The following is a 120000-nucleotide window of genomic DNA, read 5'->3' as shown; positions in this document are numbered from 1 at the left end:
CTCAGGTCAAGTCCAGGCACCTATTTCTGCCATCCCCAGAGGTGACTGCAGGAGGGTGACGTGCCTTGGCGCTATTCGACCAGCAGAGGGCTGGACGGGCTCTTAAGCCATGCTTGGGCTGGGCCCTCTGGGCCAGCTCCCTCTCTGGATGAATGGTCAGGCCCCTGTCCAGAGACCAAGTCCGGGCTGGGCCACATGGGCTTGCCGAAGCGCCTAAAGCATTGAAAGGCTGGATCAATGTCATTTCTGAGGAGGTTTTCCTTTTCTTTTCTTTTCTTTTGTTTTTTCTGTGTGTGTGTATCTGTGTGTGTGTTTGTGAGTGTGTGTGTGTGTGTGTGTGTGTGTGTGTGTGTGTGTGTGTGTTTTGGCAGGGTTTTTATTCTTTAAGAAGTTGTGTTATTTTTTTTATTTTTAAAGGAGGGTTTTGGTTTTTTTTAAACCAAGTCAGAAGGTCAAATCTTCAAAGTGCATGCAAGCTGCTCCTACCAGGGGGTCCGGACTGAATGTTTGAGAGCATCTCCAGGAAAGCCTGCGGGGATGGTGCCTCCACATTCTGGAAGTTGTTCTGGACTCTACTGAACAGGATGAAGTGTTTTGCCCACAGCCAGAGGAACCCGAAATGGTTTTCATCGAACAGGATGAAGACTCCAGGGCGGCGCCTGGCGAAGACGAAGGTAGGTAAGATAGCACTAATGGTTTCCACAACATAGAAACACATCCTGCAGGTTCGGGGGGTAATTCTGGTCTCTCGGGGCCACGTCCACAGCCAGAAGAAATATAAAAGGCTGCTCCTCTGAAGCTGCAGCCATGGACACCCCCACGCTGGGCTAGACAGGGCTCTGCCAGCCGTGGCCCTGGCTTTCCTCAGTCCCACGTTCTTGCGGCAACTGCTGCTGCTGCTCCCGGATGACCTGCTTGTCAATCTCCTGGACCACACGGGAGAGCTCTTTGAAGTTGCAGAAGATCTCGCCATCTGGCAGGTGGATGCGGCGCAGGAGGTGGATCTCTAACCTAGTGTTCATGCACTGCCCCGTCATGTGGGTTACCCTGGCGTACTTCCCGCCATTTTGGCTCCAGTAACTTGGCAGCCACCATTTTGTTTTTAAATATCTTTTATTGATTTTTTTTACAGTGTGGAAGGAAGAGGGATAGAGAATTAGAAACCTCGAAGATAGAGAAACCTCAATCAGCTGCCTCCTGCACACCTCCTACTGGGAATATGCCCTAACCCTAACCCTAACCCCTTACCCTAACCCTAACCGTAACCCTAACAAGCCCAGGACATTGTTGGTAAGACAGCCCACTCCACAGTGGGAGGGGTGAGAGAGGCTTTTTTTAGAAACTATATAGGTGGACTGTGCTGGCTGTTTCACGTGCAGGCATGGAGGAGGGCACTCGCCTCTGCGTCTTGGGCTCTTCACGGGGATGTCGGTGTCCTCAGAAGTGCCTTCGCCCAGCTGAAATGGCAGCGGTGGAAGGCAAGCAGTGTCTTCAGGAGTGCCAGGGCCCAGCTGAGAAGGCCACGCCCGAGGGCAAGCCGGCCACAGCAGAAAAGCACCTCGAGGCAGACTCCGCAGCGCGGTGCTGTGCGAGGAGCGGAGGAATCGTGAGCCCCATGCCACCCCCCGCACTGCTCGCTGCAGGACCTGCCTGTGGAGATGCTGGTGGAGATCTTCGCCTCGCTCCCCGGCACCTACCTGGCCAGCCTGGCCCAGACCGGCACCAAATTCCGCCACATCGTGCAGCACATAGACTGCCTCTGGGCCCGGCGCTGCCGAGAGGAATATGGCGTTCCTGAAAACTTGCCGAGCCAGGAGAGGAGGGGTATGTCTTATTGCAAAAGTGTATGCGAAGATGTTCCCATACAGACACATTTTGGGATTGTGGCAGCTAGATCTTCCCTGCCAATATCTGCTAAATGTAGCAATGGATGGCTTGTGCATCACTGGTTGGAGCTGCTGGCCTTCCCTTGGAGATGTGGATGGCCCAATGCAACTCCAGGCCTCGTTTGGAATTCAACCCACGGAGGGGAAATCAGCCACGATGGACTACACAGATGGCAGGTACGTCTACAGTCGCCGAATGCAGATTCAGATTCAGAAGGACAGGTTCCACATCCGGTGGATCCAGAGAGACCTCCAAAAGGATTCACCAATGCGGTGGTTTCGGGGGCCATGGGGCCTGGTGCCTCTTGAGGACTGCTCTCTGCCTTGTCCCTGCCAGACCTACCGCCGCATCTACCTCCCGCCAAGCCGCCCGGACGACCTCATCAGTCTAGGCCTCTTCCAATGTGGATTCTATGACTGCCTCCCAACAATTTCCATGCTCAGCTTCCATGGGAAGTATGCCAGGGTCACGAGCTTTGTGGGATATGTAAGCTGGACGTTAGAGATCCACCTCATGCGCCGCATCCAGCTGCAAGATGGCAAATCTTCCGCAACTACCACGAGCTCTCCCGCGTGGTCCAGGAAGTTGACGAGCAGGTGATCCGGGAGCAGCAGCAGCAGCAGCAGGAAAATGGGACTGAGGAAAGCGAGGGCCATGGCTGGCAGAGCCCTGCCCAGCCCAGCGCCGCAGCATTTTCAGAGGAACAGCCTGTTCCATTTCTTCTGCCTGCGGCCATGTACAAAGGAGACCACATCCAGAACTACCCCGAAACTGCAGGATGTGTTTTATGGCGGGCACATGCTTACCTCACATCACCTCGCCGACCCCGCGTGCTGCCCTGGCCCTACAGTCTTCATCCTGTTCGATGAGAACCACTTCGGGTTCATCGGGCTGGAGGAGAAAGACTTCCTCCTGTTAGGCAGACTCCAGAACACCTTCCAGAATGTGGAGGCACCATCCCAGCAGGCCTTCCTGGAGACGCTTTCCAACATTCAGTAGGGACCCCCTTGTTTGTTTCTGTGGAAAAACAAACAAACCAAAAAAAACCCTCCTTAAAAATAAACCTTAGAAATGACATTAATCCTGCTTTCAAAGTGCAGATGCTTCTGCAAGCCCATATGGCCCGGCCAGGACTTGATCTCTGGGCGGGGGCCTGACCATCAATCCAGAGAGGAGGGGTGGTGGGGGGGCGGTCGGTCGTGGGTGTGGGTTATAGGGAGGGAAGGGTCAAGGTGATGGCCCAGCCCAGGCAGACCCGAAGAGCCCGTACCGCCCTCTGCTGGTCGAGAAGCGCCAATGCAAGCCACCCTCCTGCAGCCAACTCTGGGGAAGGAGGACAGAAGTTGGTTCCTGGACTTGACCTGAGGGGGTTAGGGTCAGGGACAGGCTTAGGGTTAGGGTTAGGGTTAGGGTCAGGGACAGGGACAGGGTCAGGGACAGGGTCAGGGACAGGGTCAGGGTCAGGTTAAGGGTCAGGGTTTAGGGTCAAGGTCAGGATTTAGGCTGACCCAGGTTCAGGGTCAGGGTCAGGGTCAGGGTCAGGGTTTAGGGTTAGGGTCAAGGGTTAGGGTTAGGGTCACGGGTTAGGGTTAGGGTTAGGGTTACTGTTAGGGTTACTGTTAGGGTTATGGACACTGCATACCTCCTAATGGGATTGGGATTGAGATAGGGGTAGGGATAGGGTTAGGGATAGGGATAGGGTCGGGGTCGGGGTCGGGTCAGGGGGTCAGGGGTCAGGGGTCAGGGTCAAGGGTCAAGGGCAAGGGTCAAGGGCAAGGGTCAAGGGTTCGGGTTCGGGTGAGGGTGAGGGTGAGGCTGAGGGTGAGGGTTAGGGTTAGGGTTAGGGTTTAGGGTTAGGGTTAGGGCATATTCCCAGAAGGAGGTTTGCAGAGGGTGGGACGGGCTCTTTGGCCATCTCGGCGACTCCCCCCGCCAGTGTCCTTGCCCTAGGGCCCCGCGGGAGATCTCCCCCCTTACCCTGGGACGCCAGGCCACCTAGGCCTTGCCGCCCCTACCCGGCACCGCCCCGAACCCCCCATCCCACCCAACCCCACCCGCAGAGGATATGGGTATGGTCCGGCGCAAGATTTACACCCTCTCCCCTGGATTTTCTTTCAAGGGCCAGTGGGTGCCCACCGGATGGCGCTGGAACCGCGACGCTTTCCAAGGCACGGGCCCCTCTCTCGGGGCGAACCCATTCCAGGGCGCCCAGCCCTTCACAAAGAAAAGAGAACTCTCCCTGGGGCCCCCGCGGGCTTCTCCGGGGTCGGTCGCGTTACCGCACTGGACACCTCACGGCGCCCATCTCCGCCACTCCGGATTCGGGGATCTGAACCTGACTCCCTTTCAATCGGCTGAGGGCAACGGAGGCCATTGCCGGTCCCCTCGGAACAGCGCTTGCCCATCTCTCAGGACCGACTGACCCATGTTCAACTGCTGTTCACATGGAACCCTTCTCCACTTTGTCCTTCCAAGTTCTCCTTGGAAGAACTGCAGCCGGGTATGGGCCCGCGGCACCGGCGCCATCCATTTTCAGGGCTAGTTGATTCGGCAGGTGAGTTGTTACACACTCCTTAGTGGATTCCGACTTCCATGACCCCCGTTCTGCTGTCGCTATCAACCAACACCTTTTCTGGGGTCTGATGAGCATCGGCATCGGGCGCCTTAACCAGGCATTCGGTTCACCCAGCAGCGCCAGTTCTGCTTACCAAAAGTGGCCCACTAGGCACTCGCATTCCACGACCGGCTCCACGCCAGCGAACCGGGCTTCTTACCCATTGAAAGAAAGTTTGAAACTAGGTTGAGATCGTTTCAGCCCCAAGACCTCTAATCATTCGCTTTACCGGATGGATAAAAGTGCGTCTTTTGTGCATCTGCGAGGGCGCCAGCTACCCCTGGGAAACTGCGGAGGGAACCAGCTACTAATGGTTCCATTGGTCTTTTGCCCCTATACCCAGGTCAGAGGACCGATTTCCCCTATTTGTTCAGTTTTGTTGAGTGATAAAATATATCAATATTCTGAAATTCATGTCTATCTGCCAACCTATTACCTATCTATGGAGCTACCTCTCTATGGAAAAACAGCCGGTGCCGAAAGGTGCGCCAGCACTCCCATCATCTCCTACATTGCATAGCCATAGTACAGAGCAATCGCCATGTCTTTTTCCCTCTCAGTGAAATGCTGACGACTTTTCCCCAATCTGGCAGCATTCTCACGCTCTAGTTGAGCCTTCCTCTTCATGGCCTCTCGTTCTGGTCTCTGCTCATTTGCGATGGGTGTTGACATTACTGGCCCCAGAATCTCAGGTGTTCTCCATAGAATTGGTTGGCGGGTGAAATGCTGGAGTGGATAGTGGTTGTGAGGCCTGGGCGGGGTCCGGGGCTGGCTCACAGCAGACTGAACAGGCTCCCACTTCCGGGAAGCACAAGATGATGTTGTGTAGGGCCCAGGTCTAGAAGCAGGAGGCCAAGGGACACTAGGCCGGGCAGGGTTGTTGAAACCTGGTCCGGCTGAGTTGGCCGACATTGGCTGAGCTGAGCTGCCAGGACCTGCCAAACATACAGGGGTTGACACGGTTGTAGTGACTGCAGCAGGCTTGGCAGGGTTGGTCACCGCAGGCCAACGTGATGCCCGAGATTGTGGCCTGTGAGGCACGGGTCGAGCCGGAGGCTTGTTGTCCATGCGTGGAAAACCCAATGGCACCAACTTGACCTTCCCGGGAGAAGGCAGCTTGTCCTGGGATGGAGGTGGAGACCCTTGGCCAGAACTTCCATCTGGTTTTTGGGGTTGGACTTGACTTTTCACTGAACCTTTGCCCTCACGGGGGCGGGGGCGAGTATCCAGCCATGGTTTGAAAACTGGGCGTGCCTGGGGGCCTTTGGGGTTGCTTGAGTTTACCAGGGCCCTCGAGGAAGATGGGTCAGGTTGCTCACCGCTCCTCTTGCCCAGTGCATAGAACACTTGCGGACCCTCCACCAAGCGCGCACGCAGGCCGCTGCGAGGCCTTTTGAAGGCCTCTTGCGGCAGCTCGGTGGGACTTTTCTTTCTCTTCATCATCTTGGGAAGGGCTAGCTTCTCTTCTGCCACCGTTGGGGTCCAAGCCCAGCCGTTCCGGGGGTTCACAAAGATGTGGACGGACTCGGAAAAGAAGGAGTGACACGGAGACAGCGTGTTCAGTTGATCAGCAGCCAAGCCAGGTTCTAGCCAGGTGCTTCAGCGGCTTCTAGGTCCCGGGACCAGGTCTTGGCGAGATCTCTCCCCTGAAAGCTCCCTTGGAGAACGAGCGCGACGACCACGACCACAAGCCTAGGGCTGACAAAGCTCTGCCAAGAGGCACCCTGCTTTCTTTTATATCCCCAGCGAGTAAAAGTGGGAGGAGCCAGAGAGACCCACCAATCAGCCGCTCCCAGGAATGAAGCGTCACTATTTGGGCAACGCCAACTTTAGGGTGGGGCAGGTGGCACATCTAAAGGAAAGGTTCTCCTGAACGTGGCTGCGATGCCTGGGGTGTTTGACCAGCGCTTCTTGGGCAGGCTCCTCCAACCCCGGACCCCTGAAGAGTGTTAGGGGGTTTTATTTTACTTTATGTTATTTTTTCTTATTTCTGTTCTCATTTCTCTTCATTCATTGAAATTGATTCTATCTCTCGGCGATGACTCATTGCAAACATTGGTCCCATTTGCATTCAAAGAGTGTGGGGGGGGCGGGGTGTGCGGCATGGGGGGGGGGGAGGGGGAGACCGGAGACGCAAACACACCGAACGTAGCGGCCCTTGGAGGTCATGGGAGGCAGAGGATGAGGTGGATATGAATAAAATGTGTATGCTTTTGTATCTTAGCTCTGAGCCCAGGACGCCAGAGGCCACCAGCAGTCAAACAACCCCATCAGAGAGTGGTTGTATAGATGTGTATGGATCTGTCCCTGTTCGTCAATGTTGTTCTCTATATTCCACAAATGAGTGAGATCATGTCGTATTCATTTTTCTCTGACTGGCTAATTTCACTTAGCATAATGCTCTCCAGTTCCATCCATGCTGGCAAGAATTCCTTCTTTTTCATACTTTTTTACCGTAGCGTAGTATTCCATTGTGTAGATGTACCACAGTTGTGTGTGTGCGTGTTTGTGTTTACTGAATTTATGTGAAATGTCCCCCCTCACTCCCCACACCCCTATAGGCATATCCCTGGAGGCATCTTCCTACAGAAAGCAGCTTAGGGTTTGGCCCCTCCTTTGGGGGACCCAGGTGCCAATGGCACCTTGAGGGCTTCCAGTGTGGTGGGAGCAGGGACACCTTGCAGGTTACATTAATCCATTTCTGGAAGAGGAAACTTAGGCTGAGGCAGGTGCAATTAATTTGCATAAAACGGGTCAGTTATCAGGAAGACTGGAAGGTGGAGTTGAAGAAGTTGAGGGCCAGGGCGAGGGTACCCTTCTGAACAGGGTGAAGAGTGGGAGCGTAGGGAGAGAAAGCCGTCTGTCTGCAGTCAAACAGCTTAGCCCTACCGAGGGAGGGCATGACTAGTCCCTGTGTCTGTGGGGCCCTTCAGAGCAGGGTCTGAGTGAGGCGTGGGCTTGTCTGTGTGTTTACGTCTGCAGTCACGCACAGACACTTCTTGATTTGAATGGTCCGTCGGCATCCATGAGTACCCTTCAGCCCCTGCCTTCTCATAGACAGCGGGCCCCCTGCTTGTCCTTCCCCCCTCAGGTCAAGTCCAGGCACCTGTTTCTGCTTTCCCCAGAGATGGCTGAAGGAGGGTGACTTGCATTGGTGCTACTCGACCAGCAGAGGGTGGGATGGGCTCTTAAGCCATGCTTCGGCTGGGCCCTCTGGGCCAGCTCCCTCTCTGGATGAATGGTCAGGCCCCTGTCCAGAGACCAAGTCCGGGCTGGGCCACATGAGCTTGCCAAGGCATAAAGCATTGAAAGGCTGGATCAATGTCATTTCTAAGGAGAGTTTGTGTGTGTGTGTGTGTGTGTGTGTGTGTGTGTATGTATGTGTTTATCTGTGTGAGTGTGTCTGTGTGTGTGTATGTGTGTATCTGTGTGTGTGTGTTTGTGAGTGTGTGTGTGTGTGTGTGTGTGTGTGTGTGTGTGTTTTGGCAGGGTTTTTATTCTTTAAGAAGTTGTGTTATTTTTTTATTTTTAAAGGAGGGTTTTGTTTTTTTTTAAACCAAGTCAGAAGGTCAAATCTTCAAAGTGCATGCAAGCTGCTCCTACCAGGGGGTCCGGACTGAATGTTCGAGAGCATCTCCAGGAAAGCGTGCGGGGTTGGTGCCTCCACATTCTGGAAGGTGTTCTGGACTCTGCTGAACAGGATGAAGTGTTTTGCCCACAGCCACAGGAACCCGAAGTGGTTTTCATCGAACAGGATGAAGACTCCAGGGCGGCGCCTGGCGAAGACGAAGGTAGGTAAGTTAGCACTAATGGTTTCCACAACATAGAAACACATCCTGCAGGTTCGGGGGGTAATTCTGGTCTCTCGGGGCCACGTTCACAGCCAGAAGAAACGTAAAAGGCTGCTCCTCTGAAGCTGCAGCCCTGGACACCCCCACGCTGGGCTAGACAGGGCTCTGCCAGCCATGGCCCTGGCTTTCCTCAGTCCCACGTTCTTGCTGCAGCTGCTGCTGCTGCTCCCGGATGACCTGCTTGTCAATCTCCTGGACCACACGGGAGAGCTCTTTGAAGTTGCAGAAGATCTCGCCATCTGGCAGGTGGATGCGGCGCAGGAGGTGGATCTCTAACCTAGTGTTCATGCACTGCCCTGTGATGTGGGTGACCCTGGCATACTTCCCGCCATTTTGGCTCCAGTAATTTTGCAGCCACCATTTTGTTTTTAAATATCTTTTATTGATTTTTTTTACAGTGTGGAAGGAAGAGGGATGGAGAATTAGAAACCTCAAAGATAGAGAAACCTCAATCAGCTGCCTCCTGCACACCTCCTACTGGGAATATGCCCTAACCATAACCCTAAACCCTAACCCTAACCCTAAACCTATCCCAACCCTAACCCTAACAGTAACCCTAACAAGCCCAGGACATTGTTGGTAAGACAGTCCACTCCACAGTGGGAGGGGTGAGATAGGCTTTTTTTAAAAATGATATAGGTGGACTGTGCTGGCTGTTACACGTGCAGGCATGGAGGAGTGCGCTCGCATCTGCGGCTTGGGCTCTTCGCGGGGATGTCGGTGTCCTCAGAAGCGCCAGATCCCAGCTGAAATGGCAGTGGCGGAAGGCAAGCAGTGTCTTCAGGATACCCAGGGCCCAGCTGAGAAGGCTGCGCCCAAGGGCAGGCCAGCCACAGCAGAAAAGCAACTCAATGCTGACGCCGCAGCGGGGTGCTGTGCGGGAAGTGGAGGAATCTCGAGCCCCATGCCGGCCCCCCCCCCCCCGCACTACTCGCTGCAGACCTGCCTGTGGAGATGCTGGTGGAGATCTTCACCTCGCTCCCCGGCACCTACCTGGCCAGCCTGGCCCAGACCTGCACCAAATTCTGCCACATCGTGCAGCACATAGACTGCCTCTGGGCCCGGCGCTGCCGAGAGGAATATGGCGTTCCTGAAAACTTGCCGAGCCAGGAGAGGAGGGGTATGTCTTATTGCAAAGTGTATGCGAAGATGTTCCCATACAGACACATTTTGGGATTGTGGCGGCTAGATCAGCTAGATCTTCCCTGCCAATATCTGCTGAATGTAGCAATGGATGGCTTGTGCATCACTGGTTGGAGCTGCTGGCCTTCCCTTGGAGATGTGGATGGCCCAATGCAACTCCAGGCCTCGTTCGGAATTCGACCCACGGAGGGGAAATCAGCCAGGATGGACTACACGGATGGCAGGCACGTCTACAGTCGCCGAATGCAGATTCAGATTCAGAAGGACAGGTTCCACATCCAGTGGATCCAGAGAGACCTCCAAAAGGATTCACCAATGCGGTGGCTTCGGGGGCCATGGGGCCTGGTGCCTCTTGAGGACTGCTCTCTGCCTTGTCCCTGCCGGACCTACCGCCGCATCTACCTCCCGCCAAGCCGCCCGGACGACCTCATCAGTCTAGGCCTCTTCCAATGTGGATTCTATGACTGCCGCCCAAAAATTTCCATGCTCAGCTTCCATGGGAAGTATGCCAGGGTCACGAGCGTTGTGGGATATGTAAGCTGGACGTTAGAGATCCACCTCATGCGCCGCATCCAGCTGTGCAATGGCGAGATCTTCCACAACTACCACGAGCTCTCCCGCGTGGTCCAGGAAGTTGATGAGCAGGTGATCCGGGAGCAGCAGCAGCAGGAGCAGCAGCAGCAGCAGGAAAACGGGACTTAGGAAAGCGAGGGCCATGGCTGGCAGAGCCCTGCCCAGTCCAGCGCTGCAGCAGTTTCAGAGGAGCAGCCTGTTCCATTTGTTCTGCCTGTGGCCATGACCAGGAGACCACATCCAGAACTACCCCTGAACCTGCAGGATGTGTTTCTATGGCGTGCACATGCTTACCTCACATCGCCTCACTGACCCTGTGTGCCGCCCTGGCCCTGGAGTCTTCATCCTGTTCGATGAGAACCACTTTGGGTTCATCGGGCTGGAGGGGAAAGACTTCCTCCTGTTAGGCAGACTCCAGAACACCTTCCAGAATGTGGAGGCACCATCCCAGCAGGCCTTCCTGGAGACACTCTCCAACATTCAGTAGGGACCCCCTTGTTTGTTTCTGTGTTAAAAATTAAAAAAAAAAAAACCTCCTTAGAAATGACATTGATCCTGCCTTTCAAAGTGCAGATGCTTCTGCAAGCCCATATGGCCCGGCCAGGACTTGATCTCTGGGCGGGGGCCTGACCATCCTTCCAGAGAGGAGGGTGGGGGGCGGGTGGGGCGGGGGGGGGGTAGGGAGGGGAGCGTTGAGCTGATGGGCCTGAAGAGCTCGTCCCGCCCTCTGCTGGTCGAGAAGCGCCAATGCAAGCCACCCTCCTGCAGCCACCTCTGGGGAAGGCAGACAGAGGCTGGTTCCTGTCCATCATCGTGTTGTAAGAGTCCAGCAGGGCGTCCCACTTCTCGGTGACACTCATCCCGTTGTGAGCGTCCAGCTGGGCGTCCAACTGCTTGGTGTCCCTCTTCGCGCTGTAAGTGTCCACCTGGGTGTACACCTGTTTGGTGCCCCTCAATGAGTTGTCAGCGTCCTGCTGGGCATCCAACTTTTTGGTGTCCCTCATCGCGCTGTAAGCGTCCACCTGGGCAGCGTCCTACTGCTTGGTGCCTCTGTTTGAGTTGTATGCGTCCAGCTGGGGGTCGAACACTTTGGTGTCCCTCATTACACCGTAAGCGTCCAGCTAGGTGTCCAACTTTTTGGTGTCCCTCATCGCGATGTAAGCGTCCAGCTGGGCGTCCAGCTACTTGGTGTCCCTCATCACGTTGTAAGCGTCCAGCTGGGCGTCCAGCTCCTCCGCAGAGATCTGCTGCTTCCAATTGCGGCCGGTGCGCCTGCCTGTAACCCGGCTGCCCCTGTGGGCGCCTCTCCTAGTGCCGCCGCCGAATCCTCCAGATCCTCGGTTTGTAGTCATCCCGCATCTTTTGACACTCTGTACCAGCCTGCGCTGCGTGTCTCTCTGTGAGGTGAGGAGCTGGATGTCGAGGGGGCTGTCATCCAAAGGGACGCCATTGTACTGTTTCATGGCGTTCGGGGCATCTGCCTTCCGCTCAAAGTGCATGTGGGCTGTTCCCAGGCTGCGGTTGTAGTGGACACCAGCCTTCCTCAGAGGCCCAAACTCCACCAACAGCTGCTGGATGTCCGCGTCGGACACCCCGAAGTCCAGGTTGGACAGCAGCAGCTTCCCCCCGGACACCAGGCCGGCGCCCCTGCCCAAGCCCCTGCGGAAGCGGTCGTGTTGCCAATCGTCAGGAAGTTGTCTCTGCTGCTGTAGGGCGCCGGCCGGTTCCTGCCTCGGCCGAGGGCCGCCTGATTCCTGAACGGCCCGGCGGTCTGCGTTCCGCCACTGAGGCCTCCGTGGGAACCGGCCCAGCCTCGGTCCCGGCCCAGGTCCCTGCCCGGCTGCGGCCGCAGCTGTGGCCCTGGCCGTGGCCGTAGCCGCCCCGCTGGCTCCGGTTCAGCCTAATGATGTCGTCCAGAGACATGTTGACTTTGTCGGCCACGGTGGGCCCGGAATCAGCCTCGGATAAAGCCCGTGCGTAAGCACGCCGGTCCTTCACTTCCCGCGTGGCGCCGGAGCTGTTCCTGTGCGGGCACCAGATGTTGGGGTCCCGGCCCAGGGATTCCCAAAGGTGTGGACGGAGTCGGCGAAGAAGGAATGACACGGAGACGGCGCGTTCAGTTGATCGGCAGCCTAGCCAGGTGCTAGCCAGGTGCTTAGCGGCTTCTATGTCCCGGGACCGGGTCTGCGCAGCATCTCTCCCTGAAAGCTCCCTTGGAGAACGAGGACGACGATCGCGACCACAAGCCTAGGGCTGAGAAAGCTCTGCCAAGAGGACCCTGCTTTCTTTTATAGTCCGGGAGCGTGGTGGGAGGAGCCAAACCAGCCGGCCGCCCGCTCCACCAATCAGCCGCCCCCAGGACTGGAAGCGTCACCGCCCCAGGACCAGTAGAGGGCGCCACCGGCCCGCCGAAGCGATTCCCGGAGCTTGGGGAGGACTTGCGGAGCGGCATTGCCGTTTTCTGGGTTGAAGAGGGGACAATACGTATTTACACAGGCTCGGGTGGGCCCGGGACAAGCCACAAGGAAAAAGCCACAGTCAATCTCCGAGACGCGGGTCACAGGGCAGAAATCACCGTGCCGGACATTGTGCTCCGCTGTGTACCTCCGCGGCCACGCAGGCGCACTGGGGGATTTCCCCTGTGGGATGGCATCCGAGAGCACCCCTCTTCTCCCCCCGCTCCCTCCCCCGTCCGCTCACTCTCTGGATGGATGGGCAGACCCCCGCCCAGAGACCAAGTCTGGGCCTGCCCCATTAAATCATAAACCGCAATAAAATATAATAAAATAATAATATAAAATATAAAATAAAACCATAAACTGTAATAAAATATAACTAAATCATAAAATAAAATCATAAACTGCAATATAATAAAATAATAAAATAGTATTTTGTCAGCATTTGCTCCTCAGCCCCGCCCCTGGTCAATCCAATCAGTCTGATCCACTGCAGCGTCTCCGGTTGGGGGTCAGGTTGAGGGCGGGGGGAGGGGCGCTCATGCCCCAGGCAGGACCCGCTCCGCACGCCGTCAGGTGGCATTCACCGAAAAGGTCTCAAGGAAAGGTTCTCCTGAACGTGGCTGCGCCCTGCGCCCGATGCCTGGTATTCAGTCCTCCGGAACCAAAGCGCCCGGCACGACCTCCGCCTCTGTCGCCCCTCATGGCGCCCTAGATCCTGAACAATGGAAGCCACACCAACCGCCCCTGTCCTCCGAGCAGCCAACACGGGCCGTAGAAAACGGGCTTGTAAACCAATTGAAAATCCCTGCTGAGTTAGGAACTAGCCAGTCAGAATAGACTAGACAGTAATGATGAATCCTTTTTTTCCCCCCACAATAAAATTTATTATGAAAACAGGCTGGTGTGGGGATAAGGGGGGGTGGGGGGGGGTTGTGGGTGTGGGTAGGGGTTTTGGGGGTGGGGTTGGGGTGGGGGGGGTCAGATGAGTACATATTGGTTGGGTGGCTCAGGTGAAATAGTGCGGCTTCTTCACATTGATGCCATACTCGCTCAGGGCAGGGGTCAAGTCCTCCATGGTTAGAGTGTACTTGCGGTCCTTGCTCTCGCTTCTGGAGCTGGGAGAGGCTGTGCCCTTCGTTTTGCAGTGCTGTAGGGCGTCGTTGGCAATATCTGAGGATGAATTTCTGGGCAGCTATGGAGACGAGCCGAAGTATGCGAGGGTCTGGAGCCTCGAAGCCCGTGCGGTTCAGGTAATAACGAGTCACTGGATCTGGGATCGTAGGTGTGTAATCCTACAGCTGCTTCCATTTTCTCTTTATGTTCTTGTTTCCTTCCATCAGACTGAAACTCCTTCATAAAGGATTTGCCTATGTGCACCACTTTTGCAAATAAAATGGGATCCCAAGAAAGGTGGGGGCCAAGGTAACAGAACATATTGAAGACATCTGTCCTCAAATCCTCAAAGCTCTCTGCTTGTTTTGGTGCTCTCTTATTTGGCAAAGCATTCACAGGTGAGCCTTGAGCACCTCGAGGAACGCCAACTCTTCGGTAGAGAGGCTCAATAGTTACGTGAATAAGCTTGCAAATAGCAAGAGTTATTAGCTTATGGGAAGCAGCATAGTATGAAGGCATCAGGTCCATCATGTTCTGTGCATGATGCCAATCGCCAATCTTTAATAAGGCTCCTAACAAACCAAGTTTTTGGTTGTCTGGGGGCTTTTCTACTTTCTCCTCCTCCTTTTCCTTTGCCTTCTCTTGCTTATCCACTTTTTCAGAAGACAGTACAGGCACCGTAAGTTTTCTAAGAATTTCCTTAGCTTCCACCATTTCTCCTTTATATTCATCCATAATGCAATTGTCAGCTGGAAGAAGATGTACATAAAGATCATTTAAATCAATAAGATTAACTTGTAGGAGCACTGCTGCAACTCTGTATAAAGACAAAGGAGTCTCTCCATTCTGCTCCTGGTAAAACTTGAATTTGAACCCAAATATATGACAAAGTGTTTGCGGTTCACACATCCTATCTAGTAAAAGAGAAACATGGTAATTAGCCATACCTCCGCTACCCTTCCCATTGGCTAATCAGGGCAATATGCAAATTAACTGCCAGCCAAGATGGCGGCCAGCAGCCAGGCAGCTTGAAGCGAACGTGAGCCTTGCTTCCTTCAGTGACGGCAAGCCAACGTTCCCCGCCTGCTGCTGCCGGCCTCTGAGCTTGCAGTTTGAAACATTATTACAAATATAGAAGCTAAACAAAACCACAGACACCTGCTTTCAGCCAGCCGGGATCTCAGAGCTGGAGTTGAAACAGTGTTTCGATTCTAGAACCCAAACAAACCAGATACCTGCTTTCAGCAGCCGAGGCCTCAGAACTGGAGCCAAGCCTCAGAGCTAAAGCTGGCCCAGAATAAAAAAAGAAAAAGAAAAAAAGGAGCAGTTTGGAGCTTCAGTCATCCGCCAGCCTGAAAACAGCCCTCAGCCCCTCACCCAGACTGGCCAGGCACCCCAGTGGGAACCCCCACCCTGAAGGGGTTGTGACCAGCTGCACACAGCCATCAGCCCCTCACCCAGGCTAGCCAGGCACCCAAGCGGGACCCCCACCCTGATCCAGGACACCCTTCAGGGCAAACCAGCCGGCCCCCACCCGTGCACCAGGCCTCTATCCTATATAGTAAAAGGGTAATATGCCTCCCAGCACCGGGATCAGCAGAGCCGCGAGGCCTCCCGGCACCGGGATCAGCATGACACGGGGCAGCACCCAAACCCCCTGATCACCCTGTGGCTCTGTGTGTGACAGGGTGCGGCGCCCCAACCCCACCCCCCATGGGCCCTGCTCTGTTTGTGATGGGGTAGAGCCATAACCTCCCCATCGGCCCTGCCCTGAGTGTGACAGGGTGCGGTGCCCCAACCCCCTGATCCGCCCTGCTCTGTGTGTGACAGGGGGCGGTGCCCCAACTCCCCTATCGGCCCTACTCTGTGAATGACAGGGGGATCTCCTCAACCCCCTGATTGGCCCTGCTCTGTGCATGACAGGGGGGAGCTCCCCAACCCCCTGATGGGCACTGCTCTGTGCGTGACAGGGGGGACCTCCCCAACCCCCTGATCGACCCTGCTCTGTGCGTGACAGGGTACGGAGCCCCAACCGCCCTGATGGGCCCTGCTCTGTGAGTGACAGGGGGCAGCACCCAAACCCCCTGATTGGCCCTGCTCTGTGTGTGACAGGGGGTGGCGCCGCAACCTCCCCATCGACCCTGCCTTGAGTGTGATAGGGGGCGGTGTCCCAACCCCCCAATCAGCCCTACGCTGAGCGTGACTGAGGGTGGCATCGCAACCTCCCAATCCACCCTGCTCTGTGCATGACAGGGGACAGCGCCCCAACTCCCCAATCAGCCCTGCTCTGAGCCCGACCAGGGGCTGCACCTAGGGATTGGGCCCGCCCTCTGCCACCTGGGAGCAGGCCTAAGCCAGCAGGTCGTTATCTCCCGAGGGGTCCCAGACTGAGAGAGGGCACAGGCCAAGCTGAGGGACCCCCCCCCCCCGAGTGCACAAATTTTTGTTCACCGGGCCTCTAGTATTCATATGCTTCTAATGAAGATATAAAGAAGTCATTATATTCTCGTCTGCATTCAAACACGTCTAAAATGACACCCAAAACCCTATTGGGATCTAGATTAAAGCATCCTATCAAAGATCTGATATTTTCTAAGATTAAGTCACTAGTAATATTTCCCGATAAATCTTGCCCCCATTCAGCAATCAGCTTAGCATAGCCTTCATTCTCTTCTCTTAACAAATTGAACTTTTGCTGCTTATAAAAGAGTTTCATCTTTATTTTAACTGATCTTTGATCGAATTGCCGTGATTGTTTGATAAGTCTTAATAATGTCAATGTTTCTGGATCCAGGTGTTCCTTTAGAATCGTGTCTGAGATGAAATACAAACACGCTAATACAAATTGCATAAAGCAGTCTCTCTTGCTCTTCTCTTCTAAAACGGTTGTCTCAATATCTAACATGCAAAAGACATCAGCAAGACTATCCTCACGAAATTCGCTGTTGTCATTGAAAACATCAGCTGCTTTTCGGGCTTCAATTTTCCTTGAGTGACATGGTGTGATAACTCATAGAGAGCTCACTGGAAATCTCTGTAAGCCGAACTGCTGAGGCTCTTGTTTTCGCTGAGAAGCCAACATAAGTCGAACAGGTCGCCTCTCCCTGATTTCTCCCAGTTCTTTATCCACTCGACCTGGACCGACACTGACGCTGCCTCCATCTTCCCTGACTTAGTGACAGAGGCCCTGGAGTGCCTCAGGTCAGCATGAGGTCAAAGGGAAATACCGCCCATGAAGAATGCCGGGAACTGCGTGTTTGCCTTTCGAGTTTCAGGCCCCAATGATTTCTAAAATAAAATTAAAAAAATAATGAAATAACGTATTATACCAAATATCATTCTATTAAAGTGCTCCCATTCCAGGTATTAAAAATATTGATGTCATCTCATTTAACTAAGAAATCTACTTCTCTACTTAGAGAAGATACCAGCAAGTGCGGTGGTAAATTGAAAATATTTGTAATAAGATAAAGTAGGCACTTTTTTTTGGAGATATTTACTCAAAAAAATAAAAACATATACATTCTAAATTCCATACTCACCAGAGTCTACTATGAATGCTCCCACCTGGGTAAGTTCTGTTGCTATCAGGGTCAGGAGGAACTCTCTTCACTCACCTGGCAGCTCCAACTTCCATCAGTCTGCTCTGGAGAAGTGATGTGAGTCCTCTGCACAGATGAGCCTTTTATAGGACTCCCCTTACTTAGGCCACACCCACTTGCTGATATTGGCTAAAAATCCACAAATGGAAATAACCACCTCCAATGGATGAAAGTCTGATAGGTCATTAGGGTTACAACACTTAGAAAACACTTGGGGGCTGACACACTAACAGAGGGAGAGAGCGATAGAACATCCACAATGAGAGAGAATCACCGATCAGCTGCCTCCTGCACACCCCACACTGGGGATCTTGCTCACAACCCAGGCATGTGCCATTGACCGGAATTGAACCCAGGACGCTTCCCGGTACACAGGCTGATGCTCTATCCACTGAGCAAAACCGGCTAGGGCCATTTTGTTGTTTTTGTTTAAAAAGACAGTGGAAGGGAGAGAGAGAGGGAGAGGGAGAGGATTGTTTTTCCACTTGTTTATTCATATGTCCCTTGCTTTTTAAAAAATATACAACAGTAGCAATGAGGGAATTTGTGGTCTCCTCTCTGGGACCCTGGGCTGTTCTCCGAGGGTACTGGAGAAAAGGAAAGTGACTTGTTACCGTGGCATGTAGTAATCCAAAGACATGTGCTCCTAGAGGAATAGAAAGACAATAGGCTCAGATACCAGTAAGTTCAAAGATGATCTCTCAGGGAAGATACCCAGCCTAGGGAGTGACTATCCACTCACTATACACTGCTTTCTACTTTAAAAAGTCTTTTTTAAGTTCAGAACATCCTGGGTGATCACTTTAGGTGTCTGAGTTTGCAAGGCCAGTCCAGGCCTCCCAGGAGTGGGTCAGGTTAGCATGTGGCCCCTTTTCATCCACAATGCAAAGCTTCTTATGTATTTACACCTTTCATTTTATCCTATTGCATTCCATTTCATTTTATTAACTGATGTCTTCCCCCAATACATTCAATTCCAAAAAAAAAAAAAAAAAAACCAAAAAAAGAAAAAAAAACTGAAAGGAAAAAAAAGATAAAATGATTCCTCCATTGTTGTCCCGGAATACTCGCCTCATTTTGGCTTTCAAAGTCCCCGGGGTTTAGGTTTTAAGGGCTCCGGTCTGCAAAAACTGTTCTGGGCACGTTTTCTTGGTCCTCAGTCACACCCCACCCCCCAAAAAACTTTTCCAGTACCCCTTCCACTGCCAGGCCGCATGCGGGGCCTTCTGGGAAAACCCAGGTGGTGGATGCCCCGGGTAAGGGGTTAGGGGTTAAGGGTTAAGGTCAAGATCAGATCTAGGGTTAGGGTCCGTGTCAGGATCATGGTCAGGGTTAGGGTTAAGTTCAGGTTCAGGGTCAGTGTCAGGGTCAGGGGTAGGGTTAGGTTCACGGTCAGGGTCAGCTCAGGGTCAGGGTTATGGTCAGTGTAAGGGTTAGTGTGGGGGTCAGGATCAGGGTCAGGGTTAGGGTCAGCATCAGGGTCAGTTTCAGGGTTAGTGTTAGGTTTATTGTCAGGGTCAGGTTAGGGTTGTTAGGGTTAGGTTTGGGGTTGTTAGGGTTAGTTTGAGGGTGAGGGTGAGGGTGAGGGTTGAGTTAGGGTGAGGGTGAGGGTGAGGTTTAGTGTAGGCTGAAGGTGAGGGTGAGGGTTACGGTTAGGGTTAGGGTTAGGATTTATCATTGTCAGTATGGCCATAACTAGAATAAGAAAAGAAATGCGTTCTCTATCATGAAGATGTCATGACTGAGCAAGGGACACTCTGGTGACATATTTAAGGGCATATGAAAGGATCAAACTGCTACTGCTGTTACAACATGTAAAAATGATCTTTCCCAGGAAGTTGCTGGGGTCCAGCCCCAGCAGGTCCAGGGGTTCCCATAAGTGTGGACAGAGTTGGCAAAGAATGAATGACACAGAAGCAGCGTTCAGTTGATCAGCATAGTTGGGTTCTCTTTTTATTGTTCTATTATATCTATATTTATCCTATTTGATCCCATAAGCATGCCTCTATAATTACATCATGGTGTGTTTCAGGAAACCTTCTGCAGTTCCTGGTTTCATGTCCATAATCCTGTCTCTATCTAGTTCTGTGGATTTTGATCTTGTTTGGTTACTCTTTGTGTTCCATTATAAGGGCTATTCCAAGGTCACTATTCTACTGCTCTACTGATAAGCTACAAGGAAGTTACTGAAGAATTTTATCCTACCCAGTCAAGGTTATGTCCTCCCAGCCTCGCTGCTTGCCTTCCCTGGGACTTCCCTGTGTCAGTGGGTCTCCAGGGGTATAGGCTTCGGCGCTTCCCCTGGTGGGGTGTATATATGTGACTTTGTTTCTAAGGGTTTTGTGGTTGGCATTTGTGATTTTGCAACTGGAACTCACATGGGTGGCTCTGGCGATGGAGGAGCGAGGTCTGCGCTGTCCTGTACAGGGACTGGAGAAAGCATCGGTGGAATTTTTTTGGGTATGGATTGAGCTGAGTGGTTCTCGAGCTTCCAATAATGCTACATCCAGGGTGTCTCCTTTAGCGCTTATTCGTCGTGGTCGCTTCGTGGCAGGCATTTCTTCAACTTCAGGGCCATCTAACGGCCTCTTACCCAAGAAATTTTCATCATTAATAATTTCCTGTTTTAAACAGGAGTCTTGTCATTAGCACTACCAGTGAAAAATAATATTCAAGTAAAGAATTTTTTATGTAATTAAGGCTTTTACTTACAAGGCATTATTCTGCTACCCCCCCCCTGCCCCCACCCGCCCTTTTTTTTATTTTAATATTGAGAGGCTTTTGGAAATTTTACAGTGCAGTCTTGATAACCTTTCACTTCAATTTCTTGTATAGAAATATGACTGCTTTTGATCCATTGCATGCGAAGCAATTTTGAACTATCAAGAGAAAATTAGTTAATGTTTCAGGAGTAGCTTCCTTCCCGGTACAACAAAGTCTTTATGAATATTCACTTATTTCAATTGGCCAATTTAAATTAACTCGAAATAAGGTTAAATTTTTATTTTTAACTTTACTTGTCCTAGGTTATAGACAGAGTGGTCCTGTTGACCTGTTGAGCCTACAGAGCAGCTTGAGCCCAGGCCTTGACCACATGGGAGCAGAGGAGAGGTCCAAGGGACCCAAATTCTGCCCAATAGGCATCCTGCTTGTCAGGTGGTGGGCGCAGCTTTACCAGAACAGGGGCACAGTGCTTCAGAAGGAGGCTCTGCACGTGGTCAGCTCCAATTCAGTCAACGTTGCTTAGCACAGGGCCATCTAGGACACTTCGGATCTGCTCCCCCTCCTGCCGCGGCCGTGGCAGAATCAGAGTTTTAATCACACCATGTCCCAGCTCCGCCAGGCCTGCAATGCAGCCGTAACGTGTAGTCCATGGAGTCTTCTCATCCACCCAGCTCTTGGTGAAGGTCTTGGTGATCTGGGACTGGAGGTTGTTCATGGTTGTGCTGCTATGCTTGCAGATCTGGGCCACCAGGTGGGCAGCAAAGTCCCAGAGTGCCCAGTGATTGTCCACATCTGGCCTCAGACACAACTGTCTGCTCACGATGCAGGTCATCACAGTTGGAATCGATTCATGCACGTATTTTTCTAGGTACAGTGTAGGGTTCTCTATCAGTGCCTTCACCATGCGCATCAAATAGATGAGCAGGGCCAGGTTGTTCTGCACCACGTTCACACGGACCCCCTCTGAGATGAAGATGCTGAACAGTGGCAGCATCTCATAGAGCCCTGGGTCGGTTGCGATGCTCTGAAGGGCTTCCACTCTCTTGGCTTCACATGGCCCCACACAGGCTTCAGTGATCACATTGTAGTACAGTTGCTGCTCCACAGACAGCTCATGGATACTTAGGGGCTTTAATCAAAAAGTGCCCCCCTCCAGTAGGGGTGGTGCCTTCTTTGCGTTCCCTTTGAAATCAGCTGGAGCAGCCCCTTGACCTTTGCTTTTCAAGTGTCCATCATCCACCTGGCTTGGCTTTGTTGACTTCGGGGGTTCTGTGGCCTCAGCCTTCTGCTGCTCTTTGGGAGCTGGAGGTGGATTCTCTGGGATAGATGGCTGGCAGCCTTCAATGCTCAACCAATGAGCTTTGAGGCAGACGTCCAGGGGCACCCGAGGCAGAGGGGTATTGATGATGTCACTCAGGTCAACAACCTCCTTCTTCTCATAGAGGTAGAGTTCCCGGCCCCCACTGGAGGAGAACCAGAAAGGATAGTTTACTCCTCCCTCTGTGGCATAAACCTTGAGGTGCTTGGAGCTGTGCACAGGCTCAAGGTATTGATAAAGCCAAAGGTGGTTGTTGCTTGTCTCATGGGTCATGTTCAAGCAATGCCCCCATGTACTGACAGGTGTGTAAAATCTAGCTTCCTCGGGGATGTCATTAGAGACAGGTTTTCTTCTTCAGAGTCCTGTGGTGATGGCACAGGGCGTTTTGGCTAGGAAGGAAATCTTCTCCACCAGAACATTAGTGGCACAAGGGCAAGGACTTCATCGTATTGCCCACTGTATCCTCCAAATCTAGAAGCTCTAGCAAATGTGCAGTAGGTAATGGTTGGAAGGTAGGAAGAAAAGACAGAAGGACAGATGGAGTTGGGGGAGGAGGAGGAGGAGGAGGAAGGAACTTTAGAAAAACCAGCTCCTTTTGTAGCTATTCATACAAATGGGAGAGGGGTTGCCTGCCCTGGGGGAACCTATACATAGAATAACCACCTAAGGAACAGTGCTCAGCGCCCAGGCTGCGGGCAAGCTCCTGAACAGCAGGACACACCTCTACTTGGCCCCTGTGCCTGGTCGCCCTGCACTGCTGCTGAGCTGAGGGGTGTTAAATCGCCTTATTGCCCTGAGGTGGCAAGTCTAACTCTAAGGAAAAGGCACTTGAGAGAAAGAACGATGTCAGAGAACCAAGTTCTTCACTTGTGTGACACATGTCAGAGTTAGTTACTGAACTCCCCCCATAGCTGATAATATTTTAAAGGGAAAAACACACACACAACCATGAGATCACTTGGTGGTAATTTTCCTGCACTAGTTCCGTCATTAAAAGAGCCACATGGCCTTTGCACATGCTGACCCACCCTGACTCGTGCTGGTCAGGACCATTTCACAGCTCGGGCCACCGGCTCTGGCTCAAGACAGACCTGGGTTCAGGCTCAGCTCTGACATCTCCTGGGTGACCTGGGCAAGTTTTACAATTTTTAAAATCAATCCCATGTCCTTAATCTGTACAAATGGACAAACCATACCACTTCCTGCACTCAGAGGCTTGTAATGAGAAATGAATAAGATGATTTGATGGAAATACTTAACACAGGGCCTGGCACATAAAGACTGGTCCAAGTCAGTTAGCCCCGGTGCACTAAGGCCTGTGCTAAGGTGGGGGTACAAAGATGGGTAAGACAGTCTCACACAGTTTGTGCTTCATCTGATGACAGACACAGAGTCCACCAGGTAGAACGGTGCAGAGGAAGAGGTGGGCTAATCCCTGTCAAATGCTTCCCCCCATGGTGGGAACACGGGGAAGGACTGCAACAGCGATGTCAGGCTATGCATGCACCCATGTTCCCTAAGTGGATTACAGCGAAGCACTGGGCTCCACCCTGAGGGGCGTGGCAAGTGAAGGGGCCAATAGGCACGCAGCGCATCTGGCTGCGGATCCATAAGTGCCGGGCCCTGCACCCAGCAACTGCTTGCCAGTGGAGGATCATCCATAGCTGCTTACTCTGCCCTGTTGTTCCCCTGAGACCCCGCCCCACCCAAGCTATAGCAGAGGCTTTTGCATATGAATGCCCTGGCCCTTTGCAATCTGAAAATTACCTAACAAACTGCAGCTGGGCCAGACAGACCCAGAACTTCCAAGAGAAGGCCCAAGGCCCCACAGCAGCTTGCATTGCTTCACAGCTGGGCCTCATCTGGGCACCTCCAAACCCCAAACAAGGAAAGGGAATCTGCATATCTTTTAGTAGCTCCTGCTGGGTAGCCTCAGGCAGAAGCTAAATTAGCACCTCCTTAGATCCAAGAGCCAGTGTACCCAGGGGTCAGAGTGGGACCATCCAGATTACAACTCCTCAGATCCATAAGGGACACACTCAGGGGGAAGACTCAGTGAGCACCAAAGTCCCACTGAAGCAAGTCTTGCCCCATAAGGGTGTCTTCAGCACAGAAGTTCTCCCACTGTGGACACAGCTGATTCTCACAGCCAATAGGCCTGGAGGTCAATTCCTCCCAGTGATACCTACAACAATCAAGACTTAACTACAAGACTGTGCACAAAGGTCACAAAGGGGTGTACCAAGAGTGTCCACCTCAGATAATTGGGGAGGCTGAGCCACTGGGCCCTATAGGACATCTAGCACACAAAGCCACTCTACCAACACAGGGAAGCATAAAAAAATGTGGAGACAAAGAAACAGGACACAAATGACAGAAATGGAGGAAAGCAAACTACTGGATATAGAGTTCAAAACCACACTTTTAAGGTTTTTCAAGAACTTTCTAGAAACCGCCGATAAATGTAGTGAGACCCTCAAGAAATCTAGTGAGACCCTCGAGGTTATGATAAAGGACCAACTAGAAATTAAGCATACACTGACTGAAATAGAGGATATTATGCAGAGTTCCAATAGCAGACTAGAGGATCGCAAGAATCAAGTCAAAGATTTGAAATACAAAGAAGCAAAAAACACCCAACTGAAAAAGCAAAATGAAAAAAGAATCCAAAAATACGAAGATAGTGTAAGGAGCCTCTGGGACAGCTTCAAGCACACCAACATCCGAATTATAGGGGTGCCAGAAGGAGAGAGAGAGCAAGATATTGAAAACCTATTTGAAGAAATAATGACAGAAAACTTCCCCTACCTGGTGAAAGAAATAGACTTACAAGTCCAGGAAGCACAGAGAACCCCAAACAAAAGGAACCCAAAGAGGACCACACCAAGACACATCATAATTAAAATGCCAAGAGCCAAAGACAAAGAGAGAATCTTAAAAGCGGCAAGAGAAAGACAGTCAGTTACCTACAAGGGAGTACCCATACGACTGTCAGCGGATTTCTCAACAGAAACTTTGCAGGCCAGAAGGGAGTGGCAAGAAATATTCAAAGTGATGAATAGCATGAACCTACAACCTAGATTACTTTATCCAGCAAAGCTATCATTCAGAATTGAAGGTCAGATAAAGAGCTTCACAGATAAGGAAAAGCTAAAGGAGTTCATCACCACCAAACCAGTATTATATGAAATGCTGAAAGGTACCCTTTAAGAAGAGGAAGAAGAAAAGGTTAAAGATACAAATTATGAACAACAAATACACATCTATCAACAAGTGGACCTGAAAATCAAGTGAATAACCTGATGAACAGAATAAACTGGTGAATATAACAGAATCAAGGGCCTAGAAAGGGAGTGGATTGACTATTCTTGGGGGGGAAAGGGGTGTGGCGGATGCGGGAAGAGACTGGACAATAATCGTGCACCTATGGATGAGGACGGGGGGGGAGGGGGGGTGAGGGCAGAGGGTGGGGTGGGAACCGGGTGGAGGGGAGCTATTGGGGGGGGGGGAGAGGAACAACTTTAATAATCTGAACAATAAAGATTTAATTTTAAAAAAAGAAAGAAACACCATCCAGAACCCCCAAATAATGGAGACATGAACTAATAAATTATCATAGGTGTTGTTCAGTAGAAAACCACACAAGTGAATGGAGGTGGGGGTGAGAAAGTATAAAACAACAACAACAAAAAAAAAACAGGGCGGCCGAAACCGGTTTGGCTCAGTGGATGGAGCGTCGGCCTGCGGACTGAGAGGTCCCAGGTTCGATTCCCGTCAAGGGCATGTACCTGGGTTGCGGGCACATCCCCAGTGGGAGATGTGCATGAGGCAGCTGATCGATGTTTCTCTCTCATCGATGTTTCTAACTCTCTATCTCTCTCCCTTTCTCTCTGTAAAAAATCAATAAAATATATTTTAAAAAAAAAAAAAACAGGGCAGAAAGTAAGAAACCCAAAAAACACAAAACCCCCACCAATAACAACAACAAAACGGGCAGAAGGGAGGAAAAGATTTATTAGATTCTTTTAGAAAATGTCAGGTAATCTTCCCAGAAGGAGCAGTGTGTTGTGGTTGCCTCATATCAACTCAGCTTTCACGATCTTTCCTCACTCGTAGCTCTGAGCAAATTCAAGTTCTGTAGCATTTCAGCTTGGATAACAGGGCAGGAAGAAGGAAAGAAACTTTGGATTGTGGCTAAATACTTTTGAACTTGACAGAAAGTTATCAAATGCATTAATGGTTGTTTTAGTTGGATGAAAAAGAAAATAAAGGATCAAAGATTACTAATAAAAATGGAAAAGTTAGCATTTATGTGATGACAGAATTGTGGTAGAGGATATGTAGATATTACATTAATGTAATTTAGATATCCACCTTTTTCTCCTATTACCTTATCTGTAACCCTGGTCAAGTGGTTCAATGGGCACACAGGTACATGTACACACACACACACACACACACACACACATGCACACACACACACTACATTTTCTAGCTGGTGTCATCTATTTGATCTTTGCTCTCAAAGACAAGAAAATGTATCCTTTGATTTTAAAAACAGCTCTAAAGGAATCCTTACAGCATGCAAAAACTTTGGCCATTGGAGCAAAACATGAACTTAGTCCATCTGATAAAAACATAATTCGGATCCAGGTTTTTGTTTGGGTTTTTTTGGTGTTTTTTTTTTTCTTTTTTGAGTTTTGTATTTCTGTGCCTGGGACACATAAGCTAGCATTTTATAATGAAAGTTAGGAAAGCGTGGTCTGTGGTGATCTGTATGTTTACATCTGTCTCTGTATTTATGTTGTAGATATGGTATATTTCTACAGCTGGATGGTATTGCCAAGACTGAACTATAATTGCAGAATTGGTTTGTAAAGGAACTTACCCAATTGGCTTAAAACAAATGAGCACTTATATGAAACAGAGAGAACAGACATGAACCCAGTCACTTCCTAATGCGTGTGATCTAGCATCAGTCTTCAGTGACTGGAGTAGCTTAAGGTTGTTGGTTTAATTAAAACAGGCATGTCTTTAGAGAGAATGGCTAATCGCTTTGAGGTCTCATGAAGCCTTCAAGAAGTAATTTAAAAGTAATTGTTAAAGACAAATGAGATACGTGGGGTAAGTTTTTAGGGGAAATTTTGTCAGTTTCCAATAAATCTTGGGTCACTTATGACAAAGCCTGATCAGGATGTTACGGTGACAGAAAAAGATTTCACATGAAATTAAGAGATGCATGCTTGGGAGAAGAAGGTATGAGGAATGAAGATACATTTTGTGGAAGGAAAGAGTAATGTTGTCCTGGACTAAAATGATTTTTCTAGAGCAGCGGTTCTCAACCTGTGGGTCACGACCCCTTTGGCAGTCGAACAACCCTTTCACAGGGTTTGCCTAAGACCAACCTGCATATCAGATATTTACATTACGATTCATAATAGTAGCAACATTGCAGTTATGAAGTAGCAACAAAAATAATTTTATGGTTGGGTCACAACATGAGGAACTATATTTAAAGGGCCAGAAGGTTAAGAACTACTGTTCTAGAGTAAGAAAGGAAAAAGAATAAAAGCTGAAAGGCTTATGGAAGTTGATGGAAAAGGAATCTTGAAATCATATGTATGGGTCAGGTTGGCTAGTACTGAAATGGGTTTATTTAAGTGAACTTTCCTTGATTTCTAAAGTACCCTGATACCAAATTGAAATTTGGGGTTTTCTCTGTTAAAAAGGACAAGTTTTCTTGTCCTGATGGTACGCTCTTGGTAAGAGATTACAAAGGCAAAGGAAGGATTTTGTGTTTGGTAAAATTATTTCCTATGTTCTGTATGATCTGTTCTTTGCTTCGGTAACCCAGACTTCTTAATATTGAGTTAAATTTTGCTCCTAATGACTTAACTTTCTATAATTGCTTGTTAAGTCTTTAAATGGATGATTAAACAGATAACTAAAATAAGGAAATCTCTCTTTATGAAAGGGAGAAATGAAACTAATTAGGCCCATGCGATCTGCTAAAATCCTGACGTTTGGAAAGTAGATTTTAATCAAATTGTCCCTTCCCAAGGATAAAGGTGCTCCAGTGATGATTTATATGCATTCCCATTGGGTAGAAGCATTCCAACCTTGAAGGGCTATAGTTGAAAAAATTATTAAAATACTTGCAGAAAGCGTGTTTTCTTGTTGGAAAATCACCATGGAGCTCCACAGTGATCAGGGAACCCACTTTACAAGACAAAGTCTACACCAGGGAGCAAACTCTGGCCAATAATGCAGTGTATCATTCCCAGCCTTCTGGTTTTACAGCACAAACGTGAGGTAGTCAAAACTCAGTTGGTGAAATTTGGTTGAATCTTTTAGTCTGCCTTGGCCTAAAGCTCTTGACTTGGTATTGCTTAACGTAAGATCTACTCCCTTTGGTTAATGTCCATTGTCCCTGTTTAAAATTGTTTTCGGAAGACCTGTGAGGCTAGATCAGGGAATGTATGAGCCTGCCTTAAGACGACCTTCTAGCTTATTGCAAAGGACTTATAAACGCCCTTGAAACGAATTCACAGCTTGTAGAGCAATCTTTACACAGCACACTCCCAGGAAATGAAGACATTGAAAGTCAAGACGCCCAAACTGGAGACAGGTCCATCAGAAGACCTCCCCACAAGGCGTCTCTCCAGGAGAGACCATGCCAGCTATGGCTATCTAATCCCTGCACTACAAAGTTAAAAGGTATTAACTCTGAATTCCTGTTTCTTATTTAAAAAGGCTTCCACACTTCCACATCACTCACCTGATTGAACATCCCAGCCTATAGGCGACCTCAAGATAAAGTCATCCAGAGCAGACAACCACCCGGTCGCTACCCACAGGTTGAGAACCGCTGCTTTAGAGCGATTCCATGTGTTCAATGTATACAAAAAAATATATGGATCCTTTACACTTTAATGTAAGCACTGTTAACAATATTGTACCAGATTCATGAGATTGGGGGTAAATGGTGAAGAAATTGAAGTGTTCCCTTTCCATCTCAGAAAGGATGATGTATTGGAAGGGGAGGGATATTTAAAATGTCTCTCCCAGTGGAGTAACAATTAGGTAAAACCAAGATAACACTGAGATGTATGCTTGTAAATTTGGGAATATTGGGTCTTTAACCTTATAAATTTGAGCTTGCTTAATTGGTGTAATGTGCTACACATTAGTACAATGTTCATTAAGGTTTTGTCGTATTAGGGTCACTCTCCCTCCCCGGAGCACATGTCCTAAGGGACCCATGAGACTTGCAACCAGGGAAGGAATGGGCAGCGGCAGTTTGTCCTGGGCTAATCCCCTGAACCTGTCTCCAAGGCCCTCTTTTCTCTGACTTCTCAGTGAGCCCAAGCAGCCCAGCCTGGGCTCTCTCCTGTTGCTTCTTCTATCCTAATCCCTTCCTCTTTGTTTCACTGTCCCCAGCCTTAATAAATGTACTCTCAAAATTCTTTTTAAATATTTTTTTATTTTATAATAAAAAAGGGAAGGAGGGAGAGGGAGAGATAGAAACATCAATGATGAGAATCATTGAGTGGCTGCCTCCTGCATGCCCCCTACTGGGGATCGAGGCTGCAACCTAGGCATGTGCCCTAACAGGGCACCGAAACACAAACTCCTGGTTCATGGGTCAACACTCAACCACTGTGCCACACCAGTTGGGCAAAAAAAGATTTTGTTCTATTAACCATTACAAAGTTCACAAACAAGTATTTCCATGCAAGGTAAACATTGCATGGAAATCTGAGTATGATTCTGGTACTACTGTGCATTTGAATGGTCCTTCTCAATTTCAACACTAGCTGGCCTTGGTACCACTCAGTTAGACATAATGTGAAATCTGACCAGAACCATTAATAGAATAGCCCACCTGGCCACTACAGCCATTCAAGCTCAAGAGACAACTTAAGATTCCTAAGCTTGAGTAGTCCATAACACCAGGATTGCTTGATTATTTGCTTGCCACCCAGGGAGAAGTTTTTTGGTTTTTTGTGGGGGTTGTTTTGCCACAGCCAATACCACCAGCTGTACCTGGGTAAATAACTCTTCCCACGTAGAATTAGAAAGACCCAAACTTGAAAACGCCTTAAACTTGCAAACTTTCTTCAGGGGTGTTCCAGTCTTGCCTCAAGCACCACTGGCTGGTTAGGATTTAAATTCTCTGATGTTTTTAGCTGACTCCCTACTGGGCTTGGAGATATTATAAAGTCTGGGTTGAAAATTGTTTTATTCGTTATTATTCTAATTTGTTCAACATATTTCATTGTCAGGCTTTTGGTGTTCTGTATAATCAAGTGTTTAAAGTCCCCTACAAAAACTCTAGCAGTGATTGCATGAAGAATGAAAACAATCCATTATGCCATTACATCCCCTCCAAATTGAATAGTAGTGGTGAAAATGGGCATCTTTGTCTTATTCCTGATCTTAGAGGGAAAATGTTCAGCTTTGCACCATTGAGTATGATGTTAGCTGTGGGCTTATCATATACAGTCCTTATGATGTTGTGGTAAGTTCTTCTATACCCACATTATTGAGAACTTTTATTGTAAAAGGATATTGAATTTTTGTCACAAGCCTTTTCTGTATCGAGATATGATTTTTACTCTTGGTTTTGTTGATGTGATGAATCACATTGTTTCACGAATGTTGAACCACCTTTGCATCCATGGTATAGATACCATTTGGTCATGATGTATAAGCCTTTTAATGTATTGGTTTTGATTTGTTAGTATTTTGTTGAGAAGTTTTCCATGTTCATCAGGGATATTGGCCTGTAATACTTTGCTGTAGTATCTTTTTCTGGTTTTGGTATCAGAGTAATGCCGGCCTCAAAGAATATTTGGGAGCTTTCCCTCCTCTTTAACTTTTCGGGATAGTTGGAGAATATGTATTACTTTTTTCAAGGTTTGGTAGAATTCACCTGTGAAGTATTCTGGTCCTGGGCTTTTGTTTATTCAGGTTTTTTTTATTATTATTATTACGTTCAATCTCATTACTAATAATAGGTTTCTTCAGATTTTGTTTCTTCCTGGCTTAGTCTTGGAATGTTGTATACTTCTAGAAATTTGTCCATTTCTTGTAGATTGTCCAATTTCTTGACATAATTATTCATAATTTTTATTTTACGTATGGCAAGTCTACTATATACTGTAATGCAGATACAGAGCTACAAGTTCACAACTATTCATACAAGTATACAAAAGGATACAACCTACAATGGAACCAGCATCCTAAAGCTACCAAGATAAATCCTCCAACTCCCAACACCATATGATCTCCTAATTCTACTAGTTAACAAAAAATGTCCAAGGCCAGCCCAACAGATCCTTATGAACCATATAATACTGAGTCCCAGGTACAAGGAATATTCTGAACACCTAAAATTCCTAGGAGCTTAAAGGGCTTCCCCTTCCTGGACTTGCAGCTGGGTAGCATGGGGACAGCCGATGCCTCTAGTCCTGCCCTGCTCATGCCCAGGGCTGCCTTCATAGTATTCTTTAATGATCTTTTGTATTTCTGTGGTATTTCTCTTATTTCATTTCTGATTCTATTTACTTAGACTCTCTTTTTCCTTGGTGTGAGTCTAGCTAGAGGTTTGTCAATTTTATTTATCCTTTCAAAAAACCAGCTCTTAATTTTCTTGATTTTTTTATAGTTCTTTTTTTTTTTCCTTGTTTGTATTTTATTTCCACTCTGATCTTTATTATTTTCCTCCTCTACTTACTTTGGACTTTATTCTTTTTCTAGTTCCTTTAGGTGTAAAGTTAGATTATATTTGGGATTTTTTTCTACTTCTTGAAGTAGGCCTGCATAGCTATGAACTTTCCTCTTATAATTGCTTTTGTTTCATTCCATAAGTTTGTTTGGTAGCAATTGTTTAATCTCCATATTGTATTTTCCCTGTTTTCTTCCTATAGTTGGTTTCTACTTTCATGCAATTCTGATTGGAATATATACGTGATAAAAATTCAGTCTTCTTGAATTTATTTAGGTTTCTTTTGTGGTCTATCTTGAAAAATGTTCCATGTGCATTTGAGAAAAATGTATAATCCACACTGGTTGGGTAAAATGTCCTAAAAATGCTTATTATATTAATCTATTCTAATGTGGCATTTAAGGCCATTATTTTCTTATTTTTTGCCCAATCTATCCATTGAGGTAAGTGGGGCAGTAAAGTCCCCAACTACTATTGTATTCATTTCTGCCTTTATATCCATTAATATTTGCTTTATAGACTTGGGTGCTCCTATGTTGGGTGTGTAAATATTTAAGATTGTAATATCCTCTTCTTAGATTGACCCCTTTATCATTATGTAATGTCCTTGTCTCATTTTACATTCTTTAAAACCTACTTTGTCTGATATGAGTATTGCTACCCCCAGCTTTCTCTTCATTTCTATTTGTAGGAGTATATTTTTTAATCCATTCAGTTCCAGTTTGTGGGTCTTTCAACCTAAGGTGAGTCTTTTGTAAGCAGCACAGAGATGGGGCTGGGGTCTTGGTGTTTAACACATCCTGCCTCCCTATAACTTTTGATTAGAGAATTTAGTCCATTTACATTTAACATAATTATGGACAGGTATGTACTTACTGCCATTTTGTTCCGTTGATCGCTTTGCTGGTTTCCTTGAATGTTTTGCTGGGGTTCTGTAGCAGTCTATTTTAAATTGATAAGCATTTGAGTTCAAACACATTCTAAAACCACTACATTTTCACTGCCTCCCCACACTTTTTTATATCATACCTTTTTTGTTTGGAGTAACTCCTGATTATTATAGTTAATTTTGCTACTTCTGTCTTTTAATCTTCATACTGGATTTTTGAGTTGCTGATTCACTGTTAATTCTGTATTTGCCTTTATCTGTGATTCCCTCCCCCCCCCCCCCATGTTTCCTTATTTTTGGCATGGCGTTTTCTGCATAAAGACTGCTTAACATTTCATGTTAAGTCTGTTTAGTGGTGAACTTCTTGTTTTTGCTTATCTGGGGAAATCTTTATCTTTCCTTCAATTCTGAATGACAACCTTGCCAGGTATAATATACTAGATTGTAGGTTCCTTTCTTTCAGCACTTTAAATATTTCCTGCCATTCCCTTCTGGCTTGTAAAAGTTCTGCTGAAAAATTAGCTTATTAGTTTTTTGGGGTTTCCTTTTAATGTAACTCAATGCTTTCCCTTTGCTTCCTTCAAGATTGTGTTTTTATATTTAACTTTTGCCATTTAATTACAGTATATTTTGGTGTGGGCCTCTTTGGGTTCATCTTATTTGGAATTCTCTAATGTGGGTGTCTGTTTCCTTCCCTGGTTAGTTTTTGGCCATTATTTCTTAAAATGAACTTTCTGCCCCCCTCTCTCTCCTGGGATCCCTATAATGCTGTCCCATGGGGCTCTCATACTATCCTTATTTTCTTAAATTCTTTTTTTTGTATTATGATTGGGTGATTTTCACTATTCTCCCTGGTTGCTGATTCATTCTTCTATATTAACCAGTCTGTTGTCAGTTCCATCTAGTATGTTTTTCATTTAAGCTATTGTATTCTTCATCTCTGATTGATTCTTTATAATATTTTCTTTATTGAAGTTGTCCCCGAGTTCCTTTATCCTACTCTCAAATTTACGGAGCATCCTTATGACAGTGTCTTTGAATTTTTTATCAAATTATTTTTCTCCATTTCATTCATTTTTCTCTTGTTCTTCCATTTCATTTGATTTTCTGTGTTTGTTTCTTTCTACGAGTTAGATGAAATAGCTATCTCTCCCGGTCTTGAAAAATTGGTCTTGAGTAAAGTGGTGTCTGTGTAGACTGGATGGCTTTGGCAAGTTGGTTGGAGTTAAGGTGGGCATGTGCAGTGCCCGGGAGGCTACCTGGCCAGAAGGAGCAGGTCTGGGTGACCTGTTGTTTTGGCTGTTCACAGCTGCACTTGTGTGTGCTATAGAACCTTGCTGGTTCTACTCTTGATCCTGGTGGAGCTGCCTGGTGTACAAAGGAGCACATCTAGTTGTTTTGATTGACTGCTGCTGGTCTGAGGATACCCGACCATGGGCACCGCATCACTCACTGTTGTGCAAAGCTCACCTTGTGGTTTGATTGACTGCTGCCAGTCTGGGTTGGGGTGCTCTCTGAGCATGTGCTGCAGCATTCTGCCAGCTCCCTCCCACTCTAGTAGGGGCCTCCCTCTATGTGCACAACTCGCTCTGGGGCCCCTCTCTGTGCATTCATAGGCATGTCCCATTGCTTTGATTGATTGACATGGAGGTCTGAGCTGGACTTCCCCCTGGGCGGAGCACAATGATGCCCTGCTGAGTCCCTTTCATTCCAGGTGGGGCTGTCCAGTGGGCTTGCACAGCAGTGGCTGAGCCTCAGTGCCCTGTTGGGCTCAGTGGATCTAACTCTGGATTGGTGTGTAGGGGGCAGGGCTGTGCATGCTTGCTATGCACCCCTTCCTGCTGGAGCTGGTTACAGGAGGGGTGACTGGGGATGCACTACTGTGGTCTAGCAGGTTGGCCAGAGCACTTGGGTAGAGTTCTCACCAATGCTACCCAAGTGTAAGGAGAATGCAAACGATGGTGCTCACCAGCTACTCCGATTCCTGGTGGGTTCCCTGATTCTGAAGAGCTCCTGTAGTTCCCATCTTCTCCAAGTGGCCTCTCTCTCTCTTCTTTGTTGTACAAAAGCTGCTCAGTTCTCTCTTAAAGACAACTACTCAAAATATAGATGTGCATTCAGTGTGTTCATGGGAGAGGCAAGCTCAGTGTCCTCTTGTGCTGCCATCTTGGACCTGCCCAAATTCGGGCTACTTTGGGGAAGTCACTAATCTCAGGCCCCACCATAGAATAGCTCTAGGTATTAGAATATACATATTCCACCATGAGTGAACCCAGGGGACCCATAAAGCCACATGTTGATTTACGAACATAATCTGCGTCCGGGGGGGGGGGGGGGGCTTTGTGTGCAAAAAGGGAGTACCTGGTAAGTTTAACCACCTACAGAAGAGCATCTACTTCTGTGAGGTCAATTAATGTCCAAGGCTAAGTGAAGAAAGAGGAAATGAAAGAACTCAGACTTTCATGCTTTTCTCTCAAAATTATCACACTTACCTACACACACCACACTGACATGGTTCCTCTGTCTCAAAATTATACCATGGGAGAAAAACCAGGTTAGTAAAGGGAATGGCACCTTCCTACATGTAATGAAACACATACAACACCCCCCCACCACACACACATACAAATACCCATCAAGAACATTAAGACACCTTATAGAAAAATAAGAAAAACTTTCCATTTTAGTTGTGATTTGACCTGAATTTATACACCATACTTTACTCCCTTGCCTATGACTCTATCAGAATCGCCAGGCAGAGTTCAACCTTCTTGCTTAAGAAGCCTTTCAGAGGCTGAACCTGCACAACTGCAAAGGGTTCCCACCAGCCCTGCTCCACTGTCACCAGGGCTCAGCTCAGAGACCACGGCCTCGTCCCCACGCCCCGGAGGAAGCCAGCCCCGTCCCCAGTGCCTCACTGCACTGGGTCCTCAGTTGTTCCTGACGATGATGCCGGGAACATCTGGCTGGTGGAAAAGTGGAAGGTGACAGACCAAAGCATGAGGACACGAGATCATGGTTGTTATGGCAGAGCATCATCAGAACAACAAAATGGATAGCCTTGTGCAAGACCATGGATATAAAATGAGTAGCTCTGGGACTCAATAAACAAGTACAGTACTGTATATTTTGGTAAACAAATGGCTGTTCAATGGATAACTATTCTTTTTTCTAATTCAGGGTTGAGAGGTTTCTGTTCAGAGTCTACACATGTTGGTCTGTAAAGCCATGTGGAATCTGAGAAGTCCCCTCCTCTGAGGATTCTCTGGTACGTGGTGGTTCAGTGCTGGGGTAATTCTCATTAACAAAAGAGAAATGGCAGCCAGACCTTAGCCAGGCCCTGGTCTCCCAGGCAGGCCTCAGTTCTTCTTGTCCTTCTGAGGCTGGCTTCTTGTGATCCCCAGGTTGTTCCACACCTCTGTGTACATGAGGGTCCCAATGAAGACAAACAAGGTGCCCAGCCAGTGCCACACAGTGAAAGGGTTCTGGAAGTACAAGATGGAGATGATGAGGCTCACAAACTTACGTAGAGTCACAACGAGTGTGACAGCGAGGGAGGTGCATTCTGTGGTGAGAATCAAGACACCCCAAAGGCACACGTACCTGGAGAGAGAGGGTTAAGGTAGTTTTCTGACTACTGAGAGATCAGCTGGGGAGCACTTTCTGGCATGGCTCTTGGCTCAAATGTTCATATTCTAAGAACCAGAAAACTCGGGGGTTGGCTATGGCGGCCCTGAGGCTCCTTGGTAGAACATTCTGCAGATTCCTGTCCTGCCATTCTAATTGTGGGTCCCAACTCAGACTGCCTAAAACCTCTCATTATTCTTATTCTGGATTCTTCCCACAGTTTACAGTGAAGGTCCCACCCAAGGAATGACAGAGGTTAACACTCTCAGTAAAGGTCATCACACCTACCTCTCGTTGATCTGGTCCCCAGTCCTTCCACCCCTTCTCCAAAAAAGAAATCTGTAAGGCAAATCTATGAGGTGACATGAAAGGAATGAAGTCAATCTCGTCTGTTCCAAAGACTTCACAGTTTTTATAATGGACTTAAGGTCGTTCGAAAGAAGCATTATTTTAGTTTTAATTCACTTGGAATTTCTTTCAGAATTTTGTGGCAGCCTGTGAAATGTCCCAGGTACTGGAAGACTCCAGGTAGAAATCACAGAGCATGCATGTCAAATACTAATTCTCAATCACCCACTGACTTCTGCCCCTGCACCCGAGCACCTCCTTCACAGTGCCCTGTGCCCTGCTGACCGCGGCACCCACTGGCATCTCTTTGGCCCTCCACAGGGAGCTCAGTGGATGGGCCTTTCTCCTCCTACTGCAGGACAGATCAAAGCAGAAATGAAACTCATGTCACTGAGCTGTCAGGGAATAGACAATCCCATGCCAAAGACGACCATGCGGCAGAGGAGTGCGAAGGATACTGAGTGATGACATTCGTGAGGAGGTAGAACCACATGATGGGCATTGCCACACCAACAACCGGAACTTGATATAATTCTGCAAAGATTAAGAGGGGAGATAGTTGTATTCCTTTTAACAGCTAAAGTGTTCATCTTTTTGAACAAACAGAACATAATAGAGATAACGATGTTATTTCCCTTACAATTAGATTTGGACCAAACACCACTTTACTTGCCCTTGATTCCAGGCTATATCAGCCTCAAGAGTCCTTGTATTGCTTTCTTAAAACAAATGAGAATTCACCTTAAGTTTAAAATAAACTTTTTACCATTCACCTAAACAGGACTCCACTTTACAGAGAAAGGCTGTGAATCACAGAGAAGTTCAAATGATATGGTCTTAACAACTCAACACAGAGAAAAGACAACCAGTAACTAAACGCCATTTGGAAATACTGTCAATCCTACTAGTAATCAAATAATTCTAAAATTTACAAATAATATTCTAATCTGGCAAGGTAAAATTGGAATTGGCAGCCATTCAGTTGATGGTAGTATAAATTGATTTTTAAAAAATCAATTTCACAATTCTTATTAAGGGGCCATAAAAGTATTGATACCCATTCTTAGGAAAAACTCTGAATTAATCTAAATGTCCAATGATAGAGCAATGGCTGTGCAAGCAAAGGTGCTTTGACTAGATGAGGCATTTGTATGTACATTCTATTTAAAATATAAGGATTATATATAGTCACACAAAAAACTAAGAATGAAAGTGAAAAAGTATAAATTTTTTTCTACACAAGGGTTACAACGATGTAAGAATTTACGTAAATGGTGTCTGGAAGGAAACTGGTAAAATGAAATTAGCTGATGTGTAGAGTGATGGAAGTTATTAAACTTTTCTTCTTTTTAAATACATTCTTATGGTAGTTTTATATAAGAGGTTTGCACAGTGAACATTTGAGAGGAAACAAAATGCCCATGATTAACAAGAATAAGGACATAATAACCCTCTCAGGGTCGCTTCTTTTATATTGCTAACTTGCTTTTGGAGTTTGAAATACACAGCATAACTTAGGAAATTCCAAAGGTGATGCTGAGTTCTGGTTAGGAAAAGGACATTAATTTTCTTTTGCCAAAAAATTAAAAGCCATCTAGATAAAGAGATAACTGTATGTCTAGACTAGTGAGAAATCCCAATAATCTGGTATTCTATTGTCTTTGAAACACTCAGCAAGTATTGAAATGAAAAGAAAGTTAACAAATATTATTACTATTTAATAACTTTAGAGATCCACTGTATCAATTGCTGAGGAAAGAGACAATCAGTATTACCTAAAACATTTAGATGGATATTCGGCTCTCTTAGAAAAATCAAGGATAATAGGTTCCAGATGCTAAAACTCAAGATGAGAAAAAAATTTAAATTTAACTTAGGGATGATTCTGAAAAAGTTAAAGGCAGATTCTAAAAAATAAAAATGTATAAGTACCCAGCTCTGCAACTTTTGGAAGAAGCATTCTAATAATTAAATCAAAATGAATTTGATAGTGTGTTTACTCAAACAACTCTTTGCTATGCGGGGACTGTCAGAAACTCTGAAAACCATGTGTCAAAAATCAGCTGTATGTCAATCACACCTCAATAAAAAAAACTCAAAAATGGGTAATTCAGAGCCTTAAAAACTTAAGTTAACTGGCAATTGATAGCTAATTTATTAGTCACTTTAAAAAGTAAAAGCTAATTAATACTGTAGACTTTTGAGTTAATTTTGCTTATTCCTGCAAGCTCTAACCTGTCACCATTTTTGCTTCCTCTTCCCCAAGGCTCCCATCTCTGCTGTGTGTTAGGACTATTTCTTTGCATTCTTGAAAAGCAAACCTTCCGCATTCAAATGCAAACACACAATTCCAAAGCAAAACAGAAAATTTGAAGATACATATTCTTATTTCTCTTGCAAATCATTGAGAAACACCTGCAAATGCTTTTGCTGCTGCAACTACTGATTAATGGCACTATATTCCAGGAAGGTAGAATGGAGAGTGTTTAAGTGGGCCAGATGACTTGCATAAAAACATCAGTGGTCAAGTCCAGAGTAAAACTGAAACTTGCCTTGGAAGCTCTCAGGCAATTCTCCTGAGTCACCCCAAACTCACCAGACTTATTGAAAAGAGCTGCATGGTCATAAATGTCAGAAGCCAAGAAGATGAAGCCAGGCAGTGGGAAGGGCATGCGAGGGGAAGAAATATTTCACATCAAATGAAATGCAACACACAACAGAATAATGAGCAGTTTTATAAGTTGTTTGACAAGCAATCAAGAAAAGCAAATAGGACTAAGTTAAATGTACCCAGTGCTTCTAACAACCTGACACTGTCTGGCTCAATAAACCCCAAATTACAGTTCTTGTCCTTTTGGAGTTTGTGATGATCATCACACACACACAACAAAAGGGAATACACACAGTCATTGTGTCCAAAGATTTGTTACGTTTTACTAATTTTGAGAATAGTTAAGCAAATGAAATGGATTTAAAAATTATAAAGAACATGGGGCAGGTCCTGGCCGGTGTGGCTCCATGGCCTGAGTACCTCGACTTCCAGTCAAGGGCATGTACCTGGGTTGCGGGTTTGATACCTGCCCCAGTTGGGGCAGGTGCATGAGGCAACCGATGTGTGTCTCTCACATTGATGCCTCTCTCTATATATATATATCTCTCTCTCTCCACCCTCCCCCAACAATCAATGGAAAAAAATATCCTCAAGTGAGGATTAACAACAACAAAAGGAATGTGGAGGCAGAGTTCAGATTGTTTAGAAAAGTAGTAGGAAAAGAGATGGAGAACAATTCAACGTCAGGGAAAATATAAATGACAAGAATGAAAAGAGGTTGAAGAGGAAGAAGAAACAACAGATAAGCAAAGATTAATATACTTGACACCAACCCACCACCACAATAATTGAATAAGGAATCATGGCTAACATTTACTCAGAAGTCATTATGTGCCACTTACTGTTCTAAAAGAAAGATGTGAGCCAAATGGAGTGTGTATTTTTACATTCCCAGGCACGTACTCGAGCTCCAACTAATAAGCCAAACTGCTTGTTTGCAGCTTCAGTACAAAAAGTTGGCAGTGAAGGAATCCCGAGTTACCAAACCTCACCCTGACCTTGAGTGGCTGTGCTTTGGGCATTATCACAACAGGAGAGAGGGAGGAGAAGAGGAGGCCCTAGACCAGTGGTCGGCAAACTCATTAGTCAGCAGAGCCAAATAGCAACAGTACAACGATTGAAATTTCTTTTGAGAGCCACATTTTTTAAACGTAAACTATATAGGCAGGTACATTGTTATTAACTTAATTAGGGTCCTCCTAAGGCTTTGGAAGAGCCACACTCAAGGGGCCAAAGAGCCGCATGTGGCTCGCGAGCCGCAGTTTGCCGACCACGGCCCTAGACCAGCAGTTTAAAACAAAGAAATTGAAGTGTATATTACTGCTATTTAAACTCTCCATAAAAACGACTGAAGCCCGTCTGAGGGCCTCCTCTCACCTGTCTTCCCAACCCTCTCACAGGCCTGCCTGCACATAGTCCCCTGGACATGCAGTTTCTGTAGCTTAGTTTCCTTTTCCAGGTTCCCAGATTGGTCTGAACCGGGGTGCACCTGCAGGAACACTGGGGTGCAGGCTCCTGGTCGGCCTGGTGGCTCCTGGTTAGCAGACATGTTCACACAGACTGGCCGTGACCACCTGTGCGGAGGGCTGTGGCTCAGAGGCACAGCAGCAGCCTACAAAAGGCACTGCCGTCCGTGGGCCCAAAGCCCTTCACCGGGTGATCAGCTGATCCTTCACCTCCATTAGCAGGATGGCATGTTACCAGCAGGATGGTATGTTAGCAGGATGGCATGTTACATTTGAAATCACACATTACAACAACATAATAACGCAGTAATTTCCATCCTCCCCAGGTTCAAGAAATTGCTTACATTATAAAACAAAGCCTCCTTGAAATGTTTCCCAAACTGTTTGTATAGAGTCTCTTGGAAGATGCCCATCCTCATGGACATCAGGAGCGCGAACGTCAGTGCCCCAATACCTACAAAACAAAGGCCGGGTTATAAGACACCTGCACTTGCTACTCTCCAGATATTTTGTTAAAGAACATTTATTATTTAAATGTATTACAAATATTACAAACTAACTGTAGAATATGCACAAAGTTTTAAAAAGAAATAAAAATCAACCATAATATTACCATCCAGTCCTTAATAGTTTTCTACATCTCTCTAAGCCAGGATCATAATGAGTACAGAGTTTTATGTCTTACTTTTTTCATGATCTTTTTCTGGATTTTTCTTCAGGTCATTCATGAAAATTTTTTCAAAAGTATGATGTAATGGCCACACATTACTCTTCTCATGTAGATGTACTTAAGTGTCTTACAATATGAGAATGGTTAGATTACTTCCAATTATTTCTTCATTAAAATCAATGTACATCCATGTATGTAAATCTTTTTAAAATGTTATTTTCTTAGTATACTCTCACAAGTGGAATTACTGAGTCAAAAGTTGTAGACATTTTAAAAACTCAATACATATACTTTTTTCCAGAAAGGCATGTCAATTTATACTGTAAACAGTTTCTGTGAACATGGTTGTCCTATTGCACCCTCAGCAGCAAAGAGAATAATCATTTATTATCTTGCAAATATAATAGATCAAAAATAAAAAGATACTGCATTTTGGATTCAAGTTGCATTTCTTTGATTATTAGACTGGTTCAAAGCTGAACATAAAATTACAGGACATTAATATTTTCCTCCATAAGTGGTATGTTCAAATCCTTTGCAAATTTCTCCTAACAGAAAGTGTTCTTCCAATAGCTCATGAAGATCTTTCTGTGTTAAGGAATAGCAATCTAAAGAGGGGGGTGGGTCAAGTTTCAAAGCCAAGAAGCACGAATCCAGTTCCTTCCCTGCTATTTCTCTTTCGCCTGGTCAGTCTCAACCTGCTATTGCCAGCACAGAAAGCACTTGCGAGGAGCATCACCTCTGTGTCTCACAACGGGAGGGCCAAGCACTACAGGAATTGTCTCATTACTTCCACAAAGAGACACAATTCCCGGGAGAGTCTGCTGACCAGTCAGGTCTGGGAACACTGCCATGCGGAACAGCTAACTTCTGAAGACAATAAATCTAAGATCTAGCAATGGGTCCCTTGGAGACTTAGCGTCCACTGCTACAACCTGCCCTTCTGAAGAAGCCTGTGCTCAGCAGACAGGTCACAGCGAGACGGATGACAGCCAAGCACCCACAGGGTGCCGGGCAGGCAGGCAGGCACTTTTCTTCCTAGATCAGTGGCAACAGAGAAACATGGGTCCATGTCACAGAACACACCACCATGACCTCGCCGTTTCCTTTCTGTCACTTCTTGAACACTGTGGTTCAGAATTATGGTCCCAGGTGCCTCTCTCCTGTGGCATCATTTGTTTAGCTAACGCTTCTTGCCAAGAAACATGTCCCTTAGGAGAAAACTCAGCAAACAGAACTGCAGAGGCAATTATCATTATTGTAATTAGCATACTTGCCTAGTAACCACCATGTAAATGCCTGGAATCCTTCATTCTCACTCAAGCTGGACTGGTAAGTCTAGGGAATAAGAAAAAACACTAGGTACAGAGACCAGAACCACAAGCAATGGGCCTGGACACAAGGGAAATGTTTGCTACCTTTTTCCCTCCCTTCTTTGTATCATTAGTAAGTACCTGGTGCCTGGGCCCCATGGCAAGCAGTGAATATAAATGATTTGTGAACCGATTCTTACCACCTGCTTTGCTGACATGGAAGTGCAAATAAATATCCCCACAGAAACCAGGGCAATGGAAGCATATTTGAATATACTGCATCTGCAGAAATAAGAACAAGAACACATTAGGAAGGCACAGGTACCAATTTCCACAGGATGTTTTCAGTAGATGGTGCCTGAGAGTATAAATCACCAGCAAAGCCCATGTAAGTCTTCATGTGCAAGGATCAGGGTGCCCACTGGTTGCTACACACACCCTTCCTTGGTGTTGCTTAAAATAGTTTCTAAAAGTTTGTGGACCAACAGATGGTTTCATTGGGGGGGGGGGGGGAAGACCTGACATGACATTCCATTGGTGACAGTCACATAGAACAGTTATGACACTTTTCATTCTATCTTCTTGGCCACTTGGGCTTTATTCGGAATTTTCTTCGTACTAAGCACGATTAGTCCTTCGTTCATTGTGTTGCACTAATGAACACCTTCTCTGACAGCACAACTATGAGCCTGGAAATGCTCCATCCTGGGCTCTCCAATACGGTCACCACCAGCCACATGTGGCTACTGGGCAATTAAACTCTGACCAGTGAGACTGGGAAACTAAATATTTAATTTTAAGTAATTTAAATGTTAAATGTGAATAGTCACATGTGGCTTCTGGTGACCACAAGGGAACTGAAGTTCTCAATCGATTGGCTTCAGAGGTTAGGATGGATCTAAGGATTCAATGATGCTAAGAGCTAATTCTACAGAGAGAACACTGCTGCACAGGTGGGACCCCCTACCTGGTCAGCTGCTTCAGGAATGCACACCATTGCCACAGAGAGAACTCAAACAAAGAAGGCCAGGAGCACGCCCCCTCTAGCAGGAGAAAAGTAATCCACATGCCTAGCCTATAGGTGGGGCCAAGAAGGTGCTTCCTAAACATAAATTATAAAAGCGTATTGTTTACCTTTTCTTCAAAATGATAATCCCTAGGCAATTAGAGAACCCTGTAAAAGGTGACAAGAGGAAGTTTTAGTGCACTAGGGAAAGACAACATACTTCAAGATAAAAATGAACGTCGCCAAGAGGGAAAAACATCTGGGCAGGAGATTAGGATGAATAATTAGTAAGGTCCAGGTGTTCTTATGATGGCAACAAGTATAAGCCATAAAAATCTATCTTGCAAAATAATTACGCCTTTTAAAGATGACAATGAAGATAACAATGATCAATTCTCAATAACTACTCATAGCTGAAGCTTATTACAGGCTTATTTTTGTCAACTTTTCCATCTAATTTATAAGAGCTTTTACTACGTTTCTCCTCCCCCCGCGTTTTGAGGAAAGAAGTTTGTGGAGATCTCTCTCTTCTCTGGAAGGGTGTCTGTCCTTCATCAAGTGCTCATAGAAAGTCTACTATGTGCTCAATGCTGTGAGGGTCATCTTAGTCATTATAATTAGCTCTGGGAAGTGCCTTTAGGAATAACACATTTGATCTCACAAAAATCTCAGACCACACCAAAATGTTACAATTCTAATCCTCACCCGTTTTGTATTCTTCTGCAACCCTAACTATATTTCCCTTGAAGTCTTTTCTGCCCTCCAGGGAAAACTGTTCTTATCTATATACTGAACACAGATCTCTCACCACACATGAGACAAAGAAAAAAACCTCTACTGCTTTGAAAGAAGCATGCCTCCAAGAATTTTCCTTTATTTAATTATCGCAAGTCTCCGATTTAAAAAAAAAAAATAAGGAAGGAGAAGGGTCTGGTCCTGGCATGTGTTTCTCAATGGTTAGAGTGTGGGCCTGAGCACTAAAGGATTGTGGGTTTGATTCCTGGTCAAGGGCACATACCTGGGTTGCAGGTTCGATCCCCGGCCATGGTCGGGGCACATACAGGGAGGCAACCAACCCGTGTGTCTCTCTCACATCGATGTTTCTCTCTCTCCCTCTGTTCAACTCTCTCTAAAAATCAGTGGAAAAATATCCTCAGGTGAGGATTAACAACACACACACACACACACACACACACACACACACACACAGAAAAGAAATGAAAGAAGGGTCCATTTCATTTACTAGAAATAAATGTAATTTTATGTAAGAAAGAAACAAAAAGTGATGAGAAATGTTAAAGAACATTCATAGGAAGTTTGAATATAAAATCAACCAGATGAAGGAAATTAAAATCTGTTTCTCAGGAAAATGTTAACTTTCCTTTTATCAGTCACCCAGAAGACCTGAGACAGATAAAAGTAAACCATCCACATGCACATTGCTCTCTTTTGGCCTTCTCAGACGACAGTCAGCCTCTGCTCACTGATCTGAGCAGCAGTACTCGCAGGTCTGAACATCATGTGCAGGGGCATGGCGATGTTGAGGTTCAGCTGTTCACCACGCTGACCATGAAGAACACAGTCACCATGACGGCATAGTATCTGAAATGCAGAGGCAACAGCTTGCACACAGAATCTACTAGTTCAAGAAAATCAAATAGAGAAGGAAATAAATACCTCTAGTTAAAAGTATTTTGCTTATTTCCTCTTTATTAAAATTGTATCACTATTATAATTTGAGTAGAATAATAAGTACCTATAAAAATACTTCACAAAGCCAAACTAACATGGAAAAAGTTTAAATTATAGAGTATGTTTCAAGAAACACTATTTTAATATGCTTCAAGTATACCTAGCAACTAAAAACTAGGCTTCAAAAAATGTTACCTAATAGCAATAGGTTTTTAAAAGTAAATGGGGAGAGATGACATCAGCATCATGGAAGAGTGAGAAGACTCCATTGTTTCTCCTCTTAAATTTATCTCAAGAAAATTATAACTCAACAAAGATCCCCTGCTCAGCACACAAATACACCTGAAAGATCTATGCATTAGCACATCTGAAGGTGGGCATGTTGAAATGAGTAGGGAAGGTGGGATGGGGGAAGGACAGGAGGGGAGGGGGGACAGGGGAAGGACAGGGACGTGACCACAGATGCAGTTTGGTGCCCATCCTGGCTCCAGCGAGCAAGGAGCACAAGAGTGGGGGAGAAGTCTGGCTGCAGCCCTCACACTACAACCTGGAGGGTCAGAGGGGCAGAAGCAGTTTCCTTCCTAGAAAAGGCATCTCCCTTCCGCCCTCCCCATTAAGGCAAAGCTGGGTATAGAGGTGGCTGGGAAGCCATTAATGTAGGGGTGGAGCAGAGCCATAAGATCTCTACCTCAAATGCACACACAGAGAAACAACCCATCAAATACCATGAACAACAGGGTAACTTGGGAGCACAGAAAGAAAATGAAAAATCTCCAGGAATCAAACTCAAAGGCATGGAAGACTGTGGTTTAAATGACAGAGAATTCAAGACTGCAATTACAAAGAAACTCAACAATATACAAGAAAACTCAGAAAGGCAAGTCAATAAGTTCAGGAATACAATTAATGAGCAAAAGCAGTACTTTACCAAAGAGATTCAAACTATAAGAAACACATTCTGGAGCTGAAGAACTCAATTAAAGAGATAAAGAATGCACTAGAGAGCATTGGAAACAGAGCAGACCAGATGGAAAAAAAAGAATTAGGGAACTTGCCAGGCCAGCATGGCTGAGCAGTTGAGCATCAACCTATGAACCAGGAGGTCACAGTTCAATTCCCGGTCAGAGCACATGACCAGGTTGCAGGCTCGATTCCTAGAGAAGGGTGTGCAGGAGGCAGCCAATCAATGATTCTTTCTCATCATTGATGTTTCTCTCTCTCTCTCCCTCTCCTTTCCTCTCTGAAATCTACAAAAATATATTTTAAAAAAAGAATTAGGGAACTTGAAGAGAGAAACCTAGAAATAACCCGTGAAGAAGAGAGAGAACTGGGAGTTAAAATTTAAAAAATAAGCCAAAAACGGTTTGGCTCAGTGGATAGAGCATCGGCCTGCAGACTGAAGGGTCCTAGGTTCGATTCCGGTCAAGGGCATGTGCCTGGGTTGCGGGCACATCCCCAGTGGGAGATGTGCGGGAGGCAGCTGATCGATGTTTCTCTCTCATCGATGTTTCTGGCTCTCTATCTCTCTCCCTTCCTCTCTGTAAAAAATCAATAAAATATATTTTTTTAAAAAAATTAAAAATATAAGCAATATAAGGATAATAGATATGGTATACCAGAAGGAGAAGAGAGAGAGGAGGGAACAGAGATCCCACTTAAAGAAATAATTGACAAGAACTTCCAAGCCTATGCAAAGAACTAGATGTTAGAATAGAGAAAGCTAACAGAACACCTAATTATATCAATGCAAAAAAACCTTCTCCAAGAATCATTTTATTCAAACTGTCAAAAATTAATGACAAAGAAAAAATTCTTAAGGCAGCCAGGGAACATAAAGATTAACCAACAAAGGAAACTCCATTAGATGATCATTACCAGATTTTTCTGTAACGTTTTCAGTAGCAACACTACAAGAGAGGAGAGAGTGAAAGAAAATATTTAAAATATTGAAAGAGAGGAACCCATCAGCAAAGGATAAGATATTCAGTAAAGTTATCCTTTAGACATTAAGAAGAAATAAAGGCTTTCCAAGACAGACAAAAGCTGAGAAAATTTACCACCAGAAGACTGCACATAAGAAATGTTGAAAGGAGGTCTTCTACTGGAAACAAAAACACAAAAGTACAGAAAACGTTGAATAAGATGATTAATAGATAGAAGCAGGAAACTGAAAATCTATTTCAGAGTAGTTTATTAAATAATCTATACTAATAAAAGAGTAATATGCTAATTAGACCAGGAGACCTTCCAGAGACCTTCCAGACGTCCTTCTGGACAAAGCCGGGGGCTTGGCCGGCCTGCAAACGGCCATCAGCCCCTCACCCAGGTTGGCCACGCCCCCCAGCAGAAACCCCCACCCTGAAGAGTGTCTGGCCAGCCTGAAAACGGCCCTCAGCCCCTCACCCAGGCTGGCCACGCCCCTCAAGGGGACCCCCACCCTGATCCAGGACCCCCTTCAGGGTAGACCAGCGGGCCCCCACACGTGCACCAGGCCTCTATCTATACTAATAAAAGGGTAACATGCTAATTAGACTGGGAGACCTTCCGGGAGACCTTCCAGATGTCTTTCCGGACAAAGCCATGGCAGCGGGGCCGAGGCAGAGGCAGTTAGGGGCAATCAGGCCAGGAGAGGAGGGCAGTTGGGGGAGGTCTGGCTGACGGGGGGTGGGCAGCTGGGGGTGAGCAGGTTGGCAAGGGGGGCCAGTTGGGGGCAAGCAGGCCAGAAGTGGGAGGCAATTGGGAGCGAGCAGGCCAGCAGGGGTGCAGTTGGGGACGAGCAGGCCGGCAGTGGGGGGCAGTTGGGGGTGAGCAGGCCAGCAGGGGGGAAGTTGGGAGCGATCAGGCTGGCAAGGTCTTCTACTGGAAACAAAAACACAAAAGTACACAAAACGTTGAATAAGATGATTAATAGATAGAAGCAGGAAACTGAAAATCTATTTCAGAGTAGTTTATTAAATAATCTATACTAATAAAAGAGTAATATGCTAATTAGACCAGGAGACCTTCCAGAGACCTTCCAGACGTCCTTCTGGACAAAGCCGGGGGCTTGGCCGGCCTGCAAACGGCCATCAGCCCCTCACCCAGGTTGGCCACGCCCCCCAGCAGAAACCCCCACCCTGAAGAGTGTCTGGGGGGCAGTTGAGGGTGAGCAGGCTGGCAAGCAGAGTAACTCCAAAAATTAACCCCACACAGAGTTTACCTTAAATAAACTGGTTGCTTCAGAATGGCTTAATCAATGGTATCAGGAAAATAAAATACATTTTTAATGAGCACCACATGAGAAACTGGGTAACCAAAACCTATATCCTGCTCAAGTTCAAAATTAACAGGTTCTCAACCTTCCTAATGCCGCAACCCTTTAATACAGTTCCTCATGTTGTGGTGACCACCAACCATAAAATTATTTTCATTGCTACTTCAGTAATTTTGCTACTGTTATGAATCGTAATGTAAATATCTGATATGCAGGATGTATTTTCATTGTTTGCAACCCACAGGTTGAGAACCACTGGACTAGGAGTTTAGATACCCTGGATTCCAGTTTTGTCTCTGCCACTTACAAGAAGTAAAAGACATCTAACTTCTTGGGAACTGTTCCATTTTCAGTAAAACAGACATTATAATTCTTGACTTATACTGGACACAGACTGTCCTGAGGGTCAATGGAGATAACGTGTAGACTCAGAAACATGATGGTACATAGCGCCATAAGTAGCATTTTACAGCAGGAGCAGGAGGTCCAGAGAAGCGAAATGATCTGAAAAGGTCACCCAACCTGGGTATGACTGAGCCAAGAATGAAGTTCATAATTTTGAGATTTTTCAGTCCTGAGCCTTTTTCAGGACACCTGGTGCTTTTTCTGTAACAGTTTGCACCCACTGAACATTGCACATTATTACTCAACATTATTTGCATGCCATCCTAGTTTCCCTTTGGTGAAGCCATTCTTTTCTTCCTTTTCTTTTCTTCTTCTCTTTTTTCTTTTCTTTTCTTCTCCCCCCCCCCTCTATTTCTTTCTTTTAGCTAACATTGCATAAGTTTCAGGTGTGCAACATTAAAATTTGACATCTGTGTGTAGTACCTCCTGCTCACCACTGGAAGCTTCCATTTGGCACCCCAATTCTTTTTTCTTTTTTAATTGAATTTATTGGGGTGACACTGGTTAATAAAACCATACAGGTTTCAAGTGTACAACTCAATAAAAACATCACCTGCATCCTGCACTCACCACCCAAAGTCAAGTATATTTCTGTTCCCACTTACCTCTTCTTTGCCCACTTCTACCTCCCAACCCCTCCTTTCCACCTGGCTATCACCATACTGTTGTTCCTGCCTATGTGTCATATATATATTTTTTTTCTTAATCCCTTCACCTTTTTTCACCCAGCCCTCAACTCTCCTCCCCTCTGACAGCTGTCAATCTGTTATGTACCTATGCTTGTGTTGATTATATTCCACATATACCTGAGATCATATGGTATTTGTCTTTCTCTGACTGGCTCATGTGACTTAGCATAATACTCCCCAAGTCCATCCATGCTGTTGCAAAAGGTCAGATTTTCTTCTTTTTTACAGCCAAGTAGTATTCCACTGTATAAATGTACCACAGCTGTTTTTATCCACTCCCCCAGTCTTAATTTAGAAAGTTAGGTCTCAAAATGCATGTCTCCCAATTTAAAGACTAATATCTTAAAGCTAGAAATGCTCTCTTAGGTCAACCAGACGGACCATATACATAAATAAGAACTGATTCACCTACATCACTGAGAGGTAATGTTTGAGCAAAGTCCTCATGGCCATCTGATCTGTAAGGATAGCAAAACAAATGCTTTGGAGGCACTTGAATACACATGACACTTTCTTTGCAGTGTGTGCAAAACCAGACTGCGTTATAAGTCGGAAAGCTTTGCTGTAGCCAAACGTGGCATTATTACCCGAGAAAAGAGCTAAAGGCACCTTGGGGTCTGCCACAAGCTCCTGCCAACCCGAGGCCATCACGTGAGAAATCTCCCCGGATTCCACCCCCCGGTGTGTGGAAAGGGGGTGATGTCAGCAACACCCCGAGTGTTTCTGCGAGCGACGCTGTGAAACTATTTGGTGGGACAGCGGGCGGAGCGCGGGATGAAGGAGTGGACTCTCGGGGTTCCAGGAGCGCAGAGCCGCCCCGCGACGCGTGCGGACGCCCCTCCGGCTTTCTCGGTGCCGCCCCGGGAGCCGAGGGGGGCACTCACCTGACCAGGAGCTCCAGGGGGATCACGTTACTGCAACAGCCGGCGACCACCAGGCCCACGCGGAGAGCGGCGCGGGGAAGGGGAGCGCGCGCGGAGAAAGCGCCCGCCTAGACCACTGCCTCGGCGGGCACCGAACTTCGTCCCTTCCCGGGGCGCCGCTCTGCCCCGGCGCCGCCCAACGCTCCCGGCCGGAGGAGCTGCGGTTCACTGTCAGCCCCGCCCCATTCATCGGAGGGGGCGCTCTGGTTCCAGGCGGACTACATATCCCAGGATGCCGCGCGCCCTTTACGCCGTGCTGGGACGCGTCCCGCCGCTGCTGGGACCCTCCACTCCAGAAGAGAGAGCAGCGAGGTTCCCGTCATGCCTCTCGCGATAGGAAGCCGCAGGGTTTGTTGGGAAGTGAAGTTCAACCCTGCCGCGGTGATTTCTGGCGAGGAAGCCAAGGGCTCAGAGAGCGATGTGAGCGTCCTGGTCTCAGCAAACACAGCGGCGGCGCTAGAGCTGCAGACCTGTCTGTGATTGATCGGGGCGGCGTCCTAGCATCTGAAACAATTCTGAATGGAGTGAAGCAAAAGCTCCTCTGAGCTTACTCTTCTACCTTTTGAAAGGAGCATTGGCGTCAGAAAGTGCTGGGATTGAATGCTGGCTCAGCTGCTAATCAGCTGTGCTATCTCAGGCAACTTCTTGGAGCCTTATCTCATTATTGGTGAAAACGGGAGCAGTAATGCCCATCTCACCGCTTGTTGTGAGGGTCACAAGCTGTGATCACCTGGGGATCTTGTGAAAATGTGGATTCTGCTTCATTACACCTGCAGTTTGCCCTGAGATTTGGCATCTCTAGCAAGTTCCCAGGTGCTGCTGGTGCTACCCGTCTGTGGCCCTCGCTTAGAAGAGCAGACGCCTTTACAACAACCGTCTCTGGAGACTCCTCTCCCCACCCCATTGACTTTGGGACCTCCTGCCACCCAACGGTGGCTTAGTTCTCTCCTTCCCCTAAGCCTACCATCATGCTCAAAGTAATTCACCTTTCTCCTTCACTTCACCACCAAATATCGCCAAAGACTAATCTATAGTTGTTAGGTCGGAGAGAGCCCAGGATCAGATGCATGCCGACATGTGATGAGACAATGGACTTCCCCTGGAATTTCTCACAGATCAACGTGCCAGACACAGATACCGGCTTCTTCTCCCTTAATCCCTTTAGCCAGGGGGCTCTCAGTTACCCCCACACAGATACTGACTTCTTTCTGAATACCCCCGCCCACCCCTGCGGCAGAGAATTCCTCAGCTCATGTCCCTGCCCCTCACCCAACTGCAGTATAAAAAAAGCTTCCCCCTCCCTGTTGGTGTGAATCCACGCGCCCTGTCCTTGGGGTACGTGGGTCTCCCGGGGACGCAGAAATAAACCGTTTCCTTTCCTTTCTTTTCTGATTCACTGGACTCTCTATTTCTTGCACTGCCTCCTGAGCCACCTAACCTAACAATAGTCATAGCCTTTTTTATTCTGATCAAAGCCAGATTTTTAAAAACAGTTTCATTTTGACTTCTACTGACCTCTTTGTCAAAACCATATACAGCAGGTCTCTGAGTATCGTTTCATTTAATGTTTAGTTATAACGTTCCTAAGATGCCATTACAACTTAATTCTTGCGTGTATCAGTTAGCCTATGGCAGCGATTTTCAGCCCATGTGCCGTCAAAAGCACACTGGTATGCTGCAAGAATTTTGAAAATGTGAAGCACCTGACTATTTAGTCGGGACACTAACCTCTTTTCCTTTAGATTATCAAATTTCTAAAAATGACAACAGCCAACACAACAATAGCTGTCTGGTGTGAATGAACCAAAATTTTACCTGTTTTCTTTTTGTCAGATTGACAAAAAAATATATATTTTTTTTTGGTGTGCCACAGAATTTTACTAATTAGCTTGTGTGTGCCATTACATACATTGTTTCACTTGAAGTCACAGTTTCCAAGAACCTATCAATGATGTTAAGTGAGAACTTACTCTACCAGTCTTACTTGATCTTGCAAATGGCTTTTGACAATGAAACTCAATGTTCTGACATTCTCTTGTCCCTCTGCTCATAAGACACAAGTCCCATCTTTCTCTTTCTACTTCTCTGGCTTACCTTTTTTTTTTTTTTTTTTTTTTTTAGTTTTCTTTGCAGGCTTTTCCTTCTCCATCCACTCAAATTCTCCTTTCAGAGTTCCATCATCTGTCCCTTCCTTTTTTGCCCAAACACATTCTATTGGTGATCTCATCTCTGCAACTTCAACCATCACCATATGGAACAGTGAACCTACACATACATATATGTACAGCCCCAATCTTCCTCATGTCTTAAATCAAAGTTTCCAACTGCTTATTTGACAATCTTCGACAATGTTATGTCTGAAGGGAGGAACGTTCTGTTCACAGAAGCTTTCTATGTGTAGCTTTCCAATGCATCATCCACAGCTTCTTCCTCTATAGCTCCAGCGCTCCATCCATCCCTAAACCATTCCCAGAATCAGGGGGCATTGTAGTTATCTGTTTTCATGTCAGTCTTCCTCCTACTCTAGCTCATGCCCATGACGGACCAGAATCGAGAATAACTAATTCATCTCTAGATCCTTAGCATCATATATAGTGACTGGTATCTAATATGTGTGTACACTTTTTGTTGAGTAAACAAATGAGCTTGACTTCTTAGTTGAGTAAAATAATTCACACCTCACAAAGTCAATAAATATGTAATATTTTTCAGTCTGATGAATTTTTAAAAATGGGAACCTCAAAAAGGCATTGGCAGGAAACAGAACATTCCCAGCATCTCAGAAGTGCCTTTGCCCCTTCCAATCACTGACCCCCTCTGGTGCCAGGGTCCAGCCCCAGCGGGCCAGAGGTTCCCAAAGGTGTGAATGGCAAAGAATGATTTACACGGAGACTGCTTTCAGATGATCAGCATAGCCAGGTTCTCTCTTTATTCTCCGTGGATCTTCTCTATACCTGGCTGAGGCCACAGAGAGATCCAGAGGCAAGCTGAGCCTTTATTTTATAGTCAGAGGTAAACAAGGTACTGGTTACCATAGTTACACTGTTCTTGTGAGTTTCACTTGTTTTGGCAGCACTTCCTGCACCTCCCTCAGCCCATTAGCTTCCCAGATAAGATCTAGGGAGCATTATAAGGTCAAGCCTAATTATGCTAAGAGGACTGTGCCCTCTAAACTGGGACTTCTTTGTGACTTTGCCAACAGGTCAGTCCAAGACTTAACCCTATAGCTGCTCGCCATACTCTGGGGATAACTGCTTTTCTTCCTAGCACTCGAGGTTAGTTTTGCCTGTTTGGGCAGTTTTATATAAATGGAATCATACAGAATGTTTTCTTTGGTTCCTGCTTTCACTCAGCATTATGTTTGTCGGCTCATCTGTGTTGTTACATGTATTTGTAGTTCATTCATTGGCATTGCTGTATAGCACTGACATAAATGCACCTTGTACGAATCTACCTCACTTTATGTGTCACTTCTTCTGGAGATGGTGATTTGGGCTACTATGAATAGTGCACTAAGAAATTTTTGTTTGTTTGTTTCTTAATCCTCACGCGAGAATATTTTCCCATTGACTTTTAGGGAGATTAGAAGAGAGGTGGAAAGACAGAGAGTAGCATCGATGTGAGAGAAACACATCGATTGGTTGCCTCCTGTGTGAGCCCTGACCAGGGCATGAGCCAGGGACTAGCCTGCAATGAAAGTACCAGCCCTTGACCAGAATCAAACCTAGGACACTTTGGTCTGTGGGCCGATGCTCTATCCTCTGAGCCAACCTGGCTAGGGCTAAGAAATGTCTTGTACTTGCCTTTTGGTGAACATAAATACACACTGCTGGTGAATATGAGTATCGTAATCAAGGTCCAGCCAGCCAGAAAACAGAAATGACCAGTAATTTGAAGAGCGAAAGTATAATAGGAAGAACTATTAACTAGTAGCAGAGGATGTGTTACTATGACGGGTTAAGAAACTCTCAGGATTACAGGGAGAGCAGACACAAGGAGCAGCTACTGCCTAGGACTGAGATAGGCTTCCCAAGGAAGGAACTCATGTGGACCAGGGTCTTCTCCCCTTAAAGTGGTGATTCCACCTTAGTGAGAGTCTGGCTGTAGCCCTCCGCTAGCAGTGAGGTGCTGATAAACGCTATGGGCACATTTAGGGTCCAGCTGGGAAGCTGGCTGGGGCTCTAGAGCCTCCTGAGAACCACCTGGAAGCTGATGCTGAACTGATCCAGGTGAGCGCCACAGCAGGTCCTCTGTGCTGCAGGAACAGGAAGAAAGGAAAGGTGCCAGAACCCAGAAGAGAAGTCGCCTCCTGTCCTGCTCCTGCAGCTCCCACCTGCCTTCCCTGACAAATCCCAGCATCATGCGATACCTGGCGGAGGAGGCGTCCCCAAGGTCCACCTCCAGCATCACAAGCAGGGCCGTGAAGGGTGGATTTGGAGCTGAAAGGCTGTAAATTCAACAGCTGGAACACCCCAGTTGTCAACTTACACCCAGTTTTAGGGGATTCTTTCAACTTCAGTAGATTGTTTCTCCATAAAACCAAAGTTATGAAGTATAGGCATGGCTTTACTTCCCAGGCATCTTTGTTTTTCCTCCTTTCCCTGAGCCCAAACTGCTAGCATCTTTCAGTGAATAACATCTTAGACAGCAGCCAGGCTCACCCTGTTTACACCTTCGCACGTGCCCTTCACTTGTGAGGAGGGACCCATCGCTCTGAGAGATTTTATCTTCTTTGCCCCGAGTTGGCGCTGTGAAGGTTTCTTGCTTCTACTTCCTGCCCTGAGACATAGTTTGAATCATTTATAAAATCGGCTTAGCCAAGATGCTGACCCAAAAATTAAGTGAGATGACTCCTGTGGGCAACTGCTTGACAAGTGTCCTCAGGATGACAATCCTACAGAGATCTGACATTTGGTGTTTTGTACACTGGTTCTCCTTATCGATGACATGAGGGTGGCTTTTTCCTCCCTCTGTGGCATAAACCTTGAAGTGCTTGGAGCTGTGCACAGGCTCAATGTATTGATAAAGCCAAAGGTGGTTGCTGCTTGTCTCATGGGTCATGTTCAAGCAATTCCCCGTGTACTGACAGGTGTGTAAAATCTAGCTTCCTCGGGGATGTCATTAGAGATAGGATTTCTTCTTCAGAGTCCTGTGGTGATGGCACAGGGCATTTTGGCTAGGAAGGAAATCTTCTCCACCAGAACATTAGCGGCACAAGGGCAAGGACTTCATCTATTGCCCACCGTATCCTCCAAATCTAGAAGCTCTAGCAAATGCGCAGTAGGTAATGGTTGGAAGGTAGGAAGAAAAGACAGAAGGACAGATGGAGTTGAGGGAGGAGGAGGAGGAGGAGGAATGACCTTTAGAAAAACCAGCTCCTTTTGTAGCTATTCATACACAAACGGGAGAGGGGTTGCCTGCCATGGGGGAACCTATAAGTAGAATGACCACCTAAGGAACAGTGCTCAGCGCCCAGGCTGCGGGCAAGCTCCTGAACAGCAGGACACGCCTCTACTCGGCCCCTGTGCCTGGTGGCCCCGCACTGCTGCTGAGCTGAGGGGTGTTAAATCGCCTTATTGCCCTGAGGTGGCAAGTCTAACTCTAAGGAAAAGGCACTGTTTTACCGCCTTGAGAGAAAGAACGATGTCAGAGAACCAAGTTCTTCACTTGTGTGACACATCTCAGAGTTAGTTACTGAACTCCCCCCATAGCTGATAATATTTTAAGGGGAAAAAGAAACACACAACCATGAGATCACTTGGTGGTAATTTTCCTGCACTAGTTCGGTCATTAAAAGAGCCACACGGCCTTTGCAAATGCTGACCCACCCTGACTCGTGCTGGTCAGGACCATTTCACAGCTCGGGCCACCGGCTCTGGCTCAAGACAGACCTGGGTTCAGGCTCAGCTCTGACATCTCCTGGGTGACCTGGGCAAGTTTTTAGAATTTTTAAAATCAACCTCATGTCCTTAATCTGTACTAATGGACAAACCAAACTACTTCCTGCCCTCAGAGGTTTGTAATGAGAAATGAATAAGATGATTTGATGGAAATGCTTAACACAGGGCCTGGCACATAAAGAGTGGTTCAAGTCTGTTAGCCCCTGTGCACTAAGCCCTGTGCTAAGGTGGGGATACAAAGATGCGAAAGACAGTCTCACGCGGTTTCTGCTTCATCTGATGACAGACACAGAGTCCACCAGGTAGAATGGTGCGGAGGAAGAGGTGGGCTAAACCCTGTCAAACGCTTCCCCCGACGATGGGAACACGGGGAAGGACTGCAACAGCGACGTCAGGCCAAGCATGCATCCGTGTTCCCTAAGCGAATTACAGCCATGCGCTGGGCTCCGCCCTGACGGGCGTGGCAAGCGAAGGGGCCAATAGGCACGCAGCGCATCTGGCTGCGGCTCCATAAGTGCCGGGCCCTGCACCCAGCAACTGCTTGCCAGCTCACCTTACCTCCAGACACAGTGGCTCCTGACCGTGCTCGATGAAATGGTGGATCCCACAGCTGAATATCTAGTTCAGTTATCTGACAAGCAGACCAGGAATGGAGGCCAGATGACCTTCGGTTGAAACCAGACCCCTTATGGAGGCCAGATGACCTTCAGTGGATACCAGACCCGTTATGGAGGCCAGATGACCTGCGGTGGGGGCCAGATGACAGCTCTTAAAGGAGGCTATCCACTGACCTTCACTGGGAACCAGACCTTCACTAGGGGCCAGGCCAGATGACAGCTCTTAAAGGAGGCTATCCACTGACCTTCACTGGGAACCAGACCTTCACTAGGGGCCAGGTGACAACACACAGCAGTGACAAGACTCTCGATGGGGGTCAGATGGGGACCCTTAAGGGGGACCAGATGAGAGCCTTCACTGAGGACCACACTCTCTCTGGAACCCTGATGATGCCATGTCAATCGCCATCATTGCCATACCTAGGATTTCTGGACTGTTCAAGTTCCCATTTGACCCAAGGACAATCCCTAGAAGAGCAGAAGTCAAAACTCAAAACCCAGAGACATCAGTTCAAGAAGAATCTTGACATTTCCAAGCCCTACATTTGGACAGACAAGGACTGTAAGAAGTCATATTCAAAGAATTCCTATCTCAGCCGAGAGGATCGTTTCACTGGGGCAGTCTCCAAATATCATGCGGAGACAGACCCACTGCCTTTGATTGGTCTTGGGCCTCATGCCTCCAGGAAGAAACAGGATCTCGATAAGCTCTATGAGCTGAAGTCCAAAGCTGGATGTCACGTCGGACACTCCGAAGTCCAGGTTGGACAGCAGCAGCTTCCCCTGGTCACCACGCCGGCGCCCCTGCCGAAGCTGCTGTTGAAAAGGTCCTGTTGCCACATGTGGGGAAGCTGTTTCGGCCTGTTCCTGCCTCGGCCACCCGCCGCGCCGCGGACGAGGGCTGCCTCGTTCCGGATGGGCCCGCCGCCCCAGCTCATGGGTGCGGCGGACTGAGCTCCGCCAATGCGGCCTCCCTGGGAGCCGGCCCGGCCTCGGTCCCGGCCCCCGCCGCGGCCGCCCCGCTGGCTCTGGTTCAGCCTAATGATGTCGTCCAGAGACATGTTGATTTTGTCGGCCAAGGCGGGCCCAGAATCCGCCCGGGTGGAGCCCGTACGCCGGTCCTTCACTTCCCGCACAGCGTGGGAGCTGTTCCTGTGCGGGCACCAGATGTTGGGGTCCCGGCCCAGGGATTCCCAAAGGTGTGGACGGAGTCGACGAAGAAGGAATGACACGGAGACGGCGCGTTCAGTTGAGCAGCAGCCCAGCCAGGTTCCAGCCAGGTGCTTAGCGGCTTCTATGTCCCGGGACGGGGTCTGCGCAGCATCTCTCCCCTGAAAGCTCCCTTGGAGAACGAGGACGACGATCGCGACCACAAGCCTAGGGCTGAGAAGCTCTGCCAAGAGGACCCTGCTTTCTTTTATAGCCCGGGAGCGTGGTGGGAGGAGCCAAATCAGCCGGCCGCCCGCTCCACCAATCAGCCGCCCCCAGGACTGGAAGCGTCACCGCTAGAGCACCAGTAGAGGGCGCCACCGGCCCGCCGAAGCGATTCCCGGGGCTTGGGGAGGACTTGGGAGATGGGGCAGGTGCCCAAGAAGGCGCGCAGGGCTCCGTCTCCACGCCTTGCGGGGCGGCATCGCCGTTTTCTGGGTCGAAGAGGGGACAATACGTATTTAGACAGGCTCGGGTGGGCCCGGGACAAGCCACAAGGAAAAAAAGCCACAGTAAATCTCTCCCAGGCGTGAGCCACTCAGCAGATATCTTGTTAGCGGACCTTGTGCTCCCCTGTGTGTGTGCGTGGGCGGGGGGGGGGGGGGGGGGGAGGGGGAGGGAATGCGGTACGGGGGGGTAGGTGGATGGGTGTGGGTGTGGGAGTGTGTGTGCCCGTGTGTGCTTGCGTCTGACTGTGTACATCCGCAGTCACGCACAGACACTCTTGCTTTGATTGGTCCGTCGACATCCATGAGCACCGTTCAGCCCCTGCCTTGTCGCAGACAGAGTCCCCTGCTTGTCCTTCCCCCCTCTTGTCCAGCCAGAACTGGGGAAGTCCAGTCACCTGGCTCTGCCTTCCCCAGAGGAGGCTGCAGGAGGGGGGCTTGCATTGGCGCTTCTCGACCAGCAGAGGGCGGGACGGGCTCTTCGGCCCCAAGCCCCTGCCCCAGTCAACCCAATCTTGGTAATCCACAGCCAAAGACTATGTCCCAGTCGGGCCATCTGGTCGACCCTCCCCACGCCCCCACCCCCACCCCCACCCCCACCCCCGCAACTCCCTGCTAACTTTCTGGATGAATGGTCAGGCCCCCGCCCAGAGACCAAGTCCGGGCCTGGCCATTTGGGCTTGCCGAAGCGTCAGAACATTGAAAGACTGGATCAACGTATTTTCTAAGGAGTTTTTTTGTTTTGTTTTGTTTTTTGAGGAATTTTTTTTTTTTTTGAGGGAAGGAGTTTTTTTCTTTCTTTGTTTGTTTTTTCTACACCCATTCTGTTTATTATGGCCAAGGTCGAAATGCCACCTCCTCCACGACAGCAACCAGTAAAATTTATCCCCAAAATGACTAGGTACAAAACAGGTCTTTTTCAGAATTTTTTAATGAAATAAAAGTTAGACCGAGAAACCAAGATGGCGGCATAGGTTAATGCCGGAGATTGCTGCCTCGAACAACCACTTCAAAAACAACTAAAAGACGAAACGGACATCATCCAGAACCACAGGAAGGCTGGATGAGTGGAAATTCTACAACTAGGAGGAAAGAGAATATCATACCCAGACTCAGAGGAGGTGCAGTGCTGAAGTGAAATAGTAAGGTGCGGAGTGCGCGCGTAGCGGGCTGGTGGCGGAGGGCGGTTGTTGTTTTCAATCGGGAGGGAGTTTCAGACTCTGAGCTCCAGATCCTGGAGAGTCTCTAGGGACCCAGACTCAAACGGGAGAAGCGGGACTGTCTGGCTTCGGTCGGAACTCGAAGGCAGCTTTCTCTCCGAGGTTTGCAGCCGTTGACGGGACTCTGTGAGGCAGAGCCCCTAGGGACGGAACTGAGAGCAGCCATAACTGCTCACTCCGGCCCACCCTGTAGATCCCCGGGGACCCGCCCCACCCAAGCCCTGCACAGAGCCATTTGCCGGATAGCCTCAGGCAAAGGCTAGATTAGCACCGCCCTAGAGATCCAGCACAGAAGCTCTCCCACTGCAGACACAGCTGACTCTCATAGCCAGTTAGCCTGGAGGTCAAATCACCCCCGGTATTGCCGACAACATTCAAGGCTTAACTACAACAAGACTGTGCACAAAGACCACTAGGGGGTGCACCAAGAAAGCATAAAAAATGCGGAGACAAAGAAACAGGACAAAACTATCAATGGAGGATATTGAGTTCAGAACCACACTTTTAAGGTCTCTTAAGAACTGTCTAGAAGCCGCCGATAAATGTAGTGACATTCTCAAGAAATCTAATGAGACCCTCGATGTTATGATAAAGAACCAATTAGAAATTAAGCATACACGGACTGAAATAACGAATACTATACAGACTCCCAACAGCAGACCAGAGGAGCGCAAGAATCAAGGCAAAGATTTGAAATACGAAGAAGCAAAAAACACCCAACCAGAAAAGCAAAATGAAAAAAGAATCCGAAAATACGAAGATAGTGTAAGGAACCTCTGGGACAGCTTCAAGCGTACCAACATCAGAATTATAGGGGTGCCAGAAGATGAGAGAGAGCAAGATATTGAAAACCTATTTGAAGAAATAATGACAGAAAACTTCCCCCACCTGGTGAAAGAAATAGACTTACAGGTCCAAGAAGCGCAGAGAACTCCAAACAAAAGGAATCCAAAGAGGACCACACCAAGACACATCATAATTAAAATGCCAAGAGCAAAAGACAAAGAGAGAATCTTAAAAGCAGCAAGAGAAAGAAACTCAGTTACCTACAAGGGAATACCCATACGATTGTCAGCTGATTTCTCAACAGAAACTTTGCAGGCCAGAAGGGAATGGCAAGAAATATTCAAAGTGATGAATACCAAGAACCTACAACCAAGATTACTTTATCCAGCAAAGCTATCATTCAGAACTGAAGGTCAGATAAAGAGCTTCACAGATAAGGAAAAGCTAAAGGAGTTCATCACCACCAAACCAGTATTATATGAAATGCTGAAAGGTATCCTTTAAGAAGAGGAAGAAGAAGAAAAAGGTAAAGATACAAATTATGAACAACAAACATGCATCTATCAACAAGTGAGTCTAAGAATCAAGTGAAGAAATAATCTGGTGATCATAATAGAATCAGGGACATAGAAAGGGAATGGACTGACTATTCTTGGGGGGGGAAAGGGGTGTGGGAGATGCAGGAAGAGACTGGACAAAAATGGTGCACCTATGGACGAGGTCAGTGGGTGGGGAGTGAGGGCAGAAGGTGGGGTGGGAACTGGGAGGAGGGGAGTTATGGGGGGGAAAAAGAGGAACAACTGTAATAATCTGAACAATAAAGATTTAATTAAAATAAAAAAAATAATAATAATTAAAAAAAAGTTAAAAATCTTTACATGAGTTCTAAATCCTATTTTAAAACAGAAGAAACAACTCCACAATTGGCCACAGGTCCCCTCCAGCCTGCCCTCGGGAAGCAGCGCCAGACAACGTCCAGGCGCCCAGCTCCCCGCAAGCACTGACTGACTTGCTCGCGCTTTAGCTGGGGTCCATCATCGCGTCATAAGCGTCCATCTGGTCGTCCAACTTTTTGGTGTCCCTCGCCGAAGCCTCCAGATCCTCGGTGTGTAGTCATCCCGCCTCTGTTGACACTCTGTACCGGCCTGCGCTGCGTGTCTATCTGTGAGGTGAGGAGCTGGATGTTGAGGGGACGGCCATCCAAAGGCACGCCGTGGTACTGTTTCATGCCTTCCAGGGCGTCTGCCTTCCGCTCAAAGTGCACGTGGGCTGTTCCCAGGCTGCGGCCAGAGCGGTGGTAGTGGACACCGGCCTTCTTCAGAGGCCCGGACTCCGCAAACAGCTGCTGGACTTCCGCGTCGGACACCCCGAAGGCCAGGTTGGACAGAAGCAGCTCCCCCCCCCCCCCCCCGGTCACCAGGCCGGCGCCCCTGCCCAAGCCCCTGCGGAAGCGGTCGTGTTGCCACTTGCCGGGAAGCTGTCTCGGCTGCTGTAGGGCGCCGGCGCCGAGCTCCGCCCGTTTCCGGAACGGCCCGCCGCCCGGGCTCACTGGTGCGGCGGTCTGCGCTCTGTCACTGCGGCCTCCCTGGGAGCCGGCCCGGCCTCGGTCCCGGCCTAGGTCCCTGCCCCCGCCGCGGCCGCCCCGCTGGCTCCGGTTCAGCCTAATGATGTCGTCCAGAGACATGTTGACTTTGTCGGCACGCCGGCCCTTCAACTCTCGCGCGGGGCCGGAGCTGTTCCTGTGCGGGCACCAGATGTTGGGTCCAGGCCCAGGGATTCCTAAAGGTGTGGAGGACTCCTCGGGGAAGGATAAATGGCACGGAGACTGCGTTCAGAGGCGCCCATGGCTGAGAAGGATTGCGAATGATAGACCTTGAGAAGCACTGCCGCCCCTTCTTTTATAGCCCCAGAGCATGGTTGGAGGAGCCAGAGAGACCCACCAATCAGCCGCTCCCAGGAATGAAGCGTCACTGTTTGGGTGACGCCAACTTTAGGGTGGGGCAGGTGGCGCATCTCAAGGAAAGGTTCTCCTGAACGTGGCTGCGATGCCTGGGGTGCTTGACAGGCGCCTCTTGGGCAGGCTCCTCCGACCCGGGACCCGTGAAGAATGTTGGGGTGTTTTATTTTACTTCATGTTATTTTTTCTTATTTCTGTGCTCATTTCTCTTCATTCATTGCAATTGATTCTATTTTTCGGCAATGATCCGTTGCAAACATCGGTCCCATTTGCATTCGAAGGGAAGGGGCGTGGGGCGGGGTGTGCAGGAGTGGGGAGGGGGATACGGGAGGTCATGGGAGGCAGAGGATGAGGTGGATGTGAATAAAATGTGTATGGTTTTGTATAGGAGCTCTGAGCCCAGGACGCCAGAGGCCACTAGCAGCTGGTGGAGGCAGGCGAGATGCTCCCCAGAGCCCCCAGACAGAAAGGGATCCCGCTCGCACCTTGATTTGTGTCCCCTGGCATCTGGCCTCTCAGGGAATTCCTTTCTCTTCTTGTAAGCCACCTCTCGGGTGGCAGCGGGACAAGGCCACTCTAGGACATGAATAGGATGCCATCCTTCAGATGTGCCCTATGACGTCTGTTTTTCAAAACCATTGAATCCAAAGAGGTCAGTTGTACTGTAGGTGTGATCAGAATCTCACTGAGCATCAGATATAATCCACAGGCCCAAGCCACCCGGCAAAAAGCCACAGTGAATCTCCTAGACGCGGGTCACTCGGCAGAAATCTCCGAGCTGGAGCATTGTGCTCCATGTGTGTACCTCCGCAGCCACGCAGGCGCACTAGGGGATTTCCACTGTGGGACGGCATCTGAGAGTACCCCTCTTCTACCCACGCCCCCGTCCCCCTTCCCCTCCCGACACAAACATACACACACACGCACACACACACACACACACACACCTGCCTTCTCTCAGACAGCGCCCCCGACTGGACATGCCACCACTCCTGGGGTCTACCCACGCCTGGGAGGTTTAGACACCTGGCTCTGCCTTCCCCAGTGGAGGCTGTGGAAGGGGGTGGGAGTCGGGGTTGGGGACGAGGCTTGCATTGGAACTCCAGGAACAGTAGGGGGCGCCACTGGCACGCCGAAGCGATTCCCAGGATTGAGAGATGGGGCAGGTCCCCAAGGAGGCCCGCAGGGCTCCATCTCGACACCTGGCGGGGCGGCATCGCCGTTTTCTTGATTGAAGAGGGGACAATGCATATTTAGACAGGCTCAGGTGGGCCCATGCCAAGCCACAGAAAAAAAAAAAAGCCACAGTAAACCTCCTAGGGGGGCGTCACTCTGGAGAAATCTTGTTAGCAGACCTTGTGCTCCCGTGTGGTGTGTGTGTGTGTGTGTGTGTGTGTGTGTGTGTGTGTATGTGTGTGTGTGTGTGTTGGGGGGGGAGATTAGAAGGGGGGGTTGGTGGATGGGTGTGGGTTCAGGAGTGTGTGTGTGTGTGTGTGCGTGCGTCTGTGTGTACGTACATCCGCAGTCACGCATGGAAACTCTTTGCTTTGAATGGTCCGTCGGTCCGTATCCATGAGCACCATTCAGACCCTGCTTTCTCGCTGACATCATCCCCTGCTTGTCCTTCCCAGAACTGGGGAAGTCCAATCACCTGGCTATACATTCCCCGGAGGGAGGGATGCATTGTATGTGTGTGTGTGTGTGTGTGTGTGTGTGTGTGTGTGTGTGGTACGGGGGCAAGGAGGGGAGGGCGTTGGTGGATTGGTGTGGGGGTGGGAGTGCGTGTGGGGGTCTATTGTTTGTTTATTTTTTGGTTTTGTTTGTTTGTTTGTTCGTGGGGGTTTTTGTTTGTTTGTTTGGCCCCTGGGACGTATCTCATCACTGGACTTGTAGGTTCTCTTGATTTTCCAGAAGGTTCTAACAACTCTGTGTTTAGAAGGCCTTCGCTTCCTTCCGCCTTCGATGTTCCTTATGTTTCCATCCTTTACCATCTCCTGCAGCACTGTCGCTCTCCTTCTCTTTTGACTTTGTACTATCCTTCCTATTGTGGCTGTCTCTTGTTGAAAGCTTTTCTGGAGAGTTGCTACCACCTATGTTTCGACTTCTACGACTCTGTCCACCCGAGTAAACTTCTCTGCGGCCCCTTGTAAGGGGAGAATTCCTGATATGAGGTGGTGAAAAGCTCTCTGGGGGAAAGTTATCTCCATTTGCTGATGCTCGAGGCTGTGCTCCAGCAGCATAACCTCTGTAGTATTTGTCATACCACTCTCTGTATTTTCTCTCCCACTCTCGGTAATGCTGGTTTTCAAAGGGGTCTCTAAAGTCAACACTCCTGCCATAATAAGCTTTTCTGTCATGTGGTGGTGGAACTTCTCTGTATCTATTAACATGTGCACGTCCTGTTTCCCCTTGTGGTACAGTCCGTTTATTTGGAGGCTGTCCCCTAAATGCTGGAGGGGACCTTGATCGCGAAGGACATCGCCTATATAGTGGTGACCTTGACCTAGATCGACGATATCCATGAGATCTAGACCTTGGGCGGCAATTCCGACTCTTGCCTCTGCCCCTTCTGGGGTATGGAAGTGATGGCGAATAGGAAGGAGATTGTGAGCAGCTAGATGATCGGGAATAAGAAGGTGACCGCGTTGAACCAGATCTTGATTTAGGGTAAGTAGAAGGACTTCTGGAGTATGAGGAACCACCATAGGGATATTTAGACTCTCCTTTTAGCCGTCGCTGCTCTCTATAGAATTCTTCCCCGGGCCCAAGTGGTGCTTGTGTTTTTGGGATGGTATTTGAATGAGCAGTCTGCACTCCTGATGATCCCCAAGGCGTTGACAAATTGGCTGGCGCTGGAGGGAACCCGGGGGGAGGGACGCTATACCCAGCAGGTGGTGACTGTCCAAGCAAAGATGGGGTTCCAAGCACAGGCACCGGGTAACCTTTCTCCTCCACAAGGGCAGTCATTGCTATTGAAGAGGTTCCCTTTGAATATTCTGAGGCAAGGGCTGCGGCTGGCACTATTTTATGATCGGAATCCCGGAAAGGCCCATCTGATTTTTCCCGGTGGACTGATATGGACACCGTTGCAGTTATATCAGGTACAGGCACTGGGGTGGATGAATTTCCGGGCACAGCAGGGGCTAAGGGAGACTGATTAGAAGTTAATGAAGATATAGAGGGAGCCGGGTGGCCTGATGAAGACGTCACTGGAGTTATCGGAGGATCTTGCTGTCTTGATATTGGAGATCTCATCAGAGGCTGTAGATTCCGCTGAATGAGAGGTCTCGGTGGCGGTATCGGGGGTGGTGGTGGGGGTAACTGTTTCCGCAGTCTTTTTGTATAACCACCAGTTCCATTTTTGAAGTTAGTAACAGCCTGTCGCAAGAATTTATTGGCAATTAAAGCATCGGGAGAGACATCATGTTGATGACACGTTGGGCACGTATGGTCCTCTGATTCCAAGAGCGCTGTTCTTATACACTCATCACAATAGCTGTTTGCGCAGCAGGGAATGACAGCGGCATCAGTGACGATGTCTTTGCAGATGGGACACAGCAACTCGTCTGGGATAGGGTCGTCCTTTTCAGAAGACGAAGAGGGCTCCTCTGGTAAGAAAGGTGGCCTTTCTTTCTTCCCAATTGCATATGCCTCTGCCTCTATAGTCGGTATTGCGTATGTCCCAGTGTTGGTGAGCTTTGCACCTTTCATGTTAGGATCTTTCACTTCCATCATGAAACTTCTGGGGATTCCAGTGCTCTTTTTAATCCTAGGGCGAGGTTCGAAGCGTTCATCCCCGTTTGTTGGGCAGTTCTTAATATAATGGCCGGGTCTACCACAGCGGAAACAGGTATAAGATGGAGGTGGTGGACCTAGAGGCTTCTTCACGCAATTGACGGGGCCATATGCATGACCAGATTGCGACATCATGGCTTTAATTTTATCTTCTTCAGAAGCATTGGCTTCAGCCAGATTGGCAGTCTGCGTAAGCTGGGCCACAGAAATAGATGCAGAAGAGTCATCAGTGACTGTTGAAGTGCCCATCACTGGTTCCGTGCGACGTATAGCGTCCGCCTTGCTTGTAGATTTCACACCTCCAGTAGGAATTCTTCTAACAATTACAGATACGTTCTTAGGAATCAGAGCATTGTCATCGGTGTATTCTTCCTCGGTCTGCGCGTTGCTGATCTGCAGGTCGCAGTTGGCAGCTTTCAGCTTCTCTCTCCCCATAATCTGCTTCTTTAGGTCACGGAGGGAGATGTGCCGCCCATCAAAGGTGGCGATGGCATAGTTGAGTTTGGAAGCGAATTTATAATGCACACAGGCCATGGTGCCAAAGGACTCCTAACTAAGGTCGGGTGTGGAGACGTGGACACGCTCAATATATGTATATTTGTGTACTTAAGAGCAGAATATGCCCATACACAGAACACCCGCAAGACACCGAAGGACCGCAGGCCTCGGGTTCAACACCCCCACCCCACAGCAGGGGCGTGAGAACCGCAATCCAGACCTCGAGCACGGAATCACTTAAGGTGCAGGAGGGTGGACCAGGGCGGGAGGGCCAGGGGCTCCGCCAAGGGGCACTGCGTCTCCACCAAGCCGGCAGCGGGCCTCCACCGGGCTCCGGGAACGGCCTCGCCACCCAGGCCCCGCTGGCGGGCGGCCAGGGGCCTTGGTGGCCTGTCACCGCCGCCGCCGCCGAGGCTCCCGGACGCTTCCCCACCCGAGTGCCCGTGCTTCTCTCACCTTCCGCTCCCTTCGCCTCTAGTCTCAGAACGGCGAGAACAGGCCCGGAAACTGCGAAGACCAGTTCTTCCTTTCTGTTCTGCCCGGTGCGGCTCCCGAGATGGCGGGGTCCAGCGGCAGCAGGTCCAGGGGTTCCCAAAGGTGTGGATGGAGTCGCCAAAGAAGAAATGACACGGAGACAGCGTTCCGTGGATCGGCAGCCTAGCCAGGTGCTAGCCAGGTGCTTAGCGGCTTCTATGTCCCGGGACCGGGTCTTCGCAAGATCTCTCCCCTGAAAGCTCCTTTGGAGAACGAGGACGACGATCACGACCACAGCCTGGAGCTGAGAAGCTCTGCCAAGGGGACCCTGCTTTCTTTTATAGTCCGGGAGCGTGGTGGGAGGAGCCAAATCAGCCGGCCGCCCGCTCCACCAATCAGCGGCCCCCAGGACTGAAAGCCTCACCGCTCCAGGACCAGTAGAGGGCGCCACCGGCCCGCCGAAGCGATTCCTGGGGGCTTCGGGAGGACTTGGGAGATGGGGCAGGTGCCCAAGGAGGCGCGCAGGGCTCCGCCTCCACGCCTTGCGGGGCAGCATCGCGGTTTTCTGCGTTGAAGAGGGGACAATACATATTTACACAGGCTCAGGTGGGGCGGGGACAAGCCACAAGGAAAAAAGGCCACAGTAAAACTCCTAGACGTGAGGCACTCCTTTGATAGCGGAATTTGTGCTACCGTGTGTGTGTGTGTGTGTGTGTGTGTGTGTGTGTGTGTGTGGTACGGGGGCTTGGGGAGTTCATGGCGGGGAGGGGGGGGGGGCGTTAGGTGGATCGGTGTGGGGGTGGGAGTGCGTGTGGGTGTGCACATCCGCAGTCACACAAGGACACTCCTTGCTTTGAATGGTCCGTCCACACCCATGAGCACGCTTCAGCCCCTGCATTCTCGCAGACAGCGTCCCCTGCTTGTCCTTCCCAGAACTGAGGAAGTCCAATCACCTGGCTCTGCCTTCCCCCGGAGCGAGGGTTGCATTGGTGCTTCTCGACCAGCCGAGGGCGGAATGGGCTCTTCAGCCCCAGAACCAGTCAACCCAATCTCCGTTATCCACAGCCAAAGACTATGTCGGGACCCGCCCATCTGGTCTACCGCCCCGCCCCACCCCGCCCCCCTCCCCCTTCCCCGCCCCTCTCCCTCTCTGGATGGATGGCCAGGCCCCCCACAGAGACCAAGTCCGGGCCTGGCCATCTGGTCTTACCAAAGCGTCAGTGCGTCAGTGCGTTGAAAAGCTGGATCACAGTGTTTTCTAAGGAGTCCTTTCTTTTGTTGTTGTTGTGGGCATTTATTTTTTTTTTTTTACTTTTTTTTTTAAGGAGGGTTTTCTGGGGGTCTTTTGTTTGTTTATTTGTTTGTTTTGTTTGTTTGTTTGTTTGCGGGGTTTTTTGTTTGTTTGTTTGTTTGTTTTTGCCCCTGGGACGTATCTCATCACTGGACTTGTAGGTTCTCTTGATTTTCCAGAAGGTTCTAACAACTCTGTGTTTAGAAGGCCTTCGCTTCCTTCCGCCTTCGATGTTCCTTATGTTTACTTCCTTTACCATCTCCTGCAGCACTGTCGCTCTCCTTCTCTTTTGACTTTGTACTATCCTTCCTATTGTGGCTGTCTCTTGTTGAAAGCTTTTCTGGAGAGTTGCTACCACCTATGTTTCGACTTCTACGACTCTGTCCACCCGAGTAAACTTCTCTGCGGCCCCTTGTAAGGGGAGAATTCCTGATATGAGGTGGTGAAAAGCTCTCTGGGGGAAAGTTATCTCCATTTGCTGATGCTCGAGGCTGTGCTCCAGCAGCATAACCTCTGTAGTATTTGTCATACCACTCTCTGTATTTTCTCTCCCACTCTCGGTAATGCTGGTTTTCAAAGGGGTCTCTAAAGTCAACACTCCTGCCATAATAAGCTTTTCTGTCATGTGGTGGTGGAACTTCTCTGTATCTATTAACATGTGCACGTCCTGTTTCCCCTTGTGGTACAGTCCGTTTATTTGGAGGCTGTCCCCTAAATGCTGGAGGGGACCTTGATCGCGAAGGACATCGCCTATATAGTGGTGACCTTGACCTAGATCGACGATATCCATGAGATCTAGACCTTGGGCGGCAATTCCGACTCTTGCCTCTGCCCCTTCTGGGGTATGGAAGTGATGGCGAATAGGAAGGAGATTGTGAGCAGCTAGATGATCGGGAATAAGAAGGTGACCGCGTTGAACCAGATCTTGATTTAGGGTAAGTAGAAGGACTTCTGGAGTATGAGGAACCACCATAGGGATATTTAGACTCTCCTTTTAGCCGTCGCTGCTCTCTATAGAATTCTTCCCCGGGCCCAAGTGGTGCTTGTGTTTTTGGGATGGTATTTGAATGAGCAGTCTGCACTCCTGATGATCCCCAAGGCGTTGACAAATTGGCTGGCGCTGGAGGGAACCCGGGGGGAGGGACGCTATACCCAGCAGGTGGTGACTGTCCAAGCAAAGATGGGGTTCCAAGCACAGGCACCGGGTAACCTTTCTCCTCCACAAGGGCAGTCATTGCTATTGAAGAGGTTCCCTTTGAATATTCTGAGGCAAGGGCTGCGGCTGGCACTATTTTATGATCGGAATCCCGGAAAGGCCCATCTGATTTTTCCCGGTGGACTGATATGGACACCGTTGCAGTTATATCAGGTACAGGCACTGGGGTGGATGAATTTCCGGGCACAGCAGGGGCTAAGGGAGACTGATTAGAAGTTAATGAAGATATAGAGGGAGCCGGGTGGCCTGATGAAGACGTCACTGGAGTTATCGGAGGATCTTGCTGTCTTGATATTGGAGATCTCATCAGAGGCTGTAGATTCCGCTGAATGAGAGGTCTCGGTGGCGGTATCGGGGGTGGTGGTGGGGGTAACTGTTTCCGCAGTCTTTTTGTATAACCACCAGTTCCATTTTTGAAGTTAGTAACAGCCTGTCGCAAGAATTTATTGGCAATTAAAGCATCGGGAGAGACATCATGTTGATGACACGTTGGGCACGTATGGTCCTCTGATTCCAAGAGCGCTGTTCTTATACACTCATCACAATAGCTGTTTGCGCAGCAGGGAATGACAGCGGCATCAGTGACGATGTCTTTGCAGATGGGACACAGCAACTCGTCTGGGATAGGGTCGTCCTTTTCAGAAGACGAAGAGGGCTCCTCTGGTAAGAAAGGTGGCCTTTCTTTCTTCCCAATTGCATATGCCTCTGCCTCTATAGTCGGTATTGCGTATGTCCCAGTGTTGGTGAGCTTTGCACCTTTCATGTTAGGATCTTTCACTTCCATCATGAAACTTCTGGGGATTCCAGTGCTCTTTTTAATCCTAGGGCGAGGTTCGAAGCGTTCATCCCCGTTTGTTGGGCAGTTCTTAATATAATGGCCGGGTCTACCACAGCGGAAACAGGTATAAGATGGAGGTGGTGGACCTAGAGGCTTCTTCACGCAATTGACGGGGCCATATGCATGACCAGATTGCGACATCATGGCTTTAATTTTATCTTCTTCAGAAGCATTGGCTTCAGCCAGATTGGCAGTCTGCGTAAGCTGGGCCACAGAAATAGATGCAGAAGAGTCATCAGTGACTGTTGAAGTGCCCATCACTGGTTCCGTGCGACGTATAGCGTCCGCCTTGCTTGTAGATTTCACACCTCCAGTAGGAATTCTTCTAACAATTACAGATACGTTCTTAGGAATCAGAGCATTGTCATCGGTGTATTCTTCCTCGGTCTGCGCGTTGCTGATCTGCAGGTCGCAGTTGGCAGCTTTCAGCTTCTCTCTCCCCATAATCTGCTTCTTTAGGTCACGGAGGGAGATGTGCCGCCCATCAAAGGTGGCGATGGCATAGTTGAGTTTGGAAGCGAATTTATAATGCACACAGGCCATGGTGCCAAAGGACTCCTAACTAAGGTCGGGTGTGGAGACGTGGACACGCTCAATATATGTATATTTGTGTACTTAAGAGCAGAATATGCCCATACACAGAACACCCGCAAGACACCGAAGGACCGCAGGCCTCGGGTTCAACACCCCCACCCCACAGCAGGGGCGTGAGAACCGCAATCCAGACCTCGAGCACGGAATCACTTAAGGTGCAGGAGGGTGGACCAGGGCGGGAGGGCCAGGGGCTCCGCCAAGGGGCACTGCGTCTCCACCAAGCCGGCAGCGGGCCTCCACCGGGCTCCGGGAACGGCCTCGCCACCCAGGCCCCGCTGGCGGGCGGCCAGGGGCCTTGGTGGCCTGTCGCCGCCGCCGCCGCCGAGGCTCCCGGACGCTTCCCCACCCGAGTGCCCGTGCTTCTCTCACCTTCCGCTCCCTTCGCCTCTAGTCTCAGAACGGCGAGAACAGGCCCGGAAACTGCGAAGACCAGTTCTTCCTTTCTGTTCTGCCCGGTGCGGCTCCCGAGATGGCGGGGTCCAGCGGCAGCAGGTCCAGGGGTTCCCAAAGGTGTGGATGGAGTCGCCAAAGAAGAAATGACACGGAGACAGCGTTCCGTGGATCGGCAGCCTAGCCAGGTGCTAGCCAGGTGCTTAGCGGCTTCTATGTCCCGGGACCGGGTCTTCGCAAGATCTCTCCCCTGAAAGCTCCTTTGGAGAACGAGGACGACGATCACGACCACAGCCTGGAGCTGAGAAGCTCTGCCAAGGGGACCCTGCTTTCTTTTATAGTCCGGGAGCGTGGTGGGAGGAGCCAAATCAGCCGGCCGCCCGCTCCACCAATCAGCGGCCCCCAGGACTGAAAGCCTCACCGCTCCAGGACCAGTAGAGGGCGCCACCGGCCCGCCGAAGCGATTCCTGGGGGCTTCGGGAGGACTTGGGAGATGGGGCAGGTGCCCAAGGAGGCGCGCAGGGCTCCGCCTCCACGCCTTGCGGGGCAGCATCGCGGTTTTCTGCGTTGAAGAGGGGACAATACATATTTACACAGGCTCAGGTGGGGCGGGGACAAGCCACAAGGAAAAAAGGCCACAGTAAAACTCCTAGACGTGAGGCACTCCTTTGATAGCGGAATTTGTGCTACCGTGTGTGTGTGTGTGTGTGTGTGTGTGTGTGTGTGTGTGTGTGGTACGGGGGCTTGGGGAGTTCATGGCGGGGAGGGGGGGGGGGCGTTAGGTGGATCGGTGTGGGGGTGGGAGTGCGTGTGGGTGTGCACATCCGCAGTCACACAAGGACACTCCTTGCTTTGAATGGTCCGTCCACACCCATGAGCACGCTTCAGCCCCTGCATTCTCGCAGACAGCGTCCCCTGCTTGTCCTTCCCAGAACTGAGGAAGTCCAATCACCTGGCTCTGCCTTCCCCCGGAGCGAGGGTTGCATTGGTGCTTCTCGACCAGCCGAGGGCGGAATGGGCTCTTCAGCCCCAGAACCAGTCAACCCAATCTCCGTTATCCACAGCCAAAGACTATGTCGGGACCCGCCCATCTGGTCTACCGCCCCGCCCCACCCCGCCCCCCTCCCCCTTCCCCGCCCCTCTCCCTCTCTGGATGGATGGCCAGGCCCCCCACAGAGACCAAGTCCGGGCCTGGCCATCTGGTCTTACCAAAGCGTCAGTGCGTCAGTGCGTTGAAAAGCTGGATCACAGTGTTTTCTAAGGAGTCCTTTCTTTTGTTGTTGTTGTGGGCATTTATTTTTTTTTTTTTACTTTTTTTTTTAAGGAGGGTTTTCTGGGGGTCTTTTGTTTGTTTATTTGTTTGTTTTGTTTGTTTGTTTGTTTGCGGGGTTTTTTGTTTGTTTGTTTGTTTGTTTTTGCCCCTGGGACGTATCTCATCACTGGACTTGTAGGTTCTCTTGATTTTCCAGAAGGTTCTAACAACTCTGTGTTTAGAAGGCCTTCGCTTCCTTCCGCCTTCGATGTTCCTTATGTTTACTTCCTTTACCATCTCCTGCAGCACTGTCGCTCTCCTTCTCTTTTGACTTTGTACTATCCTTCCTATTGTGGCTGTCTCTTGTTGAAAGCTTTTCTGGAGAGTTGCTACCACCTATGTTTCGACTTCTACGACTCTGTCCACCCGAGTAAACTTCTCTGCGGCCCCTTGTAAGGGGAGAATTCCTGATATGAGGTGGTGAAAAGCTCTCTGGGGGAAAGTTATCTCCATTTGCTGATGCTCGAGGCTGTGCTCCAGCAGCATAACCTCTGTAGTATTTGTCATACCACTCTCTGTATTTTCTCTCCCACTCTCGGTAATGCTGGTTTTCAAAGGGGTCTCTAAAGTCAACACTCCTGCCATAATAAGCTTTTCTGTCATGTGGTGGTGGAACTTCTCTGTATCTATTAACATGTGCACGTCCTGTTTCCCCTTGTGGTACAGTCCGTTTATTTGGAGGCTGTCCCCTAAATGCTGGAGGGGACCTTGATCGCGAAGGACATCGCCTATATAGTGGTGACCTTGACCTAGATCGACGATATCCATGAGATCTAGACCTTGGGCGGCAATTCCGACTCTTGCCTCTGCCCCTTCTGGGGTATGGAAGTGATGGCGAATAGGAAGGAGATTGTGAGCAGCTAGATGATCGGGAATAAGAAGGTGACCGCGTTGAACCAGATCTTGATTTAGGGTAAGTAGAAGGACTTCTGGAGTATGAGGAACCACCATAGGGATATTTAGACTCTCCTTTTAGCCGTCGCTGCTCTCTATAGAATTCTTCCCCGGGCCCAAGTGGTGCTTGTGTTTTTGGGATGGTATTTGAATGAGCAGTCTGCACTCCTGATGATCCCCAAGGCGTTGACAAATTGGCTGGCGCTGGAGGGAACCCGGGGGGAGGGACGCTATACCCAGCAGGTGGTGACTGTCCAAGCAAAGATGGGGTTCCAAGCACAGGCACCGGGTAACCTTTCTCCTCCACAAGGGCAGTCATTGCTATTGAAGAGGTTCCCTTTGAATATTCTGAGGCAAGGGCTGCGGCTGGCACTATTTTATGATCGGAATCCCGGAAAGGCCCATCTGATTTTTCCCGGTGGACTGATATGGACACCGTTGCAGTTATATCAGGTACAGGCACTGGGGTGGATGAATTTCCGGGCACAGCAGGGGCTAAGGGAGACTGATTAGAAGTTAATGAAGATATAGAGGGAGCCGGGTGGCCTGATGAAGACGTCACTGGAGTTATCGGAGGATCTTGCTGTCTTGATATTGGAGATCTCATCAGAGGCTGTAGATTCCGCTGAATGAGAGGTCTCGGTGGCGGTATCGGGGGTGGTGGTGGGGGTAACTGTTTCCGCAGTCTTTTTGTATAACCACCAGTTCCATTTTTGAAGTTAGTAACAGCCTGTCGCAAGAATTTATTGGCAATTAAAGCATCGGGAGAGACATCATGTTGATGACACGTTGGGCACGTATGGTCCTCTGATTCCAAGAGCGCTGTTCTTATACACTCATCACAATAGCTGTTTGCGCAGCAGGGAATGACAGCGGCATCAGTGACGATGTCTTTGCAGATGGGACACAGCAACTCGTCTGGGATAGGGTCGTCCTTTTCAGAAGACGAAGAGGGCTCCTCTGGTAAGAAAGGTGGCCTTTCTTTCTTCCCAATTGCATATGCCTCTGCCTCTATAGTCGGTATTGCGTATGTCCCAGTGTTGGTGAGCTTTGCACCTTTCATGTTAGGATCTTTCACTTCCATCATGAAACTTCTGGGGATTCCAGTGCTCTTTTTAATCCTAGGGCGAGGTTCGAAGCGTTCATCCCCGTTTGTTGGGCAGTTCTTAATATAATGGCCGGGTCTACCACAGCGGAAACAGGTATAAGATGGAGGTGGTGGACCTAGAGGCTTCTTCACGCAATTGACGGGGCCATATGCATGACCAGATTGCGACATCATGGCTTTAATTTTATCTTCTTCAGAAGCATTGGCTTCAGCCAGATTGGCAGTCTGCGTAAGCTGGGCCACAGAAATAGATGCAGAAGAGTCATCAGTGACTGTTGAAGTGCCCATCACTGGTTCCGTGCGACGTATAGCGTCCGCCTTGCTTGTAGATTTCACACCTCCAGTAGGAATTCTTCTAACAATTACAGATACGTTCTTAGGAATCAGAGCATTGTCATCGGTGTATTCTTCCTCGGTCTGCGCGTTGCTGATCTGCAGGTCGCAGTTGGCAGCTTTCAGCTTCTCTCTCCCCATAATCTGCTTCTTTAGGTCACGGAGGGAGATGTGCCGCCCATCAAAGGTGGCGATGGCATAGTTGAGTTTGGAAGCGAATTTATAATGCACACAGGCCATGGTGCCAAAGGACTCCTAACTAAGGTCGGGTGTGGAGACGTGGACACGCTCAATATATGTATATTTGTGTACTTAAGAGCAGAATATGCCCATACACAGAACACCCGCAAGACACCGAAGGACCGCAGGCCTCGGGTTCAACACCCCCACCCCACAGCAGGGGCGTGAGAACCGCAATCCAGACCTCGAGCACGGAATCACTTAAGGTGCAGGAGGGTGGACCAGGGCGGGAGGGCCAGGGGCTCCGCCAAGGGGCACTGCGTCTCCACCAAGCCGGCAGCGGGCCTCCACCGGGCTCCGGGAACGGCCTCGCCACCCAGGCCCCGCTGGCGGGCGGCCAGGGGCCTTGGTGGCCTGTCGCCGCCGCCGCCGCCGAGGCTCCCGGACGCTTCCCCACCCGAGTGCCCGTGCTTCTCTCACCTTCCGCTCCCTTCGCCTCTAGTCTCAGAACGGCGAGAACAGGCCCGGAAACTGCGAAGACCAGTTCTTCCTTTCTGTTCTGCCCGGTGCGGCTCCCGAGATGGCGGGGTCCAGCGGCAGCAGGTCCAGGGGTTCCCAAAGGTGTGGATGGAGTCGCCAAAGAAGAAATGACACGGAGACAGCGTTCCGTGGATCGGCAGCCTAGCCAGGTGCTAGCCAGGTGCTTAGCGGCTTCTATGTCCCGGGACCGGGTCTTCGCAAGATCTCTCCCCTGAAAGCTCCTTTGGAGAACGAGGACGACGATCACGACCACAGCCTGGAGCTGAGAAGCTCTGCCAAGGGGACCCTGCTTTCTTTTATAGTCCGGGAGCGTGGTGGGAGGAGCCAAATCAGCCGGCCGCCCGCTCCACCAATCAGCGGCCCCCAGGACTGAAAGCCTCACCGCTCCAGGACCAGTAGAGGGCGCCACCGGCCCGCCGAAGCGATTCCTGGGGGCTTCGGGAGGACTTGGGAGATGGGGCAGGTGCCCAAGGAGGCGCGCAGGGCTCCGCCTCCACGCCTTGCGGGGCAGCATCGCGGTTTTCTGCGTTGAAGAGGGGACAATACATATTTACACAGGCTCAGGTGGGGCGGGGACAAGCCACAAGGAAAAAAGGCCACAGTAAAACTCCTAGACGTGAGGCACTCCTTTGATAGCGGAATTTGTGCTACCGTGTGTGTGTGTGTGTGTGTGTGTGTGTGTGTGTGTGTGTGGTACGGGGGCTTGGGGAGTTCATGGCGGGGAGGGGGGGGGGCGTTAGGTGGATCGGTGTGGGGGTGGGAGTGCGTGTGGGTGTGCACATCCGCAGTCACACAAGGACACTCCTTGCTTTGAATGGTCCGTCCACACCCATGAGCACGCTTCAGCCCCTGCATTCTCGCAGACAGCGTCCCCTGCTTGTCCTTCCCAGAACTGAGGAAGTCCAATCACCTGGCTCTGCCTTCCCCCGGAGCGAGGGTTGCATTGGTGCTTCTCGACCAGCCGAGGGCGGAATGGGCTCTTCAGCCCCAGAACCAGTCAACCCAATCTCCGTTATCCACAGCCAAAGACTATGTCGGGACCCGCCCATCTGGTCTACCGCCCCGCCCCACCCCGCCCCCCTCCCCCTTCCCCGCCCCTCTCCCTCTCTGGATGGATGGCCAGGCCCCCCACAGAGACCAAGTCCGGGCCTGGCCATCTGGTCTTACCAAAGCGTCAGTGCGTCAGTGCGTTGAAAACCTGGATCACAGTGTTTTCTAAGGAGTCCTTTCTTTTGTTGTTGTTGTGGGCATTTATTTTTTTTTTTACTTTTTTTTTTAAGGAGGGTTTTCTGGGGGTCTTTTGTTTGTTTATTTGTTTGTTTTGTTTGTTTGTGGGGTTTTTTGTTTGTTTGTTTGTTTGTTTGTTTTTGCCCCTGGGACGTATCTCATCACTGGACTTGTAGGTTCTCTTGATTTTCCAGAAGGTTCTAACAACTCTGTGTTTAGAAGGCCTTTGCTTCCTTCCGCCTTCGATGTTCCTTATGTTTACTTCCTTTACCATCTCCTGCAGCACTGTCGCTCTCCTTCTCTTTTGACTTTGTACTATCCTTCCTATTGTGGCTGTCTCTTGTTGAAAGCTTTTCTGGAGAGTTGCTACCACCTATGTTTCGACTTCTACGACTCTGTCCACCCGAGTAAACTTCTCTGCGGCCCCTTGTAAGGGGAGAATTCCTGATATGAGGTGGTGAAAAGCTCTCTGGGGGAAAGTTATCTCCATTTGCTGATGCTCGAGGCTGTGCTCCAGGAGCATAACCTCTGTGGCATTTGTCATACCACTCTCTGTATTTTCTCTCCCACTCTCGGCAATGCTGGTTTTCAAAGGGGTCTCTAAAGTCAACACTCCTGCCATAATAAGCTTTTCTGTCATATGGTGGTGGAACTTCTCTGTATCTATTAAAATGTGCACAAGTTCCGCTATCAAATGAGTGGCCCACGTCTAGGAGATTTACTGTGGCTTTTTTCCTTAAGGCTCGTCCCGGGCCCACCCGAGCCTGTCTAAATATGTATTGTCCCCTCTTCAACCCAGGAAACGGTGATGCCGGTCCGAAATGCGTGGAGAGGGAGCCTTGCGGGCCTTCTTGGGCACCTGCCCCATCTCCCAAGTCCTCCCCAAGCCCCGGGAATCGCTCCGGCGGGACAGTGGCGCCCTCTACTGGTCTTGGAGCGCCAACGCAAGCCTCCTCCCCACCCCCCACTCACCACCCGCACCCGCACCCACACCCCATTCCGCAACCTTCTCTGGGGAAGGCAGAGCCAGGTGTCTGGACCTCCCAGGTGTGGGTAGACCCGAGGGGTGGAGGAAGGTCCAGCCGGGGGCGTTGTCTGCGAGAAGCCAACTGTAGGACACTACACCCATACCCATTAGCAGTCACCTCCCTTTCTCAGTGCCCCTCCCTGTCCTCCCGCCCTAGCCCCTCCCGGTCACTGGTCACTCATCAAAGCGATGGAGCCAGTGTGGCAACTGTGAAGTTGTTCTTTGGGGCAGTAGTCACAAAGTTAATGAAACGGCATGTTTGTAGTGTGGTGAAGGGAAGGGCCCTCAAGAACTCTGGATGGCTGATCTGAGTCAGCCCTCCAACTCCTGATGTGCAGGTGAGGAGAGCACAAGGTCATTCAGCCATTCATTCCAGAAGAAGTGATGGAGGGCTCGCTCAGACTCAGCTCCGCGCGGCCCCACAGACACAAATGCAATTGAAAAAAGAAAAATAAGTAAACACGCAACTGTGGTATGTGCTCCATTGTTCAGCCAAATATATCTATTTTTCCCCTGTTACAGGTTTGTCTCGGAGAGCATCAGGGCTTTCATTTCCCTTCAGTACAGCATCATTATCTTCCTCATCTTCACCCTCACCTGTTTTTATTTCTTCTGAAGGAGGTGGTGATTCCTTTGCTAGCTTTAGCACCATGTTTTCGAGATATTCTGGCAAACTTTTGAACTGCTGTTTGGCTGGCTGAAAGAAGTGAGGGCTTCTCCGTGCTAACAGTCTCAGGGCTCTCCAACCATAATTTGGATCGTTCACAACCTTATATTCCTTTTCAATCATGCTTTCCGGGTCTGCCTGTTCAATGGCTTCTTCAAAGAATTCCTCCAACGTTGGCATATAGCCTCTTGGGTCTGATTTACAAGCTTCCATATTATCCCGGCAGAGATCCCAAAGGCTTATTAACGCCTCCTTTCCCTTCAGAATCTTTTTGTTGGGCCCTTTCCCCAGGAAGTCCAGGAAGTCCTCTGGTGCTGTTCTCTTTCGTACTGCTCTCGTCGTCTTAGTATCTGATGTTCTTTCCTTCACAAAACTTGGGCAGCCTTCATTTTTCCATGAATTCCAGTTTTCTTCAGTGTTTAATATATGCTCTACCATCTTTGAAAATCTCTCTCCATCTGGTGGGTTTTCAGATAGCAGTTGATAAACTGATTTTGTAGTACCTTCAATCCAGAGTGACTGCTCATCAGTTAAAACATCCTTTGAACTTTTGGATTTCACCTGTCCCTTGAGATGTTGGAATAAAATGAGATACTGCAGTAGAATGTGTCGGCGAAAGTTACTGTCACTCAGTTGTAAACCCAGCCACTTTTCACTTGTTAAAAATTTTGCAGCATATACATGTTCTCCTCCTGTTTTTAATTCTCCCATCTTTTTTCTTGAGGCCTGAGTGTCATCTAATTTGTAATTCTTGAAAACAGCCAGGACTTCTTCTGAGTACATGAGGAAAGTTTTCCATGAAATCTTCTCATAGCATTGCACAGGGTTCCTGAAGTAATCCTGAAGTGACCAGAATTTTTGATACAGGCTGTAATCCATTGGAATGGAGCAAGCTGTTGGAGCTTCATCATCACCCGTTTCACCTTCGTCTACGTCCACTCCTTCTTCTCTGTCTTCAGCATGCTTCTGACCCAAGGTGCTTTCCTGCTCATTGGTATTGTAAACGGTGACATTTTCCAGATTAAATTGACTCTGCAAGTTAAGACCGGATCTCTCAGATAAAGAGAAAAGCCTGGCCAAAAAGAGTTGAATTCGTGCACGCAAAACTGTGTGCTGGGATTTTGACAATCTTCTTAAGAGATCATTGCACGTACGTAGTAAATAATTTTTCCCAGCAGAATAGAATGTATTTGATTTCCAATGAGCAACATTTCTTTCCACAAACGTGAATATTGTGTCACACTGATCCAAAGGGAGACATTGCAAAACGTCTCCCAACAATACAGAAGGTGTAGATGCGGTGCAAATACCTTCAGTTACTCCCCCAATAGCAAGAGAAATAATAGCTAAAACATTTTCACACGATGAGTGATTTATAATTTCTTCTTGCAGAACACCTCTGAGAGCTTGGTCAAGGGTACATTTTTTTTCATCTTCACTTCCAGTTAACTGGCTGAAGGTATTCAATAATGGCTGGATATTTTTGTTGTTCAGGGCTTCTCTGGTAGACTTCGTGAACCGCGTCCGCGCTTCAGGTACACTGAAGCGTGGCCATGTAGGAGACATCTTCTCGGCGGCGCGTGATGGTGAGGTCGAAGCACAGCAGGTCCAGGGGTTCCCAAACGTGTGGACGCAGTCAGCGAAGAAGAAATGACACGGAGACAGCGGTCAGTTGATCAGCAGCCTAGCCAGGTTCTAGCCAGGCGCTCCAGCGGCTTCTATATCCCGGGATCGGTGCTTGGCGAGATCTCTCCCCTGAAAGCTCTCTTGGAGAACGGGGACGACGACCAAGACAACAAGCCTAGGGCTGAGAAGCTCTGCAAAGAAGACGCTGCTTTCTTTTATAGCCCCAGAGCGTGGTGGGAGGAGCCAAATCAGACGCCCGCTCCACCAATCAGCCGCCCCCAGGACTGAAAGCGTCACCGGTTGGGCGTCAAGTTTAAGGTGGGGATGCACATGTTCCAAGCTAGGCCCCTCTAGGCTCGCCCCTTCAGGTGTCATTCACCCAAAGGACCTCAAGGAAAGGTTCTGTTGGATGTGGCTGCGCCTGGTATTTATTCCTCGTAAGGAATGGGCCGGGCGAGGGTGGGTGTGTGTGTGGGGGGGGGGGGGTAAGGGGGTAGACGGGAGACACAGACACACCAAATGAAGCTGGCCTTGGAGCTCATGGGAGGCAGATGCTGAGGCTGAAGTTGATGTGAATAAAATGTGTATGGTTTTGTATATTAGCTCTGAGTCCAGGATGCCAGAGGCCACCAGCAAACAGCCCCAGCAGAGAGTGGAGGTATAGATGTCTATGGATCTGTCCCTGTTCCTCAGTCTACGTTGTTCTCTATATTCTACAAATGGGTGAGTTCATGTGGTATTCATTTTTCTCTGACTGGCTAACTTCACTTAGCATAATGCTCTCCAGTTCCATCCATGCTGGCAAGAATTCCTTCTCTTTTTTTTTTTCTTACCTTTTTACCCCATCCATTGTGTAGATGTATCACAGTTGTGTGTGTGTATGTGATGTTAGGGTTTGGCTCCGCCCTGGGGGGACCCAGGTGCCAACGGCACCTTGAGGGTTTCCTGTGTGGTGGGAGCAGGGCCACCTTGTAGGTTACGTTAATCCATTTCTGGAAGAGGAAACTGAGGCTGAGGCAGGTGAAATTAATTTGCATAAGCGGGTCAATTATCAGGAAGACCGGAAGCTCGAGGTGAAGAAGTTGAGGGCCCAGGCGAGGGTACCCTTCTGAACAGGGTGAAGAGTGGGAGCCTAGGGAGAGAAGCCATCGGTCTGCAGTCAAACAGCTTAGCCCTACCGAGGGAGGGCATGACTAGTCCGTGTCTGTGGGGCCCAGCATAGCTGGGTCTGAGCGAGGCCTCCATCACTTCTTCCTGAATGAATGGCTGAATGACCTTGTGCTCACCAAAACGGGCAGGTGGGACTTGGTCTCTGGCGGGGACCCGGCCATACACAGAGAGAGGGTGGGTTGACCAGATGGCCTGGCCGGGACTTGGTCTCTGACTGTCGATCAGAGTGATTGGCAGCGGGACTTTTTTAATTTAATTTAATTTATTTTAATTATTTTATTTAATTTTATTTTATTATTTATTTTATTTTTTATTTTATCTTATATATTTTATTAATTTTATTTATTTTACTTTATTGTATTTTATTTATTTTTTTATTTTTTTAAAAAATATTTTATTGATTTTTTACAGAGAGGAAGGGAGAGAGAGATAGAGAGTTAGAAACATCGATGAGAAACATCGATCAGCTGCCTCCTGCACATCTCCCACTGGGGATATGCCCGCAACCCAGGTATATGCCCTTGACCGGAATCGAACCTGGGACCTTTCAGTCCCCAAGCCGACGCTCTATCCACTGAGCCAAACCGATTTCGGCTATTTTATTTATATTTTATATTATTTTATTTTATTTTATAATTATATTTTTATGTACAACCCGTCTCTGGCTGTACCAGATGGCCTGGCCCAGACTTAGTCTCTGGTTGTGGATCAGAGTGATTTGGGTTGATCCGGGGCGAGGCCAAAAGGCAAATAAATGTTGACAGAATACTTTTTATTTTATTTCTTTCTTTATACCAATAGCTACAGGCCAGCACCACCCCACCGTCTGCCCAGGCCCAGCCCCAGCCACAGCCACAGCCACAGCCACAGCCCTCCTCCGGCTCCCGGCAATGCAACGGCAGCAACAGCCAAAGCCCAACAGCCACGCAGCCATCGACTGGGGGAAGATGGCAGAGCAGTGGCTTCAGGAGAAGGAGGCTGAGCGGGGGAAACAAAAGCAGCGGCTGACACCTCGACCACCCCCCCCCCCCAGGCCTGGGAATGAAAGCACCCCATGTCTATTGCTGGCGATGCCACTCCGCTCTTGGACGACATGGATCAGTAGGGGCCCTGCTCCCAGGACTCTGGTTACCTCTGAGGCCGGGAGATGCTCAAAGTATTGTGGTGACTGCGGCCATTGTCCTACTCATTTTCAAAAAAAAAAAACTTGATAAAAAAATAAAAATAATAAAAATAGGATAGTGCAAACAGGCATCCAGCAGCAGGCAGCAGGTGGGCGGGCGGGCAGGCGGCACAGAGGGAGGGAGCGAGCGAGCAAGTGAGCAGTCCGTGAGCCAGCGAAGGCAGCCGCGTCCCGAGAGCCGCTGAAATAACTCCCGTCCCTCTGACCCCCTCCCCGGAGCCCACAGCGCCTCCGGTCTCCAGCGGAGCGAACACGGCCCTGCCCGGCCATGGCCTCGTTGCTGAAGGTGGATCAGGAAGTGAAGCTCAAGGTTGATTCTTTCAGGGAGCGGATCACAAGTGAGGCAGAAGACTTGGTGGCAAATTTTTTCCCAAAGACGCTGTTAGAACTTGATAGTTTTTTGAAGGAACCAATCCTAAACATTCATGACCTAACTCAGATCCACTCAGACATGAATCTCCCTGTCCCTGACCCCATTCTTCTCACCAATAGCCACGATGGACTGGATGGTCCCACTTACAAAAAGCGAAGGTTGGATGAGTGTGAAGAGGCCTTTCAAGGAACCAAGGTGTTTTTGATGCCCAATGGGATGCTAAAAAGCAACCAGCAGCTGGTGGACATTATTGAGAAAGTGAAACCTGAGATCCGGCTGCTGATTGAGAAATGCAACACGGTCAAAATGTGGGTACAGCTCCTGATCCCTAGGATAGAAGATGGGAACAACTTCGGGGTGTCTATTCAGGAGGAGACAGTTGCAGAACTAAGGACTGTTGAGAGTGAAGCTGCATCTTATCTGGACCAGATTTCTAGATATTATATTACGAGAGCCAAATTGGTTTCTAAAATAGCTAAATATCCCCATGTGGAGGACTATCGCCGAACCGTGACAGAGATTGATGAGAAAGAATATATCAGCCTCCGTCTCATCATATCAGAACTAAGGAATCAATATGTCACCCTACATGACATGATCCTGAAAAATATTGAGAAGATTAAACGGCCCCGGAGCAGCAATGCAGAGACACTGTACTGAGGCCAGGGCCAGGGCCAGGGGACTCTGTGAGTCTGGCTCAAGACCGACATTGCCTTGGTTTGTTACATGACTATCGTGATGGGGAAACTGGCTGGAAATAGTAATCACACCTCTCTCTGTTTTTAGTTAGAGTCTAATGAAACTCTCATGTAGTTCTGTGACGTGTTTACCTCTTTTTTCAGGCCTCAGGAACTCTTCTATTTCCTTCCCTAATACCCACACCTGAGCTGTTCTAATTTCTGGAGAACTCCAGGTTTGTGTGCACAAGATATTGGCACCAGAATACTTGTGTTTTCTTTCCCCACCCCCTTCTTTGTCTTGGGCTTTGTGTTGTTTTTTTCCTTTTGATGATTAGTTCGTTAGGAGCTGAGGGAACTAAAAGGAAAGTGCTAGGTTTTTGTTTTTTTCTAAGATCTGGGGTCAGGGAGACTAGCTCCTCTCTTCTGATATAAGGGTAGTGTCTCTTGCCAGTGTGGGATATTGGATCCTCCCTGTCCCAGTTGTCCTGGTGATGACTTCAGGTTTTCCATCTACATACATGGCAAGAAACACCACAGACTTTGGCTAAGTCCCTAAGTCCTTTAGATGTTTTTATAAGTAGAATTTTCACATACACTTATGTGCATGATAGACACACACATACAGACATGCACACATCTGCCTTCCTACTCTGTTACCTGACACTCCCCCCGGCCCCCCAAAAAAACCCTGTTACACACACACACACACACACACACACACACAGTCAGGAGGTGATAGTTGTCTCAGTCATCATCCAGCGGGGCCCATCGACTCCTGATATTGTAGCCTCTTGGTACCCAGAGGCTACTGAGTTGGAGGAGAACCAAGAGGCGAGAAGCAGAGGGATTGGGGAAGGCTCCTTTCTCTGTGACTCAGGTCCTTTGGGCATTATTGCAAAGGCCAGTCCTCTGACTACTGAATGCCTCTTTCCAGACCAGTTGTCATTTGGGGTGGGGGTGTCTTCAGCTGTGAGGACCAGCTGCTGCTGCTCCTCCTGGACTTTTTCTTTGGGAAAAATATTTCTCTTATTTATAGTATTGTGCTTCCAGGGAAAGCAGTCACTTATGTGGTCTACGTGTGCATGCAAACACAAGTGTGTACACATGTGTATGTGGAAATCTGCTGGGCAAGTCAAAACCATAGAAGAGTTACCCCCCATCTCAAATCTTCCAGAGATATCCCCCACTTTTTTATTCTATCACTATTGGAGAGTCAGTATTTACAGCCAGCCAGCCAGTGACTCTCTCAGTGTCTATTTCTGACTTATTCTTCCCCTGTCTGTCTTCCAACCCCTAGTCATATTTCCACCTGGATGCATCATTTTTACTCCCAATATACTGTATAGAGGAGTCAGGATGCTGTCTTCCCATGAATAGTACTCAGTAACAAACCAATTGCATTTTAGTTGGGCAATGCCCCTACCCACCCTTCAAATCCCTTCCACCATGCATTTCTGTTTCTTTTTTTGTTTGTTGGATTGTTCTGCTGCCCCTTCTCACCGCACCACCCTTGGATCGTAATGTAAAATTCTTTTACCATGTCAAGAAATTATTAAAAATACAGGTACTTTGACCTCTTTCTAAAGCCGCAGACCTTGGTGAGATGCTCTGGTGGCTAGGGACGTACCCATACTCATATGCGTGCGCATGGGGATACCCACCCCCACATATACCACCAACCATCCTATTGGGTGTTTTTATACCAATTATGCTTCCTCTTTTTTTCTGGAATAATGGAAAGATTGAGGTTTTGGCCTACAAGAGGCAAAGGTGGGTCCTTCATTTGTATTAAGCCTGAATTATGTGAAAGAGAGCTCTTCCCAAATCTCAGCTGCCTTCTGTCCCAGCCCTCAACAAGATCCCAGATCCTACCTTCCCCAGTAATACCCATGAACTGCCAGTAGAGGCTGCTCTAGTTCCACGTGGGAATCACCTGGTTCAAGGCGCACCCTACCGTGTCATTCTCGTTACCTTATACTAATTCTCCCCTCAGAATAATGTCTTAAATTTCTTAAGGAGATGCCAGGGGCTCTTGGTTTTGGTTTTCAAATGACTTGGAGGGCTGCCTAGGACTCTACCTCCCTCTGAAATAAAGTTTCCTCAACTTCCACCTTGTAAAAAAAAATAAAATAAAATAAAATAAAATAAAATAAAAATAAACCTCCTAAAAAAACACTTTGATCCAGACTTTCAATGCGCCGCCCTCTGCTGGTCGAGAAGCGCCGATACAAACCCCCCCAACCACCCACACCCCACCCCTCCCCGCTGCAGCCTCCCCTAAAATAAAGTAAAATAAAATAAAATAATAAATAAAATAAAATAAAATAAAATAAAATAAAATAAAAATAAAGCCCCGCAGCCAATCATTCTGATCGACAACCAGATATAAAAAAGCATACACATTTTATTAACATCCACTTCAGCCTCTGCCTCCCATGACCTCCAAGGCACCCTTCGTTCCGTGTGTTTGCGTCTCCGGTCTCCCCGCTCCGTCACCCCCCCCCCCCGCCCCTCCCTTTGAGGGATGAATACGAGGCATCTCAGCCACTTTCAGGAGAACGTGAGACGGAGAGAGTGGGGGAGAGAGGGAGAGAGAGAGAGACAGTGATGTGAGAGAATCATGGATTGGTTGCCTCCCACAGGCACCTTGCCCAGAGCCAGGATAGAACCTGGTATGTACAACCACGTATGGGCCCTTGACACGGAATCCCTTGACCCGGAATCCCTTGACCCAGAACGGAGCCCTCAGCTTTCCATTTCATGATGCGAGCTCTCTCACCTACTGAGCCACAACAGCAGGGCGCCGTTTGTCTTTCAGTTGGATCTTGTCATGTATTTATACTTGAAGAGATTATCGCCAGTTAAGGGTGCTTGCGCTGTTATGGTTTTCTGAGTTTTAGAGCCCCCTGTTTCTCTTTTATTTTCCTGCTCTCTTGTCCTGTATGTTGAGGACTTTCTGTAGTTCTATGTCTGAGTTCCTTTCACTTGTTTCTCGTGTGCCTGCTGTAGACTTTTGGTTTGTGGTGACCTAGACTCCTGACTTAGGACAAACAAACAGCCTCTCCTCACATTGAGGAGATGGCCTCTCAGGTAACCCTGCCGGGCCTAGTGTCCCTCAAAGATGGCCAAAGATCCCGTCCCGCCCTCTGCTGGTCGAGAAGCGCCAATGCAAGCCACCCTCCTGCAGCCAGAGCCAGGTGCCTGGACTTGACCTGAGAGGGGAAGGACAAGCAGGGGGCGGGGCACGCTGTCTGCAAGAAGGCCGGGGATGAAGGGTGCTCATGGATGCTGACGGACCATTCAAATCAAGAAGTGTCCGTGCGTGACTGCGGGTTTACACACACAGATGCGCACACTCACACCCACACACCTACCCCGCTCCGCCCCCTCCACACACACACACACACACACACACACACACACACACATACACGAGAGCACAAGTTCCGCTATCAAATGAGTGGTCCACGTCTAGGAGAGATTTACTGTGGCTTTTTTCCTTGTGGCTTGTCCCGGGCCCACCCGAGCCTGTCTAAATACGTATTGTCCCCTCTTCGACCCAGAAAACGGTGATGCCGCCCCGCAAGGCGTGGAGACGGAGCCCTGCGCGCCTCCTTGGGCCCCTAACCCATCTCCCAGTCCTCCCCAAGCCCCGGGAATCGCTTCGGCGGGCCGGTGGCGCCCTCTACTGGTGCTCGAGCGGTGAGGCTTTCAGTCCTGGGGGCGGCTGATTGGTGGAGCGGGCGGCCGGCTGATTTGGCTCCTCCCACCACGCTCCCGGGCTATAAAAGAAAGCAGGGTCCTCTTGGCAGAGCTTTCTCAGCCCTAGGCTCGTTCTCCAAAGGAGCTTTCAGGGAGAGATGCTGCGAAGACCCGGTCCCGGGACATAGAAGCCGCTGGAGCACCTGGCTAGCACCTGGCTAGGCTGCCGATCCACTGAACGCGCCGTCTCCGTGTCATTCCTTCTTCGTCGACTCCGTCCACACCTTTGGGAATCCCTGGGCCGGGACCCCAACATCTGGTGCCTGCACGGGAACAGCTCCGGCGCTGCACGGGAAGTGAAGGACCGGCGTGCTTACGCACGGATCCACCCGAGGCCGATTCCGCGCCCGCCTTGGCCGACAAAGTCAACATGTCTCTGGACGACATCATTAGGCTGAACCGGAGCCAGCGGGGCGGCGGCGGCGGGGGCAGGGACCTAGGCCGGGACCGAGGCCGGGCCGGCTCCCAGGGAGGCCGCGCTGGCGGAGCGCAGGCCACCGCTCCCGTGAGCTGGGGCAGCGGGCCCATCCGGAGCCGGGCGGCCCTCGTCCTCCGCGCGGCGGGCGGCCGAGGCAGGAACCGACCGAAATAGCTTCCCCACATGTGGCATCAGGACCTTTTCCACAGCGGCTTCGGCAGGGGCGCCGGCGTGGTGACCAGGGGAAGCTGCTGCTGTCCAAAGGACTTCGGAGTGTCCGACGCGGACATCCAGCAGCTGCGGGCGGAGTCCGGGCCTCTGAAGAAGGCCTGTGTCCACTACCACCGCTCTGGCCGCAGCCTGGGAACAGCCCACGTGCACTTTGAGCGGAAGGCAGACCCCTTGAAGCCATGAAAGAGAATCATTGTACTCTTTCATTGTACCACTGTCGCTTCAAATGGCCGCCCCCTCGACATCCAGCTCCTCACCTCACAGATAGACACGCAGCGCAGGCCGGTACAGAGTGTCAACAGAGGCGGGATGACTACACACCGAGGATCTGGACGCTCTGGCAGCGGCACCCGGAGTCGCGCCCGCGGGGGCAGCGGGTTACAGGCAGGCGCACCGGCCGAAATTCAAAGCAACAGATCTCTGCGGAGGAGTTGGACGCCCAGCTGGACGCTTCCAGCGCGATGTGGGACACCAAAAAGTTGGACGCCTAGCTGGACGCTTACGACGCGATGATGGAAACCAAAAACTTGGACGCCCAGATGGACGCTTACGACGCGATGATGGACACCAGCTAAAGCACGAGCAAGTCAGTCAGTGCTTGCCTGGAGCTAGGCGCTTGGACGTTCTCTGGCGCTGCTTCCCGAGGGCGGGCTGGAGGGGACCTGTGGCCAATTGTGGAGTTGTTTCTTCTGTTTTAAAATAGAATTTAGAACTCATGTAAAGATTTTTCTTTAACTTTTATTTCATTAAAAAATTCTGAAAAAGACCTGTTTTGTACCTAGTCATTTTGGGGATAAAGTTTACTGGTTGCAGTTGTGGAGGAGGTGGCGTTTTCACCTTGGCCATAATAAGCAGCAATGAGTGTACAAAAAACAAACAAAGAAAGAAAGAAAAAACTCCTTCCCTCCTAAAAAAAAAAAAAAAAAAAAAAATCAAAAACCAAAAAAATACCTCAAAAAAACCCAAAAAACCTCCTCCTTAGAAAACACGTTGATCCAGTCTTTCAATGTTCTGACGCTTCGGCAAGCCCAAATGGCCAGGCCCAGACTTGGTCTCTGGGCAGGTGCCTAACCATCCATGCAGAGAGTTAGCGGGAAAAGGGGGGGGGGGTGTTGGGGTGGTGGGGTGTGGGGAGGGTCGACCAGATGGCCAGACCCGGACATAGTCTTTGGCTGTGGATTACCAAGATTGGGTTGACTGGGCAGGGGTCTGGGCCAAAGAGCCCGTCCCGCCCCATGCTGATCGAGAAGTGCCAATGCGAGCCCCCCTCCTGGAGCCTCCTCTGGGGAAGGCAGAGCCAGGTGACAGGACTTCCGCAGTTCTGGCTGGACAAGAGGGAGGAAGGACAAGTAGGGGACTCTGTCTGTGAGAAGGCAGGGGCTGAACGGTGCTCATGGATGCCAACGGACCATTCAAAGCAAGGAGTGTCCGTGAGTCACTGCGGATGTACACGCACAGAGGCAGGCAAGTGCGCACACACATTTCCACACCCTCACCCAGACACCTACCCCCCCCCCCACACACACACACACACAAACACACAGGGGAGCACAAGGTCCGCTAACAAGATATCTGCTGAGTGACTCACACCTAGGAGATGTACTGTGGCTTTTTTCCTTGTGGCTTGTCCTGGGCCCACCCCAAGCCTGTCTAAATACGTATTGTCCCCTCTTCAACCCAGAAAACGGTGATGCCGCTCCGAAAGGTGTGGAGAGGGAGCCCTGTGGGCCTCCTTGGGCCCCTGCCCCATCTCCCAAGTCCTCTCCAAGACCTGGAATCGCTTTGGCGGACCGGTGGCACGCTCTACTGGTCCTGCAGAGCCAATGTAAGCCTCCTCCCAACTCCCTTCCACAGCCTCCTCTGGTGAAGGCAGAACCAGGTATCTGGACCACCCAGGTGTGGGGCAAGGTGCAGCCGGGAGCGCTGTACAGGAGAAGGCAGGTAGGGCTGTGTATGTGTGTGTGTGTGTGTGTGTGTGTGTGTGTGGTAGGACGGTGGAGGGGGCGGGGGGAGAAGAGGGGTGCTCTCAGATTCCATCCCACAGGGGAAATCCCCCAGTGTGCCTGCGTGGCCTCTGAGGTACACACACGGAGCACAATGTCCGGCACCGAGATTTCTGCCAAGTGACCGCGTCTAGGAGATTCACTGTGGCTTTTTGCTGGGTGGCTTGGGTCTCGGGCCTGTGGATCATATTTGATGCTCGGCTGAGATTCTGATAACACCTACAGTACAACTGACCTCTTTGGATTCAACGGTTTTTGTTTTGTTTTTTTTGTTTTTTTGTTTTTTTGGGTTTTTTTTTAATATATTTTATTGATTTTTTACAGAGAGGAAGGGAGAGAGATAGAGAGCCAGAAACATCAATGAGAGAGAAACATCCATCAACTGCCTCCTGCACATCTCCTACTGGGGATGTGCCTGCAACCCAGGCACATGCCCTTGACCGGAATCGAACCTGGAACCTTTCAGTCCGCAGGCCGACGCTCTATCCACTGAGCCAAACCAGTTTCGGCTGGATTCAACGGTTTTGAAAAGCAGACGTCCTAGGGCACATCTGAAGGACAGCATCCTATTCATTTCCTAGAGTCGCCATGTACCGCTGCCACCAAAGAGGTGGCTTACAAGAAGAGAAAGGAATTCCCTGAGAGGCCAGATGCCACGAGTCACAAATCAAGGTGCGGGCGGGACCCCTTTCCATTTGGGGGCTCTGGGGAGCACCTTGCCTGCCTCCACCAGCTGCTGGTGGCCTCTGGCGTCATGGGCTCAGAGCTCATATACAAAAGCATACACATTTTATTCACATCCACTTCAGCCTCTGCCTCCCATGACCTTCAAGGCACCCTTCGTTTGGTGCGTTTAGGTCTCTGGTCTCCCCCCTCCGTTACCCCACGTCCCCCACCCCCTCCCTTGGAGAAATGAATACGAGGAATCTCAGCCACTTTCAGGAGAACGTGAGAAGGCAAGAGAGGGAGAGAGAGGGAGATACAGTGATGTGAGAGAATCATGGATTGGTTGCCTCCCACAGGCACCCTGCCCAGAGCCAGGATAGAACCTGGTATGTGCAACCACGTATGTGCCCTTGACCTGCAATCCCTTGACCCAGAATGGAGCCCTGAGCTTTCCATTGCATGATGCGACCTCTCTCAGCTACTGAGCCACAACAGCAGGGCGCCGTTTGTCTTTCAATTGGATCTTGTAATCTATTTATACTTGAAGAGATTATCGCCAGTTAAGGGTGCTTGCGCTGTTATGGTTTTCTGAGTTTTAGAGTCCTCTGTTTCTCTTTATTTTCCTGCTCTCTTGTCCTGTATGTTGAGGACTTTCTGTAGTTCTATGTCTGAGTTCCTTTCACTTGTTTCTTGTGTGCCTGCTGTAGATTTTTGGTTTGTGGTGACCTGGACTCCTGACTTAGGACAAATAAACAGCCTCTCCTCACATCGAGGAGATGGCCTCTCAGGTAACCCTGCCGGGCCTAGTGTCCCTCAAAGATGGCCAAAGAGCCCATCCCGTCCTCTGCTGATCGAGATGCGCCAATGCAAGCCACCCTCAGGCAGCCAGAGCCAAGTGCCTGGACTTGACCCGAGTGGGAGCGGGGAAGGACAAGCAGGGGGCGGGGCACGCTGTCTTCAAGAAGGCAGGGGCTGAAGGATGCTCATGGATGCCGACGGACCATTCAAATCAAGAAGTGTCCGTGCGTGACTGCGGATTTACACACACAGACGCGCACACGCATGCGCACACCCACACCCACACCCACACCCACTCACCTACCTCCCCACCCCCCCAAACACACACACACAGGAGCACAAGTTCCGCTACCAAGATTTCTAATGAGTGGCCCACGTCTAGGAGATTTACTGTGGCTTTTTTTCCTTGTGGCTTGTTCCGGACCCATCCAAGCTTGTCTAAATATGTATTGTCCCCTCTTCAACCCAGAAAACGGCGATGCCGCCCTGCAAGGCGTGGAGACAGAGCCCTGCGGGCCTCCTTGGGCACCTGCCCCATCTCCCAAGTCCTCCCCAAGCCCCGGGAATCACTTCAGCAGGCCGGTGGGGCCCTCTTCTTGTCCTGATATTTGTCTTTAAGCCAGTGATGCCAACATATGTTGGTTGTTGGTTTTCGTGGGTTGTTTTTTTTTTTTTTTAGAAGGGTCATGTGTATTTAGACTTTAATGAGCCAGAGACTGAACCAAAGGGGGAGAATCATGATATTTATTTTTTAAAATATATTTTATTGATATTTTTACAGAGAGGAAAGGAGAGGGATAGAGAGTTAGAAATTTGATGAGAGAGAAACATTGATCAGCTGCCTCCTGCACAGTCTCTACTGGGGATGTGCTCACAACCAAGGTACATGCCATTGACCGGACTGGAACCTGGGACCCTTGAGTCTGCAGACTGACGCTCTATCCACTTAGCAAAACCGGTTAGGGCAAGAATGATGACCTTTAAAAAGAGAACATCCTGAGAGGAATCTCATCTGGAAACTGACTGAACGTATGTTTGCCAACCGTCCTTTCTCCATAATGAACTTCCACAAGAGCCCGAGCGACCCTATTCGTGGGGGACCCGCCCCACTCAGAATGGCCCCAAACAGCCCCAGAGGCTGGCAGAGATGCCTCTCACTCTCGGGCTCGCTACCCATGTGTCTCTGTAGATGGGTACCCGGGCCGCGGTACCTCCAGAGTCCCCTTTTTGGGGGTACATACTCACCAACACGTGGGAGAAATTAGACTCAGGGGATCTCTCCAGGGAAGAAAAAAAGAGGGTAATCTTCTTCAGAAACCTAGCCGAGCCCCGCTATAAAGTGGACCATAGAGAGCTTCGGCCATTTCCTGGCACCAGAGTTGAATGCTACCCATCCTGCCTGCTGCTAGACCCGTTTTCCCATTCCCAGGGAAGCGAATGGAGAATGAGACTGTGGATGAAAGGGGCCACATTCTAACCTGACAAGCTCAGGGAAGGTCTGTGTGGTAGCCTGGCAGACTCAGAGACCTAAAGTGGTTACAAAGGATGGTCTGAAATTAAACTTTAACTAAAATCAGTTATGGTAGGCAGTCACGTCCTAGGCCAGTATCTTCACTGATGAGGTCAACATTTACTGTAGCTGAGCCTACCTGTCTTTTTGCATCTATAATAATATATCCTTGGGATATCTGGGTAACTTGTGACCTCCATTTTTTATGAAGCCCCTGGGGCACAGCCAGATGTGCTGGGCCCAGGACAGATGCCACAGATTCCTTCATTATCATGTTAATTGTTCCTGTACCCATCTAATATGTGTCCATCATTTTCCTTTTTATTCAATCCCAGGGGTTTCCCCGCTTTGCTTTATCCCTCCTCCTTAATCTATCACCAATGAATTTCATGTAACTCACCTATGTTCCTCCTTTGATTGAAATGTATAAATACAATTGTAACCCCGCCATTCTCCGAAGCCTTATCTCAATTCCCTGAGGTTCTGCTTCCCGGCATATGTCGACAGTTTCGCTCAAATAAACACAAAAAATTCTTTACAGGTTTCAATGGTTTTTTTTACGTTAACAAGGCCTTCTCAGATCCGTGTGTCTTTCCATGCATGGGAGCCCTTACAACTCTCAGAAATGACCCTCCTCAGCTCTAGGCTCCCTGCCAACTCGATCGCTCTGTAATGGTTGCAGAGCCTCAGAGAAAGATAGAAAGACACATCTCCAAAACGGGTGAATGGACTCATTAGCCCATCTCCAACCCCCGCCAACCCTCGAGGAGTTAAGACAGCACTGTCCTCCTTTGACAATGCGGTGGGTACAGGGTCGGAGGTGTGTGGCTCCAGAATATCAAAGAGCACTGCATCCTCTTACCACCTTAATGCAGGGTTGAGCAGAGAGAGGCGATTGTGGAAGAGCACCTAAATAGACTCGAGGGGGGGGGGGGGAGCCTACAGGAGAGCAGAACAGGCCTTGGGCCTCACAAACTCAGAGACCCAAAGTAACCACCAGAGATGGTCTGAACTGAAAACTCTTGTCACTAAAAGCAGTGGATGGCAGGTAAAAGGACAGAACAGAACTGACAGCTGTGTCCCTAACTCCTCTTCCAGGAAAGCCACAGACTGTATCAGTTACTCAGCCTGCCCTCATCTCAGCCATGTGCTCAGCAAGGAGCTTCTCCCCGGAAGCCCAAGCCTCTGCTAGCCACACCTAGGATTTCTTTAAACTAACCAATGATAATCAAGGGAAGAGCGCACCATAGACACAACCACATCCTGTGTAACAAGACCCCAACTTGCGCCTGGCCAATCGGCAGGGCCCACAATCCTCTCTCCTCCCCTTACTCCAACCCCCCTATAAAACCCGTCTCCCCACAGAGCTCTCTCTCTCTCTCTCTGCCTCCTGCCACTGCGTCAGCAAGTGTGGTGGACAGGGAGCTCAAGCTAGCTCGAATAAAGACTCTTGTTTTTGCATCGGACTCCGCTCCCTGTTGGTCTTTTGGGGATCCTGAAATCTGGGCTTAACAGCAGGTAGTCATTTCCTAGGCTGGAATCTTCCCTGCCTTGACAGAAGTCCACCTTTACCTTCACTAAGCCGGTCTGTGGCCCAATAGGAGAAGTGTATTACTTTGGAATGTCAGAGGCACGTCGTCTTTCCAGGCCCCTCTGAGCACAAACAGCCACCTGGTTATCCTTATCTGTTGTTGCCTCAAATACACTCTCAGGAAGCAAGTCAGCTTCCCCCTCTCCTCCCCTCCCCCGCCTGCATGATTCTCCCCCGCCACCCCTTTCCCTCCACCACACCCATCCCCTGGCTCCAGGCCCAGAGGCTCAGTTAGCACTTAGAAGGAAACTCCTGACTTGAGGGCTGAGAGAAAGGGATCTGGATTGTGGGATGGGGAGTAGGGGGTGAGGTAGGGAGAAAGCAGGAGGGAAGGAGGTCAGGGCGATTCATTCCAATGGATCTCACTGCAAGGTTTCATTCAAATACAGAAAGCTCTCCATGGCCTCGGACCTCGCCTCAGGCTTCTCTGAGTCCCCCCCACCCTAAGGCCCGAAGCTCACCAACTTCAGGGAGGGAAGCTGTTTGAGAAACCGGCCCAGCCTGTCCGGGTGGAAAAGAGTGCCCTCCATCTGCCAACCCAGGAACCAGCCCTCACCCATTTGGGAATCCCTCGAGGGGGTGGGGAGCGGGAGGCATGGGTTTGAGGGGCTTGAGTCCAGGGTGCAAGGTGAAGGGAAAGGTCACCGATTCCTTACGAGGTTGGGGCACATGCCCAGGATTCAGGTTCAATTCCCAGCTGGGGTATGTATTGGAGGCAACCGATAGGTATTTCTCTCTCTCTCTCTCCCTCTCTCTCTCTCTCTCTCTCTCCCTCCCTCCATCCCTCCCTCCCTCCCTCCCTCCTTCCCTAAAATAAATTATATATATATTTGGTGCTGTTAATCCTCACCCGAAGATATTTTTCAATTAACTTTTAGGGAGAGTGGAAGAGACAGGGAAAGACAGAGGGAAACATCGATGTGAGAGAAACACGTCAATTGGTTGCCTCCGACCAGGGCCAGGGCCCAAAGAACCTGCTACCAAGGTCCATGACATTGGCCGGAATTGGACCTGGGATCCTTTGGTCCACAGGCTGGCCAAGGCTCAATGCACTGTACCAAACAGGCTGGGGGGAAATACACACACACACACACACATGCTGTACCCAGCCACGCATCACTGTGGCTCAGTCTGGTTAAATGGAAAAGGAAGAAAAGAGAAAGCACACGTTTCTAATACATTTAATTTCACCATGCCTGTGGGTATACAACATTCTGTGTTGTTCCATTGTCTGTGCAGATATAGAGATTGTCTGGTTTGTCGACTCTAGAACACGCAACATATAATTGTCCATGTGAGAAGCAATCCACGTCTAGAGCTAAACCGCACAATTCTAAAGATTTGCCATGAGCTTTGTTGATGGTGATTGCAAACGCCAATCGAATTGGGAATTGCAATCTCTTAAATTGAAATGGCATATCCGTTGGAATCATAGGAATGCGAGGAATGAGGACATCTTCACCTTTGAAAGGTCCTGTCAAGATGGTTGCTTCTACGACATTGCTCATTAATTTTTTTACTGCAAGCCGGGTGCCTGTCAAAGCTTTGGCTGTTTGACATTTCGCAACATGGCAATTGGCACGCCTATTTTCAATTACAGTACGTGCGGTGGCATCCCTGGCAGATTCAAAAATTCTGTTGGATAATTAACCGCTTCATCTGCTTCCACAACAGTGTCGACAGACTTGTATGTGACTGCCTCGCTTTGAATGTTAGACTGAATGATATTCTTAAGTCCGTAGGCGTCTTTGTTCTTGGCCGCAAGAATAGCTCATTCACTCAGCCAATCGTGATTCTTATCATTGGTTTGAATATTGGGAAATACTTTTTCAACCAATTCTTCTTTTGACGTCACTAAATTGCAGAAGTTATGAGGCAATGAGATGCGTCCTGAGTTCAGATCAACCGGCACCTTTTCGTTCCTAATTCCCAGCAATTGATGTGAGAATATCTCAGCTGATCGATCGTTTTGCAGCTGGACACGCATATTTGTGGTTAATTTTATCTACAATTTATAATTGTAAACAGAAACATTGAAATGGAATCGTAAAATATTTAGTATACCGTGTGTTGCTTTTACGTCCAACAGATGGCGCTGTTTTTCAAAAAGAGCATGTTTTTACCTGGCACAGGTGTGACATCTATATAATAGTAGGTATACAGGTATATAAAAACACACGCGTATTCCAATGCAACATTGTCTCAAAATTTCAAAGCAATCGGTGAAGAACTTTCGGAGATTTAAGATATTGAACAAACGATTATTTGCATTTTTATTTATATATATATTTAAAGGCTACCGACGAATGAATAAACAATCTCTCTCTCTCTCTCTCTCTCTCTCTCCCTCCCTCCCTCCCTCCCTCCCTCCCTCCTCTCCTCCCTTCCACTCTCTCTTTATTTTCCCCACTCTCAAAAAAAAATAAAAATAAAAATAAAAAACTAGCCCTAGCTGGTTTGGCTCAGTGGATAGAGCCAAAAGGTCCCAGTTTCGATTCCGGTCAAGGGCACATGCCCGGGGTTCGGGCTCGATCCCCAGTACGGGGTGTGCAGGAGGCAGCCGATCCATGATCCTCTCTTATCGTGGATGTTTCAACCTCTCCCTCTCCCTTCCTCTCTGAAATCAATAAAAAAATATATATTTTAAAAAACACATCAAGCCCTAGCCGGTTTGGCTCAGCGGATAGAGCATCAGCCTGCGGACTGAAGGGTCTCGGGTTCCATTCTGGCCAAGGGCACATGCCCGGGTTGCAGGCTCAATCCCCAGTAGGGGGCGTGCAAGAGGCAGCCGATCCATGATCCTCTCTCATCATGGATGTTTCAGTCTCTCTACCTCTCCCTTCCTCTCTAAAATCAATAAAGAAAGACATTTTTAAAAAAATACATCAGGAATCAGTGTAGAGCAGTGTTTGACAACACTTGGGACTCACTTCTGACAGGCTGGAAACTATATGAAAGTGTTTGAAAGCACTTTGAAGTCACTGCTCAACATGAGAACCTGTGGAGAGCAGCGTGTGACCAAACTTGGGAGTCGCTGCTGAAGTGCAGTCGGCACGCTGACAAACGGCAGGAGACGGTGCAAACGTGTTTGAGAACACTTGGAAGTCACTCGTAGCGTTCTCAGATGCCAGAGAGGAAAATGTCACCGAGGCCAAAATCTTACCTCCACCTTCTGAGGGTTTGTGGAGGAGGCGGCCCTGCAAAATTCACCTGACACACAGGAGAGAGAGAGAGAGAGAGAGAGAGAGAGAGAGAGAGAGAGAGAGAGAGACACAGACACGAGGGCACCGTTTTCTTTTTTGTTTTCCTCAAGTGTCTGCTGTGTGACACGGGGAGCGCTCCTAAGGAGACCATGGAAGAGCCGGAGAGGTGGCAAAACATCCACGCTTTTTCATACTGGGTTGAAAGGAGAGAGGCGATTGTGGGAAAGCCACTAAGTAGGCGGGGAGGCGAAAGGAGAGATGAGGGAGGCCCGTTCCTACAGATCCCTCTGCCTCTCGGCTGGCTTCCTGCCTGAAGTGCACAAAACGAGTCCCCGTTTGCACTCGTCGTCGTCGTCGTCGTCTCCCCCCCCCCCCCCCCTCCCCTCGATCTTTACGTCCAGTCGGAGTCTTTTTTTTGCCATCCGGCCACTTTGGAATATTGTCTCTGGCTCGCCTGAGCGGCTGGGGTGGCGGCATAGTCACTTAAGGAAGGAAAGGAGAAGATCGGGTTGGTTCCAGGCACGGAATTGTGCCAGAGGCCCGGGCGGTGGTGGGGACAGGAGTCAGTCACTGAGCGGCCCCCAACGTATTTCTAAGGCAGTGAGCGACTCTGGCAAGGGCATGTGGTAGGAGGAGAGCAGCTGGAGTTCTGTTTGTTGGCTGGGGGCTTGCAGAGGATGGGGAGGGCCTGGGGTCCGCTTGCTCCTTTGTTCATCTTTCTTTCTTTCTTTCTTTCTTTTCTTTTTCTTTTTTTAAACAAAGGTGAAGAACTCATCGGGTGTACGTATTTCTGCAAGAAAGCCTGGCAGGACAGGACACGGGGGTATGCGGGCCAGGCCAGTCCATTGACCTGAAAACCCAAAGGATCTGTAGTGGCTCTGACTAGCGCCCTTCCTTTAAGAAACAGGAAGACAGGGGAGTTTATCTCGGGGTCCCTCCCTCTCCTTCCCCCCCCCCCACCCCCCACCCACACACACACTCACACTCACACACCGGGCCTACCAGTGGCACCCGAGTAGCCAGAGGTTTCCAGAATGAACTGAGTTCCAGGGCCCAGACAGCCAGCCACCCAGCAGCAAGGGAAACACCATATAAAAACGGCCGCCAGGTGGCGCGCGAACACCAGCGAGAACGTCAGTGCGGCGGCTGCGGGGCCGTGGGCCCGGCCTGGGCAGGCACCCCGCCGCCCGCTGTGTGGAGGGGGTGGCAGGGGGCAAGGGTGGCCGATCTCCTCCCCGCCCCCACCTCTCCAGTGGGACCGTGTCGGCCGGGGCCCGTGGCGGGCGGCGGGCGGCGGGGCGGGGCGTCCACCACCTGGGGTTTCCCCAGGAAGGCCCCGCGCACGCGCGCACGGCCTGGCAGCGGAAGGGGGACTGGAAAAGTTTTTTGGGGGTTGGGGCCTGACAGAGGACCGAGAGGACGTACCCGGAACACGTGTTGCGGCCGGGGCCCTTAAAACAACAACCCCGGGGGGAGTCTGAAGACCTAAAGGCGGCGAGTGATTCACGGGGCAACAATGGAGGAATCATTTTTGTTTCCTTTCAGTTATTATTTATTTTTCGGAATTGAATTTATTGGGGGACACATCGGTGAATAAAATGAGATGGAATGCAATAGGATAAAATGAAAGGTGTAAATGCATAAGAAGCTTTGCATTGTGGATGAAAAGGGGCCACATGCTAACCTGACCCACTCGGGGGAGGACTGGCCTGGCCTGGCCTTGCAAACTCAGACACCTAAAGTGACCACCCAGGATGTTCTGAATTAAAAAAAAAAAAAAAACTTTTTAAAGTAGAAAGCGGTGTATAGTGACTGGGCAGTCACGCCCTAGGCCCGGTATCGCCCCTGAGAGAGATCACCTTTGAACTTACTGGCATCAGAGCCTATTGTCTTTCTATGCCTCTAGGTCTTAGGGTCTAGGATCACATGTCTTTGGACTAGTGACTGTCCTGGTAACTAGTCACTTTCCTTTCTCCCAGTGTCCTCAGGGCACAGCCCAGGGTCCCAGGGTAGAGACCACAAATTCCCTCATTGCTACTGTTGTATATTTTTTAAAAAGCTAGGGACGCATGAATAAACAAGTGGAAAAACAATTCTCTCTCTCTCTCTCTCTCTCTCTCTCTCTCTCTCTCTCTCTCTCCCTCCCCTCCCCCGTCCCCCGTCCCCCCCCTCCCTGCCCCCTCCCTCTCCCTTCCACTCTCTCTTTAAACAACAACACCAACAACAACAACAACAACAAAAATCACGGCCCTAGCCGGTTTGGCTCAGTGGATAGAGCATTAGCCTGTGGACCGCGAAGCGTCCCGGGTTCGATTCCGGTCAAGGGCACATGCCTGGGTTTCGGGCTCGATCCCCAGTGTGGGGTGTGCAGGAGGAAGCTGACCGGTGATTCTCTCTCTCTCTCATCGTTCATGTTCTAGCACTCTCTCCCTCTCCCTTCCTCTCTGAAATCAATAAAGATAGATTAAAAAAAAAAAAAAGCCACAAATGTATTATTCCACCTTTATGTAGTAAAAAGTGTGCTTGTACGATGTTTTGTATTTCCTGTTATTAAAACAGTGAACTTAAAAGGGGTGCGGGGGGGGGGGGGTGGTGAGATGGGAAGGAGGATAAAAGGGAGGGGTTGACCTTAGCCGTTTCAACATGGTGGTTGCCAAGTCACTGGAGCTAAAATGGCGGCTGCCTAAACTCCCTTTTTAAAAATATATATATTTTTATTGATTTCAGAGAGGAAGGGAGAGGGAGAGAGAGAGAGAGAGCTAGAAACATCCACGATGAGAGAGAATCATGGATCGGCTGTCTCTTGCACACCCCCTACTGGGTATCGAGCCCACAACCCGGAAGGAAGCAGATTCTCAACATATTGGGATAACGCTCCGTAGAATGGAGGGTGTGTGTGTGTGTGTGTGTGTGTGTGTGTGTGTGTGAACCTTGTTGTATACATGACAAGCAAAAGAGGAGATGTAAGTGGGTTCCATGAACTCCGCTGGTGATAGATGAGGGAGGCGAGAGAAAGCAAAGCAGGGTGGGGAGTGGAGGGAAACCTCTGGGATTGGATAAAAATTAAAGTAAAATGATAGACACATACTTCTTCATACTTCTCTTACTTAGGTTGGCGTAGGATAGTTAATGGCCAGCAATGTACTCAATAACAATGAGGGGATTTAAAAAGGAAAATTACACCCTAGCCAGTTTGGCTCAGCGGAGATAGAGTGTCGGCCTGCGTACTAAAGGGTCCCAGGTTCCATTCGGGCCAAGGGCACATGCCCGGGTTTCGGGCTGGATCCCCAGAGGCCCCCCTCCCCCACGTTGGGGGTGTGCAGGAGGCAGTTGATCCATGATTCTCTGTCATCATTGATCTCTCTCTCTCTCTGTCTCTCTCTCTCTCTCTCGCGCTCTTCCTCTTTGAAATCAATCAAAGCACTAAAAAAAAAAAAAGAAAAGAGAAAGATTGACCTTTGTCAGGGAAGGTAGCGGCCTAGGACGTGACTACTCACCATCACTGTTTGTTTGTTAAACTTTTAATTTCCGTCCATGGATGCATGGATGGATGGATGGATGTGTCCTCCCTCCCTCCCTCCCTCCCTCCGCCCACCCGTCCGCTCACCCGCTTTCCACGGGAAATCCTCAGTCTCATATCACACACTCACTGGTGATTTCACTCGCTGCCTCCTTGCTCCCCGTGAAAAAGAGGAAGGAAAATGGACAAACCTGAAAGAGCCCCAGAGGCGACAACTGTGAACCAAGTGCACACACATGTGTGCGTGTGCGGCATTTGTCAACAACGTAAGAAATGTTCCAACCTGTGAAGAATTTCTGTGAGTGTCTTTCAGCCAAACTGTCCAGAAATGTCGCACGCACGCACGCACGCACGCACGCACGCCGGCAAGCACTATCTCAACGAACGGTTGGAGAGGATGTTCCCAAGAATGGCAATGTCGCCCCCCCCCCTTATTTTATGCACTCCAATCCAAAGAGGAGACCGTATGTGGGTTACATGAAATCCACTGGTGACATTTGAGGGAGGTGGGAGAAAGCAAAGTGGGCAAACCTCTGGGATTGGATGCAAAATAAAACGATGGACACAGACTTCTTTTACCTGGCTGGGTGGGTGTAGGATAGCTCATATACTCAATCATGAACTCGGTCGTCGTGACGAGGTTTGTGATATTGACAGAGCCGTGCCTGGGATTCCAGTGCTCCAGAAAAGATGGAAAATCTCCTTGACATTTCAAAGATGTGTGATTGTGGATGCGAGAAAGAAAGCGACAGACAGGCTCAGTCTAGGTCGAGATGGACCTCTGTCAGGGAGGATGCCGGCCTAGGACAGGATCACCCTCCCCCAACTGCTGTTAGCCTTGTGAGGCCACCGTGCATGGCCTCCCCGGAGCTTGTCAGGTTTAGTACAGTATGTGGTCCCTTTTCACCAACACCAGCACCACCCGACCACCAACACCACCAACACACATGCACACACACACACACACACACACACACACACTGACTCCGCTCATTGGGCGAAGCACCCGTGACTGACCCCGGGAGTTGTGTTAAAAATCAAGCTAAAGGAGTGTGAATGTAAACTGTAGGCTTATCAAAGGTTCAGAGGAGGTCTGTGTTTACCACCATTGAAAGAAAACAAACCAAGGAAGAGATCAAGGGTCAAAACACCCTCTCTTGGACTGGGAGTGAGAGAGCTCCTGCATCTGTCCAAGAGGGTCATCGGCAGTGTGCAAAGCCAGGGTTCAGCAACAGGGGATATTGTCTTCCTCTCAGGGATCCTGAGAAGTCTCCATGACAGTAAGGGGGTGGGTAGGGGGTGGGTGCTGTCGTTGAAAAGGCAAGGCGAGCAGGGAGAGTTCGATTCAGGTCAAGGGCTCATGCCTGCCCAGGTCATGGTCTCGAGCCCCACTAGGGGGCATGCAGGAGCTGGCCAATCCATAATTCTCTCTCATGGATGATGTTTCTATCTCTCTCCCTGGCTCCCTCTCCCTTCCTCTCTGAAATCAATGAAAATACATCATAAAAAAAAAAAAAAAGGAAGCATGTGTCTATCATTTTACTTTTTTAAAAAAATATTTTATTGATTTCAGAGAGGAAGGGAGAGAGAAAGAGAGAGAGAAACATCAGCGATGAGAGAAAATCGTGGACTGTCCGCCTCCAGCATGTCTCTCACAGCTAGGGCTATCATTTCACTTTTTATCCAATCCCACAGGACCCCCCCACCGCCACCGCCACTCCCCACCCCACTCCACCCCACCTTTGCCTGCCTCCCTCCCTCCCTCCCTCCCTCCTTTATTTATCACCAGTGGATTGTCTGTAACCCGCTTACATCTCCTCCTTGGATTGTCGTGTATAAAACAAAGTGCCGCCCCGGCCTGTTTTGGTCAGTGGGTAGAGCATCGGCCTGGGGACCCGAAGGGTCCGGGGTTCCATTCCAGTCCAGGGCGCAGGCCCGGGTCACGGGCTTGATCCCCAGTAGGGGGTGTGCAGGAGGCAGCAGATGGGTGATTCTCTCTCATGGTAGATGCTTCTATGGCTCTCTCTCCCTCCCTCTCCCTTCCTCTCTGAAATCAATGAAGATATATTTTTAAAAGCCACACAAATGTATTCTTGCACTTCCATGTAGTAAAAAGCATACTTGTACAATGTTTCATACTTGCATTTTGTGTTATTAAAACAGTGACGGGCATGGGGGGAAGGGGAGTACTGGGCCGGCCCCGGGGGCGGGGGCGGGTGGGGGGGGGGGGCGCAGCAAAGATGCTAAACTTCTGCGGGAGGCCGCCCCCCCACCCCCCCCCCCACCCCCCGGACTGCACGCGGAGCGGAAAAGCATGTAGTCAGATTTGGCCTTCTTCAGGTTCCCGAGGGATCCGGCCAGATGCCAGAAGTGGGTGGGAAATCGTAGGAGAGCAGACTTAGAAGATAAAACACCTGAACAACTAAATAAACATTATGGATGATGTGCCAAACACTCCGAGACCTCTGTGATCTGTAGAACTAGTCCTTATAGGACAGTTCTTCGAGATAATGCAATACCAACAATAGGTGATCTTACCAGTCATTTGAACAATCCACATAGTAGACACAGAAAACGAATAAAAGAATTGAGCGAAGATGAAATCAGGACACGGAAACAGGAAAAAATTAACGAAACTTCTGAAAGGGAACAAAAACAAACATAGAGCGATCAGAACTCCAATACAGAAGGGGGTGAAGAACAGGATGAAGACATTTTACCTTTAACCCTTGAAGAGAAAGTAAACAAAAGAATACTGTAAAATCTTTATTTGAAGTTTTGATTCTTATGGGAAAACAAAACAGAAGTCTAGATCAGCGGTTCTCAACCTGTGGGTCGCAACCCCTTTGGGGGTCGAACGACCCTCTCAGAGGGGTCGCCTAAGACCATCGGAAAACACCCCTATAATTACATATTGTTTTTGTGATTAATCACTAGGCTTTCCTTATGTTCAACCTGTAACAATGAAATTGGGGGTCACCACAACATGAGGAACTGTATTCAGAGGTTGCGGCATTAGGAAGATTGAGAACCACTGCTCTAGATGGACATGAAGCTGATGAAATCCCAGAAGGCCTCTTCACTCCGGATGACAGGCAGGCAGGCAGCCACTGCTCTAGATGGACATGAAGCTGATGAAATCCCAGAAGGCCTCTTCACTCCGGATGACTTTCAGGCAGGCAGGCAGGCAGGCAGGCAGGCAGGCAGGCAGGCAGGCACTGTCGGAGTGCCCGATAAATTCTGGTGAAGAGGGTCGCTCTGAGAAAGCCCTTTTGAGACCACAGCAGTCAACGCACCATTCTGTTCAAAAGTACAAGCAGAAGCAGATGCTAGAGATCCGTGAGAGCCGCATTCGGGGAAGGAACGCTCAGGGGAGTGAGAGACTCCCCCTTCTTTTCCATGGCCACTGACAGACGGACGCACGCACGCACGCACGCACGCACGTAGTGGACACAGCAGGGCAAGAGCACCTGCCCGCGTTGGTGAGGTTTGCTGACGAAGCTCGTGACCTGAGAGAGGAATCTGTGGGTTTCCTGCCTTCTGAAGCCGCTGCCGAAATTTTGGCTATGACGTTTCACACTACGAGACCGGAGAAGTGGGGATTACGCATGGAATATTGTCGTGGCCAGGCTTACATTGTGTCCAGTGGATTTCCTTCCGAAACTAAAGTTGTTGCTTCTGGACCTTTGGAGAAACATCCCTCCCCAAGCTGTCTACACACTCTGCTCTTCCCTGTGCCTCAAGTACGCGGTCGGCAAAATCGGTGCCTGTCACCGGAGCGTCTGTTGCGTTTGGAACAATTGAGGGAGTTTGATCTTTTTTCCACCCGTCACCACAACCGCTTTTAGAGCTTGACAGTGTCATTTCTGTCCTCTTTCAGAACAACGAAGAAAGCGGTCAAGAACTGAAGGAAATTTGCCATTCTCAGGGGACAGGCAGGCGCGCACGATGCTTTTGAAATCGCAGTGGAGCTCCTGCAAGCACTTGTTTTCTGTGTAGGCGGTACACAAGAGGACACACATAGTAGATGGGAAAACTGTACAGCGGGCCGAGCATTCCCACTCTGCAGTGCAGCAACAGATTTTGATTTCGTGGTTACCATTGTCGTTCTTTTCTTTTGATATATATTTTATTGATTTTTTTTTTACAGAGAGGAAGGGAGAGAGATAGAGAGCCAGAAACATCGATGAGAGAGAAACATCCATCAACTGCCTCCTGCATACCTCCTACTGGGGATGTGCCCGCAACCAAGGCACATGCCCCTGACCGGAATCGAACCTGGGACCCTTCAGTCCTCAGGCCGACGCTCTACCCACTGTGCCAAACCGGCCACGGCTACCATTGTCGTTCTTAAAAAAGACGTTCTACCTTTGACAAGAGCCTCTGGGAAAAATCTCCAGGGTCAGACCTCTGATGTGTTCTTTGCAGCCGGCCAGTAGCTCGACCGGGGGCGCTGCGTTTGCTACGTGAAGTGATGGAAGATACCGAAGGTGATCGTGAATTTTGGTTTGAGGAAGCCACCCATCCGGCAACCACATTTGCTATTTCAGATATGAAGCTCCCCGGGAAGTTCCACAGAGCTCAGCGAGGGAACCTGGAGTCTCAGCCGACCTACCTCTGAGAGGTGCTGCTATAAAGAGCCTCTGACTGTTCCAGCAGTGGACCGCATTGTTCAGGAACTGAGAGAGGTAGTCTCAGAACAGCACCCACCCCAAAGCTCTTCGATGCTGATCTCTGGTCCCCCCGTCACGGGACGGATGAAATTCAATACGCCGGAGGAGCACCAGGCTGACATGTACGGCAGCGACTTACCCAATCCCGATGCACTCTCAGCTGAGCTGCATTGTTGGAGAATCAAGTGGAAACCCAGAGGAAAAGATATAGAGCTTCCATCCACCGTGTATGAAGCCCTCCACCTGCCAGACATCAAGTTTTTTCCTCATGTTTATACGTTGGTTGCTAAAGGTCCTACGAATTCTCCCTGTGATGAAGGTTGAGAACGAACGCTATGAAAACGGGCGAAAGCGTCTCAAAGCACACCGGAGGAACACTTTGACAGGGCAAAGGTCAAGTAGCTTAGCTTTGCTTAACATGCATTTCGATGTGAGACATGATTTGGACTTAATGGTGGACACATACATCAAACTCTACAGAACTAAGTCAGAGCTTCCTACAGATAATTCCGAAAGTGTCGGAAATCCCCGAGAGACTTTTAAAATGCGTTCTCTCTTGTATTTGATATTGAAAAAAAATCTAAGAAATTTGAAAGGAAACATAGAGAAGCTGTAAGATATAGGTGGGTCACTTAATCACGGGCTATCTGGAGTAGAGTAGCCACTGATCCTCTGCTTAAATGGCCCCGGTGTGAACCCTCACGCTTTGGAGAACTAACTGTTGTTCTTCCAGAGGGCGGCGGCGGCGGGCACCGGAAGGAAGCGCCGCGTTGCACTGCTGCGTGATCTCTGCCGATGGCACTTTGGGCTTGTTTCAGTGAGGTCATGGCAGACACCACATTCATTGTCACAGTTGTTGGGCATTGAGTTATCCGTTCTTTGAAGAAATAAATTTTGAGAAGGTGTGGGAGGAATCTGTTTCATAAAATTGTGCAATGAAGCTCACGACTAACCTCTGACTAGCAGGAGTTTTAAGTAAGCCACGAGAAATCTGTAACCAACAGTGAAATGACCAGATGGTGAAAGAAACGTGAGCTTGCCAGGCAAGGATTCCGGTGAGGATTTCTGTCTTTATTCGATGATCTTAAACAAATGACTGTGAAACATTGCGGGAAGAACCCGCCATCGTTACACCCACACCTGGGTGTCGCTGTTTACATTCCCCTGTTGAGCCTATATCCTTATAAGCTTTTTAGCAAGAATATGTGGCACACTTCCGTTTCGTGGTCAAGACAGGATCAGAGGCCATGGATACTGACAGCAGATCGGTCTGTTTCATTCTGTCTGTTTCCGTGGTTACATCTACTGCCGCGTCTCGATTTAGTCAATTTTGTACAGTTTATGTCAACATAAATAAAATGTGAATTTGTTTAATGGAAAAACAAAACAGCGAAATTAAAACGGGGGTGGGGGGTGGGGGTGGAGAGGATAAGAGGGAGGGGTTGACCTTTGCCATTTTTTCGAAATGGCGGCTTCCAAGCCCCTGGAGCCAAAAGGGAGGCTGCCTAAACTCCCTTCTTTGACAGAAAGGGTGACTCCTTTAGTCCCACACAATTGTGGACGACGAAAGGGGCCACATGCTAACCCCACGAGCTCAGGGAAGGCCTGCGCGGCGGTCTTGCAAACCGAAAGGCCTAAAGCCACCGCAGGGATGGTCTGAAGGGAGACTGTTACTAAGAGCAGTTGTGGTGGCTGGTCGCGTCCTGGGGCCTGAGTCTTCCCTGACCAGGTCAGCGTTTACCTTAACTGAACCTATGGTCCTTTTGCATCTAAGACAACATACCTCTGAAATGTCATAGAAGCTTATAACGTTAGCCCCCCTACTCTCCCCGCCTCCCGTCCTCCCCTTCCCCCCAGCTCCGCGGCCCACGGCCCCCCCCCCCCCCCACACACACACACAAGGAAATGCCCCTGGGCGCCCTGCAGGAAAGAGACCATAAATTCCTTCATTGTTATTGTTATCACAGTGTATTGTTGCCTGTTAACTATCTATCCTGCACCCACCTAAGGAAAAGAAGTAGGTGTGGCCCTGGCTGGGTTTGTCTCAGTGGGTAGAGCCGATGTCAGCCTGTGGCGGACCTTAAGGTCCCGGGTTCGATTCGGGGCCAGGGAGCATGCCCGCCCTGGTCAGGGGCTCGAGCCCCACTATGGGGCGTGCAGGAGGCCGCCGATCCACGATTCTCCCTCATCAATGATGTTTCTCTCTCGCTCCCTCTCTGCAATCAACTAAAAATGTATTTTTTTAAAAAGAAGTATGCATCTATCATTTTGCTTTACATCCAATCCCAGAGGTGTACCCCCACTCCCCACCCCACCCCACCCTTCCCTCCCTCATCTATCACCAGTGGATTTCCTGTAACCCACTTATGTCTCCTCCTTGGATTGGATTGTCATGTATAAAACAAAGTAACGCCCCAGCCGGTTTTGGTCAGTGGGTAGAGCATCGGCCTGGAGACCGAAGGGTCCCGGGTTCGATTTCAGTCAAGGGCGCAGGCCCGGTTGTGGGCTCGATCCCCAGTAGCGGGTGTTTCTATCGCTCTCTCCCTCTCCCTTCCTCTCAGAAATCAATGAAAATGTATTAAATAATAATTTAGAGAAAGAATGAATAAAACACAGTGAAAAACAGCCATTCTCCGGAGCATTGTCCCAACCCCTTGAGATTCTGCTTCCCGGCAAGTGTGGACAGTTTGGCTCAAGTAAACTCATAAAAGTTCTCTACGGGTTTGCGTGTTTTTCCGTGAACACGACGTATACACCTGCTGGTTTCTGAGGGCGAGGCAACAGAATCTGTCCATGAGGTCTGCTGTGAAACTGTAGAGGCGTCTGTTTCTGCTATCCAAAGCCAGGTCACCCTTAGAAAGAGTGTAGAAAACAACCACAACAAAAGACAAAAATTGGATTTACAAAGAGAAAACACACAGAAGCGAACCTAGGGATGCTCCGAGGACTGTGAGAGGGTATCTCCCCTTCTCCTCACTCATACCGCTTTTGGAAAAATGGCAATGATCCTAAGAGGTGAAGGTACTGAAGCTCTCGGAGACGCCCACCGACCGGGGCTACTTTACCCGTTCTTTACCCTACCCAACCAAGTCTCCCTCTCCCTGGGAGTCAAGCTCGTGTGCCGACAGCGGTAGGTAGGTAGGTAGGTAGGTAGGTAGGTAGGTAGGTGTACCTGACCGACCGACCGACCGACGGACGGCTGTTTTAAAATCAGAACCTGTCCCCTTTCAATGAGGGCATGGGACAGGGGCAACCTATATTTTCCTGCTCAAATCGTCCCCAATTCACCTGATAGGGACAGAGAGTTTTGTCTCTGTCTGTCTGCCTGTCTGTCTGCGTGTTTGTCTTTAAGCCAGTGACACCAACATATGTTGGTTGTTGGTTTTTGTGGGGTTTTATTAGAAGGGTCATGTGTATGTAGACTTCAATGAGCCAGAGGCTGAACCAAAGGGGGAGAATGATGATTTTTATTTTTTTAAAAATATATTTCGCCGAAACCGGTTTGGCTCAGTGGATAGAGCGTCGGCCTGCGGACTGAGGGGTCCCGGGTTCGATTCCGGTCAAGGGCATGTACCTGGGTTGCGGGCATATCCCCATTGGGGGATGTGCAGGAGGCAGCTGATCGATGTTTCTCTCTCATCGATGTTTCAAACTCTCTATCTCTCTCCCTTCCTCTCTGTAAAAAATCAATAAAATATATATTTTAAAAAAAAAAAAAAATATATTTAATTGACATTTTTAGAGAGAGGAAGGGAGAGGGATAGAGAGTTGGAAACATCGATGAGAGAGAAACATCCATCAGCTGCCTCCTGCACACTCCCTACTGGGCATGTGCCCGCAACCAAGGTACCTGCCCTTGACCGGAATTGAACCTGGGACCCTTGAGTCCGCAGGCTGATGCTCTATCCCAGTGATGGCGAACCTATGACACAACTCTTTTTTTTTTTTTTTTGGTTGATTTTTCTTTGTTAAATGGCATTTAAATATATAAAATGAATATCAGAAATATAAGTCTTTGTTTTACCATGGTTGCAAATATCAAAAAATTTCTATATGTGACAGGGCACCAGAGTTAAATTAGGGTTTTTCAAAATGCTGGCATGCCGATCACAAAAGGTTCACCATCGCTGCTCTGTCCACTGAGCCAAACCGGTTAGGGCGAGAATGATGATTTTTAAAAAGGGAACATCCCGAGAGGAATCTCATCTTGAGACCGAGTGAACGTATGTATGTTTGCCAACAGTCCTTCCTCCATGATGAACTTCCACGACAGGGCCCGAGCGACCCGATTTATGGGGGGCCCGCCCCCGCTCAGAATGGCCTCAAGCAGCCCCAGAAGCTGGCAGAGACGCCTCTCACACTCGGCTAGGCTCACTACCCATGTGTCTCCTCCGTAGATGGGGAACCAGGCCGCGGTACCTTGAGAGTCCCCTTTTTGGGGGTACATACTCACCAAAACTTGGGAGAAATTAGACTCAGGGGGTCCCTCCATCCAAGAAAATTTAAAAAAAAAAAAAAGGCTAATCTTCTCTGGCAACCTACTCCACCACCCCCCCCACCCCCCCACCCCCCCACCCCCCACCCCCGCCCCGCTAGAAAGCGGACGAGGGAGAGGTTTGGCCAATTCCTGGCACCACGGAGTTGAATGCTACCCATCCTGCCTGCAGCTAGACCCATTTTGGAATGTTAGGGGCACGCCCCGTCTTTCCAGGCCCCTGTGGGCACGACCGCCTTCCTGGTTATCCTTGTCTTTTTGTGTGTGTGTGTGTGTGTGTGTGCGCGGGTGATGTAAAGTGCTTTATATTGCTGAGGATCCCAAGAGCTTCAAGGCCGCTGTCTAGGGGCTGGCAGTGAAATCCCCTACCCAGCGGAGGCTTTTGTGAGCAGGGACGGCTGGGACTTGAGCATTTCAGCCCCATGGAAGGCATGGCGGTGTGGTTGGGGGTGAGGGGAGGTAGGAAGAGGCACAAGGTGAGCGGGGGTGGGGGGTGGGGGGAGGGGGAGCAGACTGTGCTCGTCTCCCCAACTCTGAGCTCAGTGCATTCACCGACGTCACCATGGGAGCCTGGAATGGGCCATGGTGGGAGTATTTACGCCACAGAAATTGCCCAGATGCTACACTCAAGGATTCTCCCTGCCCGGAAAACTGGTTTCCCGGGGCACCCACCGGGAGCATGCCGCACCTCCTGAGCTGGTTCTGAGTCCACCGCAAGCCTGGCTGCTGTGACGAGCTGCCACTCCCCCATGTGGGGCAGTGCCATCTCCCACCACCTGGACAGAACACAGGTGGGCTGGACCAAGGGGGACCTGACCTGGGGATCCCGTCCCTGCCTGGAGCCTGCCCTGGCTTGGCAGCCTCAGCCTGTCTGTCCACTGAGAGCTTCAGCCCCGGACTGAAGTGGTGTCCGCCGAAAGGCAGCTCGGAGCTGAGGATAAAACCCTTTTGCTCAGTGGCTCCCAGCAGGCAAGAGGGCCACGTGTAGCCACTCAGAGGTCATGAGGGCTTGGTCACCCAGGGCTGACCAAGGGCAGCTGTGGGGGCTGAGATGAAAGGATTGGCCTCGGGGGTGGGGTGGGGGTGGGGGTGGTCTGAGTGATTCACCGCAGGTCCTGGGAACCAGGCTGTGTGGAGAGTGGAGAGCCAGGCGCACACCTGTGTGCAGAACCAGGGCAGGAGAGAGAGCCCAGCTCCCAGATGGGGGAGGGAAATGACCGGCCAGGGTGGGACAGCCCCCACAGACACAGATTTCCGCTGGACCCACAGGGACCTTGGGGCTCAAATACACTCACAGGAAGCAACTCGGCTTTCCCCCTGCCCGCGTGACTCCGCTCTCCCCCGCCCCTCCCCGCCGCAGGCCCAGAGGCTCAGTTCAGCGCTGAGAGGGAAGCCCCTGACCTGAGGGCGGAGAGGAAGGGAGCTGGGGTGGGGGATGGGGAGCAGGGGGTGGGGTAGGGAGCAAGCGGGAGGGGAGGAGGTCAGGGCGATTCCTTCCAATGGATCTCTCTCCGAGGCTTCATTCAAATGCAGAGAGCTCTCCGGTGACGTCAGGGCCTCGGACCTCGCCTCGGGCTTCTCTGAGTCCCCCACCCTCAGGCCCGCCCGCAGCTCACCAACTTCAGGGAGGGAAGGAGGCTGTTTGAGAAACCGACCAGCCAGTCTGGGTGGAAAAGAGTGCCCTCTACCTGCCAACCCAGGAACCAGCCCTCACCCGTTTGGGAATGCCGCGAAGGGGTGGGGAGCGGGAGGGAGGGGTTTGAGGGGGCGTGAGTCCAGGGTCCGAGGCGAAGATCAACAGTAGATCTCGGCGTCTTAGATCCCCTGGGAAAAGAGGCATAGGTAGGAGTGGAGTGATGAAGACCCCCGGAGGCCTGGGGAAGGATGATTTGACTCAATAACCCCGGGTCACCGGACCAGCCAGCACACTCTGTTCCAGTTGCCGGTTTTTATCATCCATCCCTCCACCCCCGCGCCCCCCAGGTTCGATTCAGGCCAGGGGCAGCGGTCTGGATCCCCAGCGTGCCGCCCCCCCCCCCCCCCCCGCCACCTCCCAGTAGGGGGTGTGCAGAAGGCAATGGATCCATGATTATCTTTCCTCATTGATCTCTCTCTCTCTCTCTCTCTCTCTCTCTCTCTCTCTCTCTCTTCCTCTTTGAAATCAATAAGAACACTATATATATGATTGACGTTTTTCACGGAAGGTAGCGGCCTAGGATGTGACTACCCACCATCACTGTTTTCTAGTTAAACTTTTAATTTCCGTCCATGGATGTATGGATGTGTGGATGGATGGATGTGTCCTCCCTCCCTCCCTCCCTCCCTCCGCCCACCCGTCCGCTCACCCGCTTTCCACGGGAAATCCTCAGTCTCATATCACACACTCACTGGTGATTTCACTCGCTGCCTCCTTGCTCCCCGTGAAAAAGAGGAAGGAAAATGGACAAACCTGAAAGAGCCCCAGAGGCGACAACTGTGAACCAAGTGCACACACATGTGTGCGTGTGTGGCATTTGTCAACAACGTAAGAAATGTTCCAACCTGTGAAGAATTTCTGTGAGTGTCTTTCAGCCAAACTGTTCAGAAATGTCGCACACACGGCGAGAAGCACAATCTCAATGGTGGGAGATGATGTTCTGAGGCATGGCAATGTCGCCGCCCCCCCCCCCCCTATTTTATACACTCCAATCCATAGAGGAGACCGTACGTACGTGGGTTACATGAAATCGACTGGTGACATTTTAGGGAGACGGGAGAAAGCAGAGCGGGCAACAACCAACACCACCACCCCACCACCACCCCGCCTCTCCCTCCCCCTCCCGCCCCCACACACAGGTGTCCTCTCATTGGGCGAAGCACCTGTGACTCTAAAGTCGTGATCCCGACCCCGGGACTTGTATTAAAAATCAAGCTAAAGGAGTGTGAATGTAAACTGTAGGCTTATCAAAGGTTCAGAGGAGGTCTGTGTTTTACCACCATTGAAAGAAAACAAACCAAGAAAGAGATCAAGGGTCAAAACACCCTCTCTTGGACTGGGAGTGAGAGAGCTCCTGCATCTGTCCAAGAGGGTCATCGGCAGTGTGCAAAGCCAGGGTTCAGCAACAGGGGATATTGTCTTCCTCTCAGGGATCCTGAGAAGTCTCCATGACAGTAAGGGGGTGGGTAGGGGGTGGGTGCTGTCGTTAAAGAGGCAAGGCGAACAGGGAGAGTTTGATTCAGATCAAGGGCTCATGCCTGCCCAGGTCATGGTCTCGAGCCCCACTAGGGGGCATGCAGGAGCTGGCCAATCCATAATTCTCTCTCATGGATGATGTTTCTATCTCTCTCCCTGGCTCCCTCTCCCTTCCTCTCTGAAATCAATGAAAATACATCTTAAAAAAAAAAAAAAAAAAGGAAGCATGTGTCTATCATTTTACTTTTTAAAAAAAATATTTTATTGATTTCAGAGAGGAAGGGAGAGAGAAAGAGAGAGAGAAACATCAGCGATGAGAGAAAATCGTGGACTGTCCGCCTCCAGCATGTCCCTCACAGCTAGGGCTATCATTTCACTTTTTATCCAATCCCACAGGACCCCCCCCCCCCCCCGCCACTCCCCACCCCACTCCACCCCACCTTTGCCTGCCTGCCTCCCTCCCTCCCTCCCTCCCTCCTTTATTTATCACCAGTGGATTGTCTGTAACCCGCTTACATCTCCTCCTTGGATTGTCGTGTATAAAACAAAGTGCCGCCCCGGCCTGTTTTGGTCAGTGGGTAGAGCATCGGCCTGGGGACCCGAAGGGTCCGGGGTTCCATTCCAGTCCAGGGCGCAGGCCCGGGTCACGGGCTTGATCCCCAGTAGGGGGTGTGCAGGAGGCAGCAGATGGGTGATTCTCTCTCATGGTAGATGCTTCTATGGCTCTCTCTCCCTCCCTCTCCCTTCCTCTCTGAAATCAATGAAGATATATTTTTAAAAGCCACACAAATGTATTCTTGCACTTCCATGTAGTAAAAAGCATACTTGTACAATGTTTCATACTTGCATTTTGTGTTATTAAAACAGTGACGGGCATGGGGGGAAGGGGAGTACTGGGCCGGCCCCGGGGGCGGGGGCGGGGGGGGGGGCGCAGCAAAGATGCTAAACTTCTGCGGGAGGCCCCCCCCCCCCCCCCCGGGACTGCACGCGGAGCGGAAAAGCATGTAGTCAGATTTGGCCTTCTTCAGGTTCCCGAGGGATCCGGCCAGATGCCAGAAGTGGGTGGGAAATCGTAGGAGAGCAGACTTAGAAGATAAAACACCTGAACAACTAAATAAACATTATGGATGATGTGCCAAACACTCCGAGACCTCTGTGATCTGTAGAACTAGTCCTTATAGGACAGTTCTTTGAGATAACGCAATACCAACACTAGGTGATCTTACCAGTCAACTTTACCCGTTCTTTACCCTGCCCAAACAAGTCTCCCTCTCCCTGGGAGTCAAGCTTGTGTGCCAACAGCGGTAGGTAGGGGTACCTAACCGACCGAGGGCTGTTTTAAAATCAGATACTGTCCCCTTTCAATGAGTGCATGGGACAGGGGCAACCTATATTTATTTTCCTGGTCAAATCGTCCCCAATTCACCTGATAGGGAGAGAGAGGTTTGTGTTTGTCTGTCTGTCTGTCTGTGTGTTTTTGTCTTTAAGCCAGTGATGCCAACATATGTTTGGTTGCTGGTTTTCGTGGGTTTGTTTGTTTGCTTGTTTTTTTTTAGAAGGGTCATGTGTATGTAGACTTCAATGAGCCAGAGGCTGAACCAAAGGGGGAGAATGATGATTTTTATTTTTTTAAAAATATATTTTATTGATATTTTTAGAGAGAGGAAGGGAGAGGGATAGAGAGTTAGAAACTTCGATGAGAGAGAAACATCCATCAGCTGCCTCCTGCACACTCCCTACTGGGGATGTGCCCACAACCAAGGTACATGCCCTTGACCGGACTGGAACCTGGGACCCTTGAGTCCGCAGACTGAGGCTCTATCCCAGGGGTGGGCAAACTTTTTGACTCGAGGGCCACAATGGGTTCTTTTTTTTTTTTAAATATATTTTATTGATTTTTCACAGAGAGGAAGGGAGAAGGATAGAGAGTTAGAAACATCGATGAGAGAGAAACATCGAACAGCTGCCTCCTGCACATCTCCCACCGGGGATGTGCCCACAACCCAGGTACATGCCCTTGACCGGAATCGAACCTGGGACCTCTCAGTCCGCAGGCCGACGACGCTCTATCCACTGAGCCAAACCGGTTTCGGCCACAATGGGTTCTTAAACTGGACCGGAGGGCCGGAACAAAAGCATGGATGGAGTGTTTGTGTGAACTAATATAAATTCAAAGTAAACATCATTACATAAAAGGGTACGGTCTTTTTTTTTTTTTTTTTTAGTTTTATTCATTTCAAACGGCCCGTAGTTTGCCCACGGCTGCTCTATCCACTGAGCCAAACCCGTTAGGGCGAGAATGATGATTTTTAAAAAGGGAACATCCCCAGAGGAACCTCATCTGGAGACCGACTGAACGTATGTTTGCCAACCGCCCTTTCTCCATGATGAACTTCCACGAGAGCCCGAGCTACCCGATTCGTGGGGGAACCGCCCCACTCAGAATGGCCCCAAACAGCCCCAGAGGCTGGCAGAGATGCCTCTCGCTCTCGGGCTCGCTACCCATGTGTCTCTGTAGATGGGGAACCGGGCCGCGGTAACTTGAGAGTCCCCTTTTGGGGGGGTACATACTCACCAACACGTGGGAGAAATGAGACTCAGGGGATCCCTCCAGGGGAGAAAAAAAAAGAGGGTAATGTTCTTTGGCAACCTAGCCCGGCCCCCGCTCTGAAGCAGACCATGGAGAGCTTTGGCCATTTCCTGGCACCAGGGTTGAATGCTACCCACGCTGTGTGCAGGGTTGAGCCGAGAGAGGCGATTGTGGAAGAGCACCTAAATAGACGGGGCGGGAGGCCAGGGTGGGGGTGGGGGTGGGGGGAGGCTACAGGAGAGCAGAACGGGCCTTGGGCCTCACAAACTCAGAGACCCAAAGTAACCGCCAAAGATGGTCTGAAATGAAAACTCTTGTCACTAAAAGCAGTGGATGGCAGGTAGCCATTTGCTAATCTGGAATCTTCCCTGCTTTGACCAAAGTCCACCTTTACCTTCACTAATCCCGTCTTTGGCCCAATAGGAGAAGTATATTCCTTTGGAATGTCAGAGGCACGCCCGTCTTTCCAGACCCCTGACCTGAGGGTTGAGAGGAAGGGAGCTGGGGTGGGGGATGGGGAGTAGAGGGTGGGGTAGGGAGCAAGCGGGAAGGGAGGAGGTCAGGGCGATTCATTCCAATGGATCTCTCTCCGAGGCTTCATTCAAATGCAGAAAGCTCTCCGGTGACGTCAGGGCCTCGGACCTCGCCTCGGGCTCTATGAGTCCCTCCCCTCAGGCCCGCAGCTCACCAACTTGAGGGAGGGAAGGAGGCTGTTTGAGAAACCGGCCCGGCCTGTCCGGGTGGAAAAGAGTGCCCTCTACCTGCCAACCCAGGAACCAGCCCTCACCCGTTTGGGAATCCCGCGAGGGAGTGGGGAGCCGGAGGGAGGGGTTTGAGGGGCGTGAGTCCAGGGTCCGAGGCGAAGATCAACAGTAGATCTCGGCGTCTTAGATCCCCTAGTTGGAGAGGCATAGGTAGGAGTGGAGCGATGAGGGCCCCGGGGAGGCCTGGTGAGGGATGATTTGACTCAATAACCCCTGGTCACCAGACCGGCCAGCACACTCTGCTCCAGTTGCCGGTTTTTATCATCCATCCCTCCACCCCCGCGCCCCACCCCCCACGGCTCACACCGCTCCAAGTGTGCCACTCACGACAGACACCCTTTTATCATTCATCTTTAACTTCCCCGTGGACGGACGGACGAACGGATGGATGAATGGATGTGTTAACATAAAAAAATAATCAAATCTGTGGAGAATGTCTGTGAGTTCATTTGAGGCAATTGCCAGGAAGCAGATTCTCAACATATTGGGATAACACTCCGTAGAATGGAGGGTGTGTGTGTGTGTGTGTGTGTGTGTGTGTGTGTTAACCTTGTTGTATACATGTCAAGCAAAAGAGGAGATGTAAGTGGTTGGTGATAGATGAGGGAGGCCAGAGAAGGCAAAGCGGGTGTGTGTGTGTGTGTGTGTGTGTGTGTGTGTGTGTGTGTGTGGTGGTGTTGGAAACCTCTGGGATTGGATAAAAATTAAAATAAAATGACAGACACATACTTCTCTTACTTAGGTTGGTGTAGGATAAGTAACGGTCAGCAATGTACTCAATAAAAATGAGGGGATTTAACAAGGAAAATTACACCCTAGCCGGTTTGGCTCAGTGGATTTAGAGCGTCGGCCTGCAGGCTAAAGGGTCCCAGGTTTTATTCAGGCCAAGGGCACATGCACAGGTTGCGGGCTGGATCCCCCCCCCCCCCCCCACCGGCCCCACCTCCCAGTAGGGGGTGTGCAGGAGGCAGTGGATCAATGATTATCATCTTTCATCCTCTCTGTCTCTCTCTCTCTCTCTCCATCTTTGAAATCAATAAAAACACTATAAAAAAGTAAAAGATTGACCTTGGTCAGGGAAGGTAGCGGCCTAGGACATGACTACTCACCATCACTGTTTGTTAAACTTTTAATTTCCGTCCATGGATGCATGGATGGATGGATGGATGGATGGATGGATGTGTCCTCCCTCCCTCCCTCCCTCCCTCCCTCTGCCCACCCGTCCGCTCACCCGCTTTCCACGGGAAATCCTCAGTCTCATATCACACACTCACTGGTGATTTCACTCGCTGCCTCCTTGCTCCCCGTGAAAAAGAGGAAGGAAAATGGACAAACCTGAAAGAGCCCCAGAGGCGGCAACTGTGAAGCAAGTGCACGCACATGTGTGCGTGTGTGGCATTTGTCAACAACGTAAGAAATGTTCCAACCTGTGAAGAATTTCTGTGAGTGTCTTTCAGCCAAACTGTTCAGAAATGTCGCACACACGGCGAGAAGCACAATCTCAACGGTGGGAGATGATGTTCTGAGGCATGGCAATGTCGCCGCCCCCCCCCCCCCTATTTTATACACTCCAATCCAAAGAGGAGACCGTACGTGGGTCACATGAAATCGACTGGTGACATTTTAGGGAGGCGGGAGAAAACAAAGCGCCCCCCCCCCCCCCACACACACACACGAGTCCTCTCATTGGGCGAACCACCGTGACTCTAAAGTCGTGATGCTCACCCCGGGAGTTGTATTAAAAATCAAGCTAAAGGAGTGTGATTGTAAACTGTAGGCTTATCAAAGGTTCAAAGGAGGTCTGTGTTTACCACCATTGAAAGAAAACAAACCAAGAAAGAGATCAAGGGTCAAAACAGCCTCTCTTGGACTGGGAGTGAGAGAGCTCTTGCATCTGTCCAAGAGGGTCATCGGCAGTGTGCAAAGCCAGGGTTCAGCAACAGGGGATATTTTCTTCCTCTCAGGGATCCTGCGAAGTCTCCATGACAGTAAGTGGGTGGGTGCTGTCATTGAAAAGGCTAGGTGAGCAGGGAGAGCTATGGCATTTACAGGCATACTCTATCTACTTTTCCTTTCACAGCATTTACACAATGCATTAATGTTTAGTTTTGAACGGCATTACTTCTTGAGTCTCCTCCTCCTCCTCCTCCTCCTCCTCCTCCTCCTCCTCCTCCTCCTGCAGCAGCAGCAGCAGATGGCTGTTGTTTCCAATTCTTTGGTTGATACTCAGGTGTAGGACGAATGTATGTATGTATGTATGTATGTATGTATGTATACTGTGTGTGAGCCCCAGGATGGACAGAATCTCGGGGGGGGGGGGGCGGCGAGTGGAATAGACTGGAGTGGAGTGGAGGAGATCAGGAACAAGAGGAAGGGATAGAGTTGGAGGGAGGCAGGAGGGAAGCTGGGGAAGAGAGAATGACAAAATGCCAAAGGACCTCGTTAGTTAATGACACCGGGCATGGCTATTATTCTGAGTTTTTTGTTTGTTTTCCTCGAATGCCACCTACGCAGAAAACAATCTGTGTGAAGTTAAACTAAGGTCACCCAAACAAGAATAAAAACTACCCATTGACTGCAAGGCTATGTAGTAGGTCGCCCACTGCTTGCACTTGGCAGAGACTCAAATCTGAGGCAAGGGGTATTAGCGGGGAAGCTGGAGTAGAAGAGGGAGAGGTGTGTGACGTATTCCATGAGGTGGAGCACATTTGCACACCCCCCCCCACCCCCCGCCTTGGAACGAAGTTTAGGGGGTCTGTGGGGGCGGAAGGGCTGAAAAAGTAGAGGAAAAAAGGAAGGAAGGAAGGAAGGAAGGAAGGAAGGAAGGAAGGAAGGAAGGAAGGGAGGGAAAGAAAGAAGAAAGGAAGGAAAGAATAAGAAAAAGAAAGAGGAAAGTCCTCAGTTCAGTCCTGACTATGAGTTTCTGGGGCATGGCATGGCACGGCACGGCACACCCGGTCGGTCACCGCCAGTGGTGTGGTTTGTGGTCCACTTCAGTCCATCTAATACCTTTCCTGGCTGGGGAGAGTTCCTATGGATCACAAGGACAAACCCAAAGGACGACAAAGTTCAGAATGCCCAATTCACGTCTGCCCATTTCTACATGACAAAGCCATCCATAGTGTCCAAGTGACGTGACCTGCATTT

The 120000-nt window shown here is 49.5% G+C and overlaps 7 protein-coding genes and 1 pseudogene across 8 annotated transcripts; 1 reads left to right on the top strand and 7 right to left on the bottom strand.

Annotated features, from left to right (window-relative positions):
- Window positions 1-11249: 11249 nt before the first annotated feature.
- Window positions 11250-12520, bottom strand: LOC308523647 (THO complex subunit 4-like; the record flags this gene model as incomplete). The annotated part of the gene is made up of 2 exons (XM_081097667.1): window positions 11250-11822; window positions 12443-12520. 2 exons carry the CDS (start codon window positions 12518-12520, stop codon window positions 11250-11252), a joined length of 651 nt encoding a protein of 216 aa, XP_080953793.1.
- A 7744-nt stretch (window positions 12521-20264) lies between these two features.
- On the bottom strand, window positions 20265-21557 carry LOC308523646 (transcription initiation factor TFIID subunit 6-like; annotated as a pseudogene). Its single transcript has one exon. The product of its transcript is annotated as a transcription initiation factor TFIID subunit 6-like (transcript).
- Window positions 21558-35011: 13454 nt separating this feature from the next.
- LOC308523556 (nucleotide sugar transporter SLC35B4-like) lies at window positions 35012-43106 on the bottom strand. Its single transcript, XM_081097596.1, has 7 exons — window positions 43073-43106; window positions 42139-42220; window positions 41903-41963; window positions 40300-40409; window positions 38475-38492; window positions 36337-36412; window positions 35012-35506 (listed from the first exon to the last, which is right to left on the bottom strand). The coding sequence occupies exons 2-7, from the start codon at window positions 42154-42156 to the stop codon at window positions 35481-35483; spliced, it is 309 nt and encodes a 102-aa protein (XP_080953722.1). The 5' UTR covers window positions 42157-42220; window positions 43073-43106; the 3' UTR covers window positions 35012-35480.
- Window positions 43107-44491: 1385 nt separating this feature from the next.
- On the bottom strand, window positions 44492-66370 carry LOC308523645 (E3 ubiquitin-protein ligase RBBP6-like; the record flags this gene model as incomplete). Its single annotated transcript, XM_081097666.1, is given in 4 exon segments — window positions 44492-44546; window positions 57076-57253; window positions 63929-63988; window positions 63991-66370. Coding segments are annotated over 4 exon segments (2673 nt in total).
- Window positions 66371-68017: 1647 nt separating this feature from the next.
- LOC308523644 (E3 ubiquitin-protein ligase RBBP6-like) lies at window positions 68018-70696 on the bottom strand (the record flags this gene model as incomplete). Its single annotated transcript, XM_081097665.1, has 1 exon — window positions 68018-70696. The coding sequence occupies one exon, from the start codon at window positions 70694-70696 to the stop codon at window positions 68300-68302; it is 2397 nt and encodes a 798-aa protein (XP_080953791.1). The 3' UTR covers window positions 68018-68299.
- A 1649-nt stretch (window positions 70697-72345) lies between these two features.
- LOC308523643 (E3 ubiquitin-protein ligase RBBP6-like) lies at window positions 72346-75024 on the bottom strand (the record flags this gene model as incomplete). Its single annotated transcript, XM_081097664.1, has 1 exon — window positions 72346-75024. The coding sequence occupies one exon, from the start codon at window positions 75022-75024 to the stop codon at window positions 72628-72630; it is 2397 nt and encodes a 798-aa protein (XP_080953790.1). The 3' UTR covers window positions 72346-72627.
- Window positions 75025-78260: 3236 nt separating this feature from the next.
- On the bottom strand, window positions 78261-79991 carry LOC308523641 (THO complex subunit 1-like; the record flags this gene model as incomplete). The annotated part of the gene is made up of 1 exon (XM_081097662.1): window positions 78261-79991. The coding sequence occupies one exon, from the start codon at window positions 79989-79991 to the stop codon at window positions 78261-78263; it is 1731 nt and encodes a 576-aa protein (XP_080953788.1).
- A 2458-nt stretch (window positions 79992-82449) lies between these two features.
- Window positions 82450-83593, top strand: LOC308523503 (proteasome activator complex subunit 3-like). The gene has a single exon (XM_081097523.1). It carries the CDS (start codon window positions 82673-82675, stop codon window positions 83435-83437), a length of 765 nt encoding a protein of 254 aa, XP_080953649.1. The 5' UTR covers window positions 82450-82672; the 3' UTR covers window positions 83438-83593.
- Window positions 83594-120000: the final 36407 nt, after the last annotated feature.

Source organism: Myotis nattereri (assembly GCF_964212035.1).
Source record: "Myotis nattereri genome assembly, chromosome: 8".
NCBI lineage: Eukaryota > Metazoa > Chordata > Mammalia > Chiroptera > Vespertilionidae > Myotis > Myotis nattereri.
Note: the sequence above shows the minus strand (reverse complement) of the source record. Positions and strands in the feature narration are given on the sequence as shown.

Excerpts from the sequence above, each read along its gene's own strand:
- LOC308523556 (XM_081097596.1), bottom strand. Across the intron at positions 40,410-41,902 it reads ATTTACATGGTGGTTACTAG|GTATTGGGGCACTGACGTTC; the intron begins GCAAGTATGCTA and ends TTTGTTTTGTAG. Across the intron at positions 35,507-36,336 it reads CTCACGAATGTCATCACTCA|GTACGTGTGCCTTTGGGGTG; the intron begins GTATCCTTCGCA and ends CTCTCTCTCCAG.
- LOC308523503 (XM_081097523.1), top strand. The coding sequence starts at position 82,673 with ATGGCCTCGTTGCTGAAGGTGGATCAGGAAGTGAAGCTCAAGGTTGAT.